This window comes from Blennius ocellaris (assembly GCF_963422515.1).
Source record: "Blennius ocellaris genome assembly, chromosome: 10".
In the NCBI taxonomy this organism is placed as follows: Eukaryota; Metazoa; Chordata; class Actinopteri; order Blenniiformes; family Blenniidae; genus Blennius; species Blennius ocellaris.
In genome coordinates, this window is record NC_137659.1 from 19457001 (window position 1) to 19598044 (window position 141044).

The 141044-nt window shown below is 43.3% G+C and overlaps 13 protein-coding genes across 14 annotated transcripts in view; 8 read left to right on the plus strand and 5 right to left on the minus strand.

Annotated features, from left to right (window-relative positions):
• Positions 1 to 12497: 12497 nt before the first annotated feature.
• Positions 12498 to 24829, plus strand: LOC308135875 (semaphorin-6B-like; the record flags this gene model as incomplete). The annotated part of the gene is made up of 16 exons (XM_080504015.1): positions 12498 to 12618; positions 13575 to 13686; positions 14399 to 14459; positions 14566 to 14628; positions 15973 to 16071; positions 16162 to 16252; positions 16517 to 16636; positions 17235 to 17323; positions 17420 to 17637; positions 17721 to 17852; positions 18188 to 18337; positions 18432 to 18608; positions 19621 to 19761; positions 20501 to 20578; positions 22370 to 22431; positions 23844 to 24829. 16 exons carry the CDS (start codon positions 12498 to 12500, stop codon positions 24827 to 24829), a joined length of 2700 nt encoding a protein of 899 aa, XP_080360141.1.
• Positions 24830 to 29100: 4271 nt separating this feature from the next.
• On the minus strand, positions 29101 to 29943 carry LOC308135536 (G-protein coupled receptor 35-like; the record flags this gene model as incomplete). Its single annotated transcript, XM_080503585.1, has 1 exon — positions 29101 to 29943. The coding sequence occupies one exon, from the start codon at positions 29941 to 29943 to the stop codon at positions 29101 to 29103; it is 843 nt and encodes a 280-aa protein (XP_080359711.1).
• Positions 29944 to 32433: 2490 nt separating this feature from the next.
• Positions 32434 to 33318, minus strand: LOC308135537 (G-protein coupled receptor 35; the record flags this gene model as incomplete). Its single annotated transcript, XM_080503586.1, has 1 exon — positions 32434 to 33318. The coding sequence occupies one exon, from the start codon at positions 33316 to 33318 to the stop codon at positions 32434 to 32436; it is 885 nt and encodes a 294-aa protein (XP_080359712.1).
• An 8983-nt stretch (positions 33319 to 42301) lies between these two features.
• On the plus strand, positions 42302 to 57306 carry LOC308135340 (nuclear receptor ROR-beta-like). The gene is made up of 10 exons (XM_080503265.1): positions 42302 to 42818; positions 49080 to 49165; positions 49277 to 49418; positions 49892 to 50416; positions 51739 to 51860; positions 52394 to 52526; positions 53083 to 53190; positions 53936 to 54046; positions 54482 to 54594; positions 54683 to 57306. The coding sequence occupies exons 1-10, from the start codon at positions 42812 to 42814 to the stop codon at positions 54842 to 54844; spliced, it is 1509 nt and encodes a 502-aa protein (XP_080359391.1). The 5' UTR covers positions 42302 to 42811; the 3' UTR covers positions 54845 to 57306.
• A 1377-nt stretch (positions 57307 to 58683) lies between these two features.
• Positions 58684 to 69832, plus strand: LOC308135497 (endophilin-A2-like). Of its 2 annotated transcripts, XM_080503519.1 has the most exons (9): positions 58684 to 58853; positions 63182 to 63250; positions 63363 to 63579; positions 63673 to 63806; positions 64524 to 64682; positions 65693 to 65796; positions 66149 to 66279; positions 66405 to 66461; positions 67288 to 69832. In XM_080503519.1, exons 1-9 carry the CDS (start codon positions 58809 to 58811, stop codon positions 67473 to 67475), a joined length of 1104 nt encoding a protein of 367 aa, XP_080359645.1. In that variant the 5' UTR covers positions 58684 to 58808; the 3' UTR covers positions 67476 to 69832. The 2 variants fall into 2 exon arrangements, with proteins under 2 accessions (XP_080359645.1, XP_080359646.1); XM_080503520.1 differs by lacking the exon at positions 66405 to 66461.
• A 1017-nt stretch (positions 69833 to 70849) lies between these two features.
• On the plus strand, positions 70850 to 74948 carry stap2a (signal transducing adaptor family member 2a). Its single transcript, XM_080503255.1, has 10 exons — positions 70850 to 71231; positions 71329 to 71448; positions 71534 to 71590; positions 71671 to 71822; positions 71912 to 72043; positions 72149 to 72218; positions 72704 to 72806; positions 72908 to 73003; positions 73359 to 73487; positions 73570 to 74948. Exons 1-10 carry the CDS (start codon positions 71088 to 71090, stop codon positions 73623 to 73625), a joined length of 1059 nt encoding a protein of 352 aa, XP_080359381.1. The 5' UTR covers positions 70850 to 71087; the 3' UTR covers positions 73626 to 74948.
• A 3627-nt stretch (positions 74949 to 78575) lies between these two features.
• Positions 78576 to 86046, plus strand: LOC308135805 (semaphorin-4E-like). Its single transcript, XM_080503927.1, has 15 exons — positions 78576 to 78679; positions 80759 to 81073; positions 81198 to 81343; positions 82332 to 82394; positions 82485 to 82583; positions 82668 to 82767; positions 82858 to 82968; positions 83075 to 83226; positions 83382 to 83560; positions 83667 to 83823; positions 83986 to 84208; positions 84342 to 84457; positions 84577 to 84734; positions 84809 to 84861; positions 84972 to 86046. The coding sequence occupies exons 2-15, from the start codon at positions 80965 to 80967 to the stop codon at positions 85607 to 85609; spliced, it is 2304 nt and encodes a 767-aa protein (XP_080360053.1). The 5' UTR covers positions 78576 to 78679; positions 80759 to 80964; the 3' UTR covers positions 85610 to 86046.
• A 235-nt stretch (positions 86047 to 86281) lies between these two features.
• cactin lies at positions 86282 to 91509 on the minus strand. Its single transcript, XM_080503109.1, has 10 exons — positions 91202 to 91509; positions 89269 to 89740; positions 89075 to 89170; positions 88805 to 88950; positions 88521 to 88683; positions 88227 to 88341; positions 87900 to 88092; positions 87648 to 87770; positions 87076 to 87437; positions 86282 to 86995 (listed from the first exon to the last, which is right to left on the minus strand). The coding sequence occupies exons 1-10, from the start codon at positions 91492 to 91494 to the stop codon at positions 86505 to 86507; spliced, it is 2454 nt and encodes an 817-aa protein (XP_080359235.1). The 5' UTR covers positions 91495 to 91509; the 3' UTR covers positions 86282 to 86504.
• A 680-nt stretch (positions 91510 to 92189) lies between these two features.
• On the plus strand, positions 92190 to 97582 carry cdc34b (cell division cycle 34 homolog b). Its single transcript, XM_080503522.1, has 5 exons — positions 92190 to 92967; positions 93301 to 93387; positions 93499 to 93596; positions 94731 to 94865; positions 95613 to 97582. Exons 1-5 carry the CDS (start codon positions 92782 to 92784, stop codon positions 95821 to 95823), a joined length of 717 nt encoding a protein of 238 aa, XP_080359648.1. The 5' UTR covers positions 92190 to 92781; the 3' UTR covers positions 95824 to 97582.
• A 597-nt stretch (positions 97583 to 98179) lies between these two features.
• On the plus strand, positions 98180 to 108723 carry sirt6 (sirtuin 6). Its single transcript, XM_080503928.1, has 8 exons — positions 98180 to 98331; positions 98772 to 98899; positions 103048 to 103230; positions 104615 to 104674; positions 105617 to 105712; positions 106056 to 106136; positions 107360 to 107483; positions 107585 to 108723. Exons 1-8 carry the CDS (start codon positions 98266 to 98268, stop codon positions 107885 to 107887), a joined length of 1041 nt encoding a protein of 346 aa, XP_080360054.1. The 5' UTR covers positions 98180 to 98265; the 3' UTR covers positions 107888 to 108723.
• A 9113-nt stretch (positions 108724 to 117836) lies between these two features.
• Positions 117837 to 119420, minus strand: LOC308135017 (relaxin-3 receptor 1-like; the record flags this gene model as incomplete). The annotated part of the gene is made up of 3 exons (XM_080502881.1): positions 117837 to 118448; positions 118556 to 118999; positions 119220 to 119420. The coding sequence occupies 3 exons, from the start codon at positions 119418 to 119420 to the stop codon at positions 117837 to 117839; spliced, it is 1257 nt and encodes a 418-aa protein (XP_080359007.1).
• Positions 119421 to 124322: 4902 nt separating this feature from the next.
• On the minus strand, positions 124323 to 132551 carry LOC308135538 (cyclic AMP-responsive element-binding protein 3-like protein 3-A; the record flags this gene model as incomplete). The annotated part of the gene is made up of 10 exons (XM_080503587.1): positions 124323 to 124513; positions 124597 to 124690; positions 125010 to 125091; positions 126460 to 126528; positions 129170 to 129276; positions 129501 to 129611; positions 129923 to 130056; positions 131541 to 131814; positions 132187 to 132285; positions 132537 to 132551. The coding sequence occupies 10 exons, from the start codon at positions 132549 to 132551 to the stop codon at positions 124323 to 124325; spliced, it is 1176 nt and encodes a 391-aa protein (XP_080359713.1).
• A 4948-nt stretch (positions 132552 to 137499) lies between these two features.
• LOC308135024 (elongation factor 2b) overlaps positions 137500 to 141044 on the plus strand; it is an 8512-nt gene continuing 4967 nt past the window's right edge. Inside the window, exons 1-5 of the mRNA XM_080502888.1 lie at positions 137500 to 137636; positions 138880 to 139094; positions 139909 to 140090; positions 140175 to 140386; positions 140489 to 140667. Of these exons, the coding sequence (XP_080359014.1) occupies positions 137634 to 137636; positions 138880 to 139094; positions 139909 to 140090; positions 140175 to 140386; positions 140489 to 140667 (791 nt within the window). The 5' untranslated portion in view covers positions 137500 to 137633. The remainder of the gene's footprint in view (positions 137637 to 138879; positions 139095 to 139908; positions 140091 to 140174; positions 140387 to 140488; positions 140668 to 141044) is intronic.

Genomic DNA, 141044 nt, shown 5'->3' on the forward strand with positions numbered 1-141044 from the left:
CGTACTGAATGTTAAAACAATGATATGTGAGAGATTTGAATATAATGAGAAGAGGCTCACTGGGTATCGATGACATGGACGAGCTCATGCGGTGCGAACGCGATTAATGCTCTGTGACAAAACAGAAAATTGACCATACAAAAATGTGTCTGAATCATCGATGAAGGCCCCCCCCCCCTCCCTGTCACTGCTGTGTAATTAGACTGCATCTTCATTGTCGTTTTACACACCGGGGTGTGTGCGTGCGTTTGACTCTGTGCTCATAGTGTGTGTCTGAGTGTGTGCACTGCATACTCATGCGCTCGCCCCCAGCTCAGAGCTGTGCAGTGAATGTATATGTGCTTACTGCAGTCAAACTCTGGTTAGTAACGTTTGCCCTTGCTGCAGCTTTGTACAGCACCATAAACGCCTGTGTGTGCGTGTGTGTGTGTGTGTGTGTGTGTGCGAGCGTCTGAGAGGGCTCGCTGTTTGACTTGCTTTTCATCTGCATTTCCGTCTTCTTTCCGTCCGTCCCGGTGCTCTCCAACAAATGCTGACAATGACAGTTTTGCAACGCAGATGTTGTTATTTGCAAATGTTGGATTGCTCTCGTTCTTGCATTTCCGAGCTGTTTATCCGATGTATGACGTGTCCATTATCCACAAGCCCCAAAAACTGCCTGCATTCATAGACTACTGTGTTTCTGTCACTAGCAGCAATTTGGCTTTAGGCAGAAGGCCTGATTGGGAAAGAAGTCTGAAGGGAGATGGAGCTCTCTTTGGCTAGACTCCAGCTCTGTCCATCCTATTTTAATTACCTATGGCGCTAACCCAGGGGAATATCTCTGTTCTCCTCTGCCTCTGTATCTTCTCTGCTCTCTTCTCCTTCATCTCCACTCTCTCTTTTTTGCCAGCATCGTTTCTTTTCATCTCCTTCTTTCATTACTCCTTCGGTCTTTCTGTGTCTTTCTTCTTGGGTTTTCTCTACCCACCCACCCCCCCACATCACCTAACAGCACACAGCTGCGTCAAAGCCGTATGCAGAGGTAACCTTTGCATTAGCATATAAATGACCCAGTAGAATGAACAGTATTTTAGGATATTTAACAGCAAAAGACAGATTCCCTTAACTCTGATTAGACCAATTCTGAGGAGACAGGCAGCCACTTGAGGGAATATCGCCTGCACCTCGATAAGATAAAGACGAGACACGGTGATTCCATTGCTGAGGAGTGCATGAGGGTGTGTGTGTGCGTGTGTGTATGCATGCACATTGCTCTTTCTCGTGTATGTATATTGAAGGAGGATGGATTTCTGAGTGTCCATTTCTTTTCAGACCAGCTTAAGTGATGCAATCATTCTATAGATTTGTCAAAGCAACAAATCGCCTTGCATATTCCTGAACAGCTTGCTTAAATTGGAGGCCAGAGAACTCGCATTACGTCCTGACAACCTTCATGGAAAGCTAAAGGGACAGGTTATTAGAATAGAAAAAAGAATGTATGTTGCATGTTGATTCTAAATTGTGAACATTTGTAAATTTGCCTTGTTTCTTCAGAATCAAATCAACTTCTCCACAGAAGGAGAGACTTTCACAGAAAAAGCTCTTTTGTATTGGTGGAGCAGATCTTGAAATGTTGTTTTTGGAGGGCACAAGGAATAGAGATCTGCTGCTCATCCCACATAATCGTTGTAATTGTGGCAGAATTTAAATGAGGGTTAAATATGCTTTGTAGTAATTTCAGAATTTTTGGCGAGGTGCATCTTTACAGCAAAATAAATATCCACCAAAGACACATTTCCTCACGTTTTTGTGCAAGGTCCAGATTGAACAGAAACCCTCAGCGTTTAGTGCAATTAAAGTTTGTTCACGGAAACTTATTTCAAATCTGTTTCATCTTCCATTCACACCTTTCGTTTAAGCAGCAGTCTGTCTGCTTAAACGGAAAATTGTCCATGCCTATTTATTATTTTGTATGAAACCACTCACCCAGTTCTGTCTCATAATAGACAATATCAGAATTGTTTCTATTGTTTCTATTCTAACCAAAATGTAAACACTTATTTTTTTTAATGGTTTCACAGGTACTTGTAAGGGTGGGATCGGTTACCAGCCAACCTTACCTGAAAATGATGTATTTCCACATCAGCTTTCTTATGAGGATAGTATTTCCTGAAACCAGAAAAAGTGACAAAGATCAACAAGGTGACACAGGTCATCAAATTGAGATGTCAAACAGGCCGGAAGCTAACATGTGAACTGATGAAGAGATAAGGACAGAATGACGTTAACACACAGGAAGAGAAGGAGAATGAGACACAGCTGGCAGTGAGGAGTGGAGCTAATGAGGGGGCACACAGGACTACATGCTAAAAGAAAGGGGAGAAGGACAGAATGGTGTGACGAGAGCAGGGAAGTCAGAGGACACGGGACACGAACTGGAAACAGATATGACAAGATTCACCAGCTGTCTTATAAGTTTGTAACTTGCCACACTGTGCTGTGTGGATTTCATAAACTTGGTTACCACAGCAGTTTGCACGGCACAATTGTGCTGACACTGTCAGCAAATAATTGCTTGTTTTTTGTCTGAGATGGCCAAAACTGCACAGTGTGTCGCCACCCCAAGGATTTAAATCACGAAGGACTTACGACAGCCCAACATGTCCAAACAAACTGAAAGTAAATGTTCGAATTAGGCTTGAAACACAAGGGATTATCAGGGAGAAACAAATCATAAAAACACACAACAAAGCTAAAAGTTAAAGAGAAATGCTAAAGTTGTTGCGATGTCATGAATTCTCTCATTTGAATCCCCCTCAAGGAAATAAACAACTTTTCAATGAGCGTGAGCGGTGTCTTCACAATGATCAGGAAACCTTTGACTCTGAGTTTCTTGGGATCCACTCTCAGCAGATACATTTAAATCTAGACATGAAGCCTTAAGAACTGAGGAATGTGCTCAATATTCATTTGCAGTCCAGGTTTGGAAGGTCTCACGTGATCTGGGCCGAATATTTTGCATGTGTGTGTGTGTGTGTGTGTCTGTGTGTGTCTCTTTAAAAAGAAAGCCACTATGCCATCTTTTTTGTTTTTCAATCTCCCCCCAGGAGTTTTGAGTGAAGCACGAAACATCCTGGTCACAACTAACTTTGTTCTCGTTCTTGCCACCAGCCTCTCTGCCTGTGTGGAGTTTGTATCCACCTTCATTCCTTCTCACACTTACATTTGGCTCACGTTAATGACTCTCCATATATGCCAGTTTGCCGCTTTTGGTGCGAAATCAGTGAGAAACGTGACAGAATTTTCTGCGACTGTGTCTAAATGAATCGTGTGCTTAAAATCATTTTCACTTCAAGGTGCAGTTTCCCAATTAACCAAATGTTGATTTTGGAGGAGCTTTTGTGGTTCGAGTCAGTCGTTTAATTAAGCAAAACTTCACAACATTGTCTGAAAGCTTAAGGCTAAACATGTGACTGAAACATCTGTTTGGTAACCATGATCCTGGTGTTGTTAACAGACAGCTCATATCGTCTAGTATCATATTTATCCCAACTTTCAGCAGATCTGGATTCAGAAATAAACCACAGTCAAAATATCCCTCATTCTTTTTAATTAGACTCTTCTTCAATTTTTTTTCTTTTTTTTTCATTTTTGCTAGATATCTCTTTTAGGACTATTAATGAAGCGATAGTGTTCAAAGTGTGGTGTACTAAAGTGTGAAGGTGACCCACTTCTCCCAGTTTAGCTTGTGTCTGTGTTTCTACCCTGAAGCCATCTTGCTTTATTCCCGGCTTTAACCTGCATACTGTCCTCAAGGAGCAAGTGTGTTACAAATGAGAACAGCGTGTAAAGGATTCTATTCCAGCCGAGCAGTCAGTGCTAAAATATCCAGCGTGAAGCCTCGGCTTTGCGGGTTACCATTTTTTTGAATTCAACTTGAACTTCCCCGTTCCGTCTTTTTCAAAATTGTAAATCAGTCTGTCATGATAATCCAGCTGAGGAGGTCTAGGACTGCACAGGAAAATAGTACTTAAAAGGGGGAAAAAAAGAAAGTTCTTTTTATGCGCGCTTCCTTTAGTCCAATATCAAGTTAAAGGCATGAGAGTGCATACACTGTGCAGTTGCTCTGGTAATTTATGCACATTATCAATCCCCAATGTATGAGACAGAATGAGTAGGTGTTCCTTTGCATACATAAGGGCCAGTTATCAGGGTGCCAGCTCATTCAGAAGGATAGATTCGGCTGAAAACATACATAAATTGACATTCCATGCAAATAAACTCTAATGGTAAGCGTGCTTTATTTGTGAAGGTGTAATGCGTTTGTCATGTTGCATCAGTGAATGTTTCCCCACACTGACTTTGAAATTAGCCACATATTTTGCTGGTTTGGATGATGTGGCTCCCCCATCCCCCTCTTTGCAGAGAGAACAGGGATCCACACCTCCCTGGATCCAAGTGTGCGTTTGTGCACACTCATGTGATCTGGCATGGATTTGGTTTATTCCCTAAATGCATGTATCGGTGTCCGTGCGCGCTCGTGAGCTCACATGTATGTCGGCATGTATGTGTTGGAGGGAGCGGACCCGCCCTCTTTGAGTTTACATCGACTGCAACAGCACATCTCTGCCTCGCTTTACTATTGGTTGCCACGGTAACAAAGGCACAGAGTGGAGTGGCTGCAGCAGCCAAACAGAGAGCAAGAGACAGAGGCAAAAAAAAAAAAAAAAAAGGAGGGAGAGAGAGAGATTTTGCCTTTCGACCTAATCGCAACAGCAGACTCAATGTATTATCGCAGAAACACACAGTTTAGGTACAGTGATGAATTAAAGGTCGACGCCTTCAAAAAGTGTCGTGAGCACGCGCCCATATGACACCTCATGCACACATAAACATATCACAGTGTTAATTAATGGCCGTGGTGCACAGGTCATTGCTTTTCATGACAGCATTGGGTGGAGTTTTATTGCTTGTGTTATTGTGTATGTACGTCGCAGTGTTTCTACGTGGTCGCTAAAGGCTCCCCACTGAGGACCAGGATCATGCTCTTTATTCTGCCTCAGTTTAGCTGGAAGAGGATGTATTGATCCAGCTCAGCTTTAATAGTTAAGATGCCTTGTGCAAATATGAGCTTGTCCAATATACACCAAAGGCCACTGAAGCATTTTAGAATGGGATTATGGGTAAATCTGAGAGTGATAACAGTTAATAAATATAGTTTGCTTGCCTCGTTGACATACTGGCGGCTGTATTAAAATTCCCAGCACGAGGCCTTTACCATCGGGTCAGCTGCTGCAGGTCAACAAGTGCAAAGATGGTATGAATTAAAACTTCCTTTGTTGTGAACGAACCAAAACATATGTGACAAGTGTGTATACACTGTTTAGGAAGACTTGCTGATTGGTTAATTATGTGGACGTTAGCAGGTGATTTGCTAATGGGATGCTTGATGAAGCTAGATTACGGCGTGCGGCTGTCGGCATCATTACACGCGTCCCATGATAACGGTGTCAGTGTCACACCAGTTCGTCCCGTCACACCGGCATGATCTGACACAAATAGCGTAACACCCTTTCTTCTCTTCACTCGCTTGTCTCGTCTCCCTTGATTTCCTGATACTGATTCTGTCACCGGTCGGGTTTTTATAGCCTGATGAGCAGCAAGTCTATCGCAGGCACTGTCTCTTTCTTTCACTCCCTGTTTCATTGAAACCAGCTTTGTCTTTTTGGCTTTCATCTCTCCCTTTTCTTTTGGCGCAGCAGGGAAAACCAAGACCCCCTTGATAACTGAACGTCAAAGCGTTGCCCCAAACCTCCTTCTTCACAATACAGATCGTTAGAAATATTGCCTTTGTCACGGCGGGGCCGAAAGCAAAGGTTTAGTCTGTTGATATTGGCCTCAATCTGATGCTTGTTTTTAATGGATCAATAACCTTAATCAATACACACTTTAATGAGGAGGCTTCATCAATAATTGGACGAGGGGGCTTCACTGTGTTGCACGCGCGTTTTGCAGGTGCATTTGTGTGGGTAAGATAGAGAATAGCAGGTTTTCCGATGTGTTTGCTGAATTATTATGAAAACCAGTTTATATACCTCAAGCTATTTCCATTTTCTAACAAGTTATTTTTTTTTCACAGGTTTGGATAGAAATGCAGCAGAAACCACTCGTCTTTCAGGAATAGACCAACTCCTGATGGGCTTTTGTTCGTCATAGTTCAGTTGATTTATGTGAATAATGCTGCTATTGAAATATTATATAGAAACAAAAATGTCCACATGAAAGAAAGGATTATCTGATCTAAGCTGTTATAATAGTTGGTGGTATTATTTTCTGTGTTGCAATAGTCTCCGTTTAGATTTGATTTGAACAGGAATAATGTTGACATGAAATCAGACCACGATTGAAAATGTCCACTCCGTTAATGGTTAAAAGTGGCGTGGTGGTGCAGTCGTTAACGCTGTCACTCGTCTGGATGACGAAATGGCCTCGTTTCTGCTCTTTGATAACATTACGCGCGTAATAAAAATAGAAATTTTCCCATCGCTATTCGTTTGTCCAGCTTCATGTCCAACATAGCATGGAAAAGGTCTGTGGAACCACTTCACACCATGTTTTAAATGTTTATTCAAAAAATAATCTTTAACAGGCAAATTTCGATCAAACGTTCTTAAAACAAAAAAAAACGGACATTTAAAAAACAAACCCTGTAGTGCTGCACTCTACTTTGAAACTACGACACCCACAATCAATTATGCAGAAGACTCTAATGACTGGTTGGCCAGGCATTTAAGCTCCAACATGATATCTCATCAACTTCTCTTTTCAGCGCACTCATTAAATGTATTCTGAGCCATGGATTACTTCAGGCTGAACAAAACCTTTAAACATGATTATTTTTCTATGATTTTTGATTGGATTTGATCTGAGTTAATTATTGTGTCGTGAACAATCAATGCACAAACTCCAAATGCACTTCACAAATACCAATAAATCGAGGACTTGTTGCAGTGACATAAATTGCTGGTAATAATGCGACAATGGAACATTCTGACATGTTTTCTCACGTATTACAAAAAGAAGCAGCCAAGCCATGGGCATTAAACTTAAACAGTTCCAATTAGTCATTGTCAATGCTCCAAAGCATTTAGGTGTTGCACAAAAAAGAAAAGATTAAAAATAGATGCCAGTATTATGTGGCAAATAAAGAGGAAAGTGTGAATCACTTTTTAATCTTCTCCAACTTGTCTGTTTTCCGCCTGGATATTTTCAAATCTACAAACTTTAAAGGTCAGAGAACTTATCCGGTTTATTGAGTGGACGGCCGAAAAGATTTGATTTAGTTTAACTGAAGCTTAAAGTCATAACGAGGACTGTGCTTGTCCTAACATTCATTTGAATTACAGGGAATATTTCTGAGCCATTTTTCGACAACTCTTGCAGCCAATGATGTACACAACATAGACATTTTTGTGTCCACAGCAAACACAGCAGTGTTTTGCTCTCAGAGAGAGCTTTCCATTGGATTAATTGACTGCTGCGTTCCATGGAATAATAAAAGAAAATGTGTCTCCTGTAACTTTTCTCTCTGATTTGATGTAATTATAATGAGCGGCAGGAGCACATTTTTGCGGCACATTGGGTTAATGTAGCAAAGCGTGCTCATTTGATAATGGTAATCTCAGTGGAGCGCACACACCTCTTTTAATTCATTCCATCCATCTATTTAGTCCACCTTGACACAGGGTTCTCCTTTGAGGTGTGAGCATCCTATTTGGATGCTGCTGCTCAAATAATGAAATGAGCCTGACCCTAAACCCCAAACCCTGAACCCCCATCACTTCTCGCCTTGGGAATCCCAGCGGAGAGTCACATGAAACGAACCACCCAACCCCCCGCCCCTCGGAGCGCCTCCTCCTCCGGGACGGCTCAGAGGTGTCACACCCGCACTCCGTGGGCTGGAATTTCATTTGAAGTGGCCCCGGAGTATAGCGTCCCCGGCCCGTGTCACCCCACAGATGTCTTCAAACGGCGCGTCGCTCAGTCTCGTGCACAGTCTGAAGTGTTTTCTGCACAGGTGACTCTGCTTATGGATGTAAGTGTACAGTATGTGTGCTGCGTCTGGGTGCATCTGAGCACTTCAAACAGCAGCTGTCATCGCCTTAGCAACAAAACACATCTACCTCTGTACCTGCTTCACTGAAAACAGTCATAATTCTTTTCTCTCTCTTTTTTTTTTTTTCCATCTGGCAGACAAGATGAGAGATAATAATGGGTGGAGGAGGTGGGAGATGGAGGTGCAGAGATGAAAGATAAAAGGGAATAAGCGGGGGTTGGGGAAACATGGAGCATGCCATTTACGTTGATTTGGTGGGAGCAGCAGTGATATTGCATAGATTTTTTTTTTTCCTGTTTCTAACCTTTCTTTTCATTTGTGTGACATCAAACGTCACATTTTCCAAGATTTCAGTAGCTCTCCCAGCAGCTCAAGCCCCAAGCACTCCGCCCCTTTATTCTCTCTATATTGCATCTTTTCATACCTTCTCTTTGCTCGTCTCCTTCCCTTTAAAAGTATCTTGATGTTTGAAACTGTTTGCACCCGCCACAGGAGCTGTGAGCTGCGGACGGCTCAAATGAATGCGTAGAAGAGCTCCCACGCTCAAACATGTATGTGATCGCGAGGCTGCTGCAGTTTATGTGTGCAGCTGTATTATTCAACTGTCTTGGTTTTTATAGGTGATCAAATTCTGATATATGACATGTGGGCTTGTGTTTGACGGCTTGACCCCGTGTGTGGGATTTCAGCCATGTTGTGGCTGTCTATATGTCAGTATTGGCATGTCTGCTCTCACCCAGGCTAATATGTCAATAATTGCTTGGTTGATTGACATGAAATTCTTAACAGATTTCAACTGACGTACTGGTTTTCTCTCTGGTGCTGTCATGAGGCAATTATATATAGTCTTAGCAACTATTATCTTTGTATAATAGATTTTTTTTTTTTTTTTTTTTTAGTGCAACTGGAGTGCCTGCAATTTTACCTTACAAAACAACCATTACCACTATTTCATGTTGGTGAGAACTGCAGAGGGGTTGGCAGTGAGTGTCACTTGAGATTAGTAGGTTTCAGGCCCAAACCTTTGTAATAGCCTAAGTTGTTTTTCTTGATGCTTGGCAGTAATGTGTTGTTGTTGTTATTGTTGGTTTCTTTTTTCTTTTCTTATATTTCATTTTGGATAAAAGCATTTGCCAAATCAAATTGTACAATCAAACTAAATATACACTCCTGGGCGACGGTGTTGTGTCCACCTGTTCAAGCACATGTAAACACAGACATCTGTTCAGCATGGCCACAAACCAATGCATTTAGGCACGTAAACGTGGTTAAAACATGTCGAGGATGTTAGTATTAACACAATTAACAGCAGTTAGTTAATATTAGTCACGAAAGGATCAGATGAAAATGTTGGGTGTTGGTCGGGGAAACAGATTGTGCTCCATAGAATCCAAATTTTGAAAAACAGCATATATTATTAGTATATATGCATGATGTTACAGGAGCGACGATATGAGTCGATATTTCATCGTCACATCTCAGCCCACCGCAGCATACAGGATTATTGTTGCTGACCAGGTCAACCTCTTTATGATCACAGTGTCTTATAATCTTATAATGGCTTCTCCCAGCTGGCCAACACACTATGCAAAAACTCATTATTGTCTCAAAATAGTTTCGTGGATCTTACAATTCACTGTTCTCAAATAACCTCCTGAATTACCTGATCACACTCTAAAAGGGCACTTTTGGGATGTGGTGGAAACAGACATTTCTCCGTGCTATGAAGTCAGTGTAAGCTTCCATCTATGATTGGGTCGTTCACATTCTTGAGTCTGGGGCATGAGTGGAAATACTCTGGACTCAATCAAATTAAATTATGTCGCTCATGCCATTAACAAGCATTTGTATGAATGACTATATCTCTTCGCATTTCGGGTTATCTATCTGACAGGGCCACCCAGTGGTGTTGTGGTTCACACTCTCCCCGACCCAGAGAAACCTTCCTTCTTCAAGTACAGTACGGTGCCTTTTCCCTGTAGAGTCTACATGTTCCACACGGGGATGGGATTGTTTTCTCCAAGTACTCTGGTTCCTTCAGAGTCCAGATTTGAGGCTGATTGGTGTGTGATTGCATCTCAGTTTTTTGCCCCGCGATGGACTGGCGACCGGTCCAGGGTATAATCCAGCCATTTGAACACAATCAGCCGGGATTGACTCTGGGCCCACACTGGACAAAAACAGTGTAGAAGATAAATAGATGAATGGTATAGAAGATGGATGAGACCTTCAAAGTTGCATCAGATCTTGTCTTCATTCCTGTTGAGCCAGAGGTCATCACATCTCGCTAGGACTCTTCTTTTTGTTGTCGGATGTTAATTTGGTAGTCTGCAGGTAGTAGTGTTTTGTTTTGTTTTTAAACTAAAGTTAAAAACATAATAATTAGCACAATGAACACCATGAAAATGAAAACTTTAACATGCTCCAAAAGGAGTAGGAAGAAGTATTATGTTATTAAATCCTACCCCCTCTCCAGTCAGTTTGTTTGCATTCGGTGCTTATTTCAACCAATCACATCCTCATTAACTGTCATGAACTTAAATAACAACAAAACAAAGCAATAAAAACAGCCAGAAGGTAAATAAACAAATAATAAAACAATTAACAAACAGATAAATAAAAATATAAAACACCTCTAGTGGATATTCCACATGGATGTTTAACATTCAGTTCCCCTCTTATTTTATACCTTTATTCTCTATAACAAACAGTTTTTAGATGTTCCCTGGGACTGAGTTAGTTGATGCTTTGTACATGCCTTGTGAAGTTTGAAAAAAATGTTTTGGACTATAGGAATAGTGGATTTGTGTGATCACTGTCGCTGGTGTTGTGATTGATCCTTATGGACCTTTTTTGCAGTAGACAGTGAAAGCAGTGAACATTCGTAGGTTTTGCCCAAAATCCCTGCACAGTAATCTATTTATGGTGATATGAGTGAACTTTGGAGAATGTGGAGTGAGCGGCAGACCATAAAGTGTTTTGACCCGTTGAGTATCGAAATACTTCGTGACAGTCTGTTCTGTATGTGTTTAACTTGAGAATCTGACTTTAATTTTTCACTCCGTATTACTCCGAGAGATGTGGTTTCATGAGTTTTTACAATGCCAGTGACATCTCTCTGTGTTATTGCTTTGTCTTCCTTTGACAATTCCCAAATAGCATAAGTTTTGTTTAATTGTTTGTTTAGATTCAGTGGTAATTCATTCCTTTCAAACCAATTCTTTAATTTACACAGTTCTACAGCTGCAATTGTTCTTAGTCGTTCCTGTAAGCACCCCAATCCCCACGCACCCCTCCCTGGGCCAAAAATCCTTGTGCAATCTGCAAATAAAGCCAATTACAAAAAAGGTTTGAAACATTGCCGATGTTTTTGTAAAGTATGTGGAGTTTGGGACCCAGTACTGACCCCTGGGGAATTCCAAAAGCAATGGCCAAAGCATAACGAAGCAAAGTTTCCCAGATTAACAAACAGCTTCCTGTCCTTTAAATAACTTTTCACCCAGTGTAAAACTATCAGCTATGCCAGTTGTGTACACATTGTGATAAATAGCATCTGCGATTCTTCACTTGACTCATTTAATTACAATGATGTTATGCTGTTTGATCTGAATCCACACCTGCTGTCTGACAGTAATTTATATTTTACTATGAATGTATCTAGTCTACTACTGAACAATTTCTCTATAATTGTCTTGTGGTCGTTCATGCATAGCGCATCTTGTGCAACGTGACCCTTTCGGGGCCTCCTCACTTTTTAAAAGGCAAAAATTGTTTTCTCCCTTTTGCTTGCTCATGAGTTAAGGCATTCTTGACATTTGACCTTTAGAAAGACATTGTCCAGCTTATCCAAGTCACCTCCTTCACCTCTGTTTTCTCTGACTCATCTATAAATACCGGCTATTGCTTTTTCGTGCCCTGTCACCCATCAGGCTTCGTACAAAACACAATTAGTGAGAAGAACATTACCACACAAACTGACTTTATAACCCTGTGAGTGCTTTGTCTCTCTGTGTGTTATACGGCTGCGAGAGTACCCTTCAATTCAAAGTGTTCGACAATGGAGTGACATTTCTCACAATGGATCCCTATTACACCTCGGAGGCAGACAATAGCAGCACATTAGCTCCCTGCTGAATCCAGGTTTGAGGAAGTAGCCACCCAGCTGCACTTCTGACCTGACCTTACGCACACACACACACGCACGCACGCACGCACGCACGCACGCACGCACGCACACACACACACATACACGCACGCACCTGTTGATCAATTCCTCCGCACCTGAGAAATCTGTCAAAATGTCAATACCAGCGGTCACATGCACTGTCTCCACTCACACAAACACGTATTACAGTGCACAATGAAATTTCTCTCTCTTCTCTCTCTTTGTTAACAGTGCATGTGTGTTGCTGCCATGGCAACCGTGGCCCCTCCCCTCACATTTCTTCTCCTGCTGCTTCAACTGGCTGATGGCTCATTCCCAGAGGAACCCAGTCCACTCAGCTACGTCCCCATAGAGGGTATGTGTCCTTCCCTTCAATGTGTGTGCGTGTATGTGTGTGTGTGTGGAGACTGGAGTGTGTGTGCAACATTGATAAATGGCTTTGCGCTGGATGTGGAAATCGGGGGTCAGAGGTCAAAGCCTCAGTGTGGAGCTGCATTTGAGCTACCCAGGCACACATATAAATAAAGAAACTTCCCTTCTTCTCTCTGTGGCTGCACAGTAGATTAATAAATATTGGAGAGAACCAGGGTGGAACAAAGCCCGGGAGAGATGAATGATGGTAGATTTTGAGAGGTGTGGTTTGATGAAAAAAAGTGAGGTGGTTGAGTTGGATGAGGTGATATGGAAGACGAGAGAGATTGCTGAGGGGTGGAGGAGGAAGGAGGAGGAGACAAGGTAGAGATGAATCGCTATGTCCTCCGTCTCCATCCCCTGCAGTCAAGGACAGTGAGACGTTTTCTCAATCTGTCTGTGGATGATGTGGGCTTCCTGTGGAGACCTTCCTCATCCAGAGTGTCTGAATGTTTTGGCTTTCTTTGCCCACCCAATATGTGCTCTCTCATTCATCAAAAATTAATGTTGGGGGTGGGGGGGGGGGTTAAAATGTCGTTTTCATTATGGAATAATCACAACGGTAACTACACACAATGTTCTTGTTATGTAGCCGCATGCATCGACAACAGAGGAAAAAAAAGAAAAAACAGAGGATAAAACTGTTTCGGTGTGTTTCAACTGCGACACAATTCGTCTCTGCCCATTATCTCTGTAAACAAAAGCATCAGTGAGTGAGTGAAGGCCCTATTGAAGTGAAGGTTAGAGAAGCTTTTTACAATGGGTAGTTTGCTGTCGATATAAAATTGTGTTTTCTGTGTCCTCGGCCGTGAAGAATATAAGTGAGGCACGTCATTTAAATTCCTTTTAACAAAGGAATTCCACTCTCTACACCCCCCCCCCCCCCCATGTGCATGTCAGTGGTGAGGAGGTATCCAGTTTTCCTGGGCAGAGCTCATCGTTCAGCTCAGAGACAGGAGCTGCACATCCAGACCATCCTCCAAGTCAACCGCACACTCTACATAGGAGCCAGGTAACCAACAGCAACCGCCTCCAACTGGGTGCGACTGACGTGTTCACATTAATATTATTTTGCTCTCATTTGATGCCACAGCTTCCATCTGTCACTCTCTGGAGGACATTTTCAATTTGACGATGATGTATTCAGTGTTGTTGTTAAATGTCAAGAGAGAGCCGTTTCTTCATGTTATTGTCACGTTGCCTTCTACCAATGAAAAACATTTGCCCCAAAGTCATATGTATCTCTTGTGTGTACACAAAAACTCTTAGAATAATGTTATGTTATGTTATGTTATGTTATGTTATGTTATGTTATGTTATGTTATGTTATGTTATGTTATGTTATGTTATGTTATGTTTTTCCTAATATTTAGTATTTAGTTCTCTACCTCGAGGAGTTAAGTATGCAAATTTTTCAAATGTATTTTTCAATTATATAAAAAAAAAATTCTGGTGAATTATATTTCCCTCTCTTTTATTTTTTTTTATCCAAAAGCATGAATAGTGTTCTGACTCGATAACAGAAAAACAACAACAGTACATCCAACCTCAGATGAATCAGACCACTTCTTTTCATGCCTCTGAATAGGTCTTTTTATGTTGATGATATATTCTGAAGAAAATCATTAATTCTTATCATTTGTCCTACATATATATAAAACACTGCAACTCAATATATGAGGAAGTCATTCTGGGAGTGACTCATTGTGTTGTGTACATTCTAGAGATGATTTGTACAGAGTGGAGCTGGATAACATGGCAGGGGATGAGATGTTTTACAGCAAGGTAGGAGTCGTTGTCGTTCCACCACTCATATATGCAATTGGGACTAATTTCTACATGCATGCACGTCGCACACGGCGAGCGCTGACTTCTGCTTTTTGCGTCTCAGAAAAGGACGTGGGAATCCAATAAGAACGACATCCGAGTGTGCCGGATGAAGGGAAAGCACGAGGTAAAAAATCTCAACACGCTGACATCCTCTTGTGCACACATCAAAGCTATCTGCACTGTCACACGCATGGACGGACACAGCGGCTGCTACAGAAACCTTATTTCCTTCAGGTGCACTTGCATGTGGCATTTACTCAAATTTGATCTCGTTGATAGAGAATCAGGCACATCAGTTAATCACGCCAGCTCAGTCAAACGTTACCCGGGCCAGGAGATGTCCGTTCAGCTTGAGGTTGCACCGTGTCAGTTTTCTTCATAGACGTCAATAATCGCCTGTGGGAAAGACACAAATGTGGGGCAATTTTGTGTCGGGTAAAGTTAACAGTGGTGTGATGGAATCTACAGACGAGGAAAGATTTGAGCGCGGTTGACAAAGTGGAACCTAAAATACAAGGTTTTACCGTATAAATGTAACAGCGCCACCGGCAAAAGGCAATCTGAGCACGACTGGTGGGAAAAGATAGAAAGGCAACGGGAAACATTAGAGAGCAGGCTGAGCAGCGAGAGTGACACAGCCTGAGGGAGGAAACAGTAATTGAAATCAGTTGAGGAAGGGAGGTGAACGTGTGAATGTGATGTGTGTGTGTGTGTGTGTGTGTGTGTGTGTGTGTGTGTGTGTGTGTGTGTGTGTGTGTGTGTGTGTGTGTGTGTGTGTGTGTGTGTGTGTGTGTGTGTGTGTGTGTGTGTGTGTGTGTGTGTGTGTGTGTGTGTGTGTGTGTGTGTGTGTGGGAGGAAGATAAACTAACGATAAAGAAAAAAAAAATAACTGGGAGAGGACAGGGCAGCCACCAGGTAGTGAGAGAGGCGTAGAAAAGAATAAAGGAGCTGTTTTAAACAACACAGATAAAAGATGTGGGATTGAAATACATGTGATTAAAATGAAGAGACATTCCCAAAGTGTACTTATAATCACTTCCAATTGTGATTTTCAGATAAACAAATTGCATCGCCATATTCAAAAGATACCTCGCTCATCTGCCTACACGGGGCCACGTCATTGTTTTTTGTTTTTTTTCTTCTTCTTCTTCTTCTTCTAAAATATCGTAACGACAGAACTAAAGGCACAACAGTGTCATCAAGTTTTAGACTCACTTGCCAGCGTCTTTAAACTTCAATCCACAGCCTCCACTTTGAAGACTACTTTAAAGTCCCTGTCCTATTGTTCCTCCAGATGGAGTGTGGTCGAGGGTGCTATTTCCTCTTGGAGCGACATTCTTCATCCTTCACACTCTTACTGCTCTGTAGCTTTGGTTCAAAACCCCATCTTTTTTTTCTTTTCTTTTTTTTTGTCTCGTTTCTTTTCTTTTGTCTTCTATAACCGTTTCCTTTTGTCGTTTCCCTACAGGGAGAGTGCCGTAATTTCATCAAGGTTTTACTCAGCCAGCACGGTGGCCTGTTTGTTTGTGGAACAAACGCCTTCAACCCGCTGTGTGCCAACTACACCGTCAGTATCCATCGATCTGTCAGCCGCTCACTCTCTGTCTATCTGCCAGTCGGTTCATCCAGACCTCTTTGCTTTTGTTTTTGGTTGCAGAGAGACACTCTGGAAATGGTTGGAGAGCCCGTCAGTGGGATGGCGCGGTGCCCGTATGATCCGCGACACGCCAACGTGGCTTTATTTGCAGGTACCGTCCTGAGCGTGCTCTCCGAAACGGAAGGAATTAGTCCCAGCAGCAGGCGTCAGGCTTCTGATTCAGCCGACGTAACGTCGGCACCCTTGTGTTTACCTTTACGGATGATTTATAGTCAGACCTCTTGGTGCATTCCTTGTTTGGTTTTAATCTTCCTGACCTTGTGCTATCGCTCTATCTGAATCTTCCCCTGCTTCTTCTCCTTCTTAACCTCCCTCCCTCTCTCTCTCTCTCTCTCTCTCTCTCTCTCTCTTGCAGATGGAAGTCTTTTTACCGGCACGGTGACAGACTTCCTGGCCATCGATGCGGTGATTTATCGCAGCCTGGGCGACAGTCCTGCCCTCCGCACAGTCAAGCACGACTCCAAATGGTTCCGAGGTACTTTCAGAAAGCAAAACATTGAAAATGACCCCCCCTGGAGCCAGGTGCTGTCAATAGACAATCAGGAGAGAAAAAAAAAGAAGAGAGAAACCACCATCATTACTATCAGGACTTTGCCAAAAGAAAATGGAGCAATTATTCACAAGTGGCTCACAGAGGAATCGGGCTACTTTCGGGGCGGCTAAATGATAAGGGACGCTGAGCTGAGCCGGACATGATTGGGCGTCCGTTTGATAACATTTGTAAGTAGAAAACGCTCAGACAGAGCAGACGTACCAAGCTGAGTGTGACTCTCGGGGGTTTTTTGACGAGCCTGCGATACAGAACTGGAGTCCGTTTTCCACGGAGGAATTAACAAGCAGTTGCAGGTCAAAGTTGTAGCAGTGCTGGATGAATAAATGATAAATAATCCGCATCCTCTTGTCCACGGCGATAAATTAAACAAGGACATGAATGTTTAATGGCTGTTGGACAGTCGAGGTTTACTTTGATTGTGGGTGTTATTAAAGCGCCGTGTCAGGTGGCGTGGACTCCAGCCACTGCTGTTCGTCACTGTGGGTTTAACAGTGTTTTTTTTTCTCATTTTATTTTTCAGAGCCCTACTTTGTGAGCGCCATGGAGTGGGGGCCTCATATTTACTTCTTCTTCAGAGAAATGGCCATGGAGTTTCATCATCTGGAGAAGGTGCTTCTGTTCTTTCTTTCCCCACCTTCTATTTCTCCGTATCCCTCTATTTTACTGTCGTTTTTTTTTTTTTAAACATTTCTGCCCATTTTCTAGGTGATGGTGTCCCGGGTGGCTCGTGTGTGCAAAGCAGACCTGGGGGGCTCACAGCGTGTCCTTGAAAAACAGTGGACCACATTCCTGAAGGCACGGCTGAACTGCTCGGTCCCCGGGGACTCACATTTTTACTTCAATCTCCTCCACGCCACAAGCAACATCATCCACATGCAGGGACGGGACGTCATCCTGGGTCTTTTCTCCACACCTCCCAACAGGTACCCAGACACACAATCCAGGCCTCTTCAGGTACAGACCTTTTTGGCACTCGCCTATATCTTATTTGTCTTGTCTTTCGTAGCATCCCTGGCTCCGCCGTGTGTGTGTTTGACATGCAGCAGCTTGCTCATGCCTTCGAGGGTCGCTTTAAGGAGCAAAAGTCCCCCGAGTCTATTTGGACGCCTGTACCGGACGAAGCAGTGCCCAAACCCAGGTATTGTTACGCAAAAGGGAATGAGAGCAAAACTTAAGCAATATACTGCAGTGCTGCTCTCCTGAACATCCGTCCCCCGTCCCAGCTTCTCTCTTCCCTCTTGAACACTGTCTGTTACACTGCAGCTTCACCACTATTCAGCAAATATTCTAATACAGCCTCCAGCAGAGGGGGAAAACAAACCCCTCCGGCTCCTCATTTTATTTCTCGCTCTCTCTGGATTTCCATCTGTCTGTATTCTTCTTTTCTCTCTCTCTCTCTCTCTCTCTCTCTCTCTCTCTCTCTCTCTCTCTCTCTCTCACTTTCTCTTTGACTCCCTCGTTCTCTGTCTGCAGGCCAGGGGGATGTGCAGTGCAGGGATCCAGATTTAGCTCCTCCACCACTCTGCCGGATGAGGTGCTGAACTTTGTGAAGACCCACCCGCTAATGGATGAGACAGTCCCTCTGCTGGGACATAGACCCTGGGTGGTCAAGACTATGGGACGGTACACAGAACGGCTCAGTTGTTTCATAGCACTAAAGAAGAAAAGTATTTAGGCGTCAGGAAAAAGTACTTTGCTGACCTCTCCGTGTGTTTAGGTACCAGCTGACAGCAATGGTGGTGGACACGGAAGCCGGACCCCATAAGAACCGGACCGTCTTGTTCCTGGGCTCCACCAGAGGGACGATCCTCAAGTTTCTGATGATTCCCAGCGGAGACTCCGTGTCTCACAGCAGTGTGTTTCTGGAGGAGGTGGAGGGATTCAATCCAGAGAAGTGAGAAGAAGTCGAGACATCTTTGTCCTTGCTCTCCAATGAATTCCTTTTCTTAGCTTATTGATCCAATGTACATCAAATTCCAGTACCCTTGTATTTCACAATATAACAGTAATGCTTTACAGTTACTCCTTTTTAAATGGCTTTTCTTTACAATTACACTTTATCACTATTCCCCCCCGTGATGGTTTATTCTGAGAACCCCACTGATACTGATAGTGTAACTGAATACACACCAACATCTGCTGTATGTGAAAATTAAATTGCAAGTGGCAAGTACGTCACCTGGCGTGTGGACTTTTATGAAGTCATCACGTACACAAATTAACTTTGCACACAGCAAAAATACAGTTTAATGACAATTTCAACAATCACATTTAGCAGACAAAACAAAAGTAACAATACTTGAGTATGATAGTTTATTAAAGCATATTTGCATAAGTTCATCTGTTATTTTTTTCAATAAAATTATTTACATAAAGTTATGAGAATGCCTTCATCTAAAATGTTTAGATAAAGTACATTGAACTGGTCTTAAGAGGAAAACAGAGCAAAAATCTGCAGTTTTGCAATTTTGAGTTGCTTTGACCTTTAAGCTATATCAAACAGAAGGATCAGAAAATGTATATTAATAGAAGGTATTCTTCAGTCAATGAGCTGCACAATTCAGCTTTACTACCTGTCGTATGACATAAGAGTTTCCCTCTATTTTAAAACAACGCTCTCAAAGGTTTTGAGACTTTGACTTTTCTTTCTCAGGCAGCTAGAAAGAAAGAAAAAGAAAAAAAAGCCCCTCTGTTGGAACTGAGACATACATAAAACTCTCCACTCCTGTTATTGTGACCATTTGTATCGCGGTTAGCACAAGTGGCCTTCTGTTTGAATTACCAAGAGACAAGGCCTTTGACCCTGTCACAGATTTATTTGAGGCCAAGAGGAGTGAGATGACCCTCCCTCCTCGGGCTCTTTAGCCTCTGTCTGCTTCCTTCACACTCTCTCCCGCCGTCTCCAGGTGTGGTGAGGACTCCCCTCAGGCTCGTCAGCTCCTGTCTCTGTCACTGGACCGTAGCAGCCACACTCTGCTGCTGGCGTTCCCCTCCTGTCTGGTGCGAGTGCCCACGTCCCGCTGCCATCTACACTCACGCTGCATGAAGTGAGTGGCTCGCTCACCTGTTTCCTTTTTTTGTTTGTTGGTTGTTGTTTTTTTTGTTTTTTGTTCCTTTGAGTATAATCCATTACCTCAATGATTGTTTGGCTGATAATTAGATCTGCTTAAATGTGACAGTGGACATCAGCCAGGGCTGTGCTCACTGGCCAACTTTTGCTTTGTCTCTGTTATCACACCCTCTGTTAATGTAGTCATCCAAATGAAATTTGCTATTCTGTTTTTGTTTCAATCAGCAGGGGATGGATGGCATGTGTGTTTGTCAAATCACAGCTAGTTTGTTTATTTTAATATTTATTCTGGGAAAATTTGTTTCCCTGGGAAATTATATTTAGCTTGACGCAAGAGGCTTCGGGAGAGAGTGAGTCATTATGAATACTAAGAATGCATCTGTTTATTGCACTCCAAATGAGGAAAATGTTTTGAAGTAAAACATTGCGCTGTGGGCTTGAGAAATACAATATATATCACAGGAATCCAAAGAATGTGTGTGCTGGCTATATATAAGGATGAATACGTAATGAGGATTCATTATTTCATTGAATTTCCACATATTTCAGATCGTCAACAGAAATATTTTGTGCCAGCAAGGTCACTTTTCACATTTTCCAATTTAATAAACCTTTTCCAGCTTGCCGGTAAACTTTGTAATAAGTCTTCATCATTCATAGCTCCGTGCCTTGTCTCTGAAGGATGTGTAGTTTTCATTGTGCTCTTGTATGTGCAGGAGCTGTTTGGCCTCCAGGGATCCGTACTGTGGCTGGACCCGAGGCAGCACCTGCTCCTTTCTGAGACCAGGCACAAGGTGAGCACAGTAGGCACACACACACACACACACACACACACACACACACACACACACACACACACACACACACACACACACACACACACACACACACACACACACACACACACACACACACACACACACACACACACACACACGCAAACAGGCTGCCTGCAGGGGCAGTGAAAGTTACTTTGAGAAAGTTTTATTTCAGGCCTGAATGCTCCTTTTTACAGTATTACACAAATGCCACAAAATCAAAATGCAAGTCAAAAAAGAAATCAAAGGCATAAAAACAGAAGAAACCGACACAAACTCCTAATAATAAGCAGATTCCTATAAACTGACACGATAATGTTTTGGGTTTGGGGTTTTTTTTCACACTTTGTTGAAATGAATAAAGCACCTTGTAATGATGTCCATTACAGTATTCATATTTGGTGTACAGCAACATCATTGAATTACATGAAGTGCATCTGGTATTATGGCTTCAATGTCACATTTCAGATAAACATGAAATGTTCATTTTTTTGGGGATTAATCACACAGTTAAGGAGTCTCCCAGCTAAATAATGCAATTCTGATCTATTACCCCAACAGATTTTTGAACAAACTTCAAGTGATGCTGAAAACCAAATGGGACATCATCTGTATAATACTATTGATTACAATTCTGTTTCATGCTTATTAAAACATTTTTAACAAGTTTTATGTTCAACATTTCAGTTTGTAATCATTCAATGACCAATTAAGATGCGTTTTCAGCTCGTCTAGTGGTTGTGTGCAATGATTATTTTCTTCTCTAAGAGAATCTAGAAATGGCACAATACAATTTTTTCCCATGTATATTTTTTTATAGCTCAAATTGCTGAAAGGATGTTTTGGAAAAAAGTCGTAAAGAAGAAATTATTTGAAGCTGGAACCATGAAAAACCTTGTTAAAGCACACATTTGTATGACTGAATTTATCATAAGTGCAAATATAGAGCAATTAGAATTATAAAACAAGCCTCAGTGCCAGGCAATAACAATTCCAAACAAAAATATGAAGACCAATAAGATCGAACGCCTATAAATATCACATGAAGCGCTATGCTTTTTATTACCTACAGTATGGATCCCAACAGCCATTAGCAACAACAGTAGTTTTGGTAGCGTTTTTTTCAAGTTCTGTGATCGGAAGCCCATCTTTCCACTCTTTGAGAATACCTGGGTTAAACACAGACCTTTATCAATGAATGATGACAATCTTATTATGATCGCCATTGAATAACGTGCCTTTTTGTGATCAGTGCCCAGCTCTTGTATTGATACTTGATGAGTTAAGTGTCTGCACCAAATCCAAACTCTAAATACAATATTGTGATTCCTACTTCCAGGGCCAGTTTGCACCTGCATAGTTGACCCTGACCTACGGCCCTTCTGAGGGGTGAAAAAGCAAAAAGCAAAAAAAATCAATACTGGGATCAATAGTGTATCCCATTACAATGGATGACAACATCAGTATGCAGCATATCACTTTCAGCAATTACTTCTAACAAGTGTAATCATTCATGCACAACTATGTATACAAATGTTTACATAAAAGGTCATTTTCTACACTGATGAAATATTTTCTGGACTTTATTTTGCATGACAGACGTTAATTGTTCATTCTTTTATAGGTCATTCAGTTCACACCACCGTGCAAGATCACAATGCTGAACAAAGTGATTTTAAAGGAATGTGTGTTTCCCACTGTACGCTATTGAGTACAGCGAGAGTGTTTTCTCTGATGTGCTGATCTGTGATCTGTCTGTGCCTGCAGGCTTCCTTTTCAGCAAGATGTGGAATATGGGAACACCACCTCCCATCTAGGAGATTGTGACGGTAGGTTGCAGCACTGTGACATGGACGCTTACTATGTACGGTGCAGTGGGGGCAAGCTCCGCCTAGTGGCTTGATCATTCATTGCACCTGTCATCCTATCACTGGACATTTTGTTCTGGGGAATAAAAGACTGAACCTACCAAGAAGCAGAATGTCCACAATGATTTTTCCATACACGTTTTAATTATTTGGGGTGTGAAATTATTTTCCCCCTAGCTCAGCAAGATCTATTCAACCTTGACAATAGCAACTGAGTGTTTTTGGTGCCTTTGTAAGAGCTGAATCAGGTGGGAGTACAACTGGGATTGTGGTTTCAGCCCCCCCTTTCCGACAGGTCAAAACACTCCGAGTGTGAGACATTTTAATTAGGGAGGATGGGAAACTGCATGTAAACAATCCGAGACGGCAGAATGGGGAAGTGCTTCATCCTCATACATATGGGGTTTGGTTTTCTCAGAGCTGAACATCTGAGGGAAAGGATTTGAGAAGCTGCTGGTAAACAAGCTGGATATAGCTTAGTGCCGTGTCAGTTGATGTCACTTCTGTAGAGACTCAGATGTCACTGCAGCAGCGCCGCACCACAGAGAGTCCGCTTTGAACCTTGCGCTGAAATTCACAAAGTCGGCAGAGACCAAAAAAAAGTTGTTTCCTTTCCAGCATATTTTGAGTGAAGTGTTCCGCCTGCAGCAGCCCAGTTTCAATGTTATAAAGTCCATTTAGAAGGCTGTGGTTTTTCAAAAGGCATTAAGAAAAATGGATACATGGCACAATCCAAGCTCTCCTCATTTTAATTCTGTGTTAAACTGACATGCTGGCTGTTATTTCATTCCTTGAAACTGGTAGCACTAGAAGTCAGCCATGCCAAGGTGCCGACTGGACAGGTTTTTAACTTTGAATGGTACAAAGCACAAGCGAGGCCGAGACGGAGACAGGCATGTGCTGCTGTGTCTGCAGATGGGAGTGATTAGAGCTGGGTGGAAACACTGAGGTAATGGTATGCTGCGAGGAGAAACTCTCTGACCAGGCTGCACGATGGAAAGTGAGAAAGGAGGTGGGGGGGGGGGGGGTTTCAGCTGCTGTGGTCGGAGCTGTGTTAATGACTAGTGCAGGCCTCTCTGAACCTGGAGCTTGTAGAGCCTCAAGGCTAAAATGGAGAGAAGTCCCTCAAAACATCATCACAGAGAAGGACTGGCCAATGACGATGATCATGATGATGAGGATGATTACCAGTTATGAGTGTTATTGCAGTTATTGGTTTTTCATGATATATTATAGCTTGGGTAGTGGAAACTAATCAGTGTATACAATAACAATCATAATTGTGAGGTACACCCTTTGGAGAATGACAGTGGATGTCCATTGACAGGTTATACTAAATCTCGTCTCAATAACTGTTGTTTCTTCATTTTCAGGAATTCTGCAGCAGAGTCTGCTAATTGAACCAGAGAGCCTGGTCTCCCTCAATCTGCTTGTAGCATCTGCAGTCTCGGCTTTCACCATCGGAGCGGCGCTATCAGGCCTCGCCGTGTGCTGGATCATGGCCCACAAGCCTGCCAACCGTCGCCACGGCAACTCCTCTCAGTCCTCCATCCAGCGGCGTGAGAGAGGTTTGCTGAGTAACGGCGGCGGGATGGGAGGCTCTGTGCTGAGCGTCACCCGGCAGGGAGGTGGGGAGCGCCCCTGCACGCAGAGCGGGGAGACCCTGTTCGTCATGCCCAATGGCTGGGTGAAGTCCGGAGAGCTCGACCCCGGTTTCCTGCCTACCCCTGAGCACACGCCGCAGCAAAAGCGCAGAGGCCTACGGTTGTCTGACTCCAACTCTGGAGGGTGGGACACCAGCCAGACCTACCTGGGGGGAGGCTCCGTGGGTCTTGGTTCGCCCTGCCGCATGCCGCCCTCTGTCTACCTGACCACCAGACTCTTCCAGCAGGGCGGAGGCGGGAGACACGGCGGCGACGGCCGAGGAAACGACACCCCGCGCCAGCACTATGTCTGCCTGAGCAAGCAAGAGAAAGGGGTGAGGGGGACACCTAAAGCTCCTCTCAGGAAATCCGCTGGAGAATACGTCTACCCCATGACCCCACAGGACTCGCCCGAGCGTCGGAGGGTGGTCTCCGCACCCAGCGCGCCAGTAGAGTACAGCGAGCCAATGCCTTTGCGTTGGCCAGCGCCAGAAGGCTACATCCTCAGCAGCCATGGCATGGTGCCTGTCCCAATGCCTCCGCCCTCCATGCCCGCTCACAGTAGCCAGGCTTACGTGTCCCAGCAGCACACCCCCGGGCTGAGCAGGGCTCTGCTGAGAGGGGCCCTGGAGCGAGGAGAGCTGGGGGAGCTTGTGGATCTCAGCCAGCTCATGACTAAGAAGCACTGCAATGACAGGACTCAGCCTGGCCAATGACTGTGGAGGACATGAAGGGGACAGAAATCTGTCCGTGTTTGGAGCTCTTTGTTTTATTGACATAGATCTCGCCATTCTCCTCATTCTGCCTATTCCTCATGCTCATCCTTCTCGGCTCTTTTCCCCCCATATCTCTATTGCATTGTCATTTTTACCCCCCCCCCCGATCTTCTCCGTCAGTCTCTCAGGCAACCCTTCTTTCACCCCCACGATGGGCCTTACCTTATGACTGGCTGCTGGGTCTGCCATTCATATCCCGGCTCACACTAATTGGTCAAATGGACTGAGGTTGTTGCTGTGTCTGCATTGCAGAGTTGCCTTTCTCTCTCTCTCTCTCGCTCTCCACCCCTGCTCTCAGTGGCAGCAGGAAGGGGGGGAAAAGGGGATAGAGGAGAGAGATGGACAGGAAGAAGGTAGTATGGGAACAAGAGAGGATGAGGAAGGAGACAAAGATGGACATGGCACTTAGAGACTGCCTTCACTGTGCAGATTGACTGCAGAGCCAGTCAAACAGCCCTGCAGGAGCGGGACGCCTCTTTCCCTCTTGGATACGATTAACAAGACTGCCAACCAACTGTTCTGTGCGATATTACCTGTTGTTCTGATTGCTAACGAGGTACTTGAAGTAAGAAAATTGAACACTGTAAAACTATCTGAAGCTCCGGCTGAGTCATCAGACAAGAAGGGAAGACTTTCTAACTGAACGGATGAAATGACACAAAGTCCTTCTCTCTCCTTCTTTTCCCCTCGTTCTCCTTGCTGCACACATGCAGCGCCAGCATACATGTATTTGTGCAGGTGGGTATTTAGTATTCTGTGTACACGAGAAGCATGTCTTGCGTGCCAAATGCCTCGAACCTGTCCGGTAGGAATATGGGACCATAACTCACATCTTTGGAGAGCAGAGTGCAGGACTGAAATGTCGGCACAAGCCCCGCCAACTGCATGCACTCTGTGGTGACAGCCTCTCAGCTGTCCGTCGCTCGACTCCTTTCCCCCCTTTCCACTCCATGTACTCTTTAATGACCAATAATTCCACAAGGACATGGGTTGGGATTGCGCCACAGCACAGTGCTGAATGGAAAATCCGAGCTGGGGAGAACGAAGGGAAGAAAAGAAAAGTGTTGTAGAAATTTAGAGTAAACCCACTGCAATATGTGAGCCCCCCCCCCCCACCTTGTCCTTCACTGTCCCCGTAGGGCAGATACACACACACATTCATTAGTTGTGCATTACAGCACTGAGTCCAATTTCACTGGGAAAGAGTTCCCTGTAAGCCCACAGTAGGTCAAGGTCCCACAGGCATGATAAAGAGCAAAGTGACAGATACAGTGGTTATGATTGAAACCTCTGGCTTAACTCAGAACCAATAGTGGTAATGGAACCCTTCCCAGCAGGCAGATGGAACGATATATCCAGGCAATACAATTGTCCAGTAACAAGAAGCGGTCAGCATTAGGATCAACACAACAAGGTTTGGGTAGGAGATAGAAGTCATAAACTCGAGACAAAACAATAAAGAAAGAAACACAGAGCAAATATGAGTTGATGATGTGATTGTCACATCAAAATAGTCTCGTTTTTGATTTTCACTCCAGCGCGGTGCGTCAACAAGTGAATGCTGATTCGAGCTGACCCTGTCCTGAGCAGCAATATATGGTTTGTATGTACATAGTGAATTTTAATTTAGATAAAACGATAATGTAAGACACATAGTAAATCCTGAAATACAAGCAGACTGAACTAACTTTTTTCATGTCCGCTGTCATTGTTAATGTACAAAAGATCTCTTTTTCACACTCAGTTGTAGTCGTAAATTCTTAGGGTTTTTTTATTTGTTTGTTTGTTTTTCACATGTATACATAAACGTGCCAAACTCAACTGATGAATGATATATTGATGCCTGAACACTGAAGCAAAAAAAAAAAAAAGAAAAACCTGAAAAAACTTGTTTGGAAGTGCCATGAGGATCATTTCAGTCAGCGGTGCACCTTTCTCGTCTACTGTGATGTTGAAGAACTCACTTATTGCAGTATACTTGTGATACGTTTGCCTTTTGACCTTACAAGCCGAATGTTCAATTTGCTTTTATTTTGGGATGTTGGCCTGTACTGTTCGTTTTGTTGTTGTTGTTGTTGTTGTTTCCAGCTCCCTTTGTCGATCTGGATGCGTGTGTTGCTGAATGCTAACCGACAGCGTTTGAGGCCATGTTTCTAAACGACTTAAACACATAATGCCATGTTCTGTAAATATGTAAGAATGAATATAGGACATTTTGTCATGCCCTTTACGATTACACTGTTAATGGATTCACCCACACCATGACATGAACTGTGTTTTGTTTTGTTTTTTCCACAAGAGCTCATAATGTAATGATTGCAACATTTAAGTAGCTCATAAACAAACCTTCAAATGGACTGAAATGAACTGAGGGAACACTGTGTAACACATTTTGTGTCATATTTGCTCTGATTATGGAAGCTTGGTCTTGTCCTGTAGTCTAGTGAACGTCTGTCATCACCAACCAACTGCCATACTGGAGGATCTCGAAAATGTTTGTCAACATCCTGAGAGAATGAATGTACGCATTCCTCTTTTCTTTTTTTGTTGACATTTTGTTTGTGGTCACTATACTGTGCAGTAATAAGGAAAAGCACAAACGTGTGTGTTTTTTTTGCTTTGTTTTCAAAGGAGCTGTATTGTATTATTTGTGAATATTGTAAATAATCACCCTGAATGTATTTGTGTATCAGTTTGGTTTTGGGTACGGGGGAATCATCCGTGTTCTTCTAAGACAGGACTGTGTGTGAAGTGTGAGGCTGTTTTTCGGTGACACTGCTGTGAATAAGATGTATGTACAGTATTTACGTGACTTTGCCTGAAGACGAAGTTCGGCAGTTTTCCTTCCTGTTATTAGAGTAGAGTCGCAGGCCTGATCTCAGCCAGAGCTGAGCCTTCTCATTTGACTGATGCCTGCTGAGTTTGTTTTTTTTTTTGTTTTGTTTTTTGGGGCATTTTTTTGCAGTTGCTAAGCTACTGCTGATATAATAACCATCAATCTTTGGAGTACTGCTATTAAATGGCATCATATAATTGACTGCTAATGCTGTTGCGTATGGTTTTAAATGCATTTGTTAGAATAAGTGCATATCATCATCCATATGTACACACATATACACAGATTCACTGATTTCAGCTCCATTGTTTCACAGCTGCTTCCAGCAATGAGTACGGTACATCATTACTGCTCTTAAGTTTTTCAGAGCAAAGAGGACATAGACAATCAACCAGGCATGTTTTTTGTTTTTTTTCCTTTCCACAAGAGGGAGCTGGACACTGGCCTGCAGACTGTCACTTCAAGGGAATGAAACAGCTTCTGCTCCCACAGGGGCTTTCGAGTTAAGTGGACATTGTCCATCTGTTCTGCTACACTCAGACAAATTGCTGTTCAGTTGGGCTGTGTGGCAAAGCTAAGAAGAGCTCATGTTCTTCCATATCAGATTGGTGCATCACACAGAAACCAGTTGAACCGGTTTGAGCCAGACAGAAAATATTTATATCTCAAAACACACCCACACATATATGCATATCCCCGAAGCAGCTGAAGCATTAATATAGCAACTTAGCAACTATCTGAATTTGACGGAGACGATTACCTGCGATACGTACTTGTCTGCATGCGTGAATGTTTATACATGGCTTTAAAGAATTTGAGGGCAATTAAATCAAGCACAATAATATTAAACCTGTTGGACGTGGTGACACATTTAAGAAATGTGGAAGTGTCAGATTGTTGAATTGTAATTCAGGGTTGGAGCTGGTAGTCTTGTGTGTGACTCGTTTATTGAAAACAAGGTTAGTCGCTTTACAGAAAAGTATTTAAACATCAATAGTATTCCAATAATAATGTTTATTGAAAATGACACAAAAAAACACACACACACATATCATTTTCTTTATTACTACCATGTTAAATGTCCTCCGTGTCAATGGAGGCATTTCCTGGTGAGTCAGTCGTTTCGCATGAGTTGAAAATTGTTTTTGACAGATGTTCTCCATCTTGAACTATTTTGCAAGGAGGAATGGGCAAATGCTTCGGTCTCGAGATGTGCAAAGCTAAAAAAAAAAAAAAAAACAAATTCAAAAAGCTGTTGTCCTGCCTGTTTTGATGGGCTAGTGAACTGTTCAAAGTGTAGCCTGCTTATTTCTAAAGGTTGGCTTGAACTGGCTGCTGCTCCTGTGACCCCAGCTTGGATGGACAGAGGACCGATTTATAAATAAAACCTTTTCAATAACAAGTAATAGCTGATGGAATCAAAACAGCAGTTTGTGGAGGCGATCCATTCAGAGACAAGTAGATACGTGTGCTCAGGTAAATCTATAGACATCCAGTTTTTAGGTACGTCATTATTATAATTCACAAGAAAAGCAACATGGATAGGTGTGTAGCACATGATAAAACCAATCATGTTTGCTGTTACTATGCCACTAATACCTTTCAGTGCTTTTCCTTTCGTTTGCAAAATACAGATGATCCGACTGGAACAAAATATCACAACCAACAATGGAACAAAGAAACCGAGGACTACAAGAAGCACAATAACCTTCAGACTAAGTGGACGATTTTTACATCTATCATAGCACTTCCACAGATTATCCGGATAGTTTTCCTTTCGGAAAACAACACACATTGTCAACAGAAAAACCCAGAGGACTAAACACACAGCGAACGCCGTCTCCTTCTTCCTCTTCCACAACCTGGACTGCATTGGGAACCTCACAGCCAGGTAACGCTGCACACTGATGGCTGTCAGAGTCCCAATGCTGGCATACATGTTGGCGAAGTGTATATAAATGAGGACGGTACACAGGTAGGTGTTTGGCAGGCAGTAGAAAGCGTTGTAGATCCTGAAGGGGAGGGAGATCACCAAGCAAAAGTCGGCTATGGCCAAGTTCAGCATGTAGATGTGCGTGTCTGTCCAGGAGTCCCGTTTGGCGACGAAGGCCCGCAGAGCCGCTGCGTTGACAAGAAAACCCAGGAGGAACACGACACTGTAACCAGAACCCTGAAGAACTTCCACTGTGCAATTCCTGCTGCTGCTGTTCTGGTCCATTCTGAACTTCAACTGTAAGAAGTGGGCCTGTTTGAGAATAGGAAATGCAGAGTGTGTTACTAGTGGAAGTACAGGTGAACTTGCTTTGGATTAACAGTCATTAAATCAAGCTTCATTACATTTCATTAGGCTGGTGTGAAAATAAGTCTGCATGGTGGGGTATTGCTTCACCCTCTTCTAACAGTGATATTATCATTGGTTTGGGCCAGTAATTATCTGAGTACTCTGGATTCCTCACACAGAACAAAAAAAAAGGAGCCGACGAGCAACGAGCTCATGTGGATAAAAAAGTATAGAAGATGGATACAATGCTGGTTTGCAGAACTCATTCTGTACTGAGCCGGGCAGCTTTAAAAATAAATTACTTTCTGTACAGAAGTCTTCCATGTTATCTGTCAAGTAGAACTATGAAATCTTCCTTGCATTTCTTTTATATTTGAGATTATGGCCACAACTAACAAAGAGAGAGGTGGACAAACCTCTGAGCCGAAAAGCGATTGGTTATAATCATATTTCCATTTGGAAAATACAATTTAAAATATATGTGCTCGGAATTTCACAGTTTCACCTTGTGGCCCAAAGAAAATCCATCAACATCCCACTTTTGGCCCATAATTTAGAAAACAGGTCTGCACCATGAAAAAAAGTTTAGGTATTCCCTTTCAATTCATCACATAGAAATAAAAAAACAAGTGTCTCAGACTTTCTTTACGACCCCCAATGGGAAGATTAGGGTCGCAGCCACGTGAAATCAGACAGCCAGCAACATATTAGGTCCAAACAACAATGAAAAACAGAAACTGCAACAAAGCAAGAAGTCTCTTTTACCAGATGACAGACACAGTCATGCTGCGAGATTTATACAAACCGTGTCGCTGTTAAAATCTGACCAATATGAAAAGGAACTTACCAACTGAAGCCTTTTGTTTTTTTTGTTCAATAACTTCACACCGCTATTAAAGGCAGTCACGTGAGCCTGTCGTCTGTTATGGTGTAAGTGGAGGGGGTCTTGTGAATTTCCACTTGTGATGAATGTCCTCTATTTTATGAGAATGTGTCTCGCTGCAGTTGAGTACGCAGCATCAGTCAGGTAAGACCAGGAAGTGGGTAATGATTTTCAGGAAACCACAGTGGCTTTATGCTCAGAGCCGAACGTGAGAAAATAAATGGACAGTTATCAGCAACTTCAATCATTATAAGGGTCACAAGTACCTTCCCCTGTTGGCTAGATGTCTACATCTTGACCAAACCATCCTAACAGTATGCAATATAGACATATAATGTTTAGCAATCCAATGAAAGTGATTTACTGTATAGTTCTAAATTAAATTCATCAAATTATTATCAACACTTTAATTGCATGTCATGACTGAGTATTTGCAGTGGAATTGCAAAAGATACCTGGTTGAGTTATGGTTAAATTCATCATCTTCACCTGTCAACATAATTACTTTTGGTCATTGCTCAGTGGGCCGCTAAGAAAGCATCCAGGGGCCACAAGCAGCCCGCAGGCCACCGGTTGCAATGACACTTGAAATGGCAATTGTGCATTAGATAATGGTTATGTAATAAAGAAAGTACACTTGAATTCAATTTTAAAATAATAATGATTTAATTTATTTAAATAATGTAAGTTACTCTAAATTTCATATTCATGCACTGCAAGATACTCGAGCAAATATTGTTTTTTTTCTAATCATGATTGAATAATCCCCTCGAGGTAATTCCTTGTTTCCACATTGACCCCTCCTGTTTCTAGGATGTAGAGACGCAGCTACATTGGGGAACTCCAGGGAGCTGGGGGGGGGGGGGGGGGGGGGGGGTGGGGGGGGTCAAGGGTCTTACTCAGGGACCTACAGTGGTGATCTGTTTGCTGTGGGATATGAACCTGTGAAATCCTGATCCCAAGTCTGTTTCTCTAATGGAAAAGACCACCATTGCAGTGATTTAGTTTACAACATAATACTTTTTTTTCTCTCAAATGTCATAAAACATAATATTCATCTAATATGGACATGCCTGATTCCTGTTTTTTTCTTCAAATCACAAGACTAAGAATTATTTTCTATTGTGGATGTAAGAGTAAATTGTGAGACTACTATAATTCCCAAATTTCAGATTTTAAATTGGAAAACTCAAGATTGTCAAAGCCCGCATTAAATGTGACTAGTTTTCATTTATCAGATGATGTTCCAGTTGTCTTATTTGTCTGATACTAAACCTTTCCAAGAAGATGTCATGAAAAGACACAACTTAAAGCACGCCATATATGATGTAAATGACCCATGAGGTCTTCAGCATTTTTTAATTGTCCAGTGTTTCCAAAACCAAATCTCTCATTTGCAATCATACTTTTTTTTTCTTTCTTTTTTACATGTCAAGCCAACAAATATTTTTGCCACATCTGGAGCAAGCAACAAGACTGGAAAATACACGTGAAATCTGCGAAGAACAGCTTCAGTAATTAACATTTCTTTTAAAGAAACATGATCACAAATGCAGTTTTGAGAGACACGGTTTTCTCACTGAATAGAACCCTTTCAACAAAAAGTAATAGCTGATGGAATCAAAACAGCAGTTTGTGGAGGCGATCCATTCAGAGACAAGTAGATACGTGTGCTCAGGTAAATCTATAGACATCCAGTTTTTAGGTACGTCATTATTATAATTCACAAGAAAAGCAACATGGATAGGTGTGTAGCACATGATAAAACCAATCATGTTTGCCGTTACTATGTTGACAGTATTTTTCTTTTCGTCTGCTTTGTCTTCTACCTTAGCCAAAATACAGATGATCCGACTGGAACAAAATATCACAACCAACAATGGAACAAAGAAACCGAGGACTACAAGAAGCACAATAACCTTCAGACTAAGTGGACGATTTTTACATCTGTCATAGCACTTCCACAGATTATCCGGATAGTTTTCCTTTCGGAAAACAACACACATTGTCAACAGAAAAACCCAGAGGACTAAACACACAGCGAACGCCGTCTCCTTCTTCTTCTTCCACAACCTGGACTGCATTGGGAACCTCACAGCCAGGTAACGCTGCACACTGATGGCTGTCAGAGTCCCAATGCTGGCATACATGTTGGCGAAGTGTATATAAATGAGGACGGTACACAGGTAGGTGTTTGGCAGGCAGTAGAAAGCGTCGTAGATCCTGAAGGGGAGGGAGATCACCAAGCAAAAGTCGGCTATGGCCAAGTTCAGCATGTAGATGTGCGTGTCTGTCCAGGAGTCCCGTTTGGCGACGAAGGCCCGCAGAGCCGCTGCGTTGACAAGAAAACCCAGGAGGAACACGACGCTGTAACCAGAACCCTGAAGAACTTCCACTGTGCAATTCCTGCTGCTGCTGTTCTGGTCCATTCTGAACTTCAACTGTAAGAAGTGGGCCTGTTTGAGAATAGGAAATGCAGAGTGTGTTACTAGTGGAAGTACAGGTGAACTTGCTTTGGATTAACAGTCATTAAATCAAGCTTCATTACATTTCATTAGGCTGGTGTGAAAATGACTACAGTATTTGTGAGCTTCTGTGTACATACAGGAGTGGGCCTGTTTGAGAATAGGAAATGCAGAGTGTGTTAATACACACACACACACACACTCTCACACACACACACACACACACACACACACACACACACACACACACACACACACACACACACACACACACACACACACACACATACACACACACACACACACACATGCGTGCGACAATTACAAACCTATCTGTATCATTTTTATATGCCACTTAAAATTTAACTTGCTTTTCTACCTCCATTAAAGTTACAATGTTGTTTATCATAATCTACAAATGGACACATTCTGAATCCAGCGAACCAAACAAGCATCTCACTCCCTTGTTTTATGACCCCCGAAGGGGAGACTGGAGTTGTGGCGAAGTAACTTCAGCCGGTGAAATATTGGCTGCAAACAACGCCGAAAAACAGAAACTGCAACAGAATGATACATTTCTTACATAGGTACATATTTATAGTGTTGAACTCTGTGTCCTGCTGCAGAAATTTGTCAGAAGAAAGCATTCGTCTACATACCTCAGGCAACAGATTCGACGGGCAACAGGATCAGAACGTCTCCTTTCGAGATGCATAAGTCACATTTGCACCGCTTCCTGTATTCATGGAACATCTGTCTGCAGCTATACGTGTTGCACCGTCTATTTAGGCTCGCCAAGAAAGTACAGCAACCACAAAACACAGTCGTGTTCCCCTTTCGGGTAACTTCATGTGACAGAGACGTGTCTGCGGCAAAGTTTGCACTTAAAAAAAATATGTACTTAAAGTGTTTCTTGCACACAACAGCTTATGGATGTCTTTGTTTTTTGCATTCCTGCTCTCACCTTAATTAGCTATTGCTGTCCTTTGTATTCTTTTGTTAATACATGCTCATTTCTTTACACCTTGCCAATCAAAAACTTGCAACTCTGCAGAAAGAATTGGGGGGGGGGGACAAGCTTGTAATGGTGGTGAGAGCATAGCGTTAAGAGCTCCATTGACAAAGCTAAACTAGAAAAGAACATTTCAAAATACATATTTGTCCTTGTGAAAGAAGTGTAATTCACTGCCAACCCCCACAAAAGAAACGGGTCGTTGTTCTGTTGCCGTGGCCTGTGAGAGAAGACGAAACAAACTTCAGCAAGAACCAACACACTGAAACATATTTTCCAAGCTTTCACCTGGAAAATGTGTGCCATTGTGTCAGTCTGATTGGGACCATTTTCAATCCTCAAGATTTTTTTAAATTTTTTTTCTTTCTTGTCAAGCAAAACAAGACAGAATGTCTCGGAGGATCTAAGACGGTCGCCGACCGACTAGAGTAAACATGCTCAAGAAAGAAAAGAGCTTTCTGGATTCAATGAGGGAGATAATAGAAAAAAGTCTGCAGGGCTTTTTCTCCACCTTCATGTGGCTCTGGCTGACCTGCTTTGTGACTTATTTTGTCAACAAAGTGCTTCTGCTCAATCATACAAAACACGAAGCCGAGACACGAGCCAGAGATTGGTCAATCACCACTGGGGTAAAGACATTTAATTGAAAAAAAAAAGAAAAAAATGGAGTGACATAGTTTTCTATAGAATATGTTTGCTACGTAGTTATTGTGCATTACGGTGAATATGTGCTGCTTTGTGTTGGGAGGCCTGATTTTCTGGTCTGAGGCAGGGGGCGTGTGTTTATCGGTGACTAATCTTCAGCGGGTTTTATGACGCACATTGTGGATCAAATGTAAATCCCAAGTCATATTTAACGCTTTGTAATAGGCGGTGTGTGCTATACACGTTTCGTGAGTTTCTATATTCGACAACTATTTATCAGAAGTGCCAGTCCACAGTGATCAAGCAGCCACCGAGTTCACTGATGAGGTTTAAAACTCAAAATAATGGCATTCATAACAAAGCAACAAACACCAAAAAGCAGGATTCTTCACACAGGTTATATATCCAAAAGCAGAACTGAGAGTATTTTCAATCGGGGAGGCCAATGAAACTGAGAGTGAACGACAGAGACGGAGCTTTCAAAGAGAAAAATGAGAGGGAGTATCTGAAAATGTAATCTGGAAATGGTTTTGGGATAGGATAATGGAACTAATGACAATACATGACGCTAAAAACCGATGAGCAAACAGAAAGCTTTGGAGTATGATACTGCCCGTTGACTGGCTCCATCTATTTTAAGCAAGGCGACTTGGTCTCAGGAAAGTTTCACTCTGAGCTTTCAAGAATTGAGTATTTGACTTTGGGATTACAGGATCTTGTCGATGTCGACAGAGGAGCAAAACCACCATCTCAGAGAAAAGACACTTGGCCTGGATGAACATTGACATTGGTTTTTATTGTGAATACCAGACGGTTTTGCAGATGAAGTACCTTAATTAAGCAGAGGTACTAAATTCCTTGTTGATTTTTGCAACACATCTCACATATGGCCTGTGAGAATCTGGATTTCTATAAGAGAAACCATGAAAAAAAAAGCAGGAAATGTCAGATTAGATCCAGTTCATTAGTAATTACACTTATTATTTTATAGTTATTGCAATTTTTCTTGCAGGTTTATTAAAAGCTACTTCATGCCTCAAAGACATTGTTCTCAGATAAGAAAGGCAGAATTTTAATCATGCACAGGATATGAAAGGCTTCAGTATTACGGATGCAGCCTGTTGTTGTCATTAATTTGTTTTAAATCCCCTCAGGCCTCCCCCTGTTTTCACAGAGATATTTCCCAAATCTACCCAGATCGGATGCGTCTTTGTGGATATATGTGTCTGCTCGCCTCAGACCATCTCTTTTACTTGGCCCGTCTGTCTCTCCCTGAATGCCAGGCTTTCTCCACCAGCTCCCTGTGAATCATTGCTGACTGTCTGGTACTGTTTGAAAGTGCCCTTTACACGTCAGTGGAGGGCGGGTGGAGGTAGGAGAGGAGCGGGGGTTTCCATAACTCTAACTAGGTCAGTGAGGACACACCCATCTCTCCTCTGGATGCGGCCCTGCTCTCCTCCCTCCTGTCTCCTTTTCCTCACCCCCCCCACCCCCCCCACCCCCCCACCCCCCTTTTCTCCCTGCTGTGACGCAATGCAGACTTTCTGCACACCTCCTAAATGTGAAAATCACAGTGCACTGCTCCACTTCACTGATGTGAGCGATACACATTTGCATCAAACGCACACGTATCGGCTGAACAAAAAACAGCTCGCTCTCAGAGTCCGATGAATCAGCTGGAACCACGTGGGCCTGTTAACATGCCAGAGTCAAATGATTTGGGTCCAGCTTTTTTTTCTCCTTTTTTTTTTGTTGTGATTGCGTATTACATAATGCTGAAGTTGCATAATGTTTGTGGGGGTTGTCAATCTGTTGTCGGACGCTTGCACATTTGGAGAGGCAGTCGAGTGCAGCCACCATGTTACCTGCTTTGGGAACATACATTAACACACACTCACATACCCCTCAGTGCGTGTGTGTGTGTGTGTGTGTGTGTGTGTGTGTGTGTGTGTGTGTGTGTGTGTGTGTGTGTGTGTGTGTGTGTGTGTGTGTGTGTGTGTGTGTGTGTGTGTGTGTGTGTGTGTGTGTGTGTGTGGAAAGACCCCGGACGTGACAGGGAATAATCATCGAGTCTGTCTGATGTTTCTGGATCTCAAAACACACTGAACTACTTGTTTGTCGTGTGTCTGGGTTGTCGTTGAACATATAGGAGATAAAAACAAACATACCAAAAAACCGGAATAAGCATGCAAAAGTGCAAACTCCATGTATTACATAAGTGCATCGTGATATACCACGAAGCCAACACTAGATGTCTCTGTTTCTGCTGGCTGCGCAGGGATGAGTCATGAGGGCGGTTATATATGAATTGAATTACTGAAACTCACAGATGCCTGATTATCACAAGCAGTGTTTATCTCAGAAAACAACAATGTGAGGTGGCATTCTGTGTATCGTATGTGCTGAACTGCGCCAATAGCAAGATGCCCCCAAAAAATCTGTCAGGTTGTGGAATTTGAATAAATTAGAATGCTGCACAATAACATGAGCGTTTCATTGCATTTCGCTGATCATGTTTATATGTATGAGTGCAACGTTATTCCCTGACGAGGTCATTTAAGGCAGTTAGAGGTCCAGGGTGAGAATGGGTGGAAATCTATGATCTGTGAGAACATGATGAAAGAAACTGGGAAGAAGAAAAGGCGATGACATAAGGAGAGTATAGGCACTAAGTACTGCCCAGAGGAAGGGACTCAACAGATTGAGGTCATCAGATCAAAGATGTAGAGAACAGCATGATGAGACGTGGAAGGAGGAATAGTCACTGTCTTCTAAAAAAAACCACACAAAAAACCAACTAGTAGTAGTTTGGGGTAAAAAAAACAGTTCTTCCCTCTCAATGTGCTCGCTGGTCTTATTTAATATACAGGCGAATCTCACAGTCAGCCTCCATGTGTGATTGCATGTGTGTGTTAGTGTGTGTCTTTGCTTATGTGTGTGCATTCGCACTCACTTGGGTGTAAGTGGGTCAGACTCACATGGCAAAGCACGCTGATTCAACACCGGAGATAAACACAGGCTCGTCGCCATGGAAACATCAATTTACTCGGCTCCCGCGACATCCTTATAGGGCTTAGATATGTATTTGCATCATATTTCCATGTTCATGTTGACAAAGGGACAAGCTGGACAGTTTTTTTTTCCCCCCTCCACACTCAGGCGAACGTGTAAAGTCCAGATTTATCAGCCTATCACCTGATTATGACCAGGTTTGTACTTTAATCAATCCCAACAGGCCTTTGGCTCGATAATATATTACATAAATTAGGGGTTTGGCACCGTGAGTGTGTCAACACCACATAGTCCTCCCTCTATTCAAGCATCTGTGGGCGTGGACGTTAAACCAGCTTTTGTGCGAAACAAAGAAAAGAAATGTGGAAGGATTGGGGAAGGGAAGAAAAGAGTCAGTGAGTGACAGGGTGAGACATATGCAGCTGATTCTTCTGTGCAGACAAGTTTAGACAGCGTAGAAACTTCATTTGTCCCCGTGTAACCGTTCATTTACATATTGAAACAACTGTGCAGAACTTTTTCTCTGTGTTATAGGATTCACCCAAGAACAATAATGTTCTGTTTTCCAGACGTGTTAGTGTGTTGTGAATATACAGTAAACAGGGTGAGTTTGACTATTTGTACAAGGCCAATGGAGAAGAATCAATCTTCCTCTTTGTTGTTCAGTACTTATTATTTGGATATGCCTAATCCGAGTCAAAGTAGGTCTTACAGCTCTGAGGCTTTGTCAATGCAATGATTAGTGAAACGCAGAAAACACACTTTCAGAGCCCTTATTATCCACTTTTGGGGGACTGCTACGCCGTCGCAAGAACCTGGAGTCAGATTTCAAGAATGATTACTGTACCTCTTATTTTCGTAATATGCTGATCATCTTTTTTTTTTTATTTTGTAAGACCTCTTTGCATCTAAGCTTCATTTAGATTTCATGCTCATGCAGGTGGTAGTAAACAAAACAGGACAATAACTTTTTTTTAAAGAGACTTGTTCATCACAGGTGCGTAACAGAGAGTTATGCAGGTGAATGACAGGACCATCATTTATTCCTGCATTGTTCCCGTGGCGCTTGCAAGCGTGAGTGCAATGCACAGTGTGTACCTTATGGCCAGTGGTTGAACTTGAATCTGGAGGCTGGAGAAATTCAACGGATGAGGAGAAAAAAAGAATATAATGTGCTGGAAGGTAACAGGGGGTGGAAAAACACAAAACAGTCGGGAATGACATGCAGAAGAACTGAGATATGCCAAGGACGTGAAAATGGAGTTGAGTCTGGAAGGATGAGCGGCTCCTGACAGGAGAGAGAGCGATGCTTGCACTTCATCTGACACACTGACCCAGTGACGCAGCAAAGCTCACAGCTCCAGATTACAGCACCGTGGCTGGTGGAAGTGGGGGGGTGATTGGGGATTAATGGTGCTGCTCGGGAGAAGAAAACAGGGAGATTAACGGACTAGGGGAAGTAGGAGTGAGGGATTACAGCCCTGTGGATGAAGCCTAAAATAATCCCAGCAAAATGACTGGTACAGTCAAGCACTAATGTGTATCTATGTGTTTCCGCCTTTTTATGAGTGGAAGCAAGAATTTGTACAAATTACAAAATCAAATTGCGTGAGGTGGTAAATATATGCTGTAAAAAAAAAAAAAAAGAAAAAAAAAAGTGGATTAAATTACTCCTGGTAACGTGCAAATGCATGTGAACAATTTACAGCATGCTATGTCAGAGAGCCAGACTGGAATGTATGCAGTCGATTCTCCTGAAGCAGAGAGATTGGCCATGGGGCCCCACTGTAACCATGTGCAGCCAATCAGTTACAGTTGGTCCCTCATTTCTACAAAGGCTCTTTGATGTGAGCGGGGGCCTTTAAATTCAGCCCTGGGGAGTCACAAGGCTCCTCCAGCTTTGATCTGACTCAGTAGAGACCGTATGCCATCCCTAGCGACGCGACTTTCTGCATAAACACTGAGGGAATCTGCATCAACAGCAGATTCATGGGCGTGCAAGATCATCTGAATTCAGCTTTTTGCCCCAAAATGAATGCAGATAAATGATTATGAAAGGTTGTCCACACGTATGTGACACACATGCATCTGCATATCACTTATAAAGCAAAAATAATTTAAAAAGTCTCCTGTGTTACATTTTTTTTTTTATCAGGATTCGCCTCGAAATGGCAGTCTGTGTCAGTTATGAAAAGTTGCTGTTTTATGTTTGGGAAAAGGTTTAAAGCAGACATGGGCTGGGGCATCTCTGACTCGTCTGCAGATCTGCTTGTTGTCACACGCTCTACGACGCAAATATTCATCCACTTCGCGTATCCCTTCTCCCTTCCTCCACAATCTGCTCCCTCATCCTGTTATGCTGCCGCTGGCATCCTCCCAGAATCTTCCAGCTTCTTGAGCTGTAAGCTCTGCTTTCCCCCCCCCCTCCATGCCTGAATCGTCTTTCACCTTCAGTAGGGGAACAAAATGTCTGCCATATAAGAGGCCATGCCCGAGCTCTCCTTCTCTTTTTCCCTCTTTTCTCCCTCTCCCTGCTTCCTCTGCTGTCTAACCGAGCTCCACAGCAGTTACATAAGAGCTAAGGTCAAAGTGTCACTGCCGTTGTCAAGGGAGACATAGAACAGAGCGGCTTTGGAGAAGATGTGCACAGGAGGAACGAGAGGGGAAAACAGCAGACGTGAGTGAAGAGCTGTGCAGACCCAGCTTGGATTCAAATATGTGCATGAATAAAAACATAAATCTCATTGAATATGATAAATTTTTGGCTGACAACAAAGGAGGCGTGGATGTGTATGAGAAAAACAAGGATAAGCGTTCTGGAAATAAAGGAAGTGGTAGCGGAAAGGGTCTGCAGAGGACAAAAAACAAAAAACAACAAAAGAATGTGCACACTAAATCCTCCGATGTGTGTCTGTGCGAGTGTGTGGCTGCGTGAGTGTTTGTGTGTGAAAGAAACAAAAAAAGAATCAGGGACTGTAGGTGTTCTGGGCTCAGCTGCTCCACTAGCCTACTTTGTGTAATCTCTGCCTTCATGCTGTTTCATAACACTGCTGCCAGAACATTGCATCATAAGGCCACCCGCCACAGCAACGTCACCCCCGCCCTCTCCCACCCAAAGACTTCATCAGCACCTTCGGCCCTCATTTACATCAGAATTTTTTTAAGTCATTTCTGAGGGTTTTATTAAACTTGGAAGGGTGACGTGTCCATTAGAAGCCGGCCAAGAGGCGTGTCGTAATAGCACAATATCAAAAATTCACTGCAGAACAAAAAAGAGAAAGCCAATTTCAAAATTAAAAGTTAGGGAATGTAACTGTATTTTCTTAATGGGACCTTGCAGGACCAGTTCAGAGATACAAAACAGGAACCAGGCTTATAAAACATTACAGGGGCACCGGGTGCACACTCCTCTATAACTCATTGGGGAATGTATTGAAAAATTGTGAGCAATCACTGGGAAAATATCCAGGAATCTTTTCCAGCCTTTTCCACCTAATCCAGATGAACCCGCTTGAAGGACGCGTTTTGTTTGAGAGCCCAAGTGCAAATAATACTTTCCCGTTTTAGAACATCTATTCATATTTATTATCATAATTAAATATACCTATGTTTTTTTCTTCCTTTGGAAAAAGTGCTCATGTTCCCTAACCACACAGATTACATTAAAGGCCACATAAACATGCAGTCATGGGAATTTTGAGGAATTCCACAGATGACATGATGCTGTAGTTGAAATAGTGTATTCCCTTATTCATGATGCAAAGTGTGAGATTCTGGAAGCAGTGAAAATGTCAATAAAAATCAATGAGCTTTAGTGCACTTAATGCTCTCTTGACGAGAGGGAAGGGGGGCTTCTTAAAAGACAAAACCTGCAAGAAATCTACTCAGACGGCTGGCATGAGAGCTAAAAATTGACTTATATAACCTATATGCTAGTGCCATTGATGCAAATTGGGTACATATTTGAAGTACACTGTGCTGATGAAACTTAAAACCTGTTGGTTTGCTTTTGTTTGCTTTGTTTTCTTCTTCTTCTTCTTCTTCTTCTTCTTCTTCTTCTTCTTCTTCTTCTTCCTATATACCTCAAAACACCCATTTAGATCAAAAACGAATTAATGCCCTGAGTTTGTGATGACAAAGAGCCTCATAACACATACGCGAGGTTTAAATTGCAGTCGTCTTCCTCAGACTTTACTATGCAGGCTCGGCTTTTTAAGTCAATCATTCGCCCAAGCCACCTTAAACTCGCTCGCGCGTGCGCGCCCCCGCGAGCGCTGAGAGAGGAGCTGTCGGCAGTGAGATCATGTGAGAGTCCATGCTTGGAGAAAGTAGGTTAGCAGGGTAGACTGAGAGGAAAGCAGGCGGAGAGTCACAGAGAAGAAGAAGAAGGGGGGGTCCGGACATCGCTCCTGCATCGTGGGACCATTTCTGTCAAAAAAAAAAAAAAGAAAAGGAAAGAAAGGAAAGTTGAGCCAATCTATTTCGCCAGTGCGTCGACAAGATTAACGATGTCAGCGAAAGCCACTTTTTCACTTCTTTTATTTTGCTCGGACTTGATCGAGCAATAAACAGAAAAAAGAGTTTCGGGTAGTTTTTTTTTCCTGCTTTTGCTTATTTTTTTTGAAGACAGCGACTTGCGAAAGCCGACTTCCACCGGGACGAAGTTAATATTTGCACAGCCAATTTACTTTGGCTCCCCCCCCGCGTCATTCTCTCCTGTCTTGTCACCTCCAGTGACCACATGTAGTCCAGTCCTTATCGCCCTGCACGACATAAGGAAACACCAAAATGAGAGGTAAGTTCTTTTATTCCCCTACCTCCATTATGTTAAAAGGAGTGTGTGCATGTTTAGATGAACTTGGTAAAGGATCGCCGTGCGGCTTGACGCCACATGTGTGCGCATTGGGAGTTCAGTGCGCCTGTTTTCCTCTCGGTGCGCAATAACGCCTCATAGCTGCACATACAAAGCGCTAAAGCTCAACATGCGACCACTAAACAGCGGCTTGCGAGGTCCTCTCTACTATTATTTAACTGCACGAAGACTTTTTTTTGTGTCTTCTTTTTATTTGTATTCTTTTAAATCATCGTTTAAGTCTTCCTTCTGAAATGGGACCAACCTTTCAAATGGCACACATGCGTAATTACGCACGTATGTCCTGGCGCTGCTGAAAATGTGTCTGTTTTTGAAGAAATGTACGGTGGAGCTCACCTGGGAACCCGGCAAATCTTGCCAAGAGGAACCATGTTAAGAGTTATGCAACCGGGAGAGGGAGGGGCGCGAGTCGAGGTTGTTGTTAACCAAAACTACAATTATGTAATCGACTCGTTATCTGATCTTAAACGAGTTGCTCATTCGGTGCAATTGTGAATCTCTCGCAGTTTACTTGCATTCTTTTTTTAAACCATATTAAATATATTGTTTACTTGTTATTTGTTGATAGATTTACGTTTTGTTTTTTTTGTTTTTTTTTATATACATTTTTTGTGGGGAAAAAGACATTTCCCAATGGTGTCTTGGGACACCATCGCTTATTAATATCAAAGGCTTTCCGTGATGATTTGGAGCAGTATTGTGCGTACTTGCTGTTGTTGTGATGTGGCGGCGGTGCCAGCATGGCCGCCTGTGTGAGCGCACAGAGGGAGAGGAGCCCGGCTGTTCCACTGACCTAGTTATGTCACCCAACGTTATACAGCAGTCGCAGCGGAGGGAGGGGGAACGGCTGTGGGAAGCGTCGTGCCGCTGGACGTGCGGCAGTACCATGTGCGGTTACGTATTAGCAGAGGCAGTCGGCCTTGCGACGTGTCTCTGCCCCGACGCGGGCTGAACTTGAACTTGACCGGTGGGGCAGTGAGGTTTTTCACAATGATTAACTGCCTCTCTCTGTGTGTGTGCACTCGCTGAAAATCCAACGACGGTCACTCATTCATTCATTCCTCCTGACAAAATAGAACCTCGAATTGTAAGTCCTAAATGTGCAGATGTGCCATCGCATTAATTAGAACTCCGTATTTGAAACAACAGATCAACATGCAACACTATAATTACTATATATAGTTTATAGAGCACATTAAATAGTTTTAATACAAGTAATACTCGTCAGATTTTTTTAATTTATATTTTTAATCCTATTCTGAATGAATATTTTGCTTTTTGGTTGTGCAGTAGATAATAATTTTTTTTTTTATCTATGGAGGGGAAACAATAATTTTTATAGTCATGACTTGGTGGAGGGAAGAGGCGATGGGGAGGGAGGGAAGGAGGAAGAAGCATAAGGGCCCCTGGTGGAGGGAGGTTCCCCTTTTAGCAGGATATCCATATGTAAACAAATGTTCGGCCCTTACTTAGCTTTGCAGTATTGAAAATGTAGGTTAGTCACACAACCTGTTGCTCCCTGATTGAGAAAGCACGTCAGCAGGTTTTATCTCAGATTGAGCGTGCTCGCACATGTTTGCACCCACAATCATTTTAAGTCATTCTAACAGTTTTGGCATAAAGACTTTTTTATACAGACTTTTTTTTCTCTTTTTTTTTCAAGCCCCTGATACAACGTCTGATTATCTAACACTTCCTTTGATTGTGCTGCAGATAGCAGAGTGCAGTTCTCCATGCAGACACATAGCAAGATCTCATGACTCTGACAACACATACAGATTCTTGGCTCTGTTCTAATCGCCCCTCTCTGGGCCTCAGCTGGGCCTCCGGTGGTATTTACATCTTCTAAAATAGAGCTCGCTGCACCAGCAGCCATACAGTAAGACTGTACGTGAGTGCTGAGAACTGCTGAGTTCTATTGTTCTTTCAAGGCATGAGAGTAAAATTTAAAAAAACAACTTAACGGCTGTATTTTAGAGATGCTCGAGCTGCTAGGTGTTATAAGTAAGGTAGCTTTCCAGCTGCATTTGAGCTCAAGGTGTGAAAAGACACATGATTTTAGTTTAATATCAAATCGTAATAATGTATTTTTCTTAATAAGGCTCAGCTGAGGCCTCATGCAAAGGAATTCAATAACCTTCCATGATTTGCTTACCGGTGGTATGATTTGACAAAGCAAAGTCCGACACAGCCAATCACAATAGGTTGTTGTGATACAGTTTTGTCTTACGCTGTAAGACTAAACCTCACACTGCACGGCGTTGCACAGCAAGCACTTCACTGTTGAAAATATGTCCGAAACTCAAGCTCAAGGCCCCTTCTTCCTGCTGAGTGTGGTGTCTCTCTTTTTTTGGGGGGGAAGTAGGTACAGTTTGCCGCTGGAGGGCAATAAACATTGCTTATGTTAACGTCGCCTTCAAAATAAGGATGCAAGAACAAAGTCTGCTCATATTGAAACAGGCTTTAAGAGTGTGAAGTATGTTAAAGCCTATATGGGTCTGCATGATTACATGTATATAGTGTGACGTATAGGGTGTCTTTTCTTCTTTTCTCTGTGTTATGCAATGACACACTGACACACTAACTGTTCGGCACACCAGTCAGGGGACTCCAGTTTAAGAATTACTGGCTGTCGTTCCTCAGAAGAGACAGATAAGTGAACGGTTGGAGGCAAAAATTCAGTGATTTTTCTCTGCCTCTCCCTACCCCACCCCGACTGAATTAGCCTTTGTCGAGATAACAGTGTTACACATTTGGCTGGCTGATAAACACTTAGAGGCCAACGTGTTTGCCTTAACCGTTAAAGTGTGCTTTCCCAGTTTATTTTGTGAAAAGGTTTGTGTGTGCTATCGATAATAAAGCTGCCCTATGGAACTCAAACACCTGCCTCACTCAAACATCCTTCTTTGCTTGCCACTTCTCCTCATTTATTGCATTTTACTTTGGTTAATGTGTCATCGGTGATAAATGTAGTTCTGCATGTAGGCCTTGTGCATTATGTTTGCGAAAAGCATACTTGGTTCCTCAAGACAAAATGCTACAGATGAGCGTGTCAGGACGGCCTCACCATGATATTAAGGCTTGTTCAAGGGTTTATTGTCAGTGTGGCAACTGTTTCTGTGAGTCTATCTGCACAGATAGGTGGCGGCACTTTCATTGGCACATCTGAAGAGATTGGCCAGTTTATTGATTAAATCAATTAGTAACCAAAGCCAATTTGGAGGCGGCTAAAGGCATAAGCTATATTAAGCCCAGTGTCTCAGTCGTGTTTATATAGCCTTGCCTTATATAATGACAAGCACAATACAGTTTTAGTGTTGGACAGCTCAAGTTTTTTTAAATGTTATGTTTATTAGCCAAAAAACATTGACCAAAGAGTACCTGCTGTTCCAAAGATGTATTTTGTCCGTGTATATTTTCTGTAGTTTGCTAAAAAAATCTTTGCAATTTGAATACAATTGATTTAACATCTCGTGAACAAGGCAGCGATAAAACAAAGGGCCGTTCATCTGTCGGCATGACTGTTTGTGCCCAGATGTCCGCCGAGGGTCAGAGAAGAAGGCTGGACAAGACTGAGGAGTATGCTATGTGTGGTTGTACAACAGGGCTGGATGGCTGGGCATCTGTGTAATTCTGGCTCTCAGCACAGGACAGGAATAGCATTGGCTGCAGTAGAAGCTCAGTGTCAAAAGATTGGGCAGAAAGGTGGGGGCCGAATGGCTGGCATTCAAGTTCAAAGTTGGCATTCCTTCGGTGGATGGTAGCCAGATACAGTGTGGGTCATTACTGACACACTGGATGTGGTTTTGATAATAAAACAGCCCGGAGAGGCTTCAATCAGTCGGCACAGAAGCAAGACTCATGGGAAATCAGCGAGGATCTGTGTCGCGTGTCAGATGAGTTAATACATTGCGAGGCGTATTATTGTTTCCATCTTGCTTAATTTTGCGGGTTATGTAACGTGGTTGATTTTACCCGGGCAAGCTGCAAGCTTCCAGCGAAACTTTGCGTAGGGAAAAACCTACGCACTGTGCCGCTCCACCTTAAAACTGGTCTGCGGAGAGCAGGGATAGCGCCTGCCTCCCTCCTCCCTCTCCCCCTGCAGTGGGAAAGTGTGTCAGTAGGACAGAATGTCCACATGGGCTGACAGGCTGCAGCGGCCGAGTGACAGATGACTCAGCCAATACCAAGGAGGCTGCGAACGTTGTCAGCCAGTGGGAAAGGGAGACTCTGGAGAGGGTGGGGTGTCGGCATTGCTAGAGTGAGCCTGTGCTGAATGAGCGTTGTGAGGAATGCTCACAGACAAGAGTTATATAATCGAGCGAGAAGGGAGGGGTGGAGGGGAACCTGAGAGAAAGAGAGGAAGGGAGGGAGGAGGAGGAGGAGGAGGAGGAGGAGGAGGAGGGAGATATTTTTCCATTGCATGTCTGCAGCTGCCGTGATCAGTTGAAGTATTTTAGTCAACAGTTTTAGAAGAGAGACAGTCCACTGTGTCATTAGACAGAAAAAGAAGTGGAAAGTTGTGGTTTCCAGTACCTAAGAGTGCAACAATTCCTTTTCCCTAAGTGCTTTTCCATACTGCATCTGCGGGTACAAATAGATTTTTTTCTTTTTTAAATCAGCACACCGTAGACAGAAATCCCGTATGTCGGCTTAATCGCTACAAGATGGGTTTGAGGCGGACGGTTGGCGTTTGAATCCCACTGCCTAGAGGTCACTATGGTGGGTCCCTGAGCAAAGCCCTTAATCCTAGAAAGCTCTCCCTGCACTGCACATCGACTGCCCACTGCTCCTGGAGACGGATTAGATGCAGTTAACAAATTTGCCGTGCTGCCGTGTGTGTCACAATGATTCATATTCTTCAAGCATCTTATGATAAAGTTGTTTTTTGTTTTTAGCTTGACCAAGAAAGAAGGGGCCTTTTGTGTACGTGTCATGTGACTCCCTATCTGTTTGTGTACTCTGTTCCCGAGTGGGGGCCACCTTCAGGGTGCACACTAACACAGTTTATGGAGAATTTGCTTCCCCTGTCCTGTGTGTCTCTGTAGTCCACAGCACTTGAACAAAGTAAAGAGAAGCCAGTAAGTTCAGGACACGTTCTTAAATCTTTTGCATCATTTAATGGAGATATTACAGGAGATGTATATTTTCTTCTGATGTGGTACTCTGTTGTAGCGTGCAGCTTCATTATTTCTTAGTAAAATAATAAGTACAAAGAAAATCCAACAGCCTGTAAAAGTTTACTGGCATTTGCAGTAACTGAAAGGTTATGTCTTGCAGAGGGTCTGATGACAGGCTTGCAGATTGTACTTAAAACTCCGGAGAGGAGGTTGATAAGTGTGTCTGAACATCGTGACCGAAAAAACTGATTGCCAAGGCCTCTTGAATACGACAGCCAGTGCTCAATGCTTGAAGACCTTCTCCGTCAAAAAGAAATTGCAAGCTGCCTTTTGTATCAGCAGAGGCAGGAGATGACCTTCTAACAGAGCAGAGAGCACGCACAGTTATGGCAGTCGTACTGTGACGAGATAAAAGCATGTGGATGACCTTTTCAGGATGTGCAGAAGACACAAAGGACCCGATTTCTTCTGAGGTTAACATCTGTAGAAAAGCACGACAGCACAACAAAATGGCCAGCAAAACAGTGTCAAAGAGAGGGACAAACACTTCACCTGAATAGCGGCTGGACTGTGTTAAAGTGATGGGAATACTTTCAAGGTTTAATTGTAACAAGCTGAATAGCTTGGCCTAAAAAAAGGATTTCAGTTTTTGTGGCAAACAGGAAGTTCCACTTTACATGCTCAAAACCAAATAAACAAGCGATAACTAAAGGGAAATTAAATTTTGAAGTTGTGGATTATTTGTATGCCCTTTGTTAAAAAAAACAAACAAAAAAACGCCACAAGTTTAAGGGCTTCAAAGACATGAAAGGTATAAAATAATTATACTTGGAAGGTTCAAAACAAAATTGTTGTTTGGCATTTCTCGACATTTAATATCGGGAAATGCTTCTGTTAACAAGGATTTGGCTAAATAAAAAAATACCCAGGGCTTTGTTCGTACTTGGATATTAAACATCTGAAGCATCTTTGGCAGCAGCACATAATATGGTTGAATAGTGTCACCTTCACTGTCTCATCATTTATCAGCTTTTTCACCCCTCTTTACATTGTGTTTCTGCAGCTCAAATCGAAGTCATCCCCTGTAAGATCTGTGGGGACAAGTCCTCAGGAATCCACTATGGAGTCATCACCTGCGAAGGCTGCAAGGTGAGCAGGAAGAGAGAGCCGGGCTGGTTAACCAAAAGTCAACTTCACTCAGCTGCTTCTGAAGTTCCCGTATCATTTACAGTGTACGTATGTGTGTGTTTGTGTGTCCAGGGCTTCTTCCGACGCAGCCAGCAGAACAACGCCATGTACTCTTGTTCCCGTCAGAGGAACTGCCTGATTGACCGCACTAACCGTAACCGCTGCCAGCACTGCCGCCTGCAGAAGTGTCTGGCTTTGGGCATGAGCCGAGATGGTAAGCTCAGGCAGAACAGGCCTCTTGACAGTCTTCCCCTGGCCGTGGCACTTATTAGTCAAATTTGAATTTCCTTGAGGCTCGGGCTGTGATCGACACTCATTAGTCCAATTTAAATGCACTCACAGCTCACGCTGTGCACGCCTTTCATTTAAAACTGACGCAATGAGAATTTCAATCCCGACAGAGTAATGTTCCACATGAACCCAAAGGGTTTGACGCTTCTTCCAAAAACAAGCCCAGTATATAACCTGATAAAGTGAAGACATGCCTTCATCCAACCCTGATATAGAGATGAGAAGATACAGTACTTGTAATCTATGTGAGCGAGATGTGTTTTAAAGTTAGAGTTATCAAAGAACTTCAGAACACAGATATTGGCAATAGAAAAAAAAAATGCAGTTTGCAAGCGCCATCTCTAAGCTAAAAAAGTTTGAAAGTGAATAAAAACAACATTATTTTTCTTCTTGCAGCGGTGAAGTTTGGGCGTATGTCCAAGAAGCAGCGCGACAGCCTTTATGCCGAGGTGCAAAAGCACCAGAAGTCCCAAGAGTGTGTGGCCTCCGGAGGCGGGGGCTCGACCACTCTGTCATTACCCAGGGAGGATGGAGTCTGCGGAGGCGGCGCAGAGGATGGAGAAGAGGGACTGAGCAGGTCCTACAGCAGCGGCGGCTCCAGCTCCACTCTGAGTGACCTGGACGACATCGCGGCGCTGCCCGACCTCTTCGACCTGCCACTGACCCCCGAGGAGGCCAGCGAATACTGCAGCCTGGAGCTGCTCGGAGGTGGAGGAGCCAGCACGGGGAACACGTCCAACTCGTCGTCCTCGTCTTCCTCGTCTTCGTCCCTGTCCAATCAGAATTCCCCGCAGCAGACCATGCTGGACGTGGCAGACACTGACGGCATGCAGCTACTGCATTTGCACTCTCACACGCTGCTGGGACACATGCACTCGTTGCTGGACCATCTGCCTGATGACTGCTCAATAACGGACCTTGGTGAGTAGTGAAAATGAAGGAAATGTTGTGAAGTGAAGCTGAAATGTCGGCCTTTGAGTGCCGAAATGAAGAGAAAAAAACCCTCGACTTTGTTGACTTCATCTCTGCACTCTATATTTTGACATATTAATCCAAGTGTTTGATGTTCATTTCCTGCTGCGAGCCTCTTTGTGCAAAGTTAAGACTTTTCTTTTTCCAGCTGTTTCACATTACCGCAAAGGTTGTGGAGCAACAACACATTTCGCTCCTCACAGCTGGATGCAGCATGTTAGATGATGCCTTGGTCCCATGAGCAAGGAGATTTAGACCGATTAAACAAATAATCATGCCTCAGGGCAGACTGCAATATTCACCCTAACAGGTTCACAGTCCCTCTAATTGAGGCGCAAAGTGATGCAAAGGATTTTCAATAATAGATCACCACTCCTTCATTAAGAAAACACTTCAGAATATAAAATGGGGACCACTGCATTAGTCGTTATTGGACGGCTGTGTTTTACTGTCCTATATAATGGAAGAGAACCTAAATGAAAGCCGTTATTTTGACAACTGTGTATATTTTTGGCATTGATTACCTTGAAATTATCAAAGGCACTGAACAAAGTCTGAAATAAACTATGTGCAATAGGGACAGATAATAAAAAAAAAAACCAAAAAGTGATTTGATATGAACAACAGATGAAGACCAAGGACATGTCATAAACAGTTTAGCAGCAAAATAATCAAAGTGATGCATGACAGGGACAAGAGGAAAACAGGACAAGGATGAGATTATGTGGGCCAAAGCAACAGGCAAGAGGCCATTTGAAACAGACAGAGGATTTACAGCGGTATGAAAATGACAATTTAAAAGGAGAACAAATCACAATGCTATAGTGGTATTTTGCAGTAGCGTCTACAGACAGTGGGGCAGATACATTTCTATTTTATTTTACAGTTGCTTACGATAAACTGCACAATGATGTGAATGGGGCTCTGGGGACTTTTAACGTAAGCGACTGAGTAAATGCTGTGACGGGTTTAAATTATATAGGGGGAGGGTGGAAAAATGATAACAGCTGCTGGAGTAAGGTGAGTAAATAGGCTATTAGCACTTTATCTTTTCAGGGACGTCCCTGGTAAACCAACTGACGGCGCGGTGCAAAGCACCCAGTAATTTAAGGTCGCCCTTCTGTGATCAGAGGACGTATAAACAGCGCCACTGATGGGCTTTAACTCCACCACACGCTCTCTCTCTCTTTTTAAAACAAACAAAAAAAAACAGCAAATTGACAGAAATAAGTTAGACAATGCTGATGTTTTGTTTGGTTTTGTTTTTACAGAACACATCACTCAGAGTATTGTAAAGTCTCACTTGGAGACGTGTCAGTACAGCGCCGAAGAGATGAAGAGATTCACCTGGGCGCAGTACACACCCGAGGAAACACGGGCTTTCCAGAACAAGGTACACAAAGTGGTTTTTGTCCTATGCAAATTTTAATTAACTCCTTTTGTCAGTCATTCGTATGGAAAGGGAATTAAAAACTGTCGTCGTCAGTGTAACAGCCTCATAGTAAGCTGCACTCATTATTTCATCGTTAGGATAGCCATGGCAACTGTGAGCTATTTCCATCAACTTCACACAATGCAATAGTGCAGTGGACCGCTCCTCATGTAATTCCATTTAACTACAGCCTTTGTATAGCTCATTCTTTCCCTATTGTCTTCTGCAGCCACATCCAGTACATTGCGCTTGAATTCCTGACTTGCTAATATTCAAATGCCTTTACGGCTCATTATTAGCCTAATTATGTTTGTTAGGTGTGGCCGCTTATATATTTTTTTTTTTTCTGTAGTTATATTTGATTAGTCAAACAAGTGAAGTGGGTCATTATGTTCTCCTTGTGAATTGTGATGCTGTGCGAAGGTATCGTTGTACCATGTGACATCTGTCGACCGAAACTCACGCCCTGCCCTGCGTCGCTTTTTTTTTTCCAGTCGGCGGAGTGGATGTGGCAGCAGTGTGCACACCACATCACCAACGCCATTCAGTACGTGGTGGAGTTCGCCAAACGCATCGCGGGCTTTATGGACCTGTGCCAGAACGATCAGATCATATTGTTGAAAGCAGGTCAGTGCACAGTCCAAAATGTCGGTGGGGGGGAAGAAAACAAACAAAACAAAAAATGCATTCCAAGACTTTGAATCCTGCCAAAATCTTTTGAGGTGAAACCTTGCTGACTTTAGCTCCTCCCCTTGTGCTTCTGTCTCCAAACCTTCTACCCTTTGTTTTGTTTTTGTTTGAAATCATCTGTTGTTTTGAATAAATGACACACACCTGGTTTGAACGACGGGGGAAATAACATGCTTCTTGAAACAAAATTATTCATTTATTTCTTTATCTATTATATGCTGGACACTTATATTTATAATTATGACATACAATGCATGTGTTTGACAATGCATTTACCTTCTGTAAATGTTGTGAACTTATAATTGTCAAAAATATGTTGTGCACCAATCCGGATCAAAATTATTTACATCTTGTGTATGTTGTGTGCATGTTGGAGTATCTTGGACATTTCCTGCCCTCCCCTCCTCCTCCTCCACCTCCTCCCCCATCCCTCCTCTTTCTCCATCTCTGGACATCTCCATGTCCTTTCCTTTGTCTGTCGCTACGTTTTTAGGATGTCTGGAGGTCCTACTCATTCGTATGTGCCGAGCTTTCAACAGCAACAACAACACCATCTTCTTCAATGGAAAGTTCGCCCCGGCTCAGTTCTTCAAAGCGCTTGGTGAGGATTGAATGAAAACGCAGCCGCGTTCAGATGATCGACAGCCTCGCGCTCTCAAGCGTTTTAATTTGTATACCATGCGTAAGCGAGATAAATTGAATGCCTCTTTGATACCATTAATGCATTTTGAATTGCCAATATTAATTAATGCGTTATTTATTTTGCATATATTTGAAATGACGTGTGCTCTAAATTTAAACGCTGATAGGAGCGTCATTATTGTTCTTCTCTTGTCTGTGGCTGTTCTTTCACAATAGAAATAGCCACAAAGAGAAAGTCATTGAAAGCCTCCAGCTGGCTGTTACTTTCCAATTTCGGCCTCTTTTTTTTTTTTTTTTTTTTTACGTTTTTAGCGCTTCACTAACGATGCAACAATGCACTCTAAATGGAAAACCTAAAGACAGTTGCAATTAAACGCAGCAGTAAACACAATTCTAAGCCCGTTTAAGGAAATATTCCCCCAAGGTGCCTAATTTCAAAAGATGTATTATGTCAGTCAATGCAGTTGCAGTTTTCTGTTTATATGTTTGACATGAGCATAATTTGACTGCCGAGGGGGTCGGACAAACAGCAGTGATTTAATTTACTGTGATGGATAATGCAGTTTTCATAGTAGGTACAAACAGAGCGCACTTTTACGAAGTCGGTCCTTCCTGGCATGCCTCGCTTAAGTGAATTATTCAGACCTTTCTATCAAAGCTTTATTCTCGGCAATGAATTGACCAAATGCTGTGTGTTTGTTTAGGTTGTGATGACCTGGTTAGTGCCGTGTGTGACCTGGGAAAAGGACTGTGCCGTCTGCAGCTGTCTGATGAGGAGATAGCCCTGTTCAGCGCCGCCGTCCTTCTATCGCCTGGTGATTATTTTACATCTTTGTCTCTTTTCTCTCCCACAAAGACTATTAAAGGCCATCTTTGGCATGCATAGAAGAAATAACATAGTGTGCTGCAGACGCCACACATATTCGTTTTCTCCTGCAGATCATTTCACCGACTTTCAGCTTTTGCATCTTGCTTCAAGCAGTTTGCTTATTTTGTTTGTATTTTTGATAATTGAGGTGTAAAATAGGTCTGCCATACCTGCACCATAACTAAACAAATACAGATGAACAAGTTAGAACTTAAGAATGAACACGTATGCAAATGGTTCTGGTGGTTGATATGAGTGAGCTATTAAACTCGTTCAAATGCCAATCCACAAGAGGATCTTCTGAAGTGGCTGATGAGGCTTTTAAATACTTACGTGGCAGCAAGGAACCTCCATACTGAGAAGTCCGTATCTTTTCCCGCAGACCGACCCTGGCTCACAGAAGGCCCAAAGGTCCAGAAACTCCAGGAAAAAGTCTACCTAGCCCTGCAGCACAGTCTGCATAAGAATGGCGATTCTGACGAGAAGCTGGACAAGGTAAACGCCGGCGATCACCACTCTTTAGTTTACACAGGACGCGGACACGTTCACATATTCACCTCTGCCTGCCTTCTGTCCCCCACAGATGGTGTCCAAGCTGCCCATAATGAAGTCCATCTGTAACCTCCACATTGACAAACTGGAGTTTTTCCGTTTGGTCCACCCTGAGACCGCCTTCAATTTCCCACCGCTGTACCGGGAGGTGTTTGGCAGCGAGTTGTCTCTGCCGGACTCCACTGTCAGCTAGATGGACCGAGGAGATAGATGGGAGAGAGTGTGTTAGGAGGTAGGGACGCAAAATGAGAGACAGAGAAGGATAGAGGTGTTGAAGCTTAACAACCAGCAGTTATAAGACAATCCAGGACTTTAAATACTCCGTCTCCCACAATCCCAAAGTAGTCCTCCACTTTCCCGGCAGGCAAAAGCACCTTACACTACAGACCGCACACGCTCATGGTCCTTTGCATATTGTAGCATTAACAACAAGCGTTTGGGCCTCCAAATAATACCACAGCAGCCCGCATAGCATGGAACAGCTCAAAGCTCTAACACTTGTTAATTATCTGATCCTCTTTGGATCACCCAACCAGTTTATGAATGTACCTCATACAAAGCACCAGTGCACAGGCAAGAACCCAACAACAGTGAATGTACAACCCTGCCACTCGTAGACACGTAGAATTCGAATGAAGTAGTGTCGATCAGCAGGCCGTCTCACTATTACGCCACCGTTTAGTCAATATTTCGCTCTGCAGTCATGCGCCCATGTCACGCCATGATACGCATGTGTGTTCATACAGATTCTATCCTTGTACTGACCATCACCTCGGGACCAAGATCATGAGTCAGGGTATTTTCTGATAAAAAAAAAAAAAAAAGATACACAGTATAGACTGTACTCATCAGTCTGGTTTTAAAGAAAAGAAAAGAAAAAGAAAGAAAGAAAGAAAAGACTAAAAAACAATTTCACAGTCATTTAGTGTTCGGTGCTGCCTTTTTTTGTAGGCTCTTGTAATGCAATGAGAAACCTCAGTCCCACACACCCCTTTCCTTGTAAATGCCACTTAGAGACAGGACAAGATGAAATTATCTTTAATTTATATACACATTTATAAACAAATATTTTAAATAAGAATGTACATAGACGACTATATAAGTATATGGTGAGAGAGTTGGAGTGTGTGAGTTCAGTTCAGAGCGAAAAGAAGCGAAAGGTGGTTGATGAGATGTAAGAGGAGAGACAAAAGATGGACACTTGAGGAAAGCTCATGTTTGGACTCATTTTTATTTTTTTTCGTGGACGATTCTTCCTCTCTGGACAGTACTCTCAGGTTTCCGTGGCAACAACCCCGTCTTGCCCCTACAGCAATGGCATGGCCATGTGACGCAAGCGATGGGGTGGACACTTGTTGCAGATGTGACACAGCAGGGGAGGCAGTGTACTCCAACAAAGGCAAAAAAACAAAAAAGAAAAGAAAAGAGGAGAAAAAAAACAAACATTGCCTTACATTTAAACTGTCAGATTTCAGTCTGCACTGCTGCTGCTCTCCCCTGCCTAAAGAGACAAGAGGACACAAAAGGACACTAAAGAACAGAGAAAGCAAGGCAGAGGATCGCTTTGAGGACTGTATGACGAGCGGGGACTCTCTGCGTCTCCACACTTGTTTCTAACCAGCAGCCAGTACAATAGGTGTACCATAGCAGTCTTTCTTTCACTCATCCTATATTCAGTTGGGGGCAAACGACGGTCCATAATATGTATCATAAACCCTTTTTTTGCTGGTTGGGGCAACTGTATTATTTTGTACATTTGCTGTTCTCTCTCCTTTAGTCCCAAAACCCAACACATGTCCAAAAAAAAAAAAAATCAAGCACTTATACTTTCCTCTTTCTCACTGGACACTCGTCGAAGGCCAGACAGAGCTACCAGCTGCCCCCCCCGAGTTGGGCTTTAATGCCAGTAAGACTTCAAAGCCAATCTGTTTCGCTGTGTTCATTTCATATCTGTCAGACCAGGTCATCCGTAGCTGTTTACATTTTCCATGTGCACACACAGCAGTTTGTGAACGACGGGATGACGGTGACGATAAATGTCTTACTTGGGGTGCTGTGAAGTTCTCGAGCAGAGTCCGAGGACCTGCCGCCTGCTGCTCAGGGAGCTAGCTGTGATCTCCTGTCCCTTTATTACCGGTGTCGTCTTTTAGCCTTGTACTCCTCACACTTTTGCACCTAAGATGAGACCCATAACCATAATCACTGTGGACGTGAGTTCTATTTTTGTGAATGTTACTCACAAAGTGTCAAACCCCTTCCCGTTTGTCCTAATATTGTAACAAATTTTAAGATTCATAGGAGTTCAAAGAAGATCAGTTAGACTTAAAGATGAATTTCATTATTTGGGGTTTAATGTTTCTTTTGCTGTGATTTTCATTTATTTCTCAGTCTTTTATCCACTTTTTGTTTTCTTTTCCGTGTCTCCACTTCTTGTCTTGTAAAGTCAGTGATCTATTTTTTTTAATTGAGAAAGATTAGGACGACTGCAAACAAAAATAGTTTGTCTCCCTTCTCTTTCCCTGTATGACAAAATGTACAAGAGGTATATTACTAGTCCAAGAGTAACTGAGTCACACAGCTCGATATATATTGTCCAATGGGATACATTATATGTGGTTTTACGAATGTAATAAATGGTTTCCTTTTCTTTTGAAATGGTGAATTGCGTCTTATTTGAAATATGTTTGTGTGTGTGTGGGTGTGTGTGTGTGTGTGTGTGTGTGTGTGTGTGTGTGTGTGTGTGTGTGTGTGGTTTTCCAGTGATTTTATACCTTTTGTTCATCATGCAGGCTGCATGGTGGGTCGTCGGCTGCATGTATGTGTGTGGGTTTTCTACCGTCCCTCAATGCAGGTTAATTGGACACTATAATTGCTTGCAGTAGTGGATATACGTGGGTGAAATTGCCTGTGTGTGTTTGTCCTGTGTTGGATGGGCGACCTGTCCGGTGTGCACCCTGCATTTACACACAATCAGCTGAGAGATTACACTTCTTCAAAATAAAACAGTATGCCGTTTGTGGCTACAATGCCAGCACCATCACAACTTCCTATTTGTGTGATATTAACTGTCTTCCATGATTGCCTCGGAACAGCAACCATAGGATTAATAATTGACTAACCAAAACAAGAAGTTATCAGTCAAACACTCCAGACTTCTGTTGTGATTTGTGATCCCCACCCCCTTGTGTCAGCGTATGTGTGTAAATGTGAGGATGCATGAAGTGGAAGTAGCTCAGTATTAAGTATTTGAGGTTGAAGGTCCAGAACAGTGGACATGTAGGAGAAAACTGCGAAAGAAGGATCCCAGCTACTACGAAAGTTCTAAATCACAAGATGCAGGGAAAAGGATGCCAAGGATGGAGAAGAAGAGGAAGGCCAGTGAGGAGGTTCATGGATGAATGTTGGTGTGAGGAGGGAGGAAACAGGAGAGGGATCTGGAGATGAACTGCTATAGCAACCATTAATGAGAAAATGCTAAAAGATAAAGAAAATATTTACAAGTGAACCGTGAAAATATAATGTATGATATAAAATATAATGTATGATATAATGTAACCACAACTAAAAGTACTCGTACTGTACTTTATAAATCCATTGAGGACATTTCTTCTTCTGCAATTTCTAGAATAGACTTTTGATCTATTGAAAATATACATCAAATGTAATTAAATATTGTGCTTATGGGTGAGTAAAATGAAAAGAATTAAAGCATGACTCTATACCAACAAACTAAGTATCATTGAACTTCATCAACATCAAAGTTAATATCTCATCCAAACGTGCTGAAATGATTCCAACCAAAAAGTTTCCAGCAGAAAAGTATTTGAGGAGTGATGATCTGTCTGAATAAACTGTTTATTGAAAATCTGCAGGGGGAAAAAAAATAAAATAAAAGTGTGGGGGAAAAAAACTTTTGAATTCCTGGCCGAGTTGTGTGAGTGTTTTGACCTACTTTATCCGGGAGCCTCCCACTCCGAGCCGCGGCCAGGAAACCGGTTGCCTGGCAAGTTCTTCATCCACGGTGCAGGAAAGTTTAGGAGACGTGTTGCTGCTCCGGCTCTCGTGTTTGTCAACTCAAGACAACTACCTTAAGTACACTTTTTTTTTCTTTCTTGTTCCACCCCTCCGTCGAGGTCCAGTTGGCAACACCGTGCAAGATGTCTGTCGCGGGATTTAAGAAGCAACTTTATAAAGCAACTCAGGTAAAAGCCGCGATTATTATTTTTTTTCAAAACGTTCGCCCCCCAGTCTCCTGTTAGCCACGTTAGCTCGTGAGCTAACGCTGCGGTTAGTTTGATGGCGTTAGCTTTAGCATAGCTAGTCGAGTTCAGAGCGACAGCCAAGCATTAACACGTTTTTTTTTGTTTGTTTTTTTAATCCAACTTGACAAACTTTTGAACTATTTGCCAGATGTGCTGTTGCCTCTGGGTAACTTCACAGTTAAAGCCTTTAAAGTTAATTCAGCCGATACTAATCTGTGTTTATCTTTGCTCAGGGGAAGTAGCACGTTAGCGAAAGGACTCGAAGCGACGTTAAATCTACTTCTTTTAGGTTTTATTAATGTTGTAGTTTGTGTAGAAAACTTTTTGTCACTTGGCCTTTTGGGGGTAAATGGCGTTTATTGAGTTTTATAGAAACTCGGTTTTGTTTTGTTTTCTGTTGCTTCAAGAAGTTTCAGGTATCAGGGAAGTAATATGTGATGTGTTCAGTTTCTGTGAATCTTTACCTGAACTTCTCTTTTCTTTCGTTTAAAAAAAAACTTCTGACACAACATTGATTGTCAAACACAACTGTATACCAACGCCTGATTCATGTGCACCCCGTGGGAAAGCATACAGGAATATTTAAACAATTTATATATTAAAAAAACCACCAACAACAAAACAAACAATATTCTGACAAATCTGATTGTGCCATCAGTAAAGCCCTGCATTTTACACGTTTTGGAAATATTGCTAGAGCCAACTCACTCTCACTCGTGGATTTCACGTATGACACATGTTGATGGAATTAAACAGGTGGTTTTTAAAACGATTCAGCCTCTCGCCACAAACACGAGGCTCTGCAAGTCATCCTCTGCTACCATTAGTGTGACAGGCCCTTCCTTTTTTTTTTGTATGTCAAGAGATGTTATCAGTGGGTGGGTTTATTGCTTTAGGAATCTTAGATATGTCAGAACTCTGCCCAAACCAGCTTTCAGTCCTAAGTCAAGCAGCTGATGGTATATATACACATCCTGACAGTAATGGCCCATCATTATTGCGTACATAAGCACTTCCAACAATGTAGATTACTAACGTCATGGTACAGAAGTACAGCAGAGTAGTCCACTGCCAGGGCATATATTACCCTATGAAGACATACAATGTGTATTGAGCATAGTGTCCAATAATAGCACAGAGCTTATCTTGTCTTTTGTTATTCAGCCTTTGAAAAGAAAGAACAGGGTGGAGGAGCATTATGAGCGAATTGCCCAACAGGATCTCGTGTCATAAGGTGTACTTGATCAAACAATGTTCATGTCACAGTTCAACAGGTGGAGTTTCAAAGAGTGAGCACGACATACATTTGCAATGGTACATTTTAACAAGGGAGGTGCGTTTTGATCATTTAAAAGCCAGTGCAATGTAACCCTTTTCCCTGGGATAGACCAACGGTGGTGGACAAAAACATGTTGAGCCATTATGGAGGCTGTGTGAAATCTAAACATGAAGGCATGTATGCTTTTCACACAGCTGCTAGTAAAAGAAGAAATGTAAGTGGAGTAAACACTAAAATCACAAGTTGTGTAGTATTTATCTTAATATGTTGTTGGATTTTTATGTAAATCATGATTGTTGACAACATATTTTGTAAAATATAATGTGTAAATCCTTTTATTGTTCTTGTCTGCATTGATTTTTATGAACGTATAATTCAAAATGACTCACTAGGAGAAAAAAAATCTCACTGTTCAAACTTTTCGCTTGATGTTTTTTCCACATGTTACAATGGACACAAGTGCAGAGGCTCCTCATGAAGCAAATGAGTTCATGACTGAGCTCATGTGCTGAAGCTTCAACTGTGGAAAATGATCCAGCGATCCAAACTGAGCACCAAACTCAAGGATCTAACTTCAATCAGTTTCTCCACTTTATCTCAATAAGTTCTGCTAAAGTCATTCTAATAACGTTGACAGGATCAGTGAGTTATCTTGATGTTTCTGTGTGGAAACACACTTTGAGTTATGAGTTTGGTTGGACAAACAGCCAAAAAGAACCTCAAGTGGATTCCCACTAATGCCTGCAAATGTTATTTATAATTTTGTGAGAAATATTTATTGTCACAGTTTCATTTGATAAAATGTTCTAAATCAGTTACTTGAGATTCAGTGAGGCAGTCATTTTAATAAAGCTTTAGTGTTTTTTTTAATCACTTATGGCTGCATAGGGTGCAATCAATTGTCGTTAAATTAACTGTTTAATGAGTGACTGAAAAATGTAATGTAACTCACACTTTAATCCAGCAATGTTTTGAGTGCATGTTTTGTTTTTTTGTTTGTTGTTGTTTTGCAGATCGAAAAAGCAATTTATTTGAGACACACAGGGTTTTGTGAACATCCGAACAAAATATGCATACAAATAGGCATTTCGGAAAATAAAGAGAGAGCCATCACAACATCCCACCTTCACACATTGAGCCCGAGGAAATAATTTGCGTACTTGTACGGGTGGCGGCGGACGCCTTTGTGACTGCTTCACTCCTCTGATACCAGGAGTTCTCTGCAATACACACTTTGATGTCCCCAGGCTCAGTGGGTGTAAAGACGTTTTAGAAACACTAATTTACAAAAAACTGTCTCAGTTTAAAAAGGACTTTACGGACAAGTATCATAAACAGAATCTTAAATGTGAAAACTACTGAAGACAGCGTTATGATTCCAGTCTGCTTTGTTTCCCTTTGGGCCTGAATAGAGTTCTGTTATTGAAGAGAAAAGTGATTTCTTTGTCTATTCAAGTATCTTACACAATAATCCAGGTGAATGTATGCCAACTGGAGCTGAATAGGCATGTAGTGGTTGAGCAGTCGAGGTTTAAATGAAGTACATTTTCCAGTTTTACACGGAGAGTTTTTAGACCTTCACTCAACTGAAAGTTTTAGTCCGAACTTCTCGTAACAGATGTCAGAGAATGTGAGTTGAATCTCTGTTGGAGAATGCTGAATAGATTGACTAAGAACAAGCTGATCTGGTAGACCGTGAGATGGGTTATTACTGCCAGCGTGTACTGTTGTTGTACTGATCAAAGCACATTTTCGGGAATGTGTTTGTGGCTGAGACAAAAGAGCGTCCTGCTTCGATACCACTTCATTAAATGCTGGAGCCCATCCAGGCTGAGTATGGGCGGAGGCAGGGTACACCTGGAACATGATGCTGCTTCATCATAGGGAAAACTTACAAACACACACGGGCACACCTACAGGCAACTTCGAATCACTACCAAACCTGAAATCTATGTTTCTGGATTGTGTGAGGAAGCCACAGTAGCGCGCGCACACACACACACACACACACACATACACACACAGAAACAAGTACATACAAACTCGACACAGACGGAGCCCCTGCCTCCCCCCCCCCCCCCCAAGCTCAACCCGGGCTTGAACCGGAGACCTCATTGCCCTAAGAGAACAGTGCTCACCCCGATAAAGCATCGGTCACATCTCATTCCAAACGAATGCAGAAGAAGTGGGTCACCGCAAATCTAACTTAAATGTGTTGACTTTGATCGTGCCACGGTTACGACACCATATGTTTGAATAATTGCAACGTGTTGATTAGCAAATATGCAGGGTGGAATTAAACCCTCCGCACCCGATTGGCACTGGATGTTAGTGGCCGCCACAAAGCCACCGAGTGCTCCTTACAAAACAATGAGGCCAGGCAAGTGTGTTACATAAAGTCCAGAGATGGATTGATCCATCTGGTAATTTTGGGTTTATGTGCGAGGCGGCGCTGACAGCTGCGCCGAGTTGAACCAGAGCGAGATGGAGCGCTCCACACCCAGTCTCTGTTTGGCCTGTCGGAGTGAGAGGAAGGCGAAGCAAGCGTCTGTGTTTAGTGAGGTTATCCCTGGATGTGGTTGTAAGTGGAGGAAACTGCAGCGTGTGTGCAGACCTGATGGAAAAAAAGGGGAGGAGGGATAAATAAAAATAAAAAAAAAGCTTTTGGTACAATTCCTTCTGGAATCGGGGTTCTCGGTACAGAGGAAAGTTTTCCGATGCGAGCAGCTCCTTATACAGGTTTGTTCCCCTGATGGAAACCATGGGCATGTCCAAGACATTTCTGAGTCGCGCTCAGGAAAACTAAATGGTGGCAGATGAATATGCATTCCAGTTTACAAGAACACCACTTCATATTTTATTTATTTATTTAGAACATCTGATTCCAGCTTTGACAATGCGTTTTGATGCATTTGTATTAGAAATTCAAGCTATTTTGCTCCTTAAGCGCTGGTCGTTGTTTTATTTTATTTATAATCTGTGTCCACAGATGATGAGTGAGAAGGTAGGGGGTGCCGAGGGAACCAAACTGGATGAAGACTTCAGGGACCTTGAAAGGGTACGTTTCACATTTTAACCTGATCATTTGAATGATCTCATTTCAAAAAAAAAAATGTCCAGCCCTGCGTACACACTCCCAGTCACCCATGATCTGTAATGTGTGTCGCCAGAAAGCAGATATAACGAGCAAAGCGTACGTGGAGGTCATCAACAAAACGTCCGAGTACCTGCAGCCCAACCCGGCCACCAGAGCCAAGCTGACCATGCTCAACACGGTGTCCAAAATCCGAGGGCAGGTGAACAGTCCGGGTTACCCTCAGCCGGAAGGCCTCCTGGGGGAGTGCATGTCCAAGTACGGGCAGGACATGGGCAGGGACAACAACTTCGGTAGGACTGGCGGAGTCAGCTGGAGGTTTGAGGTGGCGGAGATGTTCAACACGCAATTACATTTCGTGGGGATTGTAATTGTGTGTGTTGCAGGTACGGCTCTCTCAGAAGTGGGAGAGGCGATGAAGAGGATGGCCCAGGTGAAGGACTCGCTGGATATTGACGTGAAGCAGAATTTCATCGACCCCCTGCAGGCGGTGGCTGACAAGGACGTCAAAGACATCCAGGTAGAACGGAACGGCTCGTGAAAGGCAAAGTGCCGACCAGTTAGCTTAGTGTTTCCAATAGAAGCAGACGACGTTCCCAGGATTGATTGACGTTTTCAGTAGCCATTCACAGCATGCCATGCACTGAACACCGTCATTAGCGCCGCCAAACACGGCCAGCGCCGCAGACGAGACCAGTGAAGCTGCATTTCTGCGCTCGGATAGTGAAACACCCTCGAGTGCAGGATGAGTCATCGTCGACTAAATTCTGACACCGTGTGACAGGGAGGGAAAGGAGGGCGATTGCATGTGAATACTGGTAAAACATAATGGTGTTTGACAGTTGATGTGTTGTGACTGAACAAGAGCAGAGACACAAGATAAACCTTTTGATACTTTGAGATCACACATGTTTTTGATATTGACCTTCTTCCATGTCCCTTGGAACAAGGGATTCCTCCATATTCTCAATACTGTTTGATGAGGACGTATAGCAAAAGACCAGATCTACAGGATTTACAAAAATAAAAAATAAAAAATGGGGGTGAAATTCTGCTCTTTCTCATTTCTGAGATTCTTGTCAACATCTTTTCTTTCCTGCTGCCAGTTCTTTTCTTTTTTTTTTTTAACTGCTTGAAAGTTGTTTTGCAAACCACTCTGCCATGTTTTTATCCAGTTGTACACATTGTTCCAACATGAGGTAACAATTGTCTTCAAAGCCTCTTTGTTTCCCTGCAGCACCACCTGAAGAAGCTGGAGGGCCGCCGTTTGGACTACGACTATAAGAAGAAGCGTCAAGGTAAAATCCCGGATGAGGAGATCAGGCAGGCCCTGGAGAAGTTCCACGAGTCCAAGGAGCTGGCTGAGAGCAGCATGCACAATCTGCTGGAAACGGACGTGAGTTACCCGTCGTCTGAAACGTCGGCATTCTTCACAGTAGTCCCGCTGGACTAATGAATGACGAATCAGCAAGTATACCGTCCTTCAAGTAACATGATGGCAAAGGTTTTAGTTTTAAAGCTGGTTCAAATGGCAATAATTGAAATATTCACACCAAATAATGCAAACTTTTAATATCATGTTTGTATTCCCCTTGACGATCAACAGCGTGTTTGTATAAAATTACTTCATTTTAATTAAGAAAGAAGTTGTACTTTTGTTTTGAGAAAGTGGCGTTAATATTCTTATAATCATGTCTGTTGACGGCACAATGGTCCAATATGGCTTAAAACACAAAAATAGGCGACATCTTTCATTAAGATTGAATCATTTTACGGTATCGGTCTTCAAGACGTCCTTGCCCCATGGATTGGGCCGCCACACTCTGGACTTTGATTCTCGCGGTGCTACGCGACGCAGCGCGCTCTGATGTGATTACGGTGATTCAATAAAACCTGTTACGGCTCCAGCAGATGGATGAATTGGTATATTGTATAATGACACGTCAGTGCAGTGACCTTTAACTCAGAACAGAGAGAGGTAAATTATTAAGCCCTCAACAAACAACGAGATCTGCATTAAATATGGATTTTTAAGCTAAGCTATAAAATCGAGGCAGCCCATTTTTTTTCCTGAGTACATTTCATGCTGTACGAAGTGGTTGCTCCACTGCTTCCTGCTGAAAGCCCATCAGCCAGGAACACTGTGGTCTTATCGGCCCTCTTGTTTTCCCACAGTGACTCGCGTTACTGTGATCTTGTCAAACCCGTTTTGTCCGGTATTTACTGTTTCACGTCACCGTGAATCGTCTCACAGCCCTTTGAAAGATGCCATTGTGATTACTTATGCAATGGGGGGGGGGTCAAAAGAAAAATGTAAATGGTAAATACGTCACGCATTATCAGGGCCAAAACAATTTTTTGTGTTTGTTTTTTGTTTGTTAATGACTCGTGTTCATGTTCATGTAGGTGGAGCAGGTGACTCAGCTGGCTGCCTTTGTGGAGTCGATGCTGGATTACCACAATCGGGCCGCAGAAATCCTGAAGGATCTCTCCGAAAATCTGAAAGAAAGGTCAGCAGGATTATTGCTGGATGTCGTTGGTGTCCTCTGGCTTACGACAAAGGCTCAGCAGAACCGTCTTGTGTATTACGTGTGTGATAACGAGTAAAACTGCAGCGTGCTGGGCACAAATCGCACTGTACATGAATGATATCGGTTTTTGCTCCTTCTGTGTACAGATTTATGTTTCAAGAGCTCGTTTTGTCTTCGTTACTGGAAAATACCCTTTTGTTTAAAAAAAAAAAAAAAAAAAAAAAAAGTTAGCTTTTTGCTAATCTGCTTTAGGGATTGTTAGCTTGCAAAGATATCCCCGGAGTCTTTGTTTAACCAGCTTGTATTTGCGATGGCGTAATCCTATATGCAGGGTAAATGAGGCCCAGTCTCGTCCAAAGAGCGAATACACCCCCAAACCCAGACCGTCCTTTGACTACGGACAAGAAGAAAACTCCAATGGGGGATACTCCTCGTCTGCATCCAGCCCGACTTACTCTACCGGTAAACTCCTTTTCACATTTTATGCGTTTGTGCGAAAGGCCTCTTTTCCCAAGGGGGGGGGCGTGTCCACACAGTCTGTCACACTTCTGTGTCTAATGTGTCTTTTCCTGTGCAACATTGAGCAGCTTCAACACAATATCCAGGTCAGCCCTTCCAAAGAAGCTCCATGAAGAGCCGGCAGTGTGAGTGGACTGATGAAGATGGCGTATTGCCCCCGTCACTATAACCACCTTTATTCAGCCTGTTTCACACCTGTGTGGGAGATGTGTGCATGGAAAGTGTTTCACTAACGCTATGAAGTGGTGTGTGTGTGTGTGTTGGGTCCAGTTTGTCAGGTCAGAACACTGCATCACGCAGGTTGAGCAAGGCTTCAGATGTGTGGAATCAATGTGGAACCAAAATATACTGTCCTCAGTGACTCTAGTGTTTTAATCCTTTTTTTTTTTTTTCAACCTGCAATGTGGAGGTCTGGTTGATTTGTGTGCACCTGACAGCCACTTGCCTTGTGACCGTGACTTCCCAAGCTCAAGAACGATTCTTTTGCAGATCGAGACCGAGTCTGAAATCTGTAATCCGGTGAAAGTCGGAAGGCATAAACCTTGAATGCGGTGACCTCGGTATATGGATTTTGATCTTGAGCTTCGGAACGATTTGCGATTACTGGAGGAAAGACCAACTACTTAAGGCCGCTACACACTGTGCTGTTTTTGGTCGTCCAGACAAATGATAACAATCACGAAGAGGTGATGGTGATTAGACTGGTGTCGTACATTGTCGCCAGCTGTGTAGTTATAAGATTGTAAAAATCACAGTCTGTAGGCGGCCTTACACGTATTATTTCCTGGTTGTGTGCGTGTCATTTTTGGCTTGTTTCAGAGTTCCATTGGAAAACACGGTGGTGACATCCTGGCTTTAACGTTAAACCTTACTAACCTTGCCGAGGGGGGCGTGACGTCAGAAAGCAATCACGGACTGACCGATTCTGTCTCTCTGCTTGCGTGTCTGCAGCTGAGCCTTGCTGTAAAGCCCTGTATGACTTTGAGCCAGAGAACGACGGAGAGCTGGGCTTCCAGGAGGGCGATATCATCACGTTGATCAACCAGATCGACGAGAACTGGTTCGAAGGAAGCGTTCGCGGGAAGTCGGGATACTTCCCCAACAACTATGTCGAGGTGGTGGTGCCCCTGTCGCACTGAAAAGGCAAGAGGGGAAACAACCAGGGCTTAAAGGGTGGATTGTAGAGGATTGGCGACCAAAAAATGCTTTTCTTTATCGTTGTTGAAGCCTAAACATCTCAAGACAGTGGCTTCCTTTCCTCCGTAAGGATATTTCTACTAAGGACCATTTAATATATTCAAAACACTACGACAGTTGTCAAATGAGGAAAAAGTACGACAGAACATTTGGGTGTGCATTTTAATCATGCTGAGTCTTTGTAGTCATTCTCCAAGCACCTATGCACTTTGTACACTACACCTCTATCACCGGGACTGAAGAAAGACCAGGGAAGCATATCATCTCTATCACTTGTCCAGCAGTATCTAGAAAAACACTAAAACTTCCTTTTTCTATTTTTTTTATGATCCTATTTGATATTTGCAGCCTCGTGTCGAGTTTTTATAATGGTACTACACACATGTTTGTATGTGCATGCGTTCTTCTCCAGCACGACACTCCCAGTTTTAGTCTGTGCGCCTTCATGTTTTAGTACTGTTGTCGTGAACTTGTGGGAATCAACATGGAGGACTCGCTGCCTTTTGTTTCTTTGTAGGATTATCCTCCACTGCCCTCTAGTGGTATGAGAACGACATTGTTTTTTGGGTTTCTGTTTTGTTTTGGGTTTTTTTTTTTACCTGGACTTGGGCCTTGAAGACCTGATCTTGCTTATGATAGGTGGCTTATTCAATGTGAACATGTTTTCATGGGAATTTGACAAAGTGCTGTTTGTTTTGTGTACGCAGAACCTACATAAGTAAAATCGGACTCGTCAAGAGCCACACGGGTCTCCGATTACACCATTATGTTGTTACACATCATCACATAAATAGTTGAGTTGTCAGACATTCAATTTACTTTTAAACACTCCACATTCAGGTTAATCAGCAATGCTGCCTAAGAAAGGTTGCTCACATCCTAAATGATAAGTAGCTGTACGTTTGTTTTTGTTTTTTTATTACAGTGGATATTTTATGCAGCCTGATGTACAAATCAAGTTGACCATTTGGGACGTTTTTATGCAATGCCAATTGATGTCCAGCTTAATTTTTGTTCAGCTCCACACCAAAGCCAAGGCTGCATGTCCTGCCGTTCCTCTGTTTTCTCAGGCTGTTTTGATACTGCTGGCAGTGTCGCTCACAATGTTTTGTTGAATTGTTTGTTCATGAAATGTCCCCCTCCCGCACTGCTTGGGTAAGCTTGGCTTGTGTACTCCAACCTATAATTCGGAGCATGGAAATTATCCTGATGTGTCCTTGGTGCGTTTTTTTTTTTTTGGTAACTGCGTCAGTGTTGGGGCTGAAAGTGTGCATCAGACGTGAGAGAAACTGCTTGTTTGATTGTGTTCTGAGATCAACAACTAAAGAGGAAGGTCTGTACACAATAGCTGGTTTCACTTCCAATCAAGCCAATTACAAGCAAACTATGAAGTGTCAGGACTTGTGCTCTTCACTAAAATACAAACTTTCTCCTCTTGTCATGATCCCCTTGTTAGACCGCCCCTCACTCTCCTCATCCCCCCCATGTCTTTTATAAAAACCGGGAGTGGAACAGACAGGTCTTTTCAGCGGGGACGGGCACCCAGCAGTGGATTATGCCCTCCCCCACTAGTCTTTATTCACCACCTGCCCCCTCTCTCATTATCTGTCCTATCCTAAAGCCACGGTGTCTCTGGAGCTCCAGCCTCCTGGTCCACACTTGGAATAATATCCTCATTGCTGTCATAGTGGGAACCTCTTAATAGTGTGCTTGCATGTCTCCACTTTTCTTTTATTCATGGTACATATAGGACCGGAGGGGTTTGGCTGCACTGACCAATAACTGTGGTTCAGGTGTGGGTTTACATGCCTCATTACACTAAATCAAAAGCCCCTCACTTTTTAGAGAGGAAGACGATCAGGGGCTCAGCTTGGGCTATTGTGCAGCTTGTATATTATCAGTGATGAATAATGTTTTGTGGAACAAAGGACTCAGATCAATGTCTGTGGGTTGCTGCCGTCACAGCTGATGTCGTCGTCTGACAGCCGCGGCTGACACTAAACGCTAACTTTTGCCTGGACTTTGCAAATGAAGTATTAACAGTCTGAAAGCTTTATTTTATTTTATCCCGTGTAAAAATGTAACTTCCCTGCATGTGTCTTTATCGCATTTGTCCATTGCAGTGCCTTTTCTTTTTGTAACTGTGATACTATGAGGATGGGACTAAGCGTGGGATTATCCTGGATTATCTTTAGGATGTATGGATTACCTCTATACCGATTGTAATCTTGTATATTGTATATGTCTATTACTTTGTATGAAAGGATGCTGTTCATTTGCTGCTTCAAAATAAAAAAAATTCTGAAAAATATCCAATGGATTTGTGTTTAGTTTATTTTTGGGGGGGGTTTTATGGGAATTTGAGGTATTCATAAAATACCTCCAGGGGGGGTGGGATCATCTTTTCACTTCTTGCCTACCTGATTTATCGTCCAGCAAACCTCCGGACCCCGACCTCAGTTCACCACCCCCCTCCTCTATCACTATCCTAATCTGGACCGGCAGCCGTCTGCACCAGCCAGCTGTTGGATTACTGCCACGGCCCCTATCTCATCGGGGAAGGCGTGTCAGTCCCCGAGTTCCTCAGCGCCCCCTTTGTCCTCGATCGGTGCCCAGCCAGCGACACTCATGGCGGCTGCACCCGTCAGGCAGCGCTCCGGATCGGCGGGACACCGGGCGCAGCTCCCGCCCTGCTACTACGAGGGATACCTGGAGAAGCGGGGGCCGAAGGAGAAGGTAGGTCCCCCGGGGGGGAGGGAGGGAGGGCCGGTGCTGCAGGGGGGGGTGCCACGGCGATTTCGTATGGATACGGAACCTGGTGGTCAGCGGGCGCGTGCGTGGGGAGTGTGAAGCGCACGCCGGCTCGAGCCACCATTCCCGGGGACGCTGTCAACTTCCTCATTGTGTCCGGATGGGCGAGGCGAGGCGAGGCTGCACACCGCTGCTGGTGGGGATTTGTTTTTGTCGGGGGGTGTCTTTTTGGGGGAGTGGGGGGGCTGTCAGTGCATGCAACAACGTCTTCAACTCGTCCCCACGCAGAAAGGACGGAGAAATGCCAATGATGGCTGTCAAAAGAGTGCGCGTCTGTGGAATTACGTCACGGGATGGGCTGGAGCCCCTTGTCTTGATAACAGAGCATCAACTGTTTGTCACAGACACGGCGTGTCCATCACTCCCAAACCGTACTTGTCTTCTAAAGTGCATTCTCGATATCTCAACTCTCTAAGTTACACACAATAATTCTGTATAGTCCCTCAGTTTTTGTGTCCCCCCCCCCCCCCCCCCCCCGATGGTTATATTTATGAAAAATGAGGAATGAGGAATGGGACATCCTTGCCCCCACGAGGCACACCCATCTCTCATTAGGCTCATTTCAATGCAACATGGAGGTGTAATGTGAGCGTGGCTCAGGTGCAGGGTGCTGCAGTGGTCCGTGGACACAGACTGACAGCAGCTGAGGCTCACTTACTATGTGTCCCTTGGGAAAGGGAAAAGGGTATGAGTGATAAAGAGGAAATGGCCATCGCACAGATGTGGGGGAAAAAAAAAAAAACATGCCTTGCCGTCATCACAGAAGCTTGTCTCTTTGTCCACGTTTTGGTTGTGTCTTGTCCCGTGTGTGCCAGGCGTCCAGGCGGCTGTGGACCTGTCTGTGTGGGAACTCCTTGTTTTTCTTCAACAACGCAAAGGACACCAACGTAAGTCCTGAGGTTGTGTGCTGTCCCCGGCGTGTCTCGGGTGCACTGTGAGAGAAGCCGACGCTGAAAGCGCCTGTTCTGTGTCTGTTGGGAACAGTACGTGGAGAAGCTGGACCTCTGTGGGTTCGTGTCCCTGAAGGATGACGGCAGCCGGGACAGAAACCTGGAGGCGGCCAGACTCATCCTCCGCATGAAAGATGGAGAGACCAAACTCACAGTATGCCGTGCCGCTCACGCTCAAGTGAAATCAGTCAAAACAAACACATTTATGCTGGAAATAAACGCACCGCCGTATTTCCCAGGCACCGAACCTTGAATCACGGGAGCTGTGGAAAGGTTTCCTCTACTCTGTTATTGACGTAAGTATCTTTTGTACCCTGCATTTCCTAATGAGCTCCTTTTTTTTAATTAAATGATCCTCCCTTCTGTTCAACCACAGCTGAATGTACCATCCTGCCTCACATTGCTCCCCGGGCAGCTGCAGATGTTAAAAGAGGTGGTGGACAAAGAAAGGTCCAGGCGGAGGAGTCGGAATCCGTCGCGAGCCCCTCCTTCACCTCTCTCGGTCCCTTTAGTGGGAGAAATCCCACCGTAAGTCCCCCCCCCCCTCATCCTCCATTGTGATGATGCACTGCAGTAGTAGTGCGAAGCGTGGTTACCGAAGTGCCTTTGGCCCGCAGGTGTTTTCGTCCCGTGTCTCGAACTGAGGCCGAAGTCCTCTTGGAGAGACACCCGGACTGTGGAAACATGCTGCTCCGTCCAGGCAGGGACGGCTGCTCGCTGGCGGTCACGACCCGACAGGACCTCAACGGGTAAACTCAAGCTGGATGTCCGTGCGTTCGGCTCCGTGAAGCATGGACATCCGGTTTGACCTCGAGTCTTTTCTCCTGTTTGTTTTTGCCCTTTTTGGTCTTCAGGTCAGTGTTCAGACACTACAGGGTCACTCAGAGGGATCAAGGTGGTTACGTCATTGATGTGGAAAATCCTGTAAGTGCAGACTTCAGTCTAAAGCTACACTCCAGCCAAATTTAGCCATCGTCTTTGTCTTTCTTCCATTTATTCAGTGCCGTTCATTACCAGTGCACTTCCCCATCCCAAATTAAAACAATCTTTATGGCCTATTTCGTAGAATCACTTCAAGACAGATGAAATGAGACCAGAAATTGCTATTTTAAAAGAAAAGAAAGTTATTCCATTGTTGTAAAAATCTACATTTGCAATCTTGCAGCAGCCACTGCAACTTGGATCATTCACATTATGGTCGATGAAGCGATTCCCTTAATTCAGCAGCATTCCCCACAAGTGTACGTAGGGTGTGGAGGACATTGAGCAAATTGCAAAACTTGGAAGTCAAATATTTGAGGCATGAAACGTCCTCTGGGTCGTCTGTTGCTATTTATCTGTCAGATGACAGTGAATCTGAGGCGATACCTCAAAAACCAAATCCAGCGCTGTCCACATTGTTGTTCCAGATTCCCTGTGCTACGCTACATGAGGTGATTGATGCGCTGGTGGAAAAGACAGCCGGCACTCTCCAGCCTTTCCTACTGGAAGAACCTTATGAAGAAAACATCAGTGAGAGGACACTTTAGCGCAAACCTTTATTTAGCCTTAACTTTACCCTCCTCCATAGATTTAAGGCTCCACGTGTCCCAATCTGCTTGTGTCTTCATTAGCATACGTGTCTGCCAATGATGAAAATGGAGAAAGGATCCTGCATACTGCTCCCTCCAGCCCACTGCCAAAAGCCCCCGCTTTACCCCCGAAACAAGGTTTGTTCTTGTCATTTTTCTCGTCAATTCATTTCACTTCATGCAGCACTAGCGCTCTCGCGGGACACTTGAGTTCATCGGCTCGGTTGGTTGGATTGTGTCGTCTTCCAGTCCCGCGGGCTCGTGTGCCGCTCCATGTGTTAAACTGTACTTTGGCTGCTTCCAGATTCTGGACTCAGTCCCAGTGATTTACAAGCATCTTGCATACCAGCTTTCTCTGCTGATGTGTGTCAAATGGGTGGAACATGCCGGTCGAGTGAAACACGTCGTAGACTGCAGGAGTCGTAAAACACAAGTCCATTAACCGTTCGATAAAAAACAAACCATAATGCTCCGTGCTTTCTTTTGGGAGCAGATCGTTGGTCCACCAGCCCCCTGTCCAGGTCCCCCGCTCCAGATCGCCGCATCCTGGCCTCGCCGGTGCCGGCCTCACCCACCAACCCGATGAGACGACTCATTCTCTCCCCGTCTCCTCTCGCACAGAGTGAGTAAATGACGTGTCCATCTTCGAGTGACCATCTATCCACCCGTGTCCCGGCCTCAAGTGTCCCACTGTCTCTTCACAGCGCTCAACGAAGAGCTCAAACTAAAGCTGGAAAAGAGGCGGGCCAGCCAGGAGTGACCTTGTGCATCGATCGACAGTGCCAAACCCTTTTCTCACTGCAGCTACGTACTCATCCTGTGCCTTGTAGGTGGAAGACAAGGAACTACAAAGCCGCCAAGTTGGTGGTTTTGCTGGAGCGAAGAAGCGGTCTGAGTTGATTCTCTCAGTCTCGTGAACGACTGATAAACAGTAAAGAGACCGACGAGGTCCTGAAGAGCAAGACAGACTGCCTGACACTGGATTAAATGAATGCAAGCTCATTAAACGCTACCTGCCTCAGTCAGGTCGTGACCAACTTGTGCTTTCCACTCGCATAACCTGTTTACAAACCGCCTCTGATCGAGAAGAATGTCACAACAACAACAGAAACAACAGTTTACAGGAACTATGAATAAGTGATGTTCTCACAGACCACTGGAGAGACGCTGATACAGAATGAACCACCAGCTAAGCCAATGTATTTTTTCTTTTTTTTTGTATTTTTTTCCTGCGTAAGCCCACATCTGGATGCTGAGCTGCTTCAAACGCAGGGGGGAATTTAAACAAACAAACTGTGGATCCGGCAAAATCAACTCCAGAGTGGCAAACTCTGACCTGAGACACTTCATCTGATCGGGGGCGTATAAAAGAATCCACACTGAGGCATTACTCTCATCGCGTAACACATGGCTGTAATATAAAGTGTGTTGAGCAGACCAGATAGTGAAAACTGCACAATCTCTGCTGCTCTGACTGCAATTAATGACTTAACCAGCAAAAAACAAAAAAAATAACATTTCTGTATTGTTGCTTCCGTGACATTAATGTGGCTCATTTACAGCTCTGCTGTTGATGCATTTCAATGTGTTTTCTCATCATCTGCTACTGTGTTTTGTGGTCTTATGTGGTGCTATGAGTCACCAGGACTTGTCTGGAAATCCCAGCTGCTTTCATTTCCTCCTCCAGCGAAATCTTGTTTACTGTATTAATGTGTGACGATGCCCTCTGGTGGAAGTTGTGTCCACGAGAAGGAGAAGAGACGTTCTATCTGCACAAAGATCTGGGATCTTCAGCACAAATACCAATAACGATCCCGCCACACTCTTGCAGAAGGAAGCTGATTTATTTATTTTTTCCTCCCGGCTTCGATCACAGTATTATGTCCCATCCTACATTTCTACCTGCAACATGTGATCTCCAGATCTGACGGTGCTTGAATAAATGTGAGGAATATTTCTACCTGTGAAATTAATACAAACTCGTGTCAAACTGTGAGTTCATTCATAAGTGTCTTCTTACAATGAACAGTTTCTTGTATCTTTGTACATGATGTGTTGTGTCGACTCGATGACTATCAATGAAAAGTGTTTGTTAGATTTTGAGGGCATTAAATTGTTTTGCATGGATACGAGTTATTGTATTTTTACATCTTGTTTTCCACAGTTGATATGGGAGTGAGACAATTTTAGACATTTGCATTGAAACTACTGCATCCAACATCTGGTCAAGACAGATAAACACTTGTTTTATTTTTTTTTTTATATACCTTTTTTCAACTTTAAACATCTTCAATATTATCCCACACATTCATAATGAAAAAACAATGTTTGTTAAGAAAAAACAACTATGTTTAGGACACCCAAGACTTGGTCCTCCCAAAAAAAAGTGACATTTACATTTTCTATAATTGCCGCTTTTCTTTTCAATGACTGGAAAAATAAACCCACACTCACAAAGCTTGACTCACACTATACCCCTTTTACGCCACACAGGCTTTAATATCACACCAAGTACTCATTTTACAGGAAATCCAGGATTTCCTATGGGTTTTTCACGTCAGAATTGTATTGTTAAATATTTATCAGGTAAGTGGCCGTACTGCTCCTGGTTTCATCCAAACTCACAATGATAAGTTAGTGGCAATAACAGAAAACATTGAAAAGGCACAGTGCCTGTGACTTTTGTGACAGTAGAAACATCAGGACCATATTTACTTAACTCTATTGCAAAAACAAACAAAAAAACTTGGGTCATATTTTGTAATAACATATGGCAACAGCTATTACAAAATGTGTGTTCCAAAATAATACTCTGGTGCATGATGTAATAAAATCTGTTTTTATCTGTAAACATGGTTGTATGTTTAATAATGAGAAAAGAAAATATGTATATTCAGTCTTTGCTTTTGCTCTTCTTTTTTTTTTTTTAAAGTTGCAAGTCAATCTGTATTTCCACCGGTCATTTCTATTCTCTTGAAAAAAAATGAAACCTGATTGTCAGTGCCACTTTTCAATCCACATTTTGTAATAACTGCAATATGTGACAAGTTATTATATAATGCGGCACATTGTTACAAAATGCGGCTTTATTACATCGTGAGTTGAAAAGGTATTACATTATTACATATCGCACCATTATTACATAATACAAACCTCTTAGAGGAATTCTATATTATCCTATTCAAACACATGATGAATAAATCATGAAATATGTGCAATTTTGGTCAATTGTAAAAAAGTTGTGTTTGTTTCTTTTCACTGGTGATTCTAATGTCGTCCCACAGTTCAACAAGTTTCTGAAGATAACTGGTGATGACTCTAAATTGCCGTCGGTGTCCAGAGTGGATAACTTTCTCTCTGTATCTTTGAATGTTTAAAAAAAAATTTGTATAAAAATTTAGCCAGGCGTTTACTCCCTATTCAGCTCTTGTGCATGACCTTGTAGATAACGTGAGCTCGAGAGTTCTAAATATAATTGACACCACAGCCAGAGTCGGAGCCAAAACTGTCTGCAGCAGCAGGAAAGTTTCGTGCAGGAATGATAAATAAGCAAGCAATAAGCAATAAGATAGATAAGCGATCCCTTCAGACAGGCCTTTTTTCAAAAGCTCTCGAGACAGCAGTTTTCAAACTTCTTTTAATATAAGATTAATCTGGATGCATCATCATTATTATAGACCCTTATCAAACCTGCCTTACCCTTTATTTATATATATATACACACACACAGCTTAATTATTTTATGGCACAAAACAATAACTTGATTGTTTTTCAGTCTGGATTGAGGTCAAACTCCAGCACGGAAACAACCCTTGTTAAAGTTCTGAATGACATTTATGTGAGCAGTGACACACCAAGTGTTTCAGTTTTACTGTCATTGAGTCTAATTGCTGCATTTGACGTCCAATGTTCAGAATGGCAGACTTGAAAAGGCCCTGCATTAATATTGGTTTAAACCTGACGAGCAAGATCAGGACTATTATGTGTCAATAGGTAATTATAAACTTGAGCCAATGAAAATCACTTTTGGGGTTCCTCAAAGCTCCATCCTCGTACTTCTTTGATTGAACTCTGACTGGGATCATGGAACATTATAGCTTCTACTATTCTAATTATACAGATGACACATACCTGTATATTGTACTGGCATCACTGAATAACCACAGCCAGAAAAAAAGGGTTTTTGGCCTCCGAAGAGGAAAGGTCAAAGGTCAGTGCTCAGCTGAACTCCGCGGTAGCCAAGACAACAAATCAAGCTGGAAATGTGGGGGTCATTTTAGACTCGCAGATAAAGTTCAACAACCACTTTAATTAGGACAATAATCACGTCAGCTTACTGCCGTCTGAAAAACACTGTAAGAATAAAAAGATTCCTGCACTAAAGGAGTGATTTCATCTTACTTCTCATCTGTAAAGCTACGAATGGTCTTGGGCCGAAATACTTCTGAGATTTACAAGTAAAATATGAAGCATCCCGACCCCAAGGTTTTCACCTGTGGAACAAACTTCCTGAATACCTGAGGACCTCTGACGCAATCATTTCTTTTAAACCAGGCCTTAAAGCATTATCATTTTCTTATTATTTCCAATAAATAATAGATTTTATTTGTTTTATTAAGCTGCTCAATGAAGCTTCTACTTTATTAGTTTAACTTTTCATTGAAGTAATTGCACATCAGATCTTGTGTGTGTGTGTATTGATGTATTTAGGTCAGGGGATTGCTGCTGAGAGGTAGAAGTAGTTTTTTGGTTTATTTGTTGACGTTTTTAAAACATAAGTCTTAAGACTAGTGGAACACTGAGGGCAGTGTGAGCAAAACATCCAGGTCAAAGCCATGCTATCAAGGTGAAGTTGGAATAACATGCATAATGCAGCAGTATTTGTGTCTATTCACTGTATTTGCTTTTTGTTGAGATGGAAGTCATTTTCAGTAGTAATTGCTTTTTTTTTGCAAAAAATAAAGACATGTTTGATGAGATTAGATGAGACTTTAATAATCCGTATGGGGAAATTTGATTATCACAGCAACAGTTTCACATTGTACTGAACCAATTCTTAAAACGTTTGAAAATAATGTTTCTTGGTATGGTATGGTATGGTATGGTATGGTATGAATCTGTATTAGATGAATAAAACTAAACAAACTAAACAAAAGAAACAACAAACTCAGTAAAACTGGAAGTTGTCAAATAGAAAGGTGCAGGTGTAAATATTACATGGAGAGATTGTTATAATTATAATAATAATAATAATAATAATAATAATAATAATAATAATAATAATAATAATAATCAAAGTATCCCTCCACCATCTAGTCATAAATTCCTTCAGGACACAACAGAATTTATGAGTGAACCACAGCTCCTGTTTGAACATGTCGATGGTTTAGATTTCCTCCCAATCAGACGCTTTTGTCTTTTACCTTCTTCTTTTTTCTTCTTCTTCTTCTTCTTCTTCTTCCTCTTCTTCTTCCAGCTGGTGTATTTGGAAGCAGTCGTGCCCTCTGCCGACGGATCAAAGTGAGAAAGAACAATGAGACCTTAATCAGATCCGAGGGCAGGTCCTCAGTTTGAACAGGGGAGAGAGAGAGAGAGAGAGAGAGAGAGAGAGAGAGAGCGAGAGAGCGACAGAGAGAGAGAGAGAGAGAGAGAGAGAGAGCGAGCGAGAAGACAAGAAACCTGCGCGGCCATTCGGCTCCTATTCCGCCGCGGGGTGCGAGGTGCAGGGCCGGGTGTTGAGGAAGGATCCTCCGGGAGGACGGAGGCTCCAATCACGAAGGGAAATCTGAAGGGAAAGTAGAAGATCTCCAGGCGGTGAGTCCCCCACCTCCTCCTCCTCCACCACTTCCAGCTCCTCCACCCCCCGGAGCTCGTTCTGTTGTGAAACCTGAGAGTTTCACCACGCGCACATGTCCGGACGTCTTTTCTCCGCTTTATTCCACTTTGTGAGGTTTTTTTTTTTTTTGCAGTTTCTTAAAGAGGATCTTTGTTAAAGTTGGTCTTAAAATCGTGTTTGAACAGGTGTTTCTTTTTTTCTTTTTCTTTTTTTCCCCTTCCTTGTTGTTTGGGCGTGTCCGCGCGCAGGTAGGGTGTTTGACGGTTAACTGAACCCAGTGCGTTAAAAAGAAGAAAAAAAAAAAGAAAAAACGGCTCACTTGAACAAATCTTACAGATTTATAATGACATGAACAGACTTAACAACACAGACATGCAGGGAAAATTGCTGGCGTTGATGTACTTTTGCTGCTGGGGCGTTAGATTTCCAGCCCATTTGCGTGTGTGCGCGTTTAAAACATTAACAATTTGCAACCTTTGACCATGTTTATGGAAATATAGTTAAATTACTAACCTTATCCATCTGAATTATAGTAAAATTACATACGTTAACAAATACAGGCACGTAGTAAATATATCTAGACTATATGTGTCTTTATTTCTAATGTTAATAGAATAAACAACTAACTTTATGTGCTTTGTGGATTATTTTGCCTATTGCAGACATAAATGGCGCAAACATTTAAAAAGCACGCAGATAGAACGACGCATACACACATAGTAAAGTTACAATTCTTAGCAACGCATATATAAAGTTGCAGTATTCAGCTTATATATAGTCACAAACGTTTTAAAAAGGCACATGGGTGCAGATAAAACAATGCATGAAACAGAGTAAAGTTGGTAATTTTGATAATTAATACAGACATAGCAAAATCACTATCTTTACCAGTGCATGCAAACGGTATATAGTAAAGTTACTTACCTGAGCAATGCCTCTAGCTACAGAGCTAGATTTGAGATTGCATAAAGACAGTGCTGACTTCAGAAATGCAAGCAGACCTGGTAAAAATGATAACTGAAACAGGTAATATAGCCTCAAGTTAAAGTTGTTTATGTCTACCCGTTAACATCAATAATTCCCTGTGCCATGTTTTTTTCATACATTAAAAAAAATGTCTTGAGAGCTTCTATTGGGATTCTGATTTTAAACAAACTCTCCCCTTAATACTCAGTTATTACGTGGCCTTTGGGGTATACTGTGCAATGCTGTCTGAACTTGACAAGTGATAAGATACTCATTGGAACACACTTGCCAAAGGGCTTGTTCTTGCTTCGGTGCATGAAGTTGGTGGTCATGGCGCAATATGTGCGTGCAGATGTACGCTGGGTGAAGCTGTCTTTTGGCTCCAGGGCTAAATATGTGAAGCATCTTATTAGCACTGCATTCTCTGACATGTCGTGGCTCATCAGCAAAACACACACAAGCGCCTCTCTTCGGGGGAAAAAAGGCGCGCATACGCAAACACACACACACACACCCACTTTGGACGGCTGTACTTGTAGTAATAACGCTTGACAGAGTCGCTGAAAACGGCGGCCGTTATTGTAAAAGTTGAGGTCGATAACCATCGCGGCTCATCACCCCGTGTTTTGCTCGGGCGAACGTTTCTTTCCTAACCAACACGTTTCCTGTCTCTTGTGTGTGAAATTGCTCTTGCAGCAAACACGGCGCAGGCACTCTCCTCCCGTCTGCGCCAGACTTTGGCACTCCGCGTGAATCTCTCATTGTGTTGGTGTTTGGTGCCGCAGGAGAGCTGAAGTTGACATCCCTGCACCCCTGCTGAATGCCTTTCATGGCCCTGCATTAACATCACTATGGCACTGACAGAATTACTGCCGCGCTGACTTTAGCTCACTCTGTACTCTCTGGCAAAACTCCTTCACTTTGTTTTAACACATTTTCATCGTGTATTCTCACACCCCATGTTTGTTTTTTTGTGTTGTCCCCCCCCCCTCCATTACGTGTTTTCGCTGCACATGTTAAGAGATCCCTTTCTCTCGGGTCTCATGTCCGACGAATTGATTGTGATATCCGTACAACCTTGTCTCTTTCAGCCCTCCCCTGCTTTGTTTCTTTGGTCTGTGCCATCCATCTCACCATGGACAGCCTGCTGAGCGGGGCCAGTAAAGGGGCCAGTGCCCTTCAGACAGCACAGACCTCATCGCGTCATAGATGCCACTCGCTGTCTTTACCCCTCTATGACTGACTGTTAGGGGGAAACAATAAAGCCTAAATTCCTCTTCGCTCAAACAAAGGAGCCATGCATCCGCTGCTGTCCCTCACTGTCTTTTGCCTGCTGCCCCTGGCCTTGACGCTAGAGGAAGACTCGCCGTTGGACTGTGTCCCCCGCAGATTTGTGCCTTACCATAGTGAGTGTTTCCTCTCCGCCTTGTGTAACGTTGACGTTTCCAGTTTGGCCTCGGTCATTGGGAATCGAGGGCCCCGATCGCCGATGGGTCCCCGAGTTTAAAAGAGTGGACGTTCTGTCTCCAGGGGACAACAGCCATGTGTTTCATGAGGAAGGCGTGTTCAACTACTCCACCATGCTGTTGAGAGAAGACCTGAACCTGCTGCTTCTGGGTGCCCGGGAGGCGGTGTATGCTCTTGACCTCAGTGACATCTCCAAAAAACTTGCTGCAGTAAGAACATGAATAGATTGTCTGCATGTCATTAATGGCTTGTGTTTGTCTGACGACAAAAGACCAAATTCCTTATCGCAGAACTGCAGGGCTTTCAAGTACAAACCTGGGTTTCATAAGCAAATCTTTACACCACAATCTCGCATCATAACAGAGATCACTAACTTGACAAACTGCACAATTAAGTTTTTCATGAGAGGCGTGCATCAGTGGAAGACAACACATCTGGCAGGCCGTGGTACACGTGCCACATGCAGCTGCAAAGAGTCCATTTTGCAAATTACAATAGTTTTATGTTAATTTTTTATTCATAATTATCAATGTGTACATGTATAAATGTAATAAATGTGTCTCTGAACAGCCTATGCTGCTATACAAAATAAGTTTTCTTTGTCTAAAGTTTACCCTTTTACTACCAGTGCAATGAGTGTGTGTATCAGCAGCTCAATTTTCAGAAATGACAATTTACCTATGACTATTTAAAATGACTATTTATTTAATATAATATAATATAATATATTATAATATAATATCTAAAGGTTTACATAGAATGATCTAATTATTTATGGATTTTATTCAAAAACAGTCAAAGCAAAACTGTGATGTTTGTTGTCTCTGTCAGATTAAAAAAACATTTTTTTTATTTATACAGGTAATCTAGTTGAGGTGCATGTTTTCATTTTTAAGAGAGACATAACACAACACAAAATTACATGGTATCTCATGAGGTGACTGGCAGAATAAAATGAAATGACAAGGGCATACATATATCAAGAAGAGATAATAAACAGTATGTCTTAGTGATGAGGTCGTTTGTGGTCGCTGATTTCTCATTTCCTCAACATTTTAAATTGTTTGCCCTGCGGTCACTTGTGAAATAGCGCCACGTACAATGCCAAAAGAGAATTGCATCTGTTTATTCCTTTTACAGAACAACCGACTCTTCACTGTGAAGAAAATTAAATTAAGTTTTGCTTCATTTATTTAGGTTAAATGGGAAGTGACACAACAACAGGAAGATGACTGTAAAAACAAGGGGAAAGACCCAGAGGTTGGTTTATTTAATGGCTTACTTGCACATTTCTCTATTTAAGGTTTTTCTGAGACGTTCTCGACGTGACTTATTTGATGTATTTTGCAGACTGAGTGCAAGAACTACATCAGAATCCTGCACAAGATGGAGGACGACAGGATTTATGTGTGTGGAACGAATGCTTTTGATCCCGAGTGTGACTACATGGTGAGAGATTCCACCGGCCACCTGTAGAAACCACACAGATTGTTGAGTGACTTTAAGATCGGCTGATGTGTTTGCTGGGTTTAGTCTTATGCGGATGGGAAGCTGACTCTGGAGAAGAAGGCTGAGGATGGTAAAGGGAAGTGTCCATTTGATCCTTTCCAGAGATACGCCTCTCTCATGGTTGGTGAGTAGCGATCGTGCAGCCAGCGAGTGACCTTATGGATCAAATCCAAACCTGCCTCCATGGTTACGTCTGAATTATTTGTCCCGCCAGACAATGACCTGTATTCTGCCACTTCCATGAACTTCCTGGGCTCGGAGCCCATCCTGATGCGCAGCTCTCCCGTCTCCGTACGCACCGAGTTCAAAAGCTCCTGGCTTCATGGTTGTGCAGTAAATACTTGAATGCATTCAACTTTTTTTTTTCCCCCATGTCCGTGTCTTGACCTTTTTCGGTAGAGAATTTCACCTTGACTTTGTTCCTTCGCCAGAGCCCAACTTTGTCTCCATGGCCCAGATGCCGGAGAGCGACGAGAGCGCGGAGGGAGACGACGACAAAGTCTACCTGTTCTTCAGTGAAACGGCTGTGGAGTGCGACTGCTACAACAAACTGGTGGTTTCCCGCGTGGCTCGCGTCTGCAAGGTGACGACGAGTTTACACTGAACGCGTGCACCCATCGCAGTTACAATGGCGTGTACGCCGCACTTCCTCAATGGCTGCCGTCCCGCCCTTTCCGCTGCCTGATTGCGCATCCTGTTTGTCTCGGTGCCCGTTATGTCATCGGCCGGCGGTCACAGGGGGATCTCGGAGGTCAGAGGACTCTGCAGAAGAAGTGGACGTCCTTCCTGAAGGCCAGAATGGACTGCCCAGTGCTCGAGTCCCAGCTGCCCTACATCATCCAAGACACATACCGCTGGTGTGACCCGGGGAAGCATTGGAAGGAGTGTGTTTTCTACGCCGTCTTCACCCCGCAGTCGTACGTTTGAACTCACGGAAATACCAGTGGTAAAGAGGACTGAGAATCTCTTGCCCATTAATCCCTTCAGCATTGTAGTTAGAATGAATTCTTCTGTGTGCTTCAGGGACACGTCGGGTCTGTCTGCTGTGTGTGCGTACCATGTGTCTGAAATCAGCAAAGTGTTTGCGGAGGGGAAGTACAAGACCCCCGTCACCGTAGAAACCTCTTTTGTCAAGTGGGTGATGTATAGCGGAGATGTCCCTGTCCCTCGGCCTGGAGCTGTAAGTCGACACCGATATTCAGTGTGCATGTGTTTATTCTATTGTTTTTTTTTGTTGTTGTTTTTTTTTGGGGGGGGGGGGGTTTGCAAGTCTTCCCAACAGGAAGCCCAATCTCTTTGTGTTCTTGACTCCGTTGTTCTCTCTTTTCTCTCTCCCTGCCAGTGTATAAACAACGAGGCTCGTGAAGCAGGCATAAATCAGACTCTGGACCTCCCAGACCGGACCCTTCAATTTATCAAAGATCGGCCCCTCATGGACCAGGCCATCCAGCCAATAAGGGGGAAGCCCGTCCTGGTGCGGAAGGGGCCCACGTTCACACGGATCATAGTGAATGAGGTGCAGGATACAGATGGCGAGAAACACCGTGTGATGTTCATAGGCACAGGTTTGTGCGGTCGGGATTCTTTTTCAATCATATTTTTTTCAAAAATATATTTGAATATGGTTTACTGTTCTAACTTGATGTCATACTGCACACTTGTGAAAACGGCACGTTTTTCTTGTCTTTGTGTGAAAAGAGGAAGGCACGATGCTCAAAGCAGTCAACTACAACGGAGAGATGTTCATCATCGAGGAAATACAAGTGTTTGATCCCCCGGAGTCCATCAAGATTCTCAAGTTTTCTGACGTGATGGTAATTTAAATTCATCACATTTAAATCCATGATTCGTGGTGTTTTGAGGTGGATTGTTTTACATTGACGCCCGACGGTGAGTGTCTTTGCTCCGTGTTGCTGTGCTCCAACGTGTTCAGGGTCACCTCTATGCTGGCTCAGACTACGGAGCTGCGCAAATACCAGCTGCCACCTGTGAGAGGTCGTCATCCTGCATGGACTGTGTCCTCGCCAGAGACCCGTACTGTGGCTGGGACGCCACCGTCAAGAAATGCATCTCTCTTTCTAATGCACGCAGGTCGGTAGCTCTCCAAACAGCAGCGCTTTGTCTTCTCAATACGCTCACTGCGGTTATTTTGTCTCTTTCTTCAGAAAGCTAATCCAAAGTGTCAAGAAAGGAGATGCTTCTCTTTGCCCGGATGCAGGTAAGTTATTCACTAACCATTTACACTTACAACCGCATTTGAACAGATGTAAACTCCCACCTTCACCTGTAGCCCTCCCGTCGATTCATTCGTCTGTGTTTTGATTTCAGACCCTATCAAGCCTTTCAATCAGTCAATCTGGCCTGGTGGTAATCTGAAGTTAAACTGCCCTTCACCTTCCAAACTGGCTAAAACCAGCTGGGAGCGGGACAACGGCGCCCTGGAGCCCTCCGCTCGCTTCCAGGTACTGGAATGCGGCGGACTGCTCATTCTCAACGCCTCGGTCAACGACGCTGGTCGATACCGCTGCGTCTCGGAGGAGCGCTCCAAAACCGACGAGTACACAAGCACTGTGGCCGAGTACCAAGTGTCAATCAACCCGGCAGGCTCGGGCAGGGGGGGTCTGCCTCTGCTTCCCCAAGCTCAGACCGATGGCCCCTCAGTCACTGGACTGCAGGTCGTGGTTGCACTTCTTGTGATTACTCTTCTGGCTCTCTTGGCCTGGAACTTTTACAAAGGCCATCTACCTCTGCCATGGAACTGCGGGAAGAAGAGCGGCGGACAACCTCAGGGCGCGCACGACGAGGAGGCCCTGAACTCCTCCCAGGCTCATGGAGCTGCAGCAAGGCCTCCGCCTGCAGAGGACAAGCCCCTGGTGGCGGAGGGCGACTACGCCCCCGGGAACAACAACCACACCGGTGAGGAGGGCGCCTCTCTGCAGTACATCGACGACGAGTCCGAAATCTGAAAGCCACAAGCAGGACACTTTAATTTTTTTCCCACTGCCACAATGTAATGAGGGTCCGAGCAGCAAGGAGGTCGGAAACTATTGGGACCCATCAGACATTTTTACAAAATACTGGATGCATTGGTTCATCTGTGATATGACAGATAAAAAATTCATGTTCGAGGTGTTTACAGCAAGTTGAGGCACAAAAACCTTCCAGGCTTTGTTTTGAGTGACTGGACTGCTTGAGACTTGACACCAAAAAAAACCCAACAACTTTGGATGTCTTTTGTCCAAGTAGGAAATACTTGAATTTCTGCCTCGCCTTTCATTTTATATGCAAGTCTGTTTTTGGATTTCCTACTAATACCCTTTTATAGAGTAGGATATGTTGTACAGGTATGGCGATCACAAGGAATGTTCTTTAACTGAAATTGAGCCACTTATATTTTTAACAACTAGCTGTAAAGATCTGTTAATGTAATAAAATCTTTTAAAATGGAATTGTCATTTCAGTGTATTCACGTTTTCTTTTCAGTAACATTTAATTTGCCAAAACTGGAAATCACCTGCAGACACGAGTCATCTTTGTATCTGCACGAGTATTGAGATTCATAAAATGGCCGTTACATTTCTGTATTAGCAGCAGAAAATCAACATGCAAAGAGTATAAAGGGAGGGGAAAAAAACAACTTTAATGCATGTTTTTTTGAGACCTCACATTTACAGTTATGGAAAACGGTACAGGAACGTTTGTAGATAAAAAAAAAAAAAAAAAAAAAGCTGCTTTCACATATGAGCAGCTAGAACACAAAGAACAGTGACTCTCCTGCCTTTTTAACAAATTGTGGGAATTAGAAATATAAAAAAAACAACAGCAACAACCAGGGCCCTGGTCCACACTTGTTTGTTGCCTTTATCTCCTGTAGCGGTATCTCTTAAAGTGGAACCACAACTGGAAGATCCCATTGGCGAACTGGCATCGGAAGCCATGTCGGTGCGAGTACTCCCACTCTCTGTTCACGATCTTGAAGGCGATGTCCTCGTACGGTGGGCCGGCGTGAAACCTTAAAATCCCAAAGTCCTTGTTGTCGGGACTGGGCTCCAGGAAGTACTGCGGGGTGGAGCGCTTGTCGATCAGGTCCGGGTAGAAGATGTTGAACTTGTAACCTTGGACGATTTTGGGCGGAGGGTTGTCGAAGTCGTAATGCGTCTGGTTGTACTTGTTCCACTCGAAGCCGGTGTGCACCCTGTTGAAGAAGCGGGGCTTCCTGGGCCGGTACTTGTCGGCCCACAGGTACATCTTCCCCGTGACGGGAATCTCCACGCTGAACTGGGCCTCGTCGTTGCCCATGCCTTCTCTTGCGCGACGCACAAAGGCGTCCTCGGCGCTTTCGCTGGCGTCACCTGACGGGAACATAAAATACGGCGAGTCAGCAGATTTCACACATGCGTCACCTTCTCTTTATGGCCGCGCGGTCTCGTACCGGTGACTTGGAGCTGTCTGCGCGCCAGCTGCAGTCGCTGCAGGTCTTCTTCCGGGCTGATGGTGTGCGTGTCCAGCGGCAGCTCGGAAGTCGTGAGCAGCGCGGGGCTGTACCGGCCCGAGTCGTACTCCGCCTGGCTCTGCTGGATGAGGTCCTCCTCCGTCAGCACGGCCTCCACCGCCTCGTCCTTCTCCTCGTCCTTATCGCTCTTCTCTGCTCCATCCTCACCCTGGCCTCCCGCCGTGGATCGGCTTGGTCCCGCCTCCTCGTCTCCCGGCTCCCCGCCTCTGGCTCTGCTTCTTGTGGAAGAGCTGGATGGTTCCTCTGTCAGGGAGTCTCTTGTTTGACTTCCAGTCGCCTCTCTAGAACACAAAAGTATGAAGGTTTTTTTTTTTGTCGACATGAAAACGCAGTGCATCACAAGGACCAAGGTATTCCAGTATTCCAGACAAGTATTCCAGTGAGTCACTATTAATTTGACGACCCAGAGGAGGGACATTACAACGCAAAGCTCACTCTTGTTGGGATTGTAATAAAGTAGAGCAGCACATGTGACTCCAGTGGAAACTTACCCGTCATCGTCACTCCGAGACTCCTCTTTGATGATGGGGAACAACGGCTCACTTTCTACGCCCTGCTCTTGTTTCAGCTTGAATAGCTTCTGCCGGAGAACATCCTGGTGTCGTTCTCTCAACCTGGGACAGAAAAAAAATGGAAACATACTTTTATCACCACCCCTCCCTAAAAAAAACAAACCCCATATACACTATAATATGCTTCAGAGCTCTATCGAATACGAGAGGAGAACTTATTTAGAGTCCCACCTGGCTCTGGCCATGTAGACCCTGACTTGCTGCATCAAGCTCTCCCAGTAACCGATATCCAGATTGGACCCTCCAGCTCGGATCTTTGTTTCGATGTTCATGTGCAGCGCCTGCAGCTGGCTGTACGTCTTTCCTTTGAACACCGACTGAACATCTGTGCTCACAGCTGTGTTGATGCCCTCGCGACGGTCGCCTGGCGATTAAAAGGGTTGCAGAGACAAAGTAATGTTTTCGGCTTAACTAAATAAAAATAAACGACGTGAAGACAGAGAGAAGCTTGGCCTGATACACTACTGTGGGACCATAGCATGTGAAAAAGGGCGGTACCTGGTCCTTTCCCGGAAGCCTCCAGTTTTCTCAGCTTGCTGATCTCGTCCTCAGTGATGGTCGTCATGTCCCTCCAGAAGTCCACGTTCTTGCCTTGCTCCAACTCCATATAAACCTACAAGAGCAACGTGGAGCCGTGAAGTTGTTGTGCTCATTTTGAAAAGTAGCAATTGACTTTTTACATGTTCAGAGTCAGAATGCTTTGGCTTTTTATGTTTCCACTATAAAAGCAATTCTGGCCTGATAAAGCGACCCTCGGCTCTCATAACACGACACATTTCTGGGACTACCAACCTTTATGTCCTCCAGCAAGTCGTCCATGTCGGTGACCGTCAGCCCATTGAGGAACGTGTAGGGTTCGTGCATCTCCACAGCAAGATCATCATCCTCTGCACTGATGTACTTGGCCAGAAGGTCAATGGGCTTGGCGCGACCGTCACGGATTCTAATCTTAGATCTAAACAAAGCAAAGAACGAAGCAGTGTGGTTAAATCAAGACGTCACTGTGGGGACAATGTAGGAAGTCCTCAGTGGCGTGACAATAGTTGTTGGAAGGAAGCAGTATTGGGTAAACCGACCGGAGTTTGGCTTGATGCAGATGGAAGTTGTCTTCCTGCTCAGCCCAGGTTTTGAAATGTTCTGCCTCTTTCTCCCTCTGCAGCATTTCCAGCTCCGTCTCTCTCATGGCCTTCTCTCGCTCTCTTTCCAGACGAAGTTGTTTCACCTACATCAACCCAAGTAATTATGATTAAACGTGTCGTGTGCACTCTCTCCTGGTCCCTAGCTACGGATTGACTCTCAATGGTGCACCGCCTTAACACCAGTGTTCACTCGTCCTCGGTATATACCTTTTGCAACTCCCTGCGGTTTTCCTCCTGAATACGTTTGTTCCTCTCTTTCAGCTCTTTTTCTCCAAGGTGACCGATGCCTTTCCGATCCAAGGCCTGAAAACATGCACAAAGCAAAGATACGTGGAGATATAAATGTAATTTCTAACGCACGTTATTTAAGGACATGTCGATAACAATGACAAGCCGCTCACCTTCTGCCATTTAAAGGTACCCAGTAAGTTGTTGTCGCCAAACGGATTGTCTGCGTTCGTGTATCCCATGTACTCCTCGCTCCAGCCCATCTTTTCTCTCCGCTTCTTCTCCTTCGCTTCTTTCTTTGCCAATCTTCTGGCCCTCTTCTCTTCAGGTGTTTCCAAAGCTTTCATCCGCTCCCTCTGTTTCTTCATCTCCTCTTTCTCTTTGACGGTGCCGTTCTCGTGATCAGATCCTGAGCTGTTGGACGACTCGGGTGAACTTGAGCACTGCCTCCGTCGGTCCCTGTCGGACCTTTCATGGCTTCTTTCGCTCCTTCCTCGCTCCCGGTCTTCACTCCTCTTCCTCCGTTCCTGACTCTTGTCTCGGTCTCCTTTTCTTTCCCAGTCTCTGCTGTCGCTCTTCCACCGCTGTCGCTCCCGGCCCCGCTCTCTCCTCTGTCTGTCTCTGACTGGACTCCCTCGGTCTGGACTTCAGGGCACAAAGAAAAGGTTGTTTATTACAGATTTTAGAGGAACATTTCCTTAGTTTTCCCACATGTGTCACGGAAAAGTTAATTCTATTCAAAAGCAGAACCCTAAGGATTGCAGATAATCTCCCAGTAATTAAATCGATGTACTATTCCTGCTTTGATCCACTGCAGCTGTGTATTACAGTGGTGATGCTTTATTCATGTTGTTAAATGTACAAAGAAAATGGAAAAGTAGAATACAATTTCACTTAACACTTTAACACTAATCAAGCAAAAAAATAATAATTATTGAGTGAATTCCACACCAAGCAGAAAAATATAGAATTGTACAAAATTTCTTCCATCATTTTCACCATTAAGACTCACGTCCACCATCATGGCGTCCATGAAACGTCTCACTTCCATTTGTCTGGCAGCTTCCTCCTCATTTTCTACTACGTACAAGACAGAGCTACCTCAACTTTGTCTCTCATTTTATCACTTAACTGTTGCTCTGATGTCCATTCTGCTCACTCCCAGTGAAAAAAACTAATAGAAGCTATCTGAGGGCCTCCGAAAACTAAACGTTTGAGGAAGAATTTTAACAGATTCTGCAACAATACTGATAGTTAGGTATTGTCTTTTCATCACATGTCAAATTTTTCGGTATAAAAACAACCTTGTATACAGTCAACATCAAATCTTTAATGAAGGTTTTATTAACAAACATATTTAATTGACCAATTCTTAAGGTTCTTTGGATTTAGAGTGCTGATTTAACAGCTTTAAAGACGTTTGATCGTTGGTCAAAGTAAAAAAAAAAGAAAAAGAAAAAAAGAAAAGGTTTTGCAAGCAAACAATTATCTCTTAAATAAATATGCTGAAGAAACTGAACATTTTGATGTGACTCGTTCTCACGTTTTTTGAGTGGCTTATTCTAAACCCTGAAAGTAAAGTTTTTTGGGTGGGGGGAAATGCATGTGAAGAAAGAGTAACAAAGACCACGAACAAAGGTCCAGTGGATAAAGATCGGTAGACCGCGTTTAATGGAAAAGGTATAGCACAAATACCCAAGAGTCCAAGAAGCACAACTTAGGAAACAAAATAGAGGAAATGGAGTGCAGACAATACTGAAAAGGACATTTCTGGATTGTAAAAACCGAGCAATGTATAAACCTGTATTTTAAATCGAGTATAAAATGAAGGCGTATCACAAGTGCCACTTGAAGTGGCCTTGGTTTTATGTAGGTACTGTATATGAAAACAACTGCTACCAATATAGATTTGGGAGGAAAACTTTTTGCATTTTCACAAATTGGAAAACGTCTTTGAGTAACTTTTATGCATCTTTAGGATCATGGACTAAATATTGCAAAGATGGAACATACGGGTATTTTGGTCCGATGGGGCTATATGCCGCGTGCCTACTTATGTGCCCCTTTCACGGTTGACTAACTTCACCATAATCGTAAACCTGTTACCTTGATGATCGACCCCTGGACTTGCTTTTGAGACCAATCGGTCCCGGCCTGCGGTCGTTCTCTGAGCCGCTACCCGAGCCGGAGCGGTCCCGGCGTTGAGGCCGTTGGCGTGCCGGAGAGCCATCGAGTGAGTCTCTGCTGCTGGACCGCCCTCTGGCAGGTCTATCCGCAGATTGCCCCCGGCCTCTCCTTTCCTCTGGAGAGCGGGACTGGATCACTTTGGACTTGTTCCGGCGGTCCTGGCCCCGGCTGTTAGACCTGGATCGGGATCGACGTCGAGATTTCGAAGCCATCACGAACGTTATTGGGGTCCGAACAGCAGTCAGTCGCGTAAATAAGAAGTAATACATGTAATTCTGGTAAAACAGTTAAAGTTACTATTAAGTTTTAAAAGCATATTTCGCCCCCTTAAATTTTAATTGATAACCATTTTTAAAGCTGTCACAAAAGAACAACTTCAGATTGATAGTTATTCCAATTTTTATGCAGGCGTTATAGAAGCCACCTCAAAGGTACTGTCTATGAAATGGCGCACAATACTGACATCATACATGTAGATTAGAAAAAGTAAAGTAGAAATTATAATCGGGTTTTTTTTATTGAATTTATCACGGATTATTGGACATCAAAATAAAACAAGACGATGGAGTACTGTCGCTATGTTGCAAAAATGTATCGGTAAAAATAGGTCAGATCGGCTTTGGAAACACAAACAAGGTTCGCGTCTTCGTGACGTCATGCGGAGGTAAATGTAGTTTTCTCTAATCACTCTCAGACCAAATATTTCATGGAAAAAGATCAGTACATCGCCAATTTTTTTTAATTCAGTCGGTTCTTACTAAATAGTCAAACACTGCGATATGTGTACGCACCAAACCATGACATTAAACGCACATTAAAGAGAAAACACAATGTTTACAGATGACGATTGGACTACATGTCCCATAAACCACTGCGTGCCATTGCCTATTTTCAGGGAAGAGGGGACTCCTTTCAGCAACATTTGTCTTTACACAGTCCTCGGTTCGGACGGAATAAACTGCCTTTTGGGCAGTCGTCGCGGAAGTGTTTGCTTCGTACAATTTCAGGCAAACCCTTGTGTTTTCTTTTCTTATCCGGCGCTCGTATGCTTTGAGAAAGTCTCCGCTCGCCCGTTGATTGGCTTCAGCTGGTCGCTAAGGTAGAGCTGGTGAGCTAGCCCGCGTTAGCCAACGGCTACCACTAGATTTACGGCTTATACCCGAGGCTTTCCTTCCAGGTAGATCCACTAAAGCTGGAGGCGCTGCTCAGCCACGATGCTTTGGTCACTTCACCAGTTTTCTGAGTGTTGACATCGGTAAGAAAAAACCCTAAACAAAACCCCAAACCAATTCATTTGCTCCGAGGGAACAAATCCACGGAACCTTTGTTAAGGCTCGTGTCGCAGCCTGACGGGTTTGGCCTGTTTCATTGTCTCTGAACGTTGGAAACGCACAAGTTGTTTTCGGTGCCGGTTGGTGGGACCGGCCAGGCTAACTTCGCCGCATTCGCGTAAACAAAACCCGTCAGCTGTCGACTCCGGATAATCGTGGAACAGCAGTATGGCGCAGCACGACCCCTCTCATGTAGCCAGTTCACAGAAGGCACTCATGTTGGAGATGAAGAGCCTCCAGGAGGAGCCTGTCGAGGGTTTTAAAATAACACTGGTGGACGAGGCTGATCTCTACAACTGGGAAGTGGCCATTTTCGGGCCACCGAACACCCATTACGAAGGGGGGTACTTCAAGGTAAGTACACTTTTAAACTTTGGAGAAATTCTTTCAACATTTGCTTGCAGGACTGGTAATTATGAGATTCGAAGTGTTTATAATACAGGCTGGCTTTAAATCTAGGTGAGTACTGATTACATCTTTCTTTTGATGCTCAGATTGATATCAAGGTGGTCTATTACAGTGATTTAATCTTTTATTTTTATTTATTTAAATTTTTTTAAGCTTCCTCATATTCATGTGACATGTTGGAAACTCCCCACTATCGTAAAACCTTTGGCATCATGTGTTTGGTTTGGTGACTAAAATACCTTCTTTAACATGTTGCATACGCTCTGTTTTATGTCCTAGGCTCGGATCAAGTTTCCTATAGACTATCCATATTCTCCACCTGCTTTCCGTTTCCTCACCAAGATGTGGCACCCCAACATTTATGAGGTCTAGTATATCCCCCTCGCCAACAATTCTCTATCTCTTAACGCTCCTAACTGCTGCACTCGCTTTGACTGCGTGGCCTGTTTTGAAACAGTTGGTTTCTTCTGTCTTCAGAATGGAGACGTGTGCATTTCCATATTGCACCCTCCAGTGGATGACCCGCAGAGCGGAGAGCTGCCTTCAGAGAGATGGAATCCCACCCAGAACGTCCGGTAAGCGCTCCCTCGTCGTCTCCCCTCTCTGGCCGCCTTTCCCTTTTGTTCTCTCCGAACCACTTTAATAATTTACCTTGCTCCGGCTCTTATCGCATGACATTCGTCCTCAGTGGCACCTTTCGCGAGTTTCCAGAAGCGAACGCTGAATCCTTACGTGGTGGACGTTGTTGGGAAATAATACACTTTCAGTGCATTGAGTATTATGGTTCACCACATCTGAAATAGTTAGTTTTTTTTGGTAATATTGAACCGACTTAAGATTTACAAACTAAATCTGATATTTTCAAACATTTTGAATTCTATTTGAATAGCACACCTCTGTTGCACATTAGCATAAATCTCGTTTATAACAGAAGGAAAATTGAAATGCCTTTATAGATAGCCAGGCAAATGAACACAATGATATTGCAGCTCACTTTAAACTATTTTATGTTTTCACACTGCTGATGAATGTTAAATAGAGTTGCTGATCAGATGATGGAGATAATTAATATGCTGACACCTCTGGTTTCAACTTCTCTAAAGACTGCTTTGCAGTTTTGATCAGAAAAATGGTAAAAACATTTTTTTGGACATACTTATAGATAAATAAACCTAAAACAAAGACAACATACAATGACTTCCAACTGGTACAATTTTGAAGAAGTAGCTGGGTGCAGCAGTGTTGAGCACTGAGACATAACAAATAGAACTATCTCTATTTTTCTCTGTTTTGCTCCTCGGTGAGGAGAGCTAGTAATCAAACAGAGGCTGGGATAAGCCAGAATCCAACAGTAAGCAGCAAATTCCAGCTTTATTTTAAACAGGCAAAGTGGTTCTCTTTGTTTGCTGAAGGAATTGGTGGAGCAACATAATAGAAACATTTTTTCACATTGGTGTAACTTTGTGTTTTAAACTGCATTATTGTCTCTTTTCCAGTTTTGGGTGTCGGAAAAGATTTTCACTCGATTTCCAAAGATTATTCGTGACCGAAAAAGTATATTTTTATATAACTCATTAAAAATTTATTTCGGATTAGGTTTTTCCTTAACGGAATGCCATCAGCCTCATGAGCAAGGCACGGGGCCCCCACAGTTGTCAGTGTGGCAGGTTTCACACTCACTCGTATATCACCTTTGTGCTTTGCTGCAGGACCATTTTGCTGAGCGTCATCTCGCTCCTGAACGAACCTAACACCTTTTCTCCCGCCAACGTGGACGCTTCAGTCATGTACCGGAAATGGAGGGACAGCAAAGGAAAAGACCGGGAATACGTGGAGATCATCAGGTACTTTGACCATTTATGAAAAAACTTTACTATATGTGGTAAAATCCTTCACCAGCAGTGGAGTGGTGGTGATAATCTAAAATAAATACACACATTGTGGTAAGTAATTCATATTGACATTTGTATTTGTTAATAATTCGTGGCATTGTGGGGCAGTATGACCTCGTCTCTGGACTGTGACAACAGGTCACAGCCATCTGTCTGTTTATCTTCTACAGAATTTGATCTATCTCAGGGTTGCGAGGTGCTGGAGCCTGTCTGTCCCTGCTCACTGTACGGTGACGGCAGGGTACACAGGGCGCTGTGGCCAGACTATCACCCGGCACTCACACCTATGTGTAATTTAGAATCCCCAAATAGCCTTAAATGCAGCACTTGGGACTGTGAGAAGGAACCAGAGTAGCCTGAGAAAAGCCCAGTCGAGCACAGGGAGAACATGGGAGAGACGGAACGTTCCCCATGCTACTTGAACCTTGGAGTTTCTTGTTATGTACTAAAAGTGTAATCCACGAGACGCCCTGTTCCAAAACACTTAACATTTGACAGAGATCCCGTGAGCAATGTTTTGATTAGAAACATTTTTCAGCTATAAATGTGGGAATTTCGTCATTTGCACATGCTTTTCAATGGATTTGATCGTGTAATTCCTCACATCTTTGTTTGTATCTTGTTTTTCCTTTCAATTTCTTAGTATTTCACTGATCAAGGGTTACGTTTTCCTCCACGCGCTTTCTTATCCTCTCTCAGAAAACAAGTGGTGGCCACCAAGGCGGAAGCCGAGCGCGACGGTGTGAAAGTGCCCACCACGCTGGCCGAGTACTGCGTTCGCACACGCGCCCCGGCCCCCGACGAGGGCTCCGACCTCTTCTATGACTATTACTACGACGACGACGACGTGGAGGGCGGGGACGGCGACTGCTGCTACGACGAGGACGACTCTGGAAATGAAGAGTCGTGACATGCTTCTTCTTTTTTCCTTCTCCCTCTCGACAAGAACGCCCAATCTAGTTGACGTACGCTACTCCTCCTTTCTCCCCCCGGGGGTCGCCAAATATTCTAGGTGCACAGCCGAGAACGATTTGAAGCTTCCCTCCTCTTAACCAATAAACAGAGCTTCTTTTCTTGAGCTTCTGAGTCCGTTTCAGAGGTTGACACTGACGCCTCGTTGCAGAAGGGTCAGACCTGGTAAGATTTGCACCAGCACAAAAGTCACCAGTTTCTTCGATTTTGCAGTTTTCAACTTCACCTGAAACCTTACTTTCAGAGAATAACCTTGTATTCCCGCCCAGTTGTTTAGTCCCGCCCCACCCCCCGTGTGTGATGAGGTAATTGTTGGGTAAACGCCACTGTCGCCAATAGCAACATTTGCACTGGTGCAAACTCTTCCAATCATTTATCAGCTTCTCTCTTACATATCTTTGGTTCCCTCATTGTAACCGGCGGGAGTTGCCCCCCGGTAGTGTTAAAAGAAGAGGGAGGACCTGCTGCAGCCTGCTGGCGTTGAGCAGCAGACTGCAACTATCCCGATATTTCTTGAGTTTCACAGTCTGTCTCGCTTCGATTGGACCGGACATGAATTGTCACGTGACAGTGTTTTCAAAGTACTTGTGCATGCCCGAACATCTTTGCAAGCTTTTTTCGTCTCTTTGATTGGTGGACTGTTTACTTAAATGATGATCTGTTTTTCAGCTCTGTGATAAGAAAAGACTTGTGACGATGGAGGACTCTCTCTTTCTCTCGCTCTCTCTCTCCCTCTCCACCTGGAGGACTGGCTGGCTCCGTCGGTGGGCCGCGTCCTCACGTGAACAGTTTTGCTAACATGAAATTGATCTTTGCTGTGTTTCTTCTGGTTACTGTTGGATGTGTTTCTCTGTCATTTTGAGTGTGGGGTTGTGTTATTTGAAGTAGCTCAGATTTCGAGTTGTGTAGAATGAAAAGGGTTTTTGTTTTTTTCATGGGAAAGGGGGCGAAACTAATTATTGATCTGAAATGTATTCCTCCTCAGGGCCTCTGTGAGAGGCCTGATGGATCCAAAGACCTGAAGCAGTGTGTAAAAGAAAGCCCAAACTGTTTGACTGTCCGTCGTACTCTCGTCTTTGTTTGCTCTTTATATGCTTCATTATTTTAGTCACTTCCTTGGTTTGAACTTTATGCCTGCACTGTTTGCTTGAGAACGATTTCCACGGTGAGATATTTAGGTTTGATTGGAAAATAACTTGTAGGTTGTGTCTGTCTGAAGGTGTTGTCACTGTACCCAGATTATCGAACCTTGCAGTCCCTGAAAGTGAAATGGAAAAGGCCACTGTGTTTTTATCTTTTCCTTTTTTCTTTTTTCTTCTTTTTTTTTTGAGGGGGGGGGGGGGGGGTTATTTACACGCTTACGTTTTACTCTAGTTTAGAGTGAATGGGTTTTGAATTATATTATGGGAGTATGTGTCATCTGTGTGTATTTTATTTTTCCATCAGCAATATTGATTGTTTGATTTACTTCAATTGGGACATCATACTGAATTTTCTCAGGATAATAAATTACATGTGACTAAACACACAAAACAAGAATTTATTTTCCTCTTTAGGTAGTCTTCAATGTTGGTTTACACAGCTTCAAGAAAAATTATAACCAATATACACATGTAGCTGTTTGGGTGAGCACCATATTGTTTTATTCACCTGTGTCTTTTTATTTTTGGCTATTTAAAATAAAGAATTTGGAGAAAAGTTTGAAAATGGTGGAAGTAAATTTTGCAACAGTTTTACAAACGGCTCTTTGAAGATAGAGGTTTTTTTTTTAATGAACTTGAGTTTTAGATTTGTAATTTGTTTTACATTTTGCAAAGAGCCAATGAGAAAATACCAATATTGTAAAAATACTACCTTCCCTAGAGTTCTCTGCTACACATTACATTTTGTACAGTAGTTTCACAATTAAGCATTTTTACAAGCTGGCTTTCATACTATGAAACAGGTTGTGGGATTTATATCTGATTTTGAGTATCTTGTACAAACTACATCATATACACAGCAGCCAATATTAAACATCAACAATTTCTCACCTTAAGGACTGTTTTTAAGAGTTTGTGGGGTTATTAGTTGCCTGTGCTTATCAATTATTCAGCTGGCACACAGCCAAGGACCGAATGAATTTTTAAAAAATCAACCCATAGATCTAGCATACGTCTTCAACAAAAGTAAATGAATAAGGGTTCAACTATGAGGTAAACTTATGAGGAAACACACTTTCTTCACCGCTTACAACAAGTTCCTGAACGCAGCACGTCGTCGGCGCTGGTTGATGACGTCACCCAAACAATGCTGTCTGGAAGCGCTTGAGGAAATTAAGACAATACACGACCATAGTTTTACACACCAAAAAATACAAAGCTAGAGTTTAAAGGCGGTCATGTCTGTAAATTACGCCGCTGGACTCTCTCCGTACGCCGACAAAGGTGTTTGCGGGCTTCCCGAGGTGAGTTCCAGCTGCCGGCCAGCTTGAAGAAGAGCTAGCTTTCAGTGTAGCCACGGAGCTGTGGCTGGGTGTGATGCTTCCCCTTTTCAGTGTTTACCCTCTTTTCTCCACAAAATCCCCTCCGTTTGCGAAGGAGGGGTTGTATATAAATATTATTATTGGCTTAATTACATCTAAAATCACCACATTTTACACGTTGTTGGCCATCATTACCTGTTGGTTGTGTATAACCCTTTGACTTGCAGTTGACTTGTTACTTCAATATTTGTGTTTGACAGTGAGAGTCAAGATGATTAATGTAAAAATATAGTTTTTGTTTAGTGATCGCCAAATTTAGAAGAAAATAAAATGTGATGGTGATTGGTTAGTGATTGAGCCTTACATACTGTAACAGTCAGCCAGTTGTAATTCCATTGTTTGTTTGTTTGTTTGTTTGGTAGACGTTTGATAGTCCTGAAGAGCTGAAGGTGAAGGTGGAGAGTCTCGCTCAGTTAATCAAACAGTCCCAGTACTTGGTGGTCCACTCAGGAGCTGGAATCAGCACGGCTGCAGGCATCCCGGACTTCAGGTGAGGCATGAACCAAATCTCACCAAATCACTCCATTTCTCAGTTTTTTCCATTTTATGACTCTTATTTGATTAAACAAATAAATTGCTCTGGGTAAACCACACATTTTAGTTGTACTTGCTTGCATTTGGTTTGCTCTTGTAATACTACTGACCGACCAGAGGAGGGTGCTGTTTGCTTTTTACGTGAGGGAAGCACTGAGGCTGGATGGCTGGATGGAGGACCTCCACCCTCAGGACTTTCCCTCATGAACTGTGAACAGCTCGCCAGTCCGTCACTGGGCACAGAGAGACATGTTTACGTATGTAAGAGTTACACATTCTATCACCATTCAATTCTATTTCGTCCAATCTGTGTGACGCAACACTGTAAAGATTGTTCCCTTTGGGATTACAAAGGCATTTTCCATTATACTCTTAATTATTTACTGAAATAATATACAGGCAATGTGTTTTTCTTCTGTTGTAATGAAAGATCAGGGGAGAATGCCAGACATCTGTCCTGTAAATCCACGAATACGCCCCCCAGGCAAAACTGTTGATATGTATTTACAAACCTTTGTTTTTAAGGAGATAGGCACTTTCTGTCGTCGTTAACAGTTTGTGGTTCTGAGCTTTTCAGAGTTCCCCCGTTGAACGATTTAGCATTATTTTGGAAGACGTGGTTAGATTTTTTTTCTTTTCTTTATTCAAAATAATGATTTGAATAAGAAATTCCACTGAGACTGTTTATGTGTTGAACTAAAGGGAAAAAAATGTGACAAAATAAAATGGAAAGTTTCTTTGTGGTGGTATATGCTTTCAGCCAGGCTTGTATAACAAAAAATTCCCCCTTTTTTTTTCTTTGACTTGCAATTTGTCAATTTCTACAATAGTTCTGCAAAGAAACTCACACGAAAAGTTTTTTTCAATTTTATCGCAATTTCTATAGAAAATGGTCAGCAAAAACAATTTTTCCGACTGCAGCTGAAGGGGCTGGTTATACATCTATTGTTGTTGATCATGTTGTCTATGTGCTTCATGTCTCTCCGGCTGTTGAAACTGTGTTATTTCTTTGGACGTTTATGTAATTGATAAAGTGATGACGCTAAAAGGCTCCATCAAGTAATATTTTAGGTCTAAACTGTGGCGAAGGACCAAAAAAAAGTGGTTTATTTGCAAGAAGCAGTAGATGAGTGTGTTCACGTTCCCCTGCTTGTTGCTGGACTGGAGTTAGAACACGCCTACGAACTCCCACGAAGTTGGATAATATCTGGCGTTTGTTTGTGGATACCCATTAGCCACGAGCTAACTAGCCTTGCCACCAAGGGCTAAAGCAGAGGGATTTCCGGTTTCGGTCCAGACCAATCAATAGGGGGCTTCCAAATAGTCCCTCCTTTCTTCTTTCCTATCCACTTTTACTTAACTCCGTGGATGACGTCACGGGGTTAAGGAAAGGTGTTAGAAGACTTCCTCAAGGAGTTGGTGAAAGGCGATCACGTTGCTGTGACAGTCAGACCGCACTTCCACTAGGTGATGTAATAATAATCCAACTAATGGCGAAGGTTAGTGACATCAGCCGTGGAGGGAAAAAACCTACAAATTTGCAAATATGGACTACAAAAAGCGCATTTCTAACACTTTCCCCTGTGCTTCTTACCACTGATATAATCTCAAATATCACAAGGTTTGAATGGAAATCAAAGGAAAAGGGGCTTCCAGGCTCTGAGGAACTAAAGTGAAACTGCAGCCAGGTGAATAAATAACCAATCAAATTGAGAATAAGCTGCAAAAAAGGTTTAATTTACTGTGTTCGTTTTACAACATCTGCACAACGTTCATAGTTTGGACATGGGTTTTAGATCATTTAAAGTTATTCAAGGCGTATTATTCCATTGGTAACTTAGCATGATCTGCGTTGAGTCAAGGGCACCGCTGATCTGGCGCCATGGTGGAGGAAGCCTTACCCAGCGAGAAGCCCCAGAACGGCTTGCCGGGAAAGGGACTATGTGGTTGAGGACCATAAACACTTCCAGTCAGCCCTGCAGCCTCAGAACTCGAGGAGGGTGTCCTTCATATTTGCTCTGTTCCCACGTAGACGGCCAGCTGCGTGTGCACTGTGTACCGAGGGAAGCGATGGCACCAGGAGGCACTATCTGAACAACACAAGCAGCGGTAGGCCAGCTCTGGAGAATAATCTCCCTGGAAACCGTGGACTGTTGCATTTGTGTTTGTGGCTTTGACACAAAACACCTGCTAATTGTTGTTGCAGTGCAGGTACGCCGCATTGGCATTGGTATTCCTACTACGTGAAGGCCTTTGGGATTTAACTTGAGCAGAACATAAATGCAAATTTCCTCACTATTGGAGAAAAACAGAACTACTGTAGTTCAAATAAAAAAAATGTTTTAAACCTAATAACAAAAATGACGTTCACGTGATGAATTTTACAATAATAATCTTAAAAAAAAAACCTTTTTTATTCCTCTGTCCACTTACAACCCAACAGACAATAAACAAAAGATAGCCCCTTTTACTGGTGACCGTACTTTAAAACAACAGATGAATAGGATTCCAAATAAAAGTGCATAATACGAGGAAATAACACCTCAGTGACCTCTTCCTGTTCTGGAGGGCCATAGTGTGGATCTTATAGTGGTTAATGTTATGCGATGGAGAAAAAAAAGTTGATGACAAACTGCTCGATATAATCTGTGAGATTAAGTCCACGAGTGGTAGCCTCTGCACTGACGTCTCCATCATGTTACACTCAAATTGCACTTGAGATTGTTGAAGCGGGACCAACTTATTTAACGGCATTCAAAGTGTTTGAGGAAACCCAAACCCTCGTTTCCACGGCGCACATTAGGAGTATACTGAAACAAACATACAGATAAAAAGAAAACAGGTCCATGGTGGTCCCACTTCACAGTTTACTGGACTTAAATAACCGTTTTATAGCTTGTGCTTGACGCCGCAGGGCGTCTTCCCGGCTCCGCTGATGTGATGGGTCGGGGCTGTTTCGGTGCATTTTAATGTTGTGGTTGATCAACTTTGGAGGAAAATTAATCTTTAATTGGTGCGACTGTCAGTCAGTCTGGGCTGACCTTGTAGGGTATATCATTATCTAATATTAATAGATCCATTAATAGATCCATATCCAAGATTCCTCAACTCAATTTACAGTCATATACACACACACATGATCCAGATGGGGAAAAATGTAGCTTTTCAGGGAAATATTAATATTGATGCTACCAAAACATGAAAATATTGCATATTTGTGTCTTTCATGTCCGCCAGCATCTTCCTAGCGGCGATAAGCACGTAATGTGATGTACATGCACCGTAATCCCTCACCGCTAATGTGTCTTTGAACTGCTCTACGCTGAGGAGGCAATAAATCATCATGCCGGTGAAAGATGAAGCTCTCTTAGTTCTCTCTGAGAGGGAGAGATGAGCCCATTGGGGCTGCTTTTTAGGATTCACAGGGTAATTTCCCCTCCTCTGATGCATAAAGATAAGTTGCGTCTGCTTACGTTAACTCGCCCGCTGTGGGCGAGCTGAAAGGCTCCGGCCTTGACGTAAGAGGGGCTTCCATTCATCAGTTCAGTCCCGCTGAGAAATGATTTCACGTGACGCAGACAGAGACACCTTTGATTTGAACAAATGTGTTTTCATGCATTTTTGGTGGCAAACGGACTGAATGGAGCTGTGATATCTTCGTCAATGTCCCCTGTTGGCGCCGTTTCTCCCATTTGCTGCAAGATTGTCGTTACAACACCACCCCGTTAGAAAATAAAGATAAATAATAAAAACACATGGACTCCAACCTGTTTAGTTTGTAGGCCAAACGTTCTGAGATGTTTCCTGGTCGGATACGGTTTTATTCAGTCTCCAGTGTCGTCAGCCGATTCTTCACACGGCTCTCCTTTCTTATTTCTGAGGCCTATTCAAGCTGCTTTTCCAGACCTATTTCCATTCAGGGGAAGAAAAAAAAACCTTTTTTTTTACTTGAAAATTAGAATTTGTAAACATAGTTTTTTGGGGGCATTAATTTCACAGATCTTTGGCTGAAACGTTTGACATTTGAAATAGTCGGCGATGAATTAGAAATCCAGACACCAGATACAGAACATGGAATGCTAACGTGGCCGTCTCCTCTCCCAGGGGTCCGAAGGGCGTGTGGACGCTGGAGGAGAAGGGCGAGGAGCCTCGCTTTGACACCACGTTTGAAGACGCCCGTCCCAGCGTGACCCACCTGGCACTCCTGGGCCTCCAGAGAGCCGGGTACCTCAAGTACCTCGTCAGCCAGAATGTGGACGGCCTTCACGTTCGCTCAGGTTTCCCAAGGTAACCCAACGCTTGCTCATATTGCGACGTCGAACTGAAAAATAAAAACCGATGCTCTGGGAAGCGGTTGCATGAAGGTATTGATGTATGAACCTTTAAAGCGAGACGTGAGATTAAAAAATTAAAAAAAAGATAAATTGTTTAATGCAGTGTTGAGCCACCACATGCTGTGAACAACTTTAATGTAATTTATGAATCAATAGCTTTTCAGTATGTCTGGAGTTTTACCTGAAGTAAAAAATGATCGCCCATCTAGTGTTGCCATGACGGAGACATCGGGAAATTGTCAATCCACAATTATCCTCACATGACTCTTATGGCCAGGATTCATGATTCTTCTCGCTTTTGCACTTATGGAGCCATTCAGTGGCCCCTCACGCAGTGTGAATGGAGGCATTATCATTCTGGAGAAGAACTCTTCCAACAGCACAGAAATGGCTCATCGTTCAGAGCGAGGCGGGTTTTTCCTTCACCGTGACTGAAAGCCGGCTGCAAAAGGCATTTACACCATTTATTCAATATCAAGTGAAGGATCATTAATGGAATTATACAGCTTTTTACACCGTTCTGCCCGTATTAGCTGATGAACTACTGTAATTTTTCCACATATTTACAGTGATTACAGTAATTAAGTAAGTAATTTATTGTATGACACTGTAGTGGATTGCTGAATGTTTGACCTATTGATCCTCTGATAGTCCGCTGTGTGTAGATCGTCTTACAACGTATTTACTCTCCTCTACGGAACTTGAAACTTGTTTCGAAACACAAAAGTGTGTATTTATTGCATTTCTATTGATATTACAAAGTTACGTCCTCTTAAGTGGAAGCACAGCGAGTGAGAAGAAGTGTTTTGGCAAAGTTTGAGCTTTTCTTATGTTGTTATGGATCAAACAAGCGCATTGATTTTATTGTTTTGTTCTCACAACACCGCATTCAGCGTGATGCCAGACAAACACATTGTTTCACGCTTAATTAATTAAACTATGTTTAAATGCGGCTCGTATTACATTCCAAGCTGCTGTTTGTGATAACGGTTCTAAGAGCATCACTGTTCAAAAAAGCGGACAGAGTTCTCGGCGTAATCGGAAGTATCTGGTCTGCTCTGCATAAATCATCGCCGGCGCTGGACTCCCCAAAGGCTCACAGTCCAAATCTTGATTCAATATGCATCTCCTGTTTTTTACGCATTTTAGAATCCTCACTTTTCCTGGAAGCCATGTCTTTCCTTCAAATGAGGCCAGCGAGAGGCACAGAGGTCCCCATCAACTCCGCTCTTGAGAGTTTTCCCGACTTTCGCTTAAACTTTGAAGACGACGATTGAAGCAAACGTCCTTTTTTGTATTTTTTTTTTTTTAAATTTCTCTCTTTCTCCTTGCGTCAGGGATCTGTTGTCGGAGCTTCATGGAAACATGTTTGTGGAGGAATGTGAGAAGTGTGGCAGGTAAGTGCCTGTTGAAAACACAATTGAATGCAGATTTTCTTAATTCCCTTATTAATAAGCCGCTGTCTGACTCAGTACCATACGTTGTGTATATGCATACGGCACGTTTTGCAGACGGAATTAATTGCAGCTCACTTCAAATTACAATATACAGCGTGTCACTTTTCTTGTGTCTCATGTTGTTGCATTTCCCTCCTGGGAGCTCAAATTATATTTTAGTTTACAGAGACATGTGCCAGCCATAAATTATGTAATCCTGTGGGAGCGCGGTAATTGAGATTCACTGAGGAAAGCCAGACTGGAGATTTTAAAGGACTGGACGTAGCTCTTGAACCCTGGTGCAGATGTGCTGCAGCAGCGAAAAACCAACATGGCGGCTCCTTCGTTTGAGCCAGTCAGCGACGTGAGCAAACGCCTCCTCAGGAGACTTCAACTTGCGGCTGTCTTTCGAAAGGAAACGTATCACATTTCGCGTGTCAAAAGGTTGCGACATCGTCACGTTCCTCCTGTGCAATGCACCAGCTGAGCAGGTTAGTTTTGAGAAGGATTTAAAAAAAATAAAAAGAATAAAACGTGGCCCTTGTTCTTTTTCTCTGCAGCTCATAGAAAAGTCATTACATTATTGGATTGTTTATTTGAAGAATACAGTTTGAACCTCACTTTAATTGTAAATGCTCTATAGATACGGAATGAAATGAAGATTAAATGGAAAATGTCATGAAATTGGTCGCAATTAATCCAACTTGACCACGTTGTAAAAAGTGCTCGGCCACAACTTGGCTGTCTGGTGGTGAGGAGGATTAAAGTCAGTGGTTTCCTGCTGGAGGGGTGAAAAAGCATTAGATTTATCCAGTAATGGGCCCATTATTGAGTATATTCATGAAGCTTGATCTGGGTTCATTTGTCTGGTCGAGAGAAACCGTGGAATGTGTTGTTTTCCAGGCAGTTTGTGCGAGAAAAGGTGATTGGAGTGATGGGGCTGAAACCCACTGGACGTTACTGCGAAGTGGTGCGATCAAGAGGACTCCGAGCCTGCAGGTAGCACGCCGGCACATCTCAGAATCCACTCAAACTGCAGCGCTTTTCTTACAGACAGAAAAAGGAAACCTGAAGGAAAGCCAAAAGTAGAATGGCATCGCCGAGTCACACTACCGGCCAGAAAACCAAACAAATCAAAATAGATGGGCACATAAATACACAATAACGATAAATACAAAATTAAGGGCTGTTTCCTTGACCTGTTGGGTCGTCGTCGTTGTTGTTGTAACTGTAGATATTAGTAAAAGTCCTACCCAAAGTCCTCAGGGCTTCAAAGGCTTCCTGTGATAAAAGCAAGTCCGACAGCGAAGGGATCTTAAAATCCGAAGCACACTGTTGACAGGGGGAAGCTGATGAGCACAATACTGGACTGGGAGGATGCGCTTCCTGACAGAGACCTGAACAAAGCCGAAGACGCGAGCAGGTGAGAACAACACTTTCTACTGCCCCGTTTCCTTTTCATCAGCTCTATAGGTGTCTCTTGTTTCATCCGTATTTGGAATCTAGTAACACAGAAAACATTCTGTTATTTATGCGTTTTTTTTCCCCCTCCTCCCCTTGACTACGGCGTTTCATCTTGTCCTCAAAAGCACCGGCAGTATTCCAAGTATTTCCTCTGAATTGAACAACAAAATGATTTGCATCAATTTGCTGTCGCTGTCTGTGTGTTAGTCTGCCAGCGTGCAAATAAGTCCTTATTTGTCAGACGTGCATCACCAGTCTGTGTTATTGTCCGAGTTCTCCTTCATTGTTTTTTAGTACTTTAACAATGGCTACAAATGAAGTGGATGTGTTTATGTCCTTCTTAACGCGATATAAGTGACCTAGTTACCAGTTGTCATACGTTACCATTGAAATCAGAATCTTAAAGTGACTAGTGACCGTTATTTGTTCTCGCCAGCAAAAAAAAAAAAAAAAAAAAAAATATATATATATATATATATATATATATATATATATATATATACACACACACACAAATAATATACTCTTAATTATCTGCTCATAATCTGCCCCTAAACCCAACACGCATGTACACGCGCACTTGTGCCTTTCTATTGACGAATATTAAAATAACCAAAACATCTAATACTGTTATATTGTTAGTCTGATTTCATTTTGACGACCACCTGGAACACCTGCTGCTTTCAGTCCTGCCTTGTTCAAGCTGGTCTTTAATTCTCCAGGCTGAATGATTGTCCCCCTGCGGAGCTCGTTCCATTGCCCTTTCTTATAAGCACACACAAAGATCAATAATTGCCCCCCCCCGTGTTCAATGGCAGAGCGTCGGTCCGACACTTACGGCTGAGAGTTAAAACTGTCCGAGGCTCAGCTGAAGCTCAAGGCTCCACTTTTCAGCAATAAAAGGGTGGAAATTGGTCGCTGCATGTGACGCACGGCCTTGTCTCGGGATCACTTCCAGGAGTCGTCCTCTTTAAACACAGGTTCAGAATTCAGACATAAGCTCGATCTGGAAGCACTACTCTGGTGATAAAGCTCATTGAAGTGCTTCCCGTCAATCCGTTGTCGATAACACTCCTGACCTGGTGGTTGTGTTGTGCTGGGTCCAGTCCCAGCAGAGGTAGGACGACACTCTGGACAGGCTGCCAGCCCCATCACAGTGTGTATGTGGTTTTATTTGACCAGAAAGGCAGATTTGGCTTTGACCTTGGGCACGTCCATGCAAATCAAACCCAGCGGAGACCTTCCGCTCCTCACCAAGCGCAAGGGAGGCAAAATCGTCATCGTCAACCTGCAGCCGACCAAACACGTGAGTCCCTCGTACAGCCGCTTCTTTGCGCCAATGGCCAGTTCGCGGCGGCGCTCCCGTGGGCCTTTTCAGCCACTTTCTGACAGTCGTCTGTGTTGCAGGACAAGCACGCGCACCTTCGCATCAACGGCTACGTGGACGAGGTGATGAAGCAGCTGATGGAGCTGCTGGGTCTGGACATCCCCAAATGGGACGGGCCGACGGTGTGCGAGAGCTCCTCGGGCACGCTGGACCCCGACACCGACAGCAAGCCGCCGCCTGGCGTCACGCAGAAGAAAGCGATCAAGAAGCAACCCATCGTGGTCGAGGCGAAAAGAAAAGCGGAGAAGTTAACAGAGGAGGGTATTAAGGAGGAGGCGGTCACGACGAAGAAGGAGAAAACGGATGAAGACACACAACCTTAGGTTCTTTTACTCCAATACAAGCTGGCGACATAAACCTTTGTCCACAATCAAAGCCACGGAGTTCCGCGGCAGAGCAGGGACACTTTCTTGTACTGTAGTCGTGTTTGTCATTCTGCGGTTTCGGACTCTCCCCACACAGCAGAGGCGGGGCAGTCGGTCCCGTTTGGGCTCGCCGTCTCCCCGCTCCAACACCGCTGAATTCACCGAGCGTCTGCAGCTACGCACCCAGCCTGATAACAAGCTTCTCATTAGAGTGGAGGCTGATTGAGGCAGGTAGCCGGAGCCGTTCACGTCGACGCAGCAACACTGAGCCGTGACCTGAAAGCGAAATGAGTGAAAAACCCTGTAATCGTACCATCGTCACGTCGTCGTCCTGTGAAAACACAAGGCTGCGACGTTCCCCGGCTGTCGTATTGGAGAGGATTACTCATTATTCAGTTCCCAGCTTGCGGAGATCCAGATGAGATCCGGGACGTGTCGTCAAAAAATAAAGTCGTTAATGAGGTGTGTGAGGCGATGTCGTGAAGCTTTGGGAAAAGCTTGATTTCAACCACACTTCATCCTTTGAGACAGTGAATTTAAAGCTTGTTTCTTTTTTATTTTCTTTTTTTTCCCCCTTAATCTCTCATGAAGATACACTTCAAGCAAATGTTGCCGAGCTCCACATCGCCGATGGACATTTTACCGCCGAGTTTTACTTTGGACCTTGATAATATTTAATTGTACTGTTGTAGGAAAATGTTTTTATCTCAGGAAAAAGTGTCATATTCACCTCGAGAAGTCTCTTCACTGTTTTGTTTTGTTTTTTTACACAACGGACAGTGTATACATATGTTTTGACAATAAATCTAAACATTTGGACAAAGGTCCAGAATTTCTACCATCAATTATTAAATGACTGGTTTTTTTCTAAGGTTTGTTGAAATCTCTACACACGTGAAGTTTGCAGCAGGCTTATTGCTAAACTGGCATCGGTGAGAGGACAAGAGACGGAGAGATGAGAATACTGCTGTTGTCTTGTTGTGAGGAGAAGCACAGGTGTTCTTATAAAGCACATGATCACCGCAGTCAACGTGTCGCTGTGTGCCCAACGTTAGATAGGCTTCAGTCCATTAGGGTACTTTGTCTTTCCAGACATATCAGTGACAGATGTTGCAGCCAGAGAAAACAACAGCTCCAGCGTGGCCAGCCTGGACGTGAACGGGTCATTACACAGTCCCCATTTACTGCTTTCAGCTTCCCTCTCCACATGTTACTGTGGTTCTAAATTGTGTCTCCGTCACGCGGAGGAGGAGCTCAGTGGTCACACTTTGACCTTGAAGTCGACTTCGTCCACGGTCTGCAATTCTGTGTTGTGGCACTGTAATGATAGACAGATCTGCACAATCTCGTGCAGCGAAAACGTCGACGGTGCACCTCCTAATGGCAGATTGTCCAATCTGAACAATCTCCGGGAATTAAGTTTTGACCTTTTCTCATCAAAGTGCTTTATATGTAGAAACATTGGCTGTGTTGACATGTAAGGGAAGTGTGAGGTCTTCGTTCCTGCAGTAAATGTCCTCCCTTGCGTTCAGTTTGCGAACGGCCATTTTGACAATATGCTGCCTGACAGTGGCTATGATACTCTTCCCCAGAAATCCTTCCCGTTCCTCTCCCAGAGGAGTTGTTGACATGGTCTCACAGTCTTTGACTTGCTGTAACAGTATAATAAAGCCAAGTGCTGACAGACCAAACCCACCCTACACAAGCAGAAACCTTAAAAATGGATCCTCGTGGCAGAAAAGTCTACTTTTGGCCAGATTGAGATGTTCGCTAAAAGCTGAGGCGCTGGAGCACTTAAAGTTATGCTCTGCTGCCAATCGTGTGCAGCGAACGTGCTCTGGATTCTCAAAGAAGTGTGTTCTGAGACACACAGGTTAACCCTTTTCACGTCTCGGATCACGTCGGCTGCGCACACAGAAAGAACAACCATCTTAAACCAGGGGTCTTCTTACTGTGAGGTGACAGCACAAACCACTACACCTGATTATCTTGGGAATTTAGAACAAGTGGTTCCAGCATGGAGTCTGAAAGCAGCACAAATCATGATGCTCCCTCCACCGTACACGAAGAGATTGAGGCTCTCACGTTAGTCAGCGTCGCTGTTTTATGAAAGAAGTATAGCCGGCAGCCTTTTCTTCACTCACGGTTCCGTCGTTAGAGATTTGCCTCTCTAAATGGCCTCCATCAGGCGGTACATGGTTTAATTCATGGTCTGATGGTTCCTTATCTCAGATTATCTCAATGTTCTGCAGATCAACGATTACCTTGATTGCATTGAGTCGTAGTTCACATTAACACATGCTGACTCGAGGCTTTCTATCTTTGAGCTCCAAATGGCCTCTTCTTCAGTGTTTACCTTTGTGTGACGGTACTGTGACTATGCAGATGATGGATTTGATCAACATGTGTTATGTATTCATGTGAAATGCAGATTAGATCTTTTTTTTTTTTCCTTTTCCTATTATTCAACTTTGCATATCGTACATAAATGTGTTCACCATTTGGCCCAGTGTTCACTGCAGCAGCTGTAAGCCCGAGGCATTGGGTTTCAAGTCGTCTGTCCAGCCGGGCCATTTTCATCATCACGGTACCTCAAAGAATTTGTATTCAGATTCACCACAAACATTTCCTTGTTCTTATTATTATAACGTCCCAGAAATGTTTGTCTCATTTCAACATAAAGACAAATGATAAGACACTGCCGGTCAAAGGTCAAGTCAGCTGCAGCTTCACAGTGTCCAGCGCATGCAAGGTGTGAAGAGAAACCTGCAGAAATTACATTTTGATGAACTTCCTCCAAAGGTAATTGACCACAAATAGCCTCAACAGAGGAACAATCACACACCCCCCGCTTTTACAGCAAATCAATATATCTGCAGTGCGGTATTTATGAGTATCTTTTTATTCTGGAAGGATGTCTGTCAAATTGTATAAAGCAGATGTTCTCGCTCTGTTGTGTTTTTGTAACGTTTTGCTTTGAGAATGAAGCGGGGAGCAGAGAAGAAGTGGAAGTTTGCGTGAGAGCGACGATTAATAAATGCAAGCGGGAGTAAAACTGAGTGTCGGGAAAGATGTGTGTCGAAAAAAATGGGTCCAGATACTAGAACGTAGCGAGTTATGCTTGCGTGGCTCAGATGATTGTGACACTGACCAAAAGACGGAAGGCTAAACAGGAATAAGAATGAGGCTGAGATGTATGGAGGAGAGATGAATGCTGTGTAGGATCAAGTCAGAGGAGAAGAGGAAGGACGGTGAGGATGATGATGGAGTCAGTGACCCTGCGGGAGACAGAAACATGATCTGAACGGTGAATGGATTTCACTCGTATCCCGCTTTTCCACCACCTTGAGCAGTCAAAGAGCTTTGCACTGGTAACTGTTTTCTTGAAGAGCCAAAATAAAATAAAAAAAATAAAAAATCAATAGGATATCCACACTCCATGTTCATACTAATATTTTGTTGAACTCTTATACCATCCAAGGGGCTGGTTTTGATGGCTTAAGGGGATTTTACACTGCACTTTATACTATAGTAGATCCAGAGGAAGGACAATGAGTCCATTAGTTGAGGACCTCCATTATATTTGTACTGTATTCGTGTTTATAGGGTGGACCTTCAGGAAACCCCCACAGTGCACGAGACAGACTTTTGTGTGTCACTGCTCATCTTCGCGTGAAGTCGAGGACAAGTGTCTGGGAATCATGGGCTTCAAGAGCTGTGTGCACTGTGAGGACACCAATCAGTACATGATTCCATATGTCCGGGCGCTGAGGCAGAATAGCCACGAGGAGCCAGTCAGTGACGGCGGGAGCAGAAGTCTTCGTCAAAGGTTCCGTGGCCTAATGGAGCCAGCATGAAGCTCCCCTGTTGTAATTCAAAGTGCCATGTCTGGAAGAAAGCGAGCGCAGCTCATTAATCATTCAAGCATCAGCCCCGCCGTGAAGTTTCTTGCTGCGTGAAAGAGTTTGACTGGTAGTTACTGCCGCTGCTTTTGAGGAAAGTCAGCACAAATGAATGGAGCAAGCCGGGTCAGAACTTTGTGCTGCACGCTGTCAAAGGACTGCAGACTAGGAGCTACTGCTCCCGGATGGATGTCACAGCAAAGTCAACATGCAAATCAAGAACCGGCAGTCTGCTTATTGATGCTCTCTATTCAGCACAAGTGAACGGCAGCAACTCTCCAAGGAGGAGGAGAGCTGAAGCTGTAATTGATGTCAAAGGTTCAGCATTGCAGATGTGATAAGGATGAAAGGAAGGAAGAAACATCGATCTGACCAGAAGCTTTTTTTTTTTTCTTTCTCGCACTCCTGATAACTTTAAACATTCTACTTTGTCGAGATTTTGTCAAGTTTCCATTTAGCACAAACAACAGGAAATAAAACAGATTTCCTTTCAGACGAGGCAAATAAGACATCAAATAGAACCCAAGAGCAATTCTGAGAGTAATCTGTTACACTTTTCCAAATAAACCAGTTAAACTGCAAGAAAGAGCACCGGCACGGCGCTGCAGTGGTTTGACCTTTAAGCTCACAACACTCAACAAAAAGGAGAAACACTGAACATTGGTGTTGACATTTTATGGTACCATGTTTGTCTTGTTTTGTGGTTTTTCCACCGCTGGATGTGCAGTGCTCCTTGTTCCACTTTCTGGAAAACACGAAAGACTGACGAGTGGAAATGGAAGAAGCTCAGATAGTTAATGCCTTCCAGAGGATATTAAGTCATCCTACTCTGAAAAGAGATGCATTTAGTTGTAGACAAATCATAAATGAAAGGGAAGAAAGTGTTTAAAGAGACTCTAAATTGAGCTTTTATAACTGCAAGTGGACCATCATTCCTTATGCTGGCAGAAATAGCCAGCAGGAGCACTCACTTAGGCCTCGACGGACCTTTTAGTCTCACAATGAAATTGTTTGAAAAGACTGGATCAGTGCCCAGAAATATATTTCAAAGACATTTCCGACATGGCATGGAGCGTTAATGGAGTCGTCCATTAACGCTCCATGCTCTCCCAAGGAAACGGATGAAACCTCTGAAGTCTGAACACGAGTCACGTGCAGAAGGACCAACATTCAGCTTGAGCTGCTTCAGACGCTGCATGATGATCACTACTGCCCCGAGAAATAGTACGCATTTGTGACCATCTACATTCATCCCAGCATTGGAAAATAATTTCCAAAATCATATTTGAACATGTACAGGATTAATTGGGACTCGTAGCCACATGATGTTACACGAACACGTTTGCATTTGAATGCAAAGTCTTTGGTTGAAACATGTTTTCAACATTGTAGAGGAATGTTTGCGGTCGCATTTGAAAAAAAAAAAAATACTTTCAACGCCAAATCAACTGCTTTGTAAAATAGCCATCTCTTGTGGAAGGCTTAAAATGAGCAAAGGCCATCGCTGAATCTATTTGGGACTCTGAGATGCATTTAAATGGCTTTTATATCAAGCTTCTGTTAGAAAAAAAAGTCTCTAAAGACAAGTTGACCTTTCAACCAAAGCCATGGCAGCAGTTATTTCGCTTCATGTTTAAAGGCTTTGATACGCTGCCGACAGTTTGAAAGTGAGACGGTAAAATTACCTTCAGATGTGCTTCAAGTGCTTTAACGACTTGAAGCTTTTTCATTTTCACCCGCTTACAACTGTGCGTGAGTGTATCACTGATGAAGACCAACGTGTCACTCTTTCGACCACGGGCTCCAGCTTTTCTTCTCGTCATTATAGTTGCACCTTTTTTAAAGTGGTGCGATGGTGAACACTCGACCTCGAGAGAGAAAACCTGGGTTTGGTTCTCGGTTACACAGGTTTCTATACCACTATTGCCCATAGGAGTGTGTGCTTTAGTGAATGTTTATCCCCTGTGACGGACTGGTGAGCCTGCAACCCCGACTTGGAATATAAAAAAAAGTGTAAAAGTGTGTAAAAGTGGCTGGACACAGTTAAAAGTGGAGGAAAATTAAAACCCAGCGTCGTCCGCACCTCGGAGCTCTGAGAGCAAAAGGGAGGGAATCTCACTTCTTCCTGCAGAAGCTCGTCTTCGATAGTTTTCTATCTGACGAGGGAAGTCGGCGCCACGGGTCTGAAGTCACCGGCGCTCTGTTTTGCACAACAATGGAATCTTTGCAAAGATGTTGGGCAATCTTGAGGCGGAGAGGCGTTTTCAGAGACGCAACAAAAAAGAAATATCTGTTCGGCAGTTTTTCATAGTCGGCATTGTGGTACCGATGAATGGAGGGCGCCTCACATGTGTTCCTCGACTGAGGCAGGTGCTCTCATGAGCGCTTGGTTTCAGACTGTTTCTGTACAGTTCTGCACAAACGATTCTGCCTTCTGCCGTCGCTAAGCACATGCATCCACTGTCCTTGTCTCCCGACGCTGACGCACAAGCTACAACTATTTCAACAACAGCGATTACATTCCTTCATCGATTCACTTGCCATTCTTACCGTGCTCTCTGACTCACCGCTTGATTTCATACTGCTCGGCTCGTTTGTTCCTCTTTATGCAAATGGGAAGGGGAAAAAAAACAATAGTTGTCACAAACTCGCTCGTGTTGACAAGAACCTGGCCACGTTCAGAATGATGTGATGTGAGGGGAAGGTTGCGTTTAGATATGTTCAATAAGGTGTGTGAATGCAATTATTACCATTGTCATCCTTTTGTGACAATTATGCAAATATAAAATACAAAATCTATTCTTAAAAGGATTGAAAACTGTCTGTAAATATGATTTTGTTTAGTTTTTTTTTGGTTTAAGATGCTCCAAAGGTTTTCTAATGGTGAGCTGTGTGGACTGCAGGCTGGTGAGTTCAGCTGTTGTAACTGTTGCTGGAAGTGCATGAACATCGGCGTGCTGAAACATGCCAAGGCTTCCCCCGACCTGCTGTCTTGATTGGAACATACTGTGTGTACTTTTCTTGCAGTGAGGTTGTCCTTACAGATCCAGAAACTGTTCACGTCGTCGGCGCTGATGTAACCGCAGATAAGCTTTAACCCAGTGCCGTTGCATCTTGTTGGTCTTCTCCGCAAGCTGTGTTCACAAACATCGATTGCGGTGATATCCAGGCACCCAAAGATCACCAGCATCTACTGTTGACCTTCGATCTTAATGAGATTTGTAAATTCATTGCACTCTGTGTTTATTTACGTTCACCTCGGCTTCTACAGGGCTGCCAGGCGTTACAGTTATTAGTACTCTCACCTCACCGTCAAAATGTATTCCCAGTTTTGAATACGGATTTAGGGGCCTTTCTGTACAGAGTTTACACATTTTCCTTTTCCCTTCCTTCGGGTGCCAATGTATTGTACTTTTCATATTTCCTTTCAACATAGAAACCCCGTTAATATTGAGGCCAAACCGGAGGATGATTGCGACATAGAATGCAATCCCATTTTCCAGACCTATTTTCAAGGTAAAAAGCATTTGGCCCAATACCCCACTTGACGAACAAGGACAGTGATTTGGAGAATCCATACTGGATCATCAAATATACTATTATTATACTCAAGTGTCGTGATTACCCTGGTTGTTGACGTGTGGTGGCAGCCAGTGTGCTCATTCACAAAGGTGAAAGATGACGGCTAGATGACAGAAGATGAAGGCGGCGAGGTGCAGGTGAGTTGAAATCAACTGTGAGGAATTTTGTGTCTCCGTAGCAGCAGACGACTGTTGTGACTTTGACGTTGTTGGGGGGGCCATGGGTTGGTAATGTGATCAAGTCGAACTGGCATTTTTCTTTCAGATGTACATCTTTTTATTTATGCACACGCATAATATGTGTCGCATTTATGAATCATCCTGACTACAGCTTGGACAAAAGGGAAACAGTTTCTGTATTGAGATTGACAGCCATGTTCACTCATATAGAATAATGAGCACCAATGCTCGTCTATTTAACCCATATGGAATGTATCATGTCTCAATATTTAATGAGTCGCATTTTAATAATCTGACATCAGTTGGGGTTTTGCTGGTTTTTGGTTTACAAACGCTGCCGGCATCAACTTTATGACCAGATTAAATCAGAGAGACAACACACAGACAGGAGGCACCCTGGGGAGTGGACAAAAGAGGGGAATCAGATCGATAAGCCACACAGGCAATGAGTTGAATAGGACTTGGTACACCCGTACTCTGCTGCACTCAGGACGTCTCTTTCATGATGATTTTTTGGTGTGTGTGTGTGTGTGTGTGTGGTTCGTCCAGCAGCTTTGTATGCAGACATATTATTACATCCGTTGTGCAGGTCTGACACAAAATTGACCCATTTCCATGTCTTTTACGTTTGCAACACATGCTCATTATGTGTGACCATCTCTCCCGGGAAATAAACATCTTTAGCGCGTAATTGTCGTAAACCGGTAACCCGTGCAGGATATACATAGGCACGCATGGACAGCACTCACACGTGAATTTCTTCAAGTGGTTTTTCATCAGGAGGACTCCGTGAAATTGCTCCCTTGTACTTGAAGACGAATGACTGGGTGCACACAAAATTGCAAAGCTTGTTTCTGTCAGACGTGTCTTGGGTTGTTTTTTTTTTGTCACGAGGTGGAGCAGCTTCTAAAATAGGACATGTATCTGACGTGTGGGTGGGTGAACCGTGACTGCCCATTGTTTCGTACTTGACGACAAAACGGTTCAGTTGTAGGATGAGTTTATAAAGGATCCCATTCAATCTGAGAAAATAAGTATTGTTTTGGGATTTTTCTTCTTTTTTTTCCCCCCCACTGCAATGCCACAGTTATGTGAAAAAGGGCACTGGCTCAGTTTTTCGAACAATCCTTCCTCTGGAATCTTTCTTTCATTGTTTGTTTTTGTTTTTTTCATTCATAACTGGAAGATGCAGGTTCCCTTGGTAACCAGCCAGCTTAATACCAACATCAGAGCAAACAGAGAAACCTGGTGGATAAATCTGTCGCTCTGATTGGAGGGCTAATTACCACCAGAGTGCCACACAATGGAGCAACAGCACTACTGATATGTGAACTGTGTGGGCAGCTGAAGATGGTTATCCATGTTCAAGATTTAAAGGTTGCAAAAGGGCAGAAACGTGGACTCGCCTTTGTTCGGCTGACCGCCTCGTCGTCGTGACGTTGACTGCCGGGGAGATTCACTTTCCCGATGTGTCGCTAAACTCTTTTGTGCTCTCATTTTATTGAATGTCACATTCAACACATGTATTCACAGGACGGTTCACGAACGGTACAGCAAAGAACACACGGAGGAAATAGTGGAAGGTTTCCAGATGTTCCCAGATTATTCTTCTTGTGAAGGGTAAGGCCAAGTAAATAATGTAAAGTATAGTCTGTGCGATTAACTGTGTGGGTACTTGAGCTTCACAATACTACAAATAATTCATTTGTAAATTTACTATTTAAGGACTTTATTGTTTATTTATGTGCGTGGCTGGAAAGAAAAGTCAACTTAATGTGAAATTTATATCCAACTCGATCTTTTTAAAGAATGTGCTGTTAGATTACATCCAAGCGGGCTTATGGTATTTACAGGTAAATTTTTAACAAGTGATTTAACCTACGAATGAATGAATGACTGAATATGGCATAAATATCAGACAGGAAGTTTAAAAAAAAGGGCACATACAATAGAATTGAATTATGAAGAAGTATCTGTGTGTGAAAGGGACAACGTTACAGCATTGAAAATAGACTTTTTTTTTGGTTTTCTGGCTGAGCTATTTGAGAAAAGAGAAATCTCTTTAATGCTCATATGTTGCCAGATCTCAATTAGCTTAGCTTAGAACATAGACTGGCTGCCGGGGGAAACTGCTGACTCAGTTCAGAGATGACATATTATTACGCCGTTTTCCACTTGTTACTTTCATATTTATCACACTTAAAGGAAAAAAGCAGTCAGAATTGTCTGTTTTCTCAGGATGAATCACATGTTGATGCCTTTGTGCATCATGGCCATGCCGGCCGAGGCTTCCTCCACCCGCCTCCCCCTCAGAGCCGCGGTGAAGATATTGTGGAGGGCGCGGGAAATTCTCAGCAGGACCTCCTTCAGCCCGGCTCTGTACTCCCGCCGAATGAGGCAGTAGAGGACGGGGTTCAGGCAGCTGTTGGCATGAGCGAGACACACAGTCAGGGGGAAGGCGTAGGCCTGGGCGTTGTAGAAGGCTTTGCTGAAGGGCACCAAGTCAAATTTGATGAGGATGCCCCACAAGGTGAGAGCCTGATTGGGCAGCCAGCAGATGAAAAAGGACAGGACCACGATGGTGACGGAGCGGGTCACTTTGGAGCGCCGACGGTGGCGCCCTTCCTCGCACTCCGACCTCTCCGAGACGCTCCCGCCGACCGCGCTGCCGACGACACGCCGGCTCAGGATGAACCGCAGCAGGAGGAGGTAGCACACCGAGATGACGATCAGGGGAACTACGAATCCCAGGAGGACCTTCTGCGTTTGATAGAGTCCCAGCAGGACTTGCGGATCCCAGTGACCCGAGTCCGAGTCGGAGAATCGAACCAAGCACAGCTCGTCGTCTGCAGACACCTGCAAACGTAACAGACAGTCTCAGGGCACGCGTGCAAAAACAAAAGGGACATACTTTCATAAGATAAGCAACTCAGGGTTGCTGGATGAGTTTGAATTCAACAAACCTGGACTGTTGTGGAATAAAAGGCATGAGGCAGCGTGGCCACCAGCGACACCACCCAAATGGTTAAACTGACCCACTTTGCCCTGGAGGTGGCGGTCCTCGGACTTCCCATCTTCAGGGAGGTGACCAACGAGTGGTAACGCGTCACACTCATGGCCGTGAGGAAGAAAACACTGGCGTACATGTTCATGGTGGTGACCGAGCTCACGATCTTGCACATGACCCGTCCGAAAGGCCAGCGGAAGTCCAGCACTGTGTCCACGGCCCAGAAAGGCAGGGTGAGCACGAACTGCAGGTCCGTCAGTGTCAGGCTCATCACAAAGCAGTCGATGGACGAGTGACGGTGGCGCCTGCGGCGGGAGTGCAGGAGGAAGAGAGCCAGGAGGTTTCCCACCAGCCCCAGGACACACACCACCAGATACACCATGGCAATGAGAACTCGCACCTGCCACAAACACAAGACAACATTCACTTACTTTGTCTTTTGTTTTCATCGCTGAATTGTTACAAAGAGCTCGAATAATAAAGAGGTTATGGGGGGTTTGGGGGGGGGGGACATCCGTGCAAACTTTCACGACATAATATTATTAGTTAATAATTCACACACGACTATGTCAAATCTATTATTCCTCTCCAGGAGGATCTGCATTAAAAGTTCAACCCACCGCCAGGTTCGCGCTGTCCCCGTGCAGGTCCACGGAGGACTCTCTGGAGAGGATGTGCAGCCAGCAGTTCAGTGACAGGTTAAAAGCGGGCAGGTGAGAGGCTGCTCCTTTTGGGCCGACGAGTTCGGAAATGTCACCGTCTTCTCCTCCGCACACGTTGAGGGCGGCTACAGGTCCGGAGGAGCTGCTGTTGCTCTGCATGGTCCTGCAGCACAGCGAGCAGCCGCGTTTACTGGGTCAAAACAAAAAACAACAAGGTTTCCAGCTTGTCCTTTTTTTTTTTTTTTTTCCCTTGGCAGGGCTAACTTCCAGAAACTGGATGCAAAAAAAATTGGGATTTACTAATCTTCATGTTTCCTGCCTGACGGAGCTCAATAGACGCGCCTTGCGCGTCTCTGTGCGCATTTTCGTTTTTTGTTTTTTAATACTTTTCCCAGGAGAGGAATGTTGAGATATCAGAGTAAAAAGCTGATGAATCCGAATCATTTTGACTTCAGATAGAAGTGTGACATGACGCAGCCTGCCTCTTCTTTCTCACTCAGGCTGACTGACGGCGTCCCGAAACCGGAGGCTTTTATATCGACGGGGCGCTCGGGACGCCGCTTGATGGCGCAATTTGGACGCTTCGGGAACCGGCAAACGATCCATCAAGTGTCCTCTGTATAAACAGATACTAAACAAACCATAAAGTATTTTATTTTATAATTCAAAAAAAAACCCAACATGTTTTAAGAAGGTTTTCAATCCAAAGGTGATTTCCTTTGAAGTTACAAGATTATCTTCTTTGAGTTGTGCTAAAGCAACGCAGAAAACCATTTTTTCCATAGTTAATGATTAATTCGGGTGCTTTTATTTATTTGATTGTTACTAATGGGTTACTGGATATTGTACTTAGCTGCTTTACTCGCACTACGTTTTAATGTTGTTTCCCCTTTGATGGAAACAGTGAATCTCCCGCTTTGATGTACAGATAAATCCTTCAATATACATTCTAAGTAAATGATAGCGCATGATGCAATCAGAAAGGTTTCCTCGCCTCCGTGGGCTGAATATTCATCTGCAACGATGCACATCAGAGGAATGATGAATTAGATGTCAGACAACTATCACTCTTTGTGAAGGTGCCAAATCAGAGGTGTGCGTGTGTGCGTGCGCGCGCGCGCGCTTCGATCGCATTTTTTATGGGTCACTGTTGGCGTTCACTCAGTATTGCAGTGTTTTGTTGGATGTTAAAAAAAAAAAAAGAGTAGACAAGGTTAGAAGAAATTGAAGCAAGCAGCCTGAATTGAACAGTTTGATCAGATGGTGTTTAATTTATCAGCTTCACAAACATTTTGACTGCTGCTGTATTTTAACTACACCGTGTTTTGTTTTTGTGTTTTTGTGGATTTTTTTTTTTAAATGTCAAACCCTTTTGACCCATTTGAATATTTGGAAGGTCCATAAAATTTCGTTGGGAATAAAAACAAGGTTGTTGTTTTACCTGTTTCTTCGCCTGGACTAATTTACATTCAGGCACAAACTCAAATGAAGTAAAACATTTTCAGAGTTTTCTTTATCTCCCAGAGTGTTTATCGACCATTGAGTATAGATGGAAATGCCAATACGGTGGGATTTTAAACCCAAACCACTCTTTGTAGAGCGTCACTGCATTCCACTGAAGCTCTTAATGAAGATAGAAGATGTTGACTTTAATTTCTTTCACTTTGTCTGTCGATTTTCTTTTGTTAACACAAACCCAAACGGAAATACACACGCTGACAATGCTTTCCTGTGCTTTTGTTGTTTAAATGAGAGTGTAAAAGAGCACAGATACAATAGGTTATGGTTAGTTTTGCATGAACATCAGTGTACGTTTCTGTCGTTCAAGGAAGATAAAATACGTCAGCATTAATGTAACCTGTTAAATAGAGAACTATGGGTGTTGTTCTGATATGTCAGCTTTTCAAGCCCTTAATATTGTTATCAAATATGCATTCTTCGCTGACCAAGGCTCACCCTTTGCAGGTAGGTGCATCATGTACAGGACAATATTTAATTCACATGGATTGATTTCTTTTAGTCACTAATATAGTGACTAAAATATGATAGTACTGTAAGGCTGAGGCCAAATTCTACCTCTAACTTCATCCTTGCTTCAGAATGATAATGTGTGGAGTCAAACAAATCAACATAGCCCTGAATTTAAGCAATTGTTTAAGTTAAGTTCATTATCTTACATAGCCTTTAAATATATGATGAGATATATGAAATCACCAAGAGCCTGTTCAAAGTTAGGCTCAAACACTGAAAAGAGATATCACTTGCAATGATTTTCTTGGGGTATTTTTGAATAAATATCCCACAAGGCTTAAGTTAAAACAGGCTTTCCTATTTTTATTTGTATCACCAGTACATGTCCAAGCCGTGACTGCAGGATTATCGCTGCTCTGCTCAGATATCCACGAACCTCAAAAAGTCTACTTTGTAAAATTATCTGAATTAATGATCTTTGCCACCGGCGGCCTCTCTCCAGCCTTATTGGATTCCTACCTTCCTCTAGAACTCACTGCACCTCAACACGGGACATAGCCGTCACATCAATATTTCATTCTTGGCTCACACACGTTGTATTTTTGGTTCATGTCTGCTTAAATGTTCCATCCTTTTAAAAAAGAATAATGCCTGCTTTGTTTTCGTCAGAAGATCAGAAGATGTTCAGTGCAGGACAGAAATAGTAGGGATGTTTTCCAAGTCAGAAATCCTTATAGACCCAACTGAAAAAAAAACAGATATATAAATACAAATCAAACTCTCAGAATTATATTTATTGACAATGTGCTGTCAATGCAAGTGAAACTATGATGTTTTTTTCTCTCCACAGCAGTGGTTTGGGGCAAATGGTGACTTACTGATATGACATTATTCATGTGATCACAATAGACATGCCTTTGGATTCAAACAGATGTTTTCACACAGCATGTGGTAACTTCATCCATCCATCCATCCATCCATCCATTCATCCATCCATCCATCCATCCATCCATCCATCCATCCATCCATCCATCCATCTGTCTCAGCAGAGCACCCTACACATTCCACAGGTTAATACCAGTCCATCACATAAGTAAAACAGAGAGACAGATTATCTCTGTCACTGACACAAACACTCAAAACAGTCAGTCGGTTTGGATTTACCAACCAGAACTATCCAACATTTCTTTTCTTTGCGGGTAAAATGATGAAACACTCTTGTAAAACGTATGCAACATGTATATTCCATTTAAAAAGGCCTCATTCTAAAACCAGACCCAGATTTTCTTGCAGGTTATTCATTCAATAACTGTCAAACTATGTCATTATGACCCATAAAGCTGAACATTCTGCAGCTACTCACAGAAGCAGATTTAGTTGGGTTTTATTTTATTTTATAAAACTATAAAGCCGAGGGTTAGGGTTTATTATTCAGATCACTTCCTGCATTCATTCATGCACCTTCCAATTCTTTGTAAATAGGCTAAATCAGACTTCCTAATTTCCCACTCCAAACATTAATATTATGCTGGTTATATTGTCCACGTCAACATCTGGATCTTCATTGCAGTGAATAAGCTACGCATAGGGTAACATATATTCATTTATTTATTTTTTACTGTGCAAAACAAATCTCTTCAAAGGGATATTAAGGATGTAAGCCGTGTTGCACCGGTTGACATCACATTCAGGCAGTGATAATATTTTATGTCACTTGTGTTTTACCCTATTATGATTTTACATGTCTTAGTATGCTGGACCGTCAGTCGACACATCACAACATTTATATCAATTGACGAAAGGTTAAAAATTGTTACTTATAGATTTTGTTGTGCCCAGAGGCACTGTCATGCGTAATTCATCAGAGACCTTCTAAACAACTGTTGGAAGCTTTGCCTAGAATTTGAATAATGATTTTCTCCCCTTATGTTGAACTGTGATCATCTCTCAGCGAGACGCAGATGGACAAACTCACCTGAATCTGATGATGTTTGTCATCAACAAACTCTGCAGAAAGCCTCACAATGAAAAAAACAAAACAAAACAAGACCCATTACAACCAGCCCTGCGTGAGAGAGGGACCTGCTAAATCATCATTGATCCCTTCCTGCTCTAAGGTTGTCCCTTTTTCTATAAAATGATCTTCAGCACCAAAATCGTGACGTGAAAACTAATGTCTGCCAGTTTACCCCAGAGCAGCTGTGGTTACATACGTAGCTTACCACCGCCAAGGATGGAGTGAATGAATAATGCAATGTAAAGCTTCTTTGACTGTCCAGAAAAGCGCTATATAAAACCTATGCACTATTATTCAAATGAAGACTTCCTATTCTAAAACATACATGGCAGCCACCCTCCAGAACCAGGTTTCCTTTGGATTAGCCACTACAATCACGTTCAACTTTGACTTTATTCAACTCTTTATATTCACGGGGAAATGTTTCTCCTTACACGTGATTTATGATTTAACATCTTGAAAGACAGAACAAAACTTCCAGGTGTTTCCATTTGCCTTTAATTCACCTTTGTACTGCAACAACCTGACAATGTACCTATGAAAATCTAACTGTATTTTTCTAGTTTCTTGTCTAGATATTTTGCATCACCTCATATAAAAAAAACATTCTGTAATATATTAATATATTGACTTTGGTTTTAAGCTTTGTATCTTGTATATGAAGACAGTTTTCATAGCTTTTTTTTTTTTAAATAACATGTTCTAGGCTGCTATACCAGCATTGCGCTGAACTGTTTTTAAGCCATATAGGATACAAAACGAAAATACATTTGTGCTGTTTTTACAGAAGACTCGTGTATCCATGATACACCAGCGGTATGATCAGCACACGATCCACTCTGTCTGAGATGCCTTCCTTTCTCAGATGCCAACGTACATCCTCAGTGGAAGATTGCATCATCAGCTCCTGCTTGAAACAGAAGACTTTCTTCGGAAACGTCTTTCATGTCCATGTTTGCGTACCGGGACACCACCACAACATTTCTCTCAGCCTCTGCAGCGGGAGAGAGAGAAACCGAAAAGCAATTAATCTGCTCATGTGGACGCTGCACCTGCTGCGTCTCCTGTTGGGATCAGTGATCGTCCCGGTGCCTGTGATCCCGGTGGTGAGTGGAGGAGACGCCCGCCGCGGGGAGATTTGTCCGGGGCCGGAGCTTCTCCGTCAGCATGCGCAGGGCTTCAAAGCTCCCGGAGGTGGAGAGCGGAGACAGAGGAGGAGGGACGTCTCGCACTTCATCCACCGCCTGCAGGGAGCGTGATGACACTGAGAGGCAGAGGGATGGAGAGGAGTGAGTGTGTTTGCTTGTGAAGAGAATAAAACGCAGTCGGGGGCACATTTCCACTGACCTTTAGCCTCAGCGTAGTCCGCCTGGCTGAGTTGGCTGTAAGGGTCCGGCTGAAGGTTCGAGGAAATGAGCAGCGAGAAAGAGAGGAGCAGGACCTGCACATAAATACAAACAGCAGGACAAAGACGGGTAAATCAGAGGAAAGATCAGAGGAAAATGATAGATGTCTGAAGAAAATGTGCACAGAGGAAGGGTGCTGCGTTTCAAACATTCGACTCAAATAGTAGGAGGAACACAGACAGGTTTTTAATGATGTGCCTGGGCAATATAGAGTTTATTATTGATCATCTGTATGTTTTTATCTATTATTCAGTGGGTAAGAATAAGCTGTCTGTCAAAAACAAAAACCACTCAAGGCTACAAATTAACATACTTTTTTTTTGGTTTGTTGTTTTTTTTTGGTGTGTATCTCACCAGAATGCAGGTTCCTCTGTGTGCTGACTTGCTGGAGCTATTCGGGAGAGCCTGAAGCTGGCTTAGCTGCTCCAGCAGAGCTCTGCAAAACAAACACAAGCAAGAAAATGAAAGAGATTGTGTCTCGCAAAAAAAAAAAAAAGGGGGCCACATGTGAAAAATGGGCATCTTTTATTTTTTTTGTTGTTGTTGTCAGCTCGAGTGATCTCTGGCAACTGAACAAGAAAGGAAGAGCAGCAGGTTCAGGGGTAATGTGCTGCCGTCTGTCTGTCTCTCTGCTGTGTTTGCTTTCACTTTACTACAGGGGGAAAAGGAACATAATGAGGTTGCAAAATAAAGTGAAACCAGAGCCAGAAAATGTGAAGTTTAAAAATCGATTTGGCTTTGTAGTCTGGACATTGTGCTGTATATTGGAGCTCCCCCCCCCCCCCCCCCCCCCCTCTTAACCAGCTCATCAGCATCCTATAAGGGGGGGTTCATCAATGTAAGTTAGAAAAAAAGAGACAAGCATGAATATTTGTGAATAAATATTCTTTAGCACATTCTGAGAGGCGCTTTTGTCGGCCGTCTTTCATGCCACATCTAAAACACATTGAATACAGATTTTAAAAGCAATAAAGCTGGCCTGAATGCGTGATGGTTTTTTTTTGTTGTTTTTAACAGAGGCTGCAGCCGCCAGAGCTGCATGTTTCCTCGAAACCCTTTCCACCCACGTTTACATCTCAATCATACCTTGGGGACAATATATAGGTCACACTTTGTGCTCCTCAATGACATATTTGGAGGCATCATTCTGATAAACACATACATTTAGACACATCCAGCTTTCAAAAAATAAGGGGTGCACTTAAACCATGCCTATACAATGTGAACGTAAGCAAGCTGTATTTGTATGACACATAATAGTAGTTTCAATAAATGCAAGGTGTAATTTGTTTCAGGAGATGAGGCTCTAAACACATTACTGAACTTAATGGATGGATGGATGGATGGATGGAATGATGGATGAATGGATGGATGGATGGATGGAACAAATGAATAGAGGGATGTCTTGTGTTTTGATAAATACTGAATGAAATGGGTTTAAGTGCTTTAAGATGCAATTTTATCTGCTTGGTCGTTCCACCTGGAACATTAGTACTGTGTGTGTGTGTGTGTGCGTGTGTGTGTGTGTGTGTGTGCGTGCGTGCGTGCGTGCGTGCGTGCGTGTGTGTGTGTGTGTGTGTGTGTGTGTGTGTGTGTGTGTGTGTGTGTGTGTGTGCCCCTGCCTGTTTTGGCCATCACACACGTGCAAAATAAATTCTAGCCCGTGTCACATTTCAGCATGACTTTCTCGATCAAATTTATGTTGCATTTCAAATGTTATCAAATAAATAAATAAATAAATAAATAAAACAATGCTCCACGGAGCCTCAGTTTCTGCCCTCGTTGGCTCAACTTGAACACTCACTTGTTGGTCTCTTCCAGCCGATGGATCTTTCTCTGCAGTTCAAGGTTGTGAGCACTGCATACAGACATTCTGTAGCAATACAGAGAGAGAGAGAGAGGAGGGTGTTATACATAATAAACTAAGATAGATGACAATCCAAAAAGACAATCATGTGATGCCCAAATTCTCTCCCTGCCAATATCCGTCTGTCGGCTATTATCCCGCGTCCCAATCTGCCATTCAGGGTCTCCATTCACCACCCACACCCACCCCCATTTACTTGTTCTGCCACCAGTACCGTCTCTGTTTTCGTCACTCTGAGTCATCCTTCAGTATCTGATTGATAATCCTCCCACGTTGATACGCTCTGCTTGAAGCTGGTTTAATTAAAGGAAAATGCTGAGTCGGTCTGGCAGGAGTGCCAGTTTCTTCATGTCATGAAAGTCGTGTGATCCACAATCAACAAAGTCCCAACTTGGATGAGGTGCTGATAGCGCGCAATTACATTTTTATTTGATTTATTTTCTTAAGCTGCAGCATCATCACTGAGAATTTCCCAAAAATATAAATGGGATCACTGAGGATTGTTCGCAGGTTTTCTTATGCACTCAATTAATCATGAAGGTTTGACAAAAGGTCAAAATGTGCTGGAGATAAATGATTGAAAATGTCAGTATATTGGGCTTTTACAAAAAAAACAACCGGTTTTGTTTTGTGGGTTTGAGATATTATAGTGGTGGATGAAGAATCTGATGCCCGGCATCAGTTATAAAAGAAAACTTACACGTAACCTAGTGAGACTGATGAACAATACCAGAGAGCAAGCTGAGGGAACAAAAGCAACTGAGGACATAGATGGATTGGGCTATCTGAGGACTGAACTGGATTGTTTGCAGAAATGATGGTGTGGCTGAGCTGTGCTGTGGGAGGAAGGCAGGATTAACTAATTTAATACAAAGGGCCACCAATCATGTGCTGTGGCTTACATTGCACAGCCTGGAAGAGAGATTGAGGAGGAAGAATCTGAACTACATCTGGGCAACAAAACAAAAAAAAGAAAAGAAGAAGAGCCCTGCTCTCTGTTGTCACATACAGCATCCTGAGTCGGCAACTGCACCACTAAAACCTTTGAGCTGCTCCATTGTGCAGCCGGCTATTACAGTGTTGTGTGTTTTCCAAAGTAAGACCAAGACGAGGCACAACAAATCTGAAGTTACTGATGCTTCAGCTTTTTGTGCCTCGTCTTGGTCTTGTGAGGACTTTTCATTTCTTTTAATACTTGACAACTCCTATACTAGAGGAATGAAGTTAACTGGGGTTACACATGAGTACTTAACAGGCTATAAATTGAGGTGGTAGTAAAATAAGTTTCCAATGTAATTGTTTTTTTGGGGGGTTTTAGTTAGTTTTTAGTTTAGTTTGTTTTGTACATGTCGCACACAACAAAACAAACATCAAACATAACAGAGCGATGCAGACAAAGCAAAACAAAACAAAACAGACAAACTTGATAAATAATGTATTTTTTAAAGTTTATCCTAAAGAGCAAGTTGAGTTATTTAGTAATAGTCTAAATTGAGTCCATTTTGCCAAACAATTTTAATCATAAATGAAGGTTTTGGAAACATGTGTGTGTGCGTTGTTCAAGCTGAACCAAAGGATCGTTTTATCTTCCCAAGATAATGCAGGTGTATAATAAGTTGCATCGATATTCACCTAAAGATTGCGAGGCAGTGCAAACGAATCAGAAATAGCTGGGAGAACAAACTTTCCTGAACTGAAAGGAGCAGTTATTTCTGAAAGTTGTTTTCACAGTCGCAGGTTATTTTTCTGTCATAACAATTCAGTTTCAATTTGTCTGAGTTTTCCCAGACAATGTGATTGTCTCGTGAGGAAAACTGTGGGGCCTGTGGCACTGGGAGCATTTCTCTGGAGTTTTCAAAAGACAGTACGTCAGAGAATTCTGTAACCATTTGCATCAATGATAGAAAACATTATTCAGCACATGCAATGTCGCAAAACAAATCATTTTATGTATATAGTTTCTAATTCTTTTTTTTTTTTTGTTAGTATAATTATTGTTACACACACATTTCGCTCGCTCACTTGGAATTGTCGGCTTTTTCTCAGTAAAAGTTCCATGAAATGACTGGGTTGTATTTGACGCTATTGAAATCAAATGGAGTCAGATTGAATTCAGCCCATCTTCCTCACTCTCAGTTCTCGCATTGTTCCATTGGCCTAACTGAAATCTTGATAACTGTACAGCCTCATGATTCGAGTCGCCCTGTCCTTGTCTAAACAAGGACAGGGCGACTCGCAACCAGCTCTCCCAGCTCTCCCAGGATTAATCCCTTTTGAAAAATGTTTCTGTAAGTTTCAGATTGTTCTTTGTTTCGTCTGACGCAACAGCGGCTGCTTTTCTACTCTTTGTCTTTTTACTCCAAACAAACCATGTCCAGAATTGGTTCTATGAAGCTTTTCTGTTTTGTTTTGTTTTTCTAATTGAAAAAAAACCAACAGATTTCCGCTAACGGAAGTGCTTTAATCAACCATTTGTCACTAATTCTTAATTAACAAGCATTGATAAATGTTCCCTTTTCATCTAAGGAGCACTTTGTTCATGTTCACTGAGTGTGTGACAAAACAAACTCATTACAATTTGTAGCAGCGTGAAAGCGCGGCACGTTGAGATGATGACAAGAGGATACTGAGTGCAGCAGGTTCCTACCTTCCTTCTAGGCTATCAACATACTCCCTCTTCTTCTTTCGACTCTCCTGAGCCGACCGCTTGTTGCGGATTTTCCGGCGGATCTTCTTCAAAACCCTCTCTTCAAACTGGTCAGACAGATGAAACATATAGGAGGAAAGGAGGGAGAGAGAGAGAGAGAGAGAAAATATGTGAGATGAAACTAGTTTGGGAAAAGAAGGTTAGAGCAAAACTGTTAGAACTGTGACTGGGGATATTGATTTTGATTTATAGGGGTGTGTGTATGTGTGTGGATGGTGAATGTGGATGTTTAGAGACATATGCACCACATCTGTGTATCTCGCTCATGCACCTTGGACAGGGGGAATTTGCTGGGCAGGTTTACCCCTTCTTTGGCCAAAAGCTTCTTCTCATCCTCATTAAGTACAAGCTCCTGCAGGGTGTGCTGGGGGGTTCGCTGTGCCTGTGAAACAGATGGACAGAATATTACACTTCAGAAAATTCAATGTGCTGTACATGGTGCCAAAAGTGCCTCCACCCCCCCCCCCCCCCCCCCCACCCCCCCCCCACCCCCCACGGAGCCGTGCAGGTCACCTCGAGTCAGTTTCTGCTCTGAAATTATCAAGAGAAGCAGTGGAGCATACTGTAACTTCAGGTTTCATTTATTCATGACACCCAAGTTGATTTTTTATTTTTTGGTTTAATTATTACTTCAAACTAGAAAGCAAGACAAAACTTCTGGTAAACTTCCCGGTAACATCCAGCTGTTCTTACTTTCTGTCCCAGGTTGGATAACAGCAGGTCTTTCACTGTGAGCGTAGCAGGACTCGGTGGTAGCAGGGGGTTATGGTTTGCCGTGAGCTGGTATGCAATTTCAGATTCCTCAATAAGGCCCTCAGACGCCCAATCTGCATATTGAATTTTTGAAAAACAAAGTTAAACAGCAGGTGTGGATTGAAACATTTTAACAATTAATCCAAACCCAACTACATTACAATTTATTCTGCTGCATCATTTTGTGCTTAACCGAACGTCAATAAACAGCGCCGTGGACGTGTCTCTGGCTCTTACGATATTTTACATTTACAACCGTCACCAGGAGGCCCCCGGGGAGGCATTTGATCAGTGTCACATTAGTACTGCTGCAGGACGACATCCTCAATCATACAGCCAGAGTCAACGAGGAGCCCTGCAGCAGATGGCGTCGTCCCCACGCGGCCCTGATGTCAGCATCATCAATTCAGTGTGGGATTACATCAAGAGGCTGGCACTACTGAAGTGGGCCAACTCAATATAAGACCTGTGATTAGTTGGCCAAGATACTCCAAACAACCTGTTTGCCAAGTGGCCTGAAAAAATACGGCGGGCAGGTGCACACGTGGAAACAAGTGGCATCACAAAAGGCACGGGGTGATCACAAGGACCTCCCATCACGTCTTGTGCCTGAAACAGCACATGTGGCATTGTTTGTTTGTTTTTCCTTTCTGTTCAACATCTCTGTGTGTTTCAGGTCTGGTGTACAATATCAATTGTAAACCTATTTTTGGTCCACAGGGGTCACAAATCAAAAGCACTATTATTAAAAAAAAAAAAAAAAAAAAGACAGTTTCCAGTTTCATCATGAATGAATGAGAAATCACACCATTTATCCGGACAATTGTTCAGAAATGGGGGAGGAAAAAAAAACCACAACATTTTCTGAAAGGCCTATTGCCAGAGGCTCAGTCAACAGCCCTCGTTATAGCAGAAAATTCTAAAAAATCTACACTCTGTGGCTGTGTTTGTTGCCTGGCTGCCCTCATGCCCGGAGTTTTTATTTCCTAACTTGACATTTGTGGTCCCAATCTTCACAGACGTGTGTTGCATGTTTGAAGCGATGGCCCGTCTGTACTATGTGTCTTGTGCTGTAATTCCACAATGGGCAATTAACTTTACTGATATATGGCACATTTTCAACACATCAGAGGACTTAACATTGTCAAATTCATGAGTGATGTATGGGATCACAGATCCCCCTCCTCCGATACAGAGCCGATACCGATACCATGAACAGAAAACCTATTTGCATAAAAAGGTGCTTAAAATCCTATTGGTGGAAAATCGAGGTGAATGTATGTTGGAAAGGAACTATTTTGTAGAAAGTACACAATTAATTTGTGACATTTGCTATTTTGCCAGTTGAAAAATCTCCAAGCATGATTCCACTTGCAATGAACCACACACACACACGCACACACACGCACACACACGCACACACACGCACACACACACAGCACAACAACCTTTGGATTGAAATGCGACCCAGCTGTCCCTGAAGGTAAGCCATAGCCTCAGGAAGCCTCCCAGGTAACCCTAACCTTTCTTCTTATTCCTGATTCAGATCTAACCTTACCAAGGTCAATGCATACATCCGCCATGTTTTGGTTTCCTGCTCGCTGGTTCTCCAGAGATCTCGGCTGAAGGAAAGTCGGTATGTCAATGGCTGGGAAAGCTGTGCAGGTGGTGCTGTGCGGGCTGCCTATGGTATCTATCAGAGGCTCCTCATTGATGCCACTGTCAGAGGTGCAGGGTGACCACAGGGGGGACGCTGGTGCCGAAGACGAGTCGCTTCCATGCAGCAGAGTGTCCAGGAAGTCCTCAGTAGCATGTCTCTCTGGGCTGAGGGACTACGGCAAAAGAGGACGTGTATATATATCAATGTATCACAACGTCCAAGCTGGACTGACAGACTTAATCACATAATGGTATTCTGATGCACGAGCGAAGACGAGAACAAAAACACGCCGCTCTTTCAATGTTTCATGCTCATTTGCCAGTGACTCATTGCGTCTCTGCTGCCAGCTGGAGCTGATACAACATAGAATGAAACCGAAATCATATACAGATGAGATTAACCTTAATTATGTATGAGCCCAACCCAGATGTGGTTCACACCAAGCATACCAATTTTTCAAAATGTGATTCACTGAGTCTCTGCCCTCAGTTGTTTTCCTCTGAGGTTCTCAGTTCTGGAGCAAATTGTTCACATTGATACGTACATTGTTAATTGGGATAGTCCACAGTTGGTTGCTGTAGCAACTGGAAGATTCATGCTCGTTTTTGAGCAAGAGGTCAATGATGTCCATCCCACAGTGCACCTGAAATAAAAAGGGATTTTGAAAACCCAGGTTTGACTCAACATTGAATTACAGGTGACCCTGCCAGCAGTGGGCTCCACTTATGTGTTTCTAAAGAATAATGCCAATGTCTTTAGAATGCTTTTAATTCTGCCTCACTCCAAAATTGGCCTTTGAAATTTGAATTAAAACGAATCACGTCCACTTCAAAGTCAGTTATCTTTCTTTTGACACACCCATTGCAGATTCTTTTGACACAAAGAACAACTTACCTTGTCTGTAGTCATTCTAACATTAAAGCAGCTGATGAAATTTCAACAAAAAACGCTCCAACAGAGACAAAAAGGAAAACACCACAGCCAGATCACTATGTTCCTCCGGGGCTTCAGCGTGTGGGAAAAACACTTGAGTGCGCCTCAAGGGACAAAGTTGAAATGCCATAACACTCAAAGACATTCCCCCTAACCTATCTGATATCTGGCCAATCCCGTGTTACGCTGACGTCTGACAGAGCCAATTAGCACAAGAGGCAAACTGCCTGTTGGATTAATTCCTTCTTAGTCACAGTTAACCTAGAGTGGCCTCCTCCTGTCAACACGATAAGACGATATTTATTACCTGTACGCTTTATCATTGAGATTGTTTTTCTGCACAGATTACAAATAAATAGTCTATAAATTGCATTTATAGAAGGATTGTGGTAATTATTGGAATTCTCTGGATGGTAAAACAAAATAGATTTCAGTGCCATGTGCTGTTTTTAGAGCACATGTGGCTGTAAACTTGAATAGAAGAGGACCAGGAACCTTGTAGAACTCCTCACTTCTTAATCTCTCTTTCACGCGAATCAGAGATTAGTGGCGGTGGTATCCCTCATCAATCCAAAGCTAAAATCATATCTGTATTAGTCTCTATTGACAAAGACTATTAAAAGAGACATTTTGTGAAAACAACCTTGGTACGGTTGTCGGGCTAAAACTGTTTACCCAAGTAAACGTGTTCAGACCACACTTCCTGGTGAAGAGGCTCGCTGGCTGATTGCAAATCTTCAACAAAGTTATTCTGTGCTTGGACCAAATACAACGACTTCGTCAACAAACAGTTGAAAACGTTGCTCAATGACTTCGTTGACGAGGCCCCCGCAAAGTAAACATCTTATCTTTTGAGAAAAATCGCCTCCAATTGGCTGACGTGTTATTTGGAAATGGAAATTTGTTATGGACTTTCAATGAGTGCATGTAAAACCTCACATTTGTTGAATCGCACACTCGGGGAAATGTTATTTTGAACACACTTGACAAATGATTATCTCATCTTCAGAAAATCAGTCAAATTGTAGATTTAAGCGACTTTTTTCTTTTTTTTTTCACTTTATTTGTCAGTCAACTACCAAAAGCGAAAAACAGTTTCTTTGTACATCTATCTTTCTTGAGCAAAATGATCTCACGTCGTCTCTCGGCCTCTTATCTTTACTGCCATAATCAGAGGCATCTGTTTCTATGTGTACACATCATAAATGAAAGATATTACATAATGTGTTTCTCGAGCGGCGAGAGAAGAGAAACATGCACGCTTGCAAAGGCGTATCTCGCTCATTATCGCAGTGGGCGAAGAGATTCTTTCAGTGGCAGAGCTATTGAATTCCTCTTTGGTGAGAAAAGCCAACAGTCTGTCGTCTGGTTTCCTGAACGAGTCGTCATCAACACAATCCTTCTCATTAATGTCTCAACTGCAAAACATTGATCCCCTTGTGAAGAAACCGGGCGCTCAGATAGTTGAAAGTCATTTTCTCTCAATTTTTACTTCAGCAGACAGATCGAGTAACAAGGAAGTGAAATTTTCTCTCTTTGATTTCTTTCTTTCCGTCGGTGTGTTGTCAACTACACTAAGATGGCGAATGCTTCAATAGGGGAATCAGCATAAACCTGGTCAGGGAGGTCAGGTACAAACTCACAAGCTGAGAAATGGGAACTAACTCTCTCTCTCTCTCTCTCTCTCTCTCTCTCTCTCTCTCTCTCTCTCTCTCTCTGTCTCTCTCTCTCTCTCTCTCTCACCTGTTTCTTTAGTTTTCAACATTCTAAAGAACTACTGAAAGGTCAAATTTAATGTAAGTGTACTGCCCTCCATAATAAAACCGGTGAAATGTTCAAAAGTCTACATATATTGTCAGTGAAAGGTTCCATGCAATCTAACATCTTTTTCATGAAGCAAATTTGAATTCGGGGATGTGAATTAATAGACTCATTTCTATTTTATAAAAGACATTATGTATTATTGCGTAGCTCAATGTGAATTCAGTTTCACTACTTGTTTCTTCAACAATGTTTGTTGAATGAGCATACATGTGTCTGTGATAGAGAAACCAGGATTCTCAGCGCTGACGTAGCTAATTGCATGTCAGCGAAGCGCTGCTATCTTTATTGTTGTTCAGATTTGAGATTAGAGTTTCAAAGTGCGTGCAGATATGTTCTCACCGGGACATTCGGAATAGATCCCATACCAAGAATTGGCGACAGCTCAGTACATGTTATTGCTGAGTTATGGGACATCATATCACATTGTAAATCCATATGACTGACAACATTTGGAAGCATCCACACCTTTGCATCTTCTGTATTTATATATGAAGCCGATTCTCTTGATAGCATTAAAAAAAAAAAAGGACCTTGATATCGTGCTCAAGCGCTTCGGAGATTTTTCTGAAATACTTTTCCCCTCCTGGAAGCCGTGAGGAGACGTCAAGTACAATAAAAGGCTCTCACTGTCCAGATACTCTCATTTCTGGTCAAGGGGGTCGTGAAGAGAGGTGCTGAAAATACGGGTTTTCAGGAAAACATAGAGGCACGGGGAAAACATGCACACTCAAAAAGAGACCAAGATTAAATCCAGGTCTTCCTGATGTGAGGCAGCAGCAACAAAACAAATGACATTTGAGTCATACGGTGTGACTCATGCAGAGGTGCGATATCATTAAGATATAAATGTGATTCTCCAATTGCATGATTGGGAATTGCATGATTGGGATTCTTCCGTCTTTTTACATAATTGTCTCCATGAGCTTGAGTGTGAGAAACAATGTACAAACTCCTTCTTTATAGATCAGTAGATGTTGAGAGGCTCGTAAGAACGGATATCTCTTATTTGTTTCCCATGAAACATTTGTGAATGTTTCATGGGAAAGTGATTATTGATCGCAGGCTCACAGAAGGTCTATAGGTTCCATCCAGTACACTTTCTTATGTAATTTTAATTTCCCTGAATTCATTTAAAACCTCTCACGGGGGCCCATTATTCGCCTGGATGGTACATTCATGAAGAATTTATTTGTATTTTATTTTTCTGGGATGTTTTTCCTCCCGGTCTTTCTTAGAAGGCGCTCCATTGGGTTTCAGTGAAGCACAACGTTACCATTCACGTAGACACGCACCTACACCCTCGCAAAGAATACAAATACTACATTGGCTCGTCTCATTCAGTTTCCCCCGTCCATGTCTCGTTTCTCAAAAGCTCCACAAGCATTGTCCTGCTGCGCCCTCAGCTGGTGGCCTCTTGCGTCATCAGCGCGTGACTTTAGAGAGCATCCTCAAGACAGTGAGTGAAATGAACCTGCGGGACAAAATCCTCTCCTCTGACTGGCTGTGAAGCTCATCAGTCTCAGACGTTGGCGTTTCTCCACGTAAATACTTGGTGGGGGAAAGACTTTAGTTCAGGTCACGTGACACCACAGAATGCCTAAGTAAAGTGAGTGCACAGCTTTTTATGACAACCATATAGGCATTGATCCCGTGAAACGGTTGTGCACTGGTAATAGCCAATTAAAAAAAATTAATAAAACGTTTTTTTCATTTGAACACGTTCCACCAAGCACACAATATTATATACTTTACCTAAAAAATAGCACAAATTCATACAGTAAACAGAATGTTGAAGACATGCTTGCAAAGTAATACAATTATGATTCGGCCAGGTGCTAAAGTATGAAAACAAGCGATTCATGTTAAGAAGGATGCTGAAGTAAGTCATGTCAGGTGAATCAGGTGGTGCCAGCAGGGGGTCCTCGTTCCCTGGACAACTTCTCTAAGATGACTCACGCTTCTCTCTTGATACAGAGATCTTTTGCTTTGTTTTGTTTTTCTTTTCGGGCTCCTCTTCTTCCTCAGCTCGCGTCTGTTCTTTGAGAGATGAAACACAAAGTGCACTAATTAATCGAGTCGCACACCCTTAAATGAAAACAGTGAGTGAACAAATAGTGTATCAGCCACCTTTCATTGCTGCTCACATGTAACTGCCAAGATTATCATGTGACTATTGTAAAACAAATGATGGTGAAAGTCAAATATTATCCAAATGTGGGTCAGGATACTCCAATAATCATACAAATAATTCAGTTCTAACTTAAATTTGACTGGTGACAGGAATTGATTGTCATGAATTTTAAATGCACCCCGTGTTCTGTTTCATACTATGGCCTGATTGTAAAATGATGAATTTCTGATTAATTTAGACAAATGGTTTCACGATACACGGAGTATTCTAGCACTCAGAGGTGTTGAGCAGTTGCCAGGAAATACATTTGCCAAGCGAAGACATAGACTTGGAAAAACCATCCGGACTCTTTAACCAAACCCCCAAGAAAAGATGAAAATGAGAAGTCAAGTTAAAAAATGAGCTCTTTTAAGGTCTCATAAGGCTATTTATTTTCTATCGATACACACAGGCATATTTTACATACAAATACGATTGATCCCATTAAAGAAAGGTGATACGAGTGTTAATTGTATCTTTAATTCATGTGATGTAGGCTTCATTGTGTAATTACGTGTTGATGAGTAAACAAGTAACTCCTGAGATTTTGTTTGCTTATTTTCCCTTGTGAGTTACTTTAGAATCACCAGAATATAAGTGTTAATGCCAATCAACACTACCCAGCAGTTAACCAAAGCCCTACATCTGTAACGAGAGTAAACGTCTGGTCCACACCAGACGTTAGTGAGTGCAGCGTTAAAATCACATTTCAACAACAATGAGACGGCAGCTTTGACTAATTTCACTAATTTGACTAATTGCATGTGTAATTAAGAATTTTGTGGGATTAATATTGTGCAAGTGCGGTGTCGTGTTTGTGGAGAGAGAAAAAAAAATCGACAGGTCCACGTGAGTGTGTTTGTACGCGGCAGCGCCCCCTGCTGGTTGAGGCGCGGACCTGCGGCTCTTCTTCCCCCCCTCCGCCGCCGCCGTTGCAGCCGCAGCAGCAGCAGCAGCAGCAGCAGCAGCGTCTCTCCGGTCACCGCCTCAGGACTGCCGGTCCTCCCAGGCTGCGTCTCCAGCAATAAGCCGTCGCACTTCGAGCCCGACGACCTGCAGCCAAGATGGTGAGTCAACAGGAGCTTGTGCGTCTCGTGCTTTTATATTAGTGGTCAAAATGAATAAAAATAAATTAATAAAAAAAAAAAAAAAATAAGCGAACCGTCTTTGGGCATTTCGGCGCAACAAGCTGCCGTTTGTGGCGCATTGTGTGGAGCGTTAAAAAAAACAACAACAACAACAACAATGCACTTGACGGTGCGACGGGGAGCGTGTAGAAGCGACGAGATACGCAGTAGCAGCGGCCAAGCTGTGGCCTTTTTCCCCCGCACGGCCCGACCGACGGTGACGCTCGTCGCAAAGCCTTTAATATGTTGGAACGGCTGCAAGGATGTCGTGTTTTATTATACGTGCTGCGAACACACCGCCGGCGCTCACCGGCCCCGTGTGCGCTTGTCCGCTCGGTAGTTTCAGTATCGAGTGGCGTTTGAAAACACTGCGTCATTCTGCGTGGGAGCAGTGGAATTAAATATATGTCTGGGCCTGTAACAGCCACCGACACACCTGCACTGCACTAAAGTGCGTTTTACTCACTGGATGACCTCGAATGAACTGATCATCGTGAAAAGCACTTTGTTTATGTCAGTCCATTTTTTTAATATACATTTTTGGAATTATTACCATGTCATTTTCTTCTTTTTTGTGCATGTATCCTTTTTATTCTCTATGTCAAAGTAATATGTCTCCAGGAGCCAGTACAGGCCTAGAGGCTTGGCCTGAAGTGGCTTACACACTGCAACAAAAAAAGGATAGTCCAAATATAAGATATAAACACTAAATATGAAAAGAAAATGACTTAAAATGAGTGTAATTATCTGTCCATGCAGCAAGTAGATTTTACCTGATGACAATTCCTCAAATAAGATTTTGAAATCTTGATCTAAGTTTAGGCTGTAAAATAAAAAAATAAAAAAAACAACTATTACAACAAGCCAACATATCTATAATGTCTAAAAATAAGATCTATTAATGATAGAGCCCTCAAAGTTATCGTGTTTTCCACAGTCAAAGCAAGTCTTCGTATTGCATAATCAGTAATGTTGCATCAGTAAAGCAGGAGGTAGAGCGCCCGCCCTCCTTCCACCTCGATTCGAGTTTCAAACATGTCTTTCTTTTTATAACTCTACTTGGAACCAATGTGAAAATCTAGTGGTGGACATAAATAGAAGCATATAATGAGTAAAGTTAATGTCTGTTGGTGGGAAAATGAACAAATGTAACCTGGTTTAACCCCCCCACCCCCCCCTACAGGTGAACTTCACTGTGGATCAGATCCGTGCCATCATGGACAAAAAGTCCAACATCAGGAACATGTCTGTGATCGCTCACGTGGACCACGGGAAGTCCACGCTGACCGACTCGCTGGTGTCCAAGGCAGGGATCATCGCTTCGTCCCGAGCTGGGGAGACGCGCTTCACAGACACACGCAAAGATGAGCAGGAGCGCTGCATCACCATTAAATCAACGTACGTCTCTCCACAGCTCTGAGCCTGTTGCGTCACACATTAACACCTCTGGGGACCCTTGGTTTCTCTGTAACAGTCAATATTTATGATCACAGACGCAACAGTCAGTCAGGAGTACTAGAAAAGCAGCTGTGCGAATGAGGCTTTGTTTGGACCTGTATATAGTTTAGAATACATGTATTAATTAACTAAAACAACAGTGAAGTTGTTATTGAGTGAGAAGCTTTTGGCTCAAAAAAACCAAAAAAACAGACTTCAAACAAATTGGAAGCACATGTAGAACATCTCATATAAAAATGATTAAAACAAAAATAATAAAGTGGTTGTCATTAGTAATAGGATGCGAAGAGTGACAAAAGGCATTGGATTGCAGTTAAATCACTCTGTTATGGCACCACATCGTTATTATTGTCGAGTTCAAAATGTTTGAGAGGATTTTGTCTCGCAGTGTCATAACTGCATCGTTACACACTGAAGTTTTTTTGAATTGTTATCACAACATGTGTTGTGCATGCAGCTGATATTATCCTCATGGAATTCAATAGGTTTCTAAGCTGGTCGCTTGTACAAAGTGAGTCGCCCACATGTTGGTGTTAATTATTCCTGGCACGTCTCGGTCTCACTGCATTCAGGACACCAAAATCACCTGGATTCAAATTTGAGATGATTCAAATCAGACCTTTTTTTTTTTTTTTGGACAAAATGTCTACTCGGCATTTTCACCTCAGCTTTATTAGTCTGTCATCACTTTGCTTTTCGTTGTCGATGAAGCGGCAGCTCAGCAGATTTCTCTCGCCCTCCCTCTGCCTCCCAGGGCCATCTCCCTGTTTTACGAGCTTGAGGAGAACGACTTGGCGTTCATCAAGCAGAGCAAAGACGGAAACGGCTTCCTAATTAACCTGATCGACTCTCCGGGTCACGTTGACTTCTCCTCCGAGGTCACGGCCGCCCTCAGGGTGACCGACGGAGCCCTGGTGGTGGTGGACTGTGTCTCTGGTAATCCTGCTCGACGCTCATATCCCCCCCCCCGTCGCCCTCAAGCCGTTTGAAGTTGTCTCACGCTGTTTGTCTTCGTCTCAGGCGTGTGCGTGCAGACGGAGACGGTGCTGCGACAGGCCATCGCCGAGCGCATCAAGCCAGTCCTGATGATGAACAAGATGGACCGGGCGCTGCTGGAGCTGCAGCTGGAGCCCGACGAGCTCTTCCAGACTTTTCAGCGTATCGTTGAGAATGTCAACGTCATCATCTCCACTTACGGAGAGGATGAGAGCGGACCGATGGGAAGCATCATGGTGAGCCCCGCCCCCCCTTCACGACCACTGCAAACAGCTAGAAACAATCTGATGAGTTCAAACACAAGCAAGACGTCTTCCCTCTGTGATCTTCCCCCGCAGATCGACCCCGTCATCGGTACGGTCGGGTTCGGCTCCGGCCTCCACGGCTGGGCTTTCACCTTGAAGCAGTTCGCGGAGATGTACGTGGCCAAGTTCACTGCCAAAGGAGCGGCTCAGCTGGGCCCGGCGGAGAGGAGTAAGAAGGTGGAGGACACCATGAAGAAGCTGTGGGGAGACAGGTGAACGTCCACACGTCTGCGTGTTTCACATGACACACTGAGGTCAGGGCCGGGAGAGGACGCCTTCCCACGGTCGGTGGGGCGTCAAAGGAACTGTGCTCAACGGCACGACGGCAGTGCACATGCTGAACTCGTCCAGGAGTTTACGGAAATGGACGTCAGCAAAGTAAACCTGGCGTCTTCCGCCACATATTAACAAGTGAAGTTCATGATATAATGTTTTTTTTAATGTCTAACCTTAAAGTTACTTTGTTCTGCCGTCTGTTGTTGGTCAGATGCCAGAAAGGTCGTTCTGTACGTGGTCACTTTTTAGACACTCTCAAGGCCTGACGTGACCTCACCCTCTGTCGGGCGTTCATCACAATACCACACACCAG

Bases quoted from the DNA above. Each gene is read 5' to 3' on its own strand.
- LOC308135340 (XM_080503265.1), top strand. The intron at 49,419-49,891 runs GTAAGCTCAGGC...TTCTTCTTGCAG, and splicing joins TTTGGGCATGAGCCGAGATG to CGGTGAAGTTTGGGCGTATG. The intron at 50,417-51,738 runs GTGAGTAGTGAA...TTGTTTTTACAG, and splicing joins CTGCTCAATAACGGACCTTG to AACACATCACTCAGAGTATT.
- LOC308135497 (XM_080503519.1), top strand. From the start codon at position 58,809: ATGTCTGTCGCGGGATTTAAGAAGCAACTTTATAAAGCAACTCAG. The intron at 63,807-64,523 runs GTAGAACGGAAC...GTTTCCCTGCAG, and splicing joins AGGACGTCAAAGACATCCAG to CACCACCTGAAGAAGCTGGA. The intron at 65,797-66,148 runs GTCAGCAGGATT...TCCTATATGCAG, and splicing joins TCCGAAAATCTGAAAGAAAG to GGTAAATGAGGCCCAGTCTC.
- stap2a (XM_080503255.1), top strand. From the start codon at position 71,088: ATGCCTTGCCGTCATCACAGAAGCTTGTCTCTTTGTCCACGTTTTGGT. The intron at 72,044-72,148 runs GTAAACTCAAGC...TTTGGTCTTCAG, and splicing joins ACCCGACAGGACCTCAACGG to GTCAGTGTTCAGACACTACA. The intron at 72,219-72,703 runs GTAAGTGCAGAC...TTGTTGTTCCAG, and splicing joins TCATTGATGTGGAAAATCCT to ATTCCCTGTGCTACGCTACA.
- LOC308135805 (XM_080503927.1), top strand. From the start codon at position 80,965: ATGCATCCGCTGCTGTCCCTCACTGTCTTTTGCCTGCTGCCCCTGGCC. The intron at 82,969-83,074 runs GTTGTGCAGTAA...TTCCTTCGCCAG, and splicing joins CAAAAGCTCCTGGCTTCATG to AGCCCAACTTTGTCTCCATG. The intron at 83,227-83,381 runs GTGACGACGAGT...CGGCGGTCACAG, and splicing joins GCGTGGCTCGCGTCTGCAAG to GGGGATCTCGGAGGTCAGAG.
- cactin (XM_080503109.1), bottom strand. From the start codon at position 91,494: ATGGCTTCGAAATCTCGACGTCGATCCCGATCCAGGTCTAACAGCCGG. The intron at 87,438-87,647 runs GTAAGTTTCCAC...TTTGTGTTCTAG, and splicing joins TCTCGGAGTGACGATGACGG to AGAGGCGACTGGAAGTCAAA. The intron at 86,996-87,075 runs GTACGAGACCGC...TGTTCCCGTCAG, and splicing joins CAGACAGCTCCAAGTCACCG to GTGACGCCAGCGAAAGCGCC.
- cdc34b (XM_080503522.1), top strand. From the start codon at position 92,782: ATGGCGCAGCACGACCCCTCTCATGTAGCCAGTTCACAGAAGGCACTC. The intron at 92,968-93,300 runs GTAAGTACACTT...TTTATGTCCTAG, and splicing joins ACGAAGGGGGGTACTTCAAG to GCTCGGATCAAGTTTCCTAT. The intron at 93,388-93,498 runs GTCTAGTATATC...TTCTGTCTTCAG, and splicing joins GGCACCCCAACATTTATGAG to AATGGAGACGTGTGCATTTC.
- sirt6 (XM_080503928.1), top strand. From the start codon at position 98,266: ATGTCTGTAAATTACGCCGCTGGACTCTCTCCGTACGCCGACAAAGGT. The intron at 98,900-103,047 runs GTGAGGCATGAA...CTCCTCTCCCAG, and splicing joins GCAGGCATCCCGGACTTCAG to GGGTCCGAAGGGCGTGTGGA. The intron at 105,713-106,055 runs GTAGCACGCCGG...CACTGTTGACAG, and splicing joins AGAGGACTCCGAGCCTGCAG to GGGGAAGCTGATGAGCACAA.